We start from the raw sequence: 140161 nt of genomic DNA, 5'->3' as shown, positions 1-140161 counted from the left end.
TTAGATGAAAAGTCTTCATAACTAGTTGCACTAAGTAGCCGTAGTGTTGACACAAAGTCACAGAGGTGGTGTTTTCACTTGTGTTTGACTTGGAAAAAAAGGAAAGAGGGTTGTATTGTTTTGATTAAAGTCTTATCGTTTCAGGTCTTGAAGTTTTTCTCTGGATGTTTCAGTGTTCCTGTCCCACCCTGTCAGTTTTATTCACTTAAAAACCTCCTGTTACTCTAACTCAGGAGCATTAAACCTTATTCGAAGATGGTCATACCTGTAATCTGGCTTGTATTGCGCTACATATTTTGTGTGTATACATTTTTGGTGAAGCCAGAAAAAGAAAATTGTATTATAAATATCAGATTTAAGTGCAGGTGATGGAGGCTTTGCAGCCATCTTGCTACAGATATAAAGACATTGTAGCTGTCAGACATTCTCCACACCTTTGACTCAGAATTACAACAATCCTTCCCACTGGCTGCTTGTAATTAGGGTTTGTAATAATTTGACATGAACTTGGCATTCACTGGCACACTGTCAGAGATTAATGGGAGCAGCGTATTTCTGAATATGAACGCAATATTAATTTTATGTTTGATAAAGGGTAATTAATCGAACAGAAACAGGTGCCAGTGGAGCAGAAGGTAGTGAGGATGGTGAGAATTGGGCTTTCTTTATAGTATGTGACGTAGTGTTAATATTTATAGTGTTACTGGATAATATGTGTGGTTTCATACACAACTTATTAATGTCGTGTTGGTGCTCCACAGGGTACTGTATGGGAACAAGATCACTGAGATCTCCAAAGGACTGTTTGAGGGATTGTTTTCTCTGCAGCTGTTGTGAGTACACACACACACACACACACACACACACACACACACACACACACACACACAGTAGCAGTTGCACCAGCTAAGAGCTCACATCCGCCTCTCATTGATATTCTGCCGGAAAGCGCTTGCCTGAAATATCGCCATCCGAGTGGACACGTCATGATTGAGAGCCATCATCGCTGACCTGTAACATTTGAAGCACTCATTGAAGAATGATAACAGGATAAGCCTTCATCCCCCGTCTCTCCACCTCCCTCTCTCTGTCGCTTCTTTATTCCAGGTTACTGAATGCTAATAAGATAGCGTGTCTCCGCGTGGACGCATTTCAGGACCTCCACAACCTCAATCTGCTCTCGCTATATGACAACAAGCTCCAAACCATCGCCAAGGGGACCTTCTCGTCGCTGAGAGCCATACAAACACTGTACGTACACACACACATACACACAGAGCTCAGCGTACACACAATGAATAAGAAGTTGTGGAACTATGAGCAATCATCATAAATAAACAACTGTGTGGATATAAACACCAAAAGATCGATGTTATTTTCAGAATAGCGCTGTATAAAAAACTTCAGTCCAAAGAAAACCTCTTGAATATTGTAATAAAGACATCTTCTGTTTATGAATCCTGGATTTTGGGGGGCATTTGATGTTCCTTGTTCCCACTTGTTAAAATCAGAAGTAAACAGATTTTCTTGTCAGAGAATTTATCGTAACTACTTCTTTTAAAATGCACCATTTTTCACTGATGTTTCAAATCGCACGCAGCGCGATCGATCATAGGAGAGGTAGGCCTACATACTTTATACTAATTTAACCGCTTTCAAGGGCCTCGGTAGACTTTCATCTGACTGAAAAACATCGTTGTTCTGGCTCTTAGTTTGCTCCCCTGGGTTGATATTGCTCCATGTAGCACATCACGAGCTGATTTACAACATTGTTTAAGCATTCAGGGGTGGGCTTTTCCCTGAATAAGGGACATTTTCCCCTTTAAGGGCTGTCTTCATAACATAAATCAGTTTGATGTTGGGCTGATGAACGCTGTCAGTTTATGTCAGAAGATCAGCAGTTCTGACTGACTAATGGGTCATAACCTGCTCATACAAAGCTGTCTGAACATGGGTTTCTCTACACAAACAGCTCTCACATTGACTGGTTCAGCGTGATCGGTTATTTCAATTAAAAAGAGTAATGAGTGATGGCAGTACAGAACATGACGGACATGTTTGACAAGGCTGTTACTTCATATATATCGGCCAACATCAGAGCGAATTATCATATTCATAACCAGTGCTGGGTTGCGACACATTATTTGAGTCTTTCAATAAAAAGTAGTGTAACAGACTTGAGATGAACAACTGTGCGTCAGTGCCTTCGCCACTTCCAGGTTAGTGTCAAGCTGGCTTGCTTGCAGGCCTTCTTCAACAATTTAGCACTTAAAGCAAATTTCAGTGGTTTGTGATGCTGTGAAAGTGGATGTGACTGTCCTTTTTTTTTTACTGGTTTGTGTTTTTTTGGTTTTAGGACGTTTTGTAAATGAATCCAGACTTGTTTAACGTAACAGCAGCTCCAAAATATATGAGATGACACATGATTTTATTACACACCTGCCATCCAATCACATTTTGTGTGGCCACGTCCACGCTCAACAAACAGAACGTGCTCACAGCGATATACTGTACTGACAGCTGACTTGTGTGTTTTCGTGTGCTCCGTGTGTCCATGTCTGTGTGCGACGTGTGTGTGGGTGTATTAGTCACTTAGCCCAAAACCCGTTTATCTGTGACTGCCATCTGAAGTGGCTGGCAGACTACCTGCAGGACAATCCCATCGAGACGAGCGGCGCCCGCTGCACCAGCCCTCGGCGGCTCGCCAACAAACGAATCGGACAAATCAAGAGCAAGAAGTTCCGCTGCTCAGGTACAAACACATGCTGCGCTGTAGACGCACTATTTCGGATCATTCGCACATGCACAGACTGCAGCGGCACTTAATACCCAAACTGACACACTGTTCACTGTCCTGTGTTCTCATTCTGTGTCTTCCTGCTGGGATTTTCCCTCAGCCTCTCTTTACTAACCTCAGCTCCCTGTTTTCAGCATTTTCTGACATCTATCTCTCATTTGACCTCACACACACACACACACACACACACACACACACACAAACACACACACACACACAGAGCCAGTGAGTATCTTCTTGTAGCCTCGCCTTTTGTTGTTTTTCACTCTCACTCTCTCTGCCTCTGTCTCTCCATTAGCTAGAGAACAGTATTTCATCCCAGGTATTGTAAATGTATGCCTGTGTGCATGCGTGTGTTTGAGAGAGAGTGTGTGTGTGTGTGTGTGTCTGTGTGAAACACTGTTTGGTCCATCACTGCGGATGCTGCACGCACTCGACACTTGGAGTGACTTGCCTTGACTGACACCTTTTGAATGCCAAGAAATTTCCTTTTAATGATCTAACTTACATCATAGCGCATCACGTCCAACCAGGCACCAGATAACGACACTCTTGTCCTTGCGCTGGGTTTTCGATGGCAACCGTAATGTTGACGATGGAGGGAGAAAAACAATTGCATTAATAAGCTCAGGCGGCTGTCAGCTGGGCACTGCATGTGAGACTAAATCAAAGTATATTGGTACAGCGATCACAGAGACTATATGTAATGCTGGTCCTCCTCGCTTCTTAGCACATCTAATGATAGCTAATGTATGAGCGTGTGTCCGCGAGCATCTGTGTCTGTTTCGCCCACTGCGGAACATCAAAAGGTCACACAGCTACCATGCTCAGAGGGGCGCTGGGAAATATGTAAATCAGACTTGCATATGAGATCAGTAGCAGGGCTAAAGGCGGTCATTACCACAGCAGCACACAGAGGAGGCATGGTGTGTGTTGGATGAGAGCGAGTGTGTGTGTGTGTGTGTGTGTGAGAGAGAGAGAGAGAGAGAGTGTGTGTGTGCTCACTGCAGTCATTAACTCACCGGGGGACAGAGGTTTCAAAGCCCAGATACCACATACAGGGCAAAGCTGAATAATTTAAGAACATTTGCAGTTGAAAAGTTGAATAAACATCTTCTATTCTGTGGTACAACCTTGGTATTGCGCCTTAGATCAATACATCTAAAATTCTCTTCTTTAATTTGCATCATGTCCCCTATTTCACAGTGGATTATTTTGGATGCCGTCTCATATTTCTGTTTGAACCAAAACTTGTGATTCTGAATCCTGGCCGCTTTAATTCCAGCGTTATCCCTCCAACCATTTCTTGCTTTAGTTAGATTAGACCTGCTGAAAGTGATTGATGTCAAAGAATACACAAAACCAAACGGCTGCATTTGCCCATGTGAGCGAACTCGCAGGAACTGTATTGCTCACCGGCACCGGCGCTTTTATCTGGTTATGTGTTCTTTACGTCATCTCGCGGTGCCTCCTGAAAACCAGTCTGAATCAGTCGTGCTTCAAGTAAACGAGGCCAGAATGTGTGTTGGATGAAAGCACCCACCAAATGTCATGTTATGCCAGCACGATTCTCACTATTCACGAGTCATTACCCCTTTAAATGAATCACTGCCTGGGGGCTGAGCGCCAGAAAATTGCAGCATTTTTTCTCAGTTTTTCATCAGCTTTTTCCCTCCTGTTCAAATAAACCAGTGAAATCCCTTCTGCTTTCTCCTACTGCCTCTCTCACACACTCAGGAGTACACCATGTCGGCTGTAAGTAACACACACACACACACACAACAGATACACAAGGTTCTTGCGTCAACTCCGAATCCCTCACCTCTGGACCCCTGAACCGGCCTCTGACCTTTGACCTCTGCCACAGTGACCTTTGACCCCTTTCTGTGACTCCTCTTGTCTGTTTAGAAAAGAACAACAATAAGAAGATTCATAAGATTTTATTACACAGCGGTTCATGTGTTGGTTTTCTCTTCATGCTGTCCCTGTGCGTGTGTGTGTTTGTGTGTGTGTATGTGTGTGTGTGTGCCCATGCTTGTCCGTATACATGTGTGTGTATGTGTGTTCCTAGAAGTCAGAGCTTCTCTTGCCTTCAGTGCTGCTGTAAACTCTCCTCCCACTCGTCTCCACCTGCTGCTCTCCTGCTCTCGTCTGTAGGTTTAGATGTCTGTAGATGTTTCAGTCTCTCCTTCTCTCCCCCTGCTTTTTCTTTGCTGTACTTTCCAGCTTGTCTGATCTCCTCTTCCTCTTCTCCTCCCCCCTCTTTCTTCATTCGGAGTGATACAATTCTGTCTCCTCTTTCTCAGCCTTCATCTTTCCATCTTTCTCCCGTGGATTCCTCCTCTTCTTATCCTTGTCTTTACCTTACCTCCCTCAACTCCACATCCTCTCCTCTCCTTCTTATCCTCGCCACTTCGCCTTCCCTTCCTCCGCCTCATCCTCCTCCTCTCCACTTCTGCCCTCCGCCCCCCATCCTCCTCATCCTCTCCCTCTCCTCCCTCTCCTACTCCTCTTAACTAATTATTTAATCTCCTTCTCCCATCCACTCCCGCTCCCCTTCTCTCCTTTTCTGTCCTCTCATCTCCTTCTCTTCCTCTCCTCTTTGCCTTTTTCTGTCCCCTCTCCTCTTATTTCCTCTCTTCTGTCTCACCCATTTCTTCTCCTCTCCTTATCACTCCTCTCCAACTCATTCGTCTCCCTTCCCTCTAATCCTCTCCTCTCCCCTTCTAGTTTCCTTCTCCTCCTCGCCCCCATTTCCTCCTCCTCTCCTCTCCCCTCCTCTTCCTCTTCCTCTTCCTCTTCTCCCTCTGTCCTTCCCACCCCTGTGTTCCAGCGGAGGAGCAGTCAGTCAGCAGGTTGTTCCTTTGTGCTTGATCTAACCATGTGGCTGCCAGGTTCCTATAGTGGAACATGGTTCTGTCAAGCACCATGGAACGGCCCTGCAAAACCCTACAGCATGGCCAAGACACAAGAGACAGCAATCTCCTGTCACCCCCCCGCAACCTCTGTGCGTGCGTGTGTGTGTGTCTGCGTGTGAGCGCAGTGTGATAGATGACCGCCTGTGTGCGCCTAAGCATTTTTCTGCTGTGATCTAATTTTTGATGCTGTTTTGTTTGTGCTGCGGTTTCTAACACTAACAGCCGCTTCGCAGTCTGACAGGACTGAAAAACGACAAAACGTTTGTTCTGGTGTGGATGCGTGTGTGCCTGCGTGTGTGCCTGGATCTCCACAGTTTGTGTGTCTTGTGAACTTGGCTCCTCTCAGGCCGCGATGCACGCGAGGCATTTTGAAGTAATGCTCGTGGGGAACGCTGCGTACGATCATAATCAGCTATGGTTTTGGTTCATTTTGACAATTCCCGCTCCAAACGAAAGCAGCACAGCCCCTCTGCATTATCTCAGAATTCCTCCGTTGGATCACGACCTTCGCTTTGGCCATCAAAGTGTTTCTGCTGGAGCCCGGTACCAGTAAACGCTGGGGTTCGACTCTCGCGTGATGAGGGCCTTCGGTGACGTCCTGCTTGTGATTGTGACCAGGTACCGAGGATTACCGCAGTAAGCTCGGAGGGGACTGCTTCGCCGACTTGGCCTGCCCCGAGAAGTGCCGCTGCGAGGGCACCACGGTCGACTGCTCCAACCAGAAACTCACCAAAATACCAGATCACATCCCCCAGTACACCGCCGAACTGTGAGTCACGCTGTATTTGTCTACTATAACATTTATTCGTGTGTGGTGTGGACCACCTTGCTCAGGCCTTGCTCTCCTCCTCCTCCTCTAGAGCTGTCTTCTTCTGTTGTTCTCTCTCTTCGTCTCTGACCACCACGTCTCCTCTCTGTTCCTAGGCGTCTGAACAACAATGAATTCACTGTGCTGGAGGCGACGGGGATCTTCAAAAAGTTGCCTCAGCTGAGGAAGATGTGAGTCAGACGTGTTGTAAACGTGGCGGGAACAGAGCGTCACATGTGGTTGTCAGGAAGTCACGCTGAGGTCACTCAGAGAAAACTCTGATTGTACACAGAAATTAAAGTGAACCATGTGTATTTCTATCTGCATACCTCACCTCCTTCTTCTCCTCTTTCTACCTCTCTCCCTCCTTCCTCCCCCGCTTGCAGCAACCTGAGTAATAACCGTATCACTGACATAGAGGAGGGGACGTTTGAAGGAGCTTCAGGGGTCAATGAGCTGATTCTGACCTCCAACAGGCTGGAGAACGTACACCACCGCATGCTGAAGGGACTGGGTGGTCTCCGCACGCTGTGGGTACACACACACACACACACACACACACACTGGTACTTAAATGCATATGCGAGCACATTATCATGTCAAGTCTCACATACTGCGACAGTGTGCACACAAATTAAAATACGTGAGAATGCATAATTCACAGGTTTATATTGTCATAAATATTTCTGTTTTTATTGGATTTTTTTTTCCTCTTCTAAAAAAACGCAGCACATTTAATCGTTTGTGTGTGTGTGTGTGTGTTTGTGTGAGCAGCATGCTGAGGAGTAACCGGATCAGCTGCGTGAGCAACAGCAGCTTCGTGGGGTTGAGCTCAGTGCGCCTCCTGTCGCTCTACGACAACCAGATCACCTCCATGAACCCCGGAGCCTTCGACACGCTGCACTCGCTGTCCACGCTGTGAGTACACACACTCGGACACGCGCAAATGCAAATAGACAAAAACGTGCGGGGAAAAAAAAATAAAAAACTCCTCTCCTTGTTCTCCAGCAACCTTCTGGCCAATCCCTTCAACTGCAACTGTCACCTGGCTTGGCTCGGCGATTGGCTGAGAAGGAAGCGCATCGTCACGGGCAACCCTCGCTGCCAGAGCCCTTATTTCTTGAAGGAGATCCCCATCCAGGATGTAGCCGTCCAGGACTTTGCCTGTGAAGATGGTGAGGAGGGGCAGATTTGCACTTTGCACGTGACTCTCTGCAAAGTCTGCAGCCCTGACACATTTCCACCCGTCTCCATCAGGTAACGACGAGAACAGCTGCTCTCCAGTGCTGAGGTGTCCAGCCGAGTGTTCCTGCCTCGACACTGTGGTGCGCTGCAGCAACAAGGGCCTCACCACGCTGCCCAAAGGCCTTCCCAAAGAGACCACTGAACTGTGAGTTCCAGACCAGCACATCATATAGGAACTGACACGTTTAATGATTTCACATGGCTGCCCTGCTGAACCTTCAGAGACGTTTTTATCCTGTTAAAAACCATGAATGTAGTTGATCAAAACAACCTGTTTTCAGCTTTGTGACGATGACTTTTTCGGATAATCTAAATGGCTTTTAAAAGGTTTAAGCAGTTTAGGAAGTATGAGAGTTTCCTCAGCCCGCAAACAAAAAGAATTTGAAACAACATTTTCAAATCACCAGATTTGGATATGCATGTTTTTATTTCTTTTTTGTGGGTGATGATTTGCATCAATATCACTGTACCACATGGATCTAAAGGTAATCCACATTGGCAGCATTTTTTGAAGGATTTTGAAGTACTTTCCGTCTTAGGTGACATGTCAGTGCAGTGATAACTTCCATTTCGGCAAAAAATACACTCAGTAACTTGTATTAAATTCCTTTTTCTGTCTTGACTACATGACTGTGACTTGACTCTGAGTTTGAAGACACATGGATGTAAAAGCAACTTGATTGATTGAAGCAGGCAAACAACTGTGGTCATTTTAGTTTATTTTTTACTCCGAGTCCTCTTATATATCTCCTTCAATGTTAGTGTAAGGGTAATCTCCAGAGGCAGCGGGTCAAGTCACACAAATCTCCCGCTGTCGTTATGTTGTGAATGTCTTAACTACATCTGTAAGGATGATAAATGAGTTTTTCCAGTTTAACTTTGGGCGTATCGACAGGGCTAGATATATTTTGTCCATTGAATTTCTAATATTAGCCAGCCTGGTGAAAACAGGTAGTCCACCTGCTGTCCTGTCAGCGCCTCGTGATGGTTCTGAGGACAGTGAAGCTATAGTGGAGGTCAGAGTCAGTGCTGAATTCTCATGTCTGGTGTGAACTAAGATAAGACTGAAGTTCACACTGAGTTGCTGCCATTAAAGCATCAAAGCTGTCAGCCTCAGGAAGCTTAAAAGTTTGTACATTGCAAATTCTGATCAATAGTTTAACTTGCTGAAGCTGCACTTGGTTGAAAACATGTGAAGAACCGCAGCACACAGGCTCAGAGAGACACAGGTACACAGACTGAAGGCTCACAGAGGATTATTTTCCAGAAACTCATCTCCACACACACACAATCCCACACACAAAATCCCTGATGAGCACAAAATTATAGCCCTAAATTAAACATCAGGCAGCAGGCGTGGTGCTATTTCCTATCATTCCGCTGTTTCTCCTGTGGGGAACGTGCTTTTTCCAATATTAACAGACTTAATTAATACGCTGCATTAATAGCACATTGTCACACAGTGGAGGAGATAGGATGTCAGTCGTGCATGAGTGTGTGTGTGGAGAGGGGGGGTTATACTGTATTAGGATGCCTGTGGGGATATTAAAATCCACTGTTTATTATGGCTGTAGGAGTAATGACTGCTCACTCTGCTGGAGATGAGGAATTTCCCACATGCTTAAATAACTTCATTTTCTCCCTTCTGGTTTTCTCTCTCTTTCCCCAATCCTCCTTACGTCGTCCATATTTGTCTTTTGTTCCCAAACCTCCTCTCTCTGTCTCTCTCTCTCTCTCTGTCTGTCTGCCTCTCAGGTATCTGGATGGTAACCACTTCACTCAGGTTCCTGTGGAGCTCTCCAATTACAAACACTTAACACTCATGTAAGTCTCACCCACATGACCTCAGCAGACAGACACTACAGGCAAACACTCACACATCAATTCACAAATATCACAAAGGCAGAGTTTTGCACAGTCTAACACACTTTTAATCAGGATTGCGACTTGGCTCCCTGCTTTTAAAGACCAAAACTAACTGTTCCGGCAGAGCTCTGTGTTGTACCACTTTTCATGTGACCTCGTTTGGCCCTGATGTGGGCGTGGCGAGAGTACAGAGGAGTATGTACTCTATACAGTCTGCGCGTGTGTGTGCGTGCATTTGTTTATGCATGTGTTGACAGTGCTGCCTGTGTGTGTGTTTTATGTATCTGTTATTGTTTCCTTTTCAGCGATTTGAGTAACAACCAGATCAGCACGTTGTCCAACCACAGCCTCAGTAACATGTCCGAGCTGCTTACCCTGTGAGTCTGGCTTTACATCAGTCCCTTTGCAACGTGTGTGTGCACGTGCGTGTGTTGGTGAATGTGACAAAATGCAAGTGGAAATCAATTAAGGAGTAGCTTTTGTTGTACATGTTTTCTGATGAGTTGTTCTATAGTTGCACATGAATACTGTCCCGTGTGGGCCACCTATAAGTGAGCTATGTTTTTTTCAATATACTGTTAGCAGTATTTCCAGTGACAGACTCAGTAAATTTAGAGTAAAGTTGCCCCAGAAACAGCCAAAATGCACATAAAAATCTGATCAACGGGGCAAAAAAACCCGACCTTGTGTTTGTTTGTTCCTGTAAGAGCTGCACATGGTCACGTATGTGTGTGTGTGTGTGACGGACGTGTGTGTGCGTGTCTGTGTTTGCTCGACTGCTTTGCCCCGTGGAATGCAGTTATAAACAGGACTGTGCTCTGAAATGCCTTGCTGCATTTGAAGATGTCTTGAAAGAAATTTCTGCGTTTGTTTCCATGCCAACATGTTTATTCTGTGTGTAAAGAATCCTGAGCTACAACCGCCTGCGGTGCATACCAGTGAGGGCGTTCGATGGGCTCAAGTCTCTCCGTTTGCTGTGAGTATCCGTCCCGACGTGTGCAAGGCGGTGTAAAACTCGGAGATGTTGCACCCAGACTGCTCCTGCTAAAGAAGCGATGCAGACTTTTAACATCCAGACTCTTTTCTACATTTCTGCGCCCCTTTTTCTCTTTCTTCCTCCTTCTCTCGCCCTTTCTAAGGTCTCTCCATGGTAACGACATATCGCTGATACCAGAGGGAGCCTTCAAAGACCTGTCATCGCTCTCCCACCTGTGAGTAGCACAAACACACACACACACCCACACACACACACACACACACTCATCACCGTTCGTGTCTTTCTCTAGGATTGAAGCCTCCACCTTTTTACCTCATAGAATTGCAAAATAAGGAAAAGACATTATCATGACAAAAGAGCCTTTTTCCCATCGTCCGAAAGGAAAATGTCATTCAGGAAGGTTTGTCTGTGAACACACCAAAAGAAACTGAGCAACAACAAACATCTCTAGCCACTCTTACTCCTACTCTCCTCTGCTTACAGCCATATCCAACACTGGCCTGTCCCTTTTTTTATAGTATTGGCCATAGAGCCACATATTTACTATTGGAATTAAGGGGCACTAGATATGATTCTTGATAGCTTCCTCCTCTTCTGAGCAATGCTCCACAGCAAAACTGGATTTGAAGTTTTGCTAAATAATGGACTGTGGGGGGAAATCTCCTAAATTGATTTATTTGATTTTTATGTAAGACGGGAGACTGAGATAACTAAGACCTGAAGAAGTAATACTTTGCTCTCTAATGTGTTAGAGAGGTTATATTGGTTGCACACAAGTGTGTGGCTGGACGTGAAAGAGGGTGCTAATAGCTCGACCTAGCTGCTGGTGGGGATGCCAGTGAGGGAGCGCCGGCGTCCACTCCGGGGCGCTCGCTTCAATCAGCACCACGGATAGCGCTTGTGACAGGCTGCTGCTTTTTCCACTTATGCCCCAGTGCAGACCAGGTCTAATATTATACCTACCCACAGCAGAACCACAAGCCGGGGGAAGGCTCTAATTTCCTTTTTTACCACTCTATCAGCTCAGTCAGATCTGTTTTTAGAGGGAACCCAAACACATATAACTTGGTTAAATCACAATACCAAAACCTGGGCGTGGGTGTTGGCATGAAACTGTCAGCTGAGTAATAGTGACAAGGCAGAGCTGTACACATGAATACAATTGGTTAGTAGTCAGATAGTAGCCAAGAAGCTGATGAATGAGCCGTTGCAGAGGCTGAATAAAGCAGCCGATGCCAATAAGCTAATGCAGGCACAACCTCAGTGCTCTGCCTGAATTAATGTAATGCTCCATGAGTTACCTTTAGACTTTAGTAGAACATTAGCAAAAGCTTGGGAAGATAAAATGGTTTTGTTTAAATACAGGAAGTGACAAGAAGTAACGCAGTGTATAGGAAGGCTTCTTAAAATCTGAGAACTACTGCTACCAGCACTGCTGCCAGCGTGAGGTGGATGATCCCAATCATCTCACTTAATCTGACAGTGATGTACAACTCAGCCTCTAAGTATTTAGACAGTGGCATCTTTTGTTTGGTATATTCTAGCACATTGGATCTGAAATGAAACAAAGATTGTCTGACTTTTCCCTGTGTATCATAACTGAACATTAGCGCCACCCTCCTCTCTCTCTGGCTGGCAGGGCTCTGGGTGCCAACCCTCTGTACTGCGACTGCCACATGCAGTGGCTGTCAGACTGGGTGAAGAGCGGCTACAAGGAGCCTGGCATCGCCCGCTGCGCCGGGCCCGGTGACATGACCGACAAACTGCTGCTCACCACGCCTTCCAAGAAGTTCACCTGCACAGGTAAACATACCCTGTAGGACTGTAGCACAGGAATACATGCACATGCCAGCAGATATACAGCACATGTATATACAAACACACACTGAGTGTGTGCTTTATGTACTTGTATGTACTTTATTGGGTGTCCACAAAACACAAGCATGCACACACTTTCCATCAAATAGACACACACATGATGAGGACTCCTAGAGGAGACCACAAGTTGCCATTTATGAATCTTCGTTGTCCAATGAAAACCATGTATGTCCAGAATGTGACCTCTTTATGTAAAATAAGAAATAAGAAATAGGATAATCATCTGCAACTACAAGCTTGCAGTTTATCTGATAACCTAAAAAGCATCAAATGTGGAGATACGTGGTTTTCACAGGACAGCAGCAAAATGTGAATATTTAAATTCATGTAGGAACTCTAAAATCTGCAAATTTGCTTGTGAGCATGATTGTGCCGGTAACGCAACACACTGCAAAATGCTACTGATTGTTGATCTTAACCTTTCAACCTTATTATATCACATTAACTATGAACACATGACTGAAACCTATTTTTAACCTAATCTAACTGACGCACTGTAGAAGTCCCGGGGCCTTGTGGTTTTCTGGTGCCAGGTAAAGTAGCCAATCATATCCCAGTACTTCCTCCTCAGTCTCTCCTCCTCGAGACAGTCCCAGCCTGGTTTTCCTCGTCCCTTGGGCCCTGACGAGACCGAACCGCTCGTCTTCCCTTTCAGCCCTCGTGTTCTGACCAGCACTGTGTGTCCCGACTGTTAGAACTTGATGTTCTCTCATGAAATTTGGGAAAATATCCTCTGTACATGTCGAGGCCCTGCAAAGAAAATCTAATTACCTTGTTTAAAACAAAGTAACAAAGCTGCATCTCTTGTTCATTACATCCATACAATTTCTAATCATCTTTTACAAAAGCTTTCAAGAGCTTACCTTATATTATAGTATATGTAATGTGATTTTTCCCTTTTTTTGTTACTGCTATTAACAGTTTATCAAATTAGCATTTTTTCACACAAACTGACAAGATGTGTTTCAAAAGCACAAAAAAATGACTTCTGAAGATGCAAGGTTTATGCAGGACCCTGATAATGTACAGCTGTGTATGTCAACCTGTATGTGTTGTAGCTCCTCTTACTCCCCTACATGTAGAGCATTAGATAAGTTTCTTTGCATGTGTGTGTGTCTCTGTGTGTGTGTGTGTTGGTGTGTTTGCGTCACACAGGTCCAGTAGATATTAATATCCAGGCCAAGTGTGAGCCATGCCTGTCCAACCCCTGCAAGAACGATGGCACCTGCTCCAATGACCCGGTGCACTACTACCGCTGCACTTGCCCCTATGGATTTAAGGTACACACACACACACACACAAAAAAACCACACAGATAGCCTAGTCCTATTCCTTTTCAAATGTCAAGGGGATAAGAGAGTCCTGTCACTGAGAAAATAGATGAAAATACGTGGCAGACATGAGGAGCTGCTGTTCTTTGAAAGCGCTAAATGTGTATGTGTTTGCTTCCATGCAGGGGCAGAACTGTGAGGAGCCCATTCATGCCTGTATCAGCAACCCATGCCAGAACGGTGGCACTTGCCACCTGAAGGAAGGAGAAGGCAGCAACTTTTGGTAAGAGGCTATTAGAAAATATTTGTATATTTTACGACCTGGTTAGCTTTTCCCCTGGATGTTAAAAAGGATTTGCAGTTGTTTTACTCATGGATTTGAGTTTCCTCTGTGGCTTTTGACAGAGATTTCTCTCTCTGTCCCTGATGGTATCATTAAGGTGGGTGTCATCTCAGATTGGGCTTGAGGATTCAAACAGCAGAAAGCCTAAATTACAAACCGAGTGCTTGGAGTTAAAAGTCATTCTCGTTTAGCAGGCACTAAACATGCTGTTTTATAGGAATTGTTGCATCCATCCTTTTTGTAGCTTGACCCATGTAACGGAGTAAAGGTCCAGATATCTCAGGCCCTGTTGCATTGGTCCTGTCCTTTCTTATCATAAATCTGTCTCTTGTGAGTTCCCTAAGATAATGGAAATGTGTTACTAAATTGCCCGAGTGCCCCTTTAGTATTCTAATTGCCAGGAGGGGATCCCTTTAAATTACTCTGTGCCACTGTGTCTTTTATAATGCTACGGCTAGGGAGCCGTTAAGTCAGAAGTTTTCTAATTCTACACATAGTGGCTTTAAAGAAATGCCATGATTAAACCAGTTATTTAAACCCCCTCTGTGGAAGTAACAGCAAATGTGAAAGCACCCCAAATGCCTCTGTGTACATGCACAAGTACCGTCGGGTAAGGAGGGTTTAAAAAAAAAAGTGTCTCTGCAAGACTGCAGGAAATATCATTCATGCTCAGTTTTGTTCCAGGTCATAAAGTCCTGAAATCTTCCTTTATAGTCACCTAAAAATAAACATATAGAAACATCTCAGCGCACACCTGCAGAGCCTGTTTAAAACCACAGAGCTGTGGTGAACACCAGACATCAGTTAGCAGATATTAGATACCGACAAATCAGTGAACCAGCGGTTATTGAGAACACGTCAGTGGACGTAGCGTGTGATCCGCGGACCCTCAGGGGATAATTCCATCAGTGATGCTGCTGCACCGTTAATGACAGGTGGGAATGAGCGTGGAGGAGGTAAAGGGCTCAGGGGACCACTTGTGTCCTCAGTCTGTCTCTGAGCTGGACGGCCCTGCTGTGAGAATCCCTCTCTTCATTAGGCTGTTTAGTATTAACAGGAGGGGAGCTAACGCCTGTCTGCACGCTCCGAGCAGATTTTAACCTCCCACACAGACAATTAGACCTGCCCTCCTGCACAGCTCCTCCTGCTTCTCTCCTTCTGTCTCTTCCCTCGCCCTCTCTCTGTCTTTTCTGCTACTTTTTCATATCAGTCTTCTTCACCATGTCTGTGTTTCCATCTTTGCACACTTTATTTTCCTTCTCAGGCATAGAGGGGTAGAATATTCACTGTGAAGAGCTGTCGTTGACTATATAATGAGATATTAATCCACCCGAGTGTGTGCACTGCATAAGAGCTCTTTATTAGACCCATAATATACCACTCTGTGTCTGTGTGTGTGTATGTGTGTGTCTGTATATGCAGTAATAAACCTGAGTAGTAGTTACAGAGTTGAGGCACGCTCACATTAACAGAATAATGACTCTCTACTGGGAATATGTAGATAGCGCTGACACTGCTGTTATGAGCTGCATGCATGGATAGTGTGTGTGTGTGTGTGTGTGTGTGTGTGTGTGTGTGTGTGTGTGTGTGTGGATGTGTATTAGTCATGTTGTAGGACATAAACCTGTTCACGCATTGGGGATTCGCCTTCCTTATAGGGAAAAAACGCAAGTCCCCGTCAGGGTTAGCTTTAGGGTAAGTGTCCAGGAAATGAATGTAAGTCAATGTAATGTCCTCTGAAGTGATGGAAACATAACTGTGTGTGTGGGTGGGTGGGTTTGTGTGTGTGTGTGTGTGTGTTCTCTGTGTCCAACATGAGTTCATCCTTTGATATCTGCTTATGGGTGTGTGTATCTGTGTGTGTGTCTCTGTGTGATCTCAGGTGTGTGTGTCCGGAGGGCTTTGAAGGCGACGGATGTGAGATCAACATCGATGACTGCGAAGATAACGACTGTGAGAACAACTCCACGTGCGTCGATGGAATCAACAACTACACGTGCATGTGCTCACCAGAGTACACAGGTAACATTTCCACCGTTCTGTGTCTTTTCCTTGAACGATTTTGTCAACATTACCAAACACGGGAACACGGGACTCTCCAGGATCGTGTAACCAGCCTGTAAGTTAATGCTATGGCCACCAGTTGAAATTATTATCATACATGATTACTGAAATCATGTTTCGGTGGGGCAGCTGGCTCTAAAGACTAAACTACCCATGAGCCTTGCAGCCGTTAGCATGGAGAAGAAGCCAGTCACAAATTCAAATTCATCCAAAATTTACTGAAAAACAAAAAAAAACTGAATTGATCGAAGCTACAGATTGTGTTATTTACCTCAATATGTAGCTTTATCCCACCAATAGCAGCACACGCAAAATAATTTCCAGCTCTGTGATTGGTTGTCTGTTGCCAAAATGCACTTGGGGAGGCGTAGTTGCACAAGTACTCCTAGTGAGAGTCACATGACGTCGACAATGGGAAAAATAAATGGGACCTTTACTCCCAGCAATCACGACCTGCAGACAAATCATGTTTAGCTCTAACCAACACGGGTCTGTTGCTACTTGTTTGTCTGCTTTTGCACTGTGCTAACCATCTCTGACTGCTAACCTTTGTGGCGGTGTTCTCTCTCTGTCTTTCTGTGTCTCGCTGTCCTGTGTCTTTTTTTCCTGTCTCGCTCTGCTTTCTATCATCTGTCGGGTTTTTTTTCGTGGTCGCAGCCGCTACCAATGAGGTGGAGAGAGGTTAGTCTGTTCTTCTCTCTGTCCCTCCTGTCCCTCTCTCCTCCTTTCCATCCTTTCCGTCCTTCCCTCATTTCCTGCGCTTTCTCCGTGCTCCTCTGAAATGTGTCATTCAGCACCACAGACTTATCACACTGTACGCAGTCACGCTCCATGTTCGCAGTGCATGTCCTTGATGTTCAAACAGACCGCTCAGATATCTGGGGTTATTCTGCCTGCTGCTTCATGCATATATGTTTTTACATCACTTAAGTCAAAGTAAACTGTGTCATGATGTTCCAGGTAAACATTTTGACGTTAAAGGATGAGGCTGGTGATATTCTATGTTTTTGTTACTGTCAAATTCCCATGAAAAGACCAAGACCCAATCTCCCCTGCCTGTCTGTGTCACTCCACCCATTAGTTCCTCCAGACGACGTAAATCGTAAAAAAAGGGGGTCAAGAATATACACTCAGACTCGGCAATTTCCCTTCAACTGCGAGGCGCTGTAGTTTTCAGCAAACTTTACTCAAGACCCAAGTAAATTGTGTGTTTGGTGGGGACTATTTTCTTCCATGGATCTGGATTTTCTGGCAGCAGGAAATCAACGTGGAATCAATTCAAAATAAACCACAGTGCTTAGGTTTAGTGTATGAAAGGATTTTTTGGTTTGTTTGTTTTCTTTTTTTGTTGTTTTCTTCTTTTTTTGGGGGGACGAGGGTCCTGGCACAGAGGAGAGGAATAAGCCACATCAGGCTTTGGCTCTTGTTACTCAGATGAATCCATTGCTGTGGTTTGCTAACAGTAAGAAAAATATAGAGCATCATCAGCCTTAGATTATAAATAAATGGCATTTTGAGTTCCCACCACAACAAATGGAAGTTGAGATGCAGCAAAATATTTCCACAAGTAACTGACAAAACAGCAAATACAAATAAAACATCTGAGCCTAAGAGCAGTTTCATCCACCCACGCTGCTCCGCGCACCCCCACTGGCACTATTTTACAGGAAGTTTAACTTGTCGACTGATTGACAAACAAGCAGTCACAGTCTTTTAGATGCAACTCAGCAGTTCTTAATGGCAGCGGGGGCCTCGTTATTGAAGCCATTTACACATGCAATCAGCCTCTGTAAAACTAATAGACTGGGCAAAGAAGACATGCACTGTTTAATTATTTAGTATGTGAGGATTTGAAATTAGAGATGAATATGACTACTTCTAAAATAAAAGTGAGGCAGCACAGTTACCATGTAATTATTCCCAGAGTGGACGCTGTGCTGTCAGGAGTATTGGTTTATTCCCTGATGCCTCATCAGTGATTTGTTTGGAGTTCAGAGTTTCAGGAACGTCGGGATACACGCGGGAATGTCATCAAGAATATGACAGTCGCAGAGATGAGATCATTTATCAGACCACTGTGTTGGTCCTGGCCACAAGAGAGTCATCCATCATCAGAGCACACACCCATACAACACGCACACCGCGGTGCTGATACACACTGTACAGCAAATACACACAGAGATGCTCAATCATACTAAGATGCACAAGCAGACTGTGAGTTAGAGTTGGAAAATATCAAGGTGTTCTGTGCTATGTGCCTATTTTATTTATTATTTTTGTTAATGGTATGCAAAGTATTGAAAAGGTGTTAAATTTGTGTGTGTGTGTCTGTGTGTGTGTGTGTGTGTGTGTGTGTTTGTATATTCCTAGGGGAGCTATGTGAAGAGAAACTGGATTTTTGTGCTCCAGAGCTGAACCCATGTCAGCATGACTCAAAGTGCATTTTGACCCCTCAGGGATACAAGTGAGTGGACTACACACACACACACTCGCACACACACATGCAAGCATGCACACACACAGAGCAATGCACGTACATGAATGCAGAGTTGGTGAAGTTTGCAGTGATTTCTTGTTTCTCTCCTGCAGGATTTAAGTACTAACATTTCTCACACTGAAATAAATGAGTTGCTGGTTTTTTCATGCACCCTGTGTTTCTGCGCGTGTGTGTGTGTGTGTGGAGAGGAGGTGTTGGGAGTGTTATTTGGACTCCTTCACAAGATTTTCTGTCTAGATTTTATCTGAACTTTGCTTTAGTTTTACTCCCTTGCAGTGAGTATGGGGGTCAGTGTGTGCCTGAGTCTCTGTGTGCTCTGTTGCTAAATGAATAAAGTTGTTAACACTTAAAACGTGATGCCAGGAAGCCCATACTTTTCATCAGGCATGTTGAAACCGTCATTGTCGGGATCCTACTTGTACATCCTGCAGATTGTCTGGATTAAGAGGGAACCACTACTGTTTAAATGCCTTAAACTTCAGCAATGAAACCAAATACACCTACAGGCAGACGACATATATTTAACAGAGAACAGCAAGAAGCCTGCTGCTCAGTCTGAGGATTAAAGTTCAGCATTGACGAGCATTCCTGTCTCAATTTTGTATGTGTTCACATTTTAGGTGTGAGTGCACACCAGGCTACGTAGGTGAGCACTGTGAGCTGGATTTTGACGACTGTGAAGAAAACAAGTGTCAGAATGGAGGTCAGTGCATCGACGCCGTCAACGGATACACCTGCGTCTGCCCAGAGGGATACAGGTGAGACGCGCATCCCAGCAGGAGCTCGCACATACTGATCAGATACAAGTGCAAAGCTCTTCTCCAACACTGTCTGTTATAGTGTTGTTGCACTGCTGACTTTGTCTGCCGCTGTGTTTGCCAGAGAAAACATTGCTTACACCATTCAGTATGTTGTGTAGAAGGGGCTCCCCCTTATGTTCATCATCAGTTATTGCTATCTATCTATCTATCTATCTATCTATCTATCTATCTTGCATTGTCATTGTGTGGTTATGAACTTTGGGACAAGGAACTATTTTATATTCTCTCCTCCACATTGGTGCATTCAGGGTTTAATTTCCCACTTGCAATTCTTTTTGGCTGCCACCTCCCAATTCTCAGATGTTGAACTGTCCTTGAAAGCACCAACAAAGAACCCAGTTTGATATAATCTATATAATATCATTTTGAACAACAAAGTGTTCACACTCACAGAGACTCCAAGTTTCAAGCCAGTTTAAAGCCTCCAGATGTTCATTATATACTCTGACCAGGAGTACTTTGGTGCTCATAACAGTAGGCTACATAGCTGAACTGAAATTGATGTATCACCATTATACTATGTATATAAAGTATGAATGTAACGCCGTTTCAGGCATACTTGCTGTACTGAATGTGTGTGTCCATGTGTTGCAGCGGGCTATTCTGCGAGTTTTCTCCCCCGATGGTCCTTCCTCGCACCAGCCCCTGCGACAACCACGAGTGCCTCAACGGGGCACAGTGCGTTGTCATGGGAACAGACCCCCGCTGCCAGTGTCTCCACGGCTACGAGGGCGAGCGCTGCGAAACGCTCGTCAGTGTCAACTTTGTCAACCGCGAGTCTTACCTGCAGCTTCCCTCCAATCTCCTCTCCCCGGAGACCAACATCAGCCTACAGGTGTGAGCTCGTTGTTTCGCCGTCCGGCCCACTGCACCGAACAGACACTAAACAGCCACATTTTTCTTTCAGATGTTGACAGAGAACTAGTCTCGCTTTGTGCCTCCCCCACCAGGGGGCGATCAAGAGTTTTGGTTTCAGTTTTGGGTAGCTGTCACGTCGTCCATCTTTAGATACAGACAGTGTCACACAATGGGGCTTGTAGAGATAGAGATTGAAAACAACAGTAAAAGAGAGTAAATATTGGACTTGAGTGGGTCGTATCAACTTAAAAGGTGATGATATGTCAGTGTTGTGAAACAGCTTGTGTCTGCTGCCCCCAGGTGGCCAAAAAATGTTGTTGCATGATTATTGTCACTTTTTCTCTGTTGTATTGGTAGTCTTATTTGCTTGATGTCGTTTATACAAATTTTCTGCTGTGTTTTCAGATCGCTACAGATGAGGACAGTGGCGTGTTGCTGTATAAAGGAGACAATGATCACATTGCCATGGAGCTGTACAGGGGACGCCTCAGGGTCAGCTATGATACCGGATCGTACCCTCCTTCCGCTATATACAGGTACATGCACATACAAGCAGAAGTACCCACACTCAGTGATGCCACACTCGCATGATTGATGATACAAGTGTTTAGACTGAGTCTCCTTTCTCTCTCTCTCTCCCTCAGTGTGGAGACAGTGAATGATGGCAGCTTCCATGCTGTGGAGCTGGTGGCATCAGACCAGACTCTGTCTCTGTCCATCGATGGCGGGCCGCCCAAATCCATCAACTCCATCAGCAAACAGTCCACACTCAACATAGACTCTCCACTTTATCTGGGTGGTAAGGACCTGAGCACAGCATGTGTGTTTCTGTGTGAATGACTCAAACAAATACATGCAGGTCAGAGGTGATAACATTATAGATTTATGTACTCATTAGGAAAATCTTGCATTTTCCTTAAAGCTTTAAACAAAAAAATTACACTGTTTGCTCCCATTTGCTTTTTGAAGACAGTTATAAAGAAACAGGAGTATTTTTACCTTCTTTTATAAAAAAAAATGCCCTAATTCACATTGTTTTTTTTATGTGTGATTCATGTATCATAATAATGGGACGTGAGTCTTTTAGTGCTCTTCTCAAATTTGTCTTCCTGCTGGTTCCTTTACTGGTTCAGTGCTTTGATCATCACACAATATCCTGCAGATGGAAAAAAAAGATTGTTTTCTGTTGGAGCAAAGGCCCAGATAGACCAACTTAAAATCTCTGGCACAAAACACCAAACCACAAGTAGCACTGATGTGCATTTTGAGCCTGATTTGAAAAAAAAAGTACCTTGATTCATTTTGAGTACAGCCATTTGTCTCACAGAAAAGGTTCTGAGAAACCAATCCACCCTTTTATCGCTGGCTGACTTGATTACTGCTCTCTTTACCCAAGAAAAAGATAAACTGCAGATTGTTCAAAACACTGCAGCACATGTTCTGACTGAGAGCACAGAGACAGCACACGTTTTAAATCCTTTTGATTGTCAAAAGCTGCATTGTAAAGAAATTTTGATTTGATTTTGATTTTTAATTTGTGCTCTTCTGATATGCACTTAGATCTGTACCTCTGCAGTGATGATGCTTCTAATCCCTTTTTTCTTCCTCCAGGTATGCCAGAACGTGCCTCAGCCTCCGGGGGTCTCTCCTCTCTGCAGCATAGCGCAGGCGGCCGCAACGGCACCAGCTTCCACGGCTGCCTCCGTAACCTCTACATCAACGGGAAGCTCCAGGACCTGGGGGCCGGGCTGGGGCCGGGGGCTCCAGGCTCTGGGACCACGCAGAGCACCACCAGACAGTGGCTGGGCCACGGGGTGGAGCCAGGCTGCCAGCCCTGCCAGAGAGGCGCCTGCGTCCAGGGCGACTGCCACCCAACAGGGCATCGCGGCTTCACCTGCACCTGCCACCCGGGCTGGACGGGGACACTGTGTGACCAGCAAGTCAACAACCCCTGTGATGGCAACAAGTGAGTGTTTTTGTTCCACTGCGCCTATGTGTGGTGGCTACAGGATTGGTATGAGTTTAAAACCACAGTGAGTGCAAGGCACTCTCCACATCTTTAATCTTGCCTGTCTCTCCATCCCCCACCCTCAGGTGTATCCATGGCACCTGCCTTCCAATCAACTCCTACTCCTACTCGTGTCGCTGCCAGCCCGGCTTTGCTGGCGTGCTCTGTGATGAGCAGGACCAGGATGCGGCTAACCCCTGCAGTCTGTCTCGCTGTAAACATGGAAAATGTAGAGTGTCGGGCCTGGGCAAAGCATACTGCGAGTGTAACAGTGGTTACACAGGAGAGGCGTGCGACAGAGGTGAGAAAAGCATAGATGCATGTATGTTGGGTGTGTATTAAATGTGACCATAGTCTACAATAAACTCACCTCTCACATTCTTCTCAAAACAATATTTAATGCAGTTCAAGCTTTGAATCTAAAGCATGTCTCTTTCAACAGACCTTCTTCTGAGCTTCTGCTTTGCTGTCTGTTAATTGTTAACACTCATCAATAGTCTCTGAGCAGTGTGTGTGTCTAACAGTGTTTAGTGTGTCTGCATTAACGCTTCCAACCCGTTGCTTTTTCAACTCAGCATCCCCTGATCTTCCTCTTAATCCCTCGCGGGGGATTACTCAGGTGAGACTGCCTGGTCACATTTTACTGTCCGCCTCTTTGTTCTCTTTTTTTTTTTTCTTGGTTCTTGGTTCTCCAGTGCAGCCCATAATACGTCTAGCCACTTCCCCTGCTTCACCTTGTCTTCACCTCATGCAACATGCAGCCGAAGTAGTTTGCTTTTTATTTTTCATCTTTCACATTATGCACAGCAACATGACAGTTCAAGAAACAATTCATAATATCTTATTTTACAATTAAAAAACACATTTTTCTGATCCAAGATAGCAGCAGTGGAAGAATTATTTAGATCCTTAAGTAAAAGTAGCAATACAACAGTAAAATACTGTGATGCAAGAGACCAGCATTCAAAACAGTACAAAAGTATTAAAATAAAAAATACTTAAAGTACCCAAAATAAAAGTCCTCATTTTACAGAATGGCTAATTTCAGAATTACATATCTTATACTGTTGGATTATAATTATCGATTCATTAATGTGTGCATCACTTCAATACTGTAGCTGGAAATCGTTTTAATGACTTTATATACAGCTGGATAGCTTAATCTGTAATATTATAGCATCCTTTTTTAGTTGTAACAAAGAAGGAAAGCTTTAAAATCCAAAAATGTTGTGGAGTAGAAGTACAAAGTAGCATACCTCAGTAAAGTCCAAGTACATCAAAACTGTACTTAATGCAATGCTTAAGTAAATGTACTTGGTTAAACTCCACCACTGCAAGACAGAGAGTGCTGTCAGGCTCAGTTTGCGTTTGAGCATTAAGTCTTTAAAGGGTTTTAACTGCTCTTGGTTTTTCTTCGGAAGATATACAAGTTATTGTTTAACTAGAGCTGACAGGAAACAAGTCTGAAAAGTGGACTGCATGATTATATCCCAATATCGTTAACATGTAAAGAAGCACAAGTACTTCTGTCTCATTAACTCCAACATTTTACTGACCTAAAAGACAAATAGTTTAGTTTCAAGACCGAACATTTGACTTTCACAAGTTTAATCGTGCATCATGTTGTGGCCTGATTTCTGCGCTAGTTTCCCAAATCTCTTGAAGTTTTGTTTGATACTAGCAACTTTCTCAATGCTTCACAATATTTTTGTTTTATAGCAAGGGATTTCTGCATGTGTCATCCCTCATGGTGTTACTGTCCTCTTCTTGTCCTCACTGTTATGTTCACCATTAGGATCACTGTTGTCGTGGTGACGTTGTTGCTTTTAACAGTAAAAAGCGTGGCTCCCTTTTAACCTTTCTGCTCCCTCCTCATGCCCGCAGAGGTGGCCTGCCGAGGGGAACGGGTCCGAGATGTCTACCAGAGACAGCAAGGCTACGCGGCGTGCCAAACCCAGGAGAAGGTCTCCCGTCTAGAGTGTCGGGGCAGCTGCCCGGGGGGAGCAGAGGGACAGGGCACCTGCTGCACCCCCCTCCGCAGCAAACGCAGGAAATACACCTTCCAGTGCACTGACGGCTCCTCTTTCGTCCAGGAAGTGGAGAAAGTGGTCAAGTGTGGCTGTACAAAGTGTTCCTCATAAAAAAGAAAAAAACACAAAGAAAAAAGAGACAACACCCTCTGCAGATTTCCTCCCCTCAGATATGTTTTATGTTCCTGCCCGCCTTACTTGATCCCCGTCCCCCGTTATCCAAGGTCATCCTGAAAACACCCTTCACCCTCCACAACCCCCCACCCCACCAACCCTGTTTTTTTAAAAACCCTTAAAAAAAGGCAAAAAAAACAAGAGAAACAACTAAAAAAGAGTTTCTTTTCTTGTCAGTGCTGGACTGATGATTGATGCTTCCTCGGTGGGGATGTTGAATTGTATTGTAAAGTACAAAAACAGACTTATTTTTTATTATGAAGTGGAGAAAAAGACAAAAAAAAAAAACAAAAAACACAAGAGTTGACTTTTTCCTTACATCTACTTCTTTTTTGTTGGTCATGATGACTCCAATGGTGTGCCACACTGTCTCTTCCCTGGAGGACTGACCGCTCACTGACGGCTGACCGCCTCCTCTAGACTTCCTGCTTCCTGTCTGTGAGTTGTGTGTTTTAGGAGTAACCTTAACTGGTAGTACCACAGACTCACCACTGGGAGGTGCTGCATTGAGGCATGGGAGACGGAGGGCAGCGATAACCCCCTACAACACCAGAAACCACCACTGTAGTCTGAGGTCTCCCTTAACAGGCCTCCTGAACCCTCTTGAGACTGTGTGCACGATCCTACACACAGCTGTGCTCAAACTTGTGTTATTTTTTACAGCTACTGAACAACACAAACACACACACACATCCAAATGCTCTCACCTGTAGAAGTTATACATATTACCTGCCAGGTTAAGTACACTACTCTCTGTTTATCTACCCCCCAGTCATGAATGACAAGTATTTATTGTATCATAAATACCTGTACTTATTCAGTAGATCCCCTATGTATCAATCTGATTCTTTTAATATATATTAATTTATATTTGTCCTTATTTTTGTATTAAAAAGACATAATCTGTCAAGATAGCTGAACTAACAAAATGGTGTCCTTTATTTTGGTTGAAGAGAACGTGTTTTTTTGATCACTGAAACTATTGTGCTTGCCAGAGACCTTAGTTACATTTTAAACTGCAAATGTGACGTGAAGACATTGTATATTTTTGTCGCGTTTCCTGAGAGTTTGTACTGTGCCATTACCAGAAGGTCTTTATATTAGAGTATAAATGTATAGATAATTTCCCTACCTACGTATTTCACACACAAATCTTGTGAGTAGCATTGACCCTAGAGGATGCTTAGAACTGTTTTTACCTTTTTAACAAATTTATGCTTAAAGAATACTGTGACTTTTTCTAAATGAAACTACTTTGTTAGTCCCTTGGTCTCCGACGTTAACATGTTGCTGCTAAGTTTTTGTACCGTAGACTTGGATCCTGATCTGTATGTTATATAGAACTTCCTGCTCCTACTGTACAGGGGCACCTTGTGTAACAGATAAATATGTCCCCCCACCTCTACACATGTGCATTGTGCTTTATATTCCCCCTCTTCTCCATCCCCAGACTAATGTCAGTTCCCTGACTGATGTTTGTTTATTAAACACAATATTTACCTCACACTCCTCACCTTTGCTTTTTTTTTTGTCACGCTAAGAGGTCCAAGTCAGAAACGTTTCCCCTCAACATAAGATAACGATTATTAAAGTTTCAAAGCATAATAATGAGGACGGTGAGCATCCATTATTACTTAAAGACACGATGCATCAGATGGAGAATACAGCAGGGACTGTGTGTAAATGTTTTCATCCACACTATTACCTCTTTTCATCTCCTCCCGGTCTCTAGTTAGACATTTAACCTTCCTCTATAAAGGATAGAGCTGGCATTATATTTATGTTACTTACTCTTACTGGTCTTAACTTATTCCCACTAACAAAGTGTTGTCACCAAAACCTGAAATATCTCATTCCTCTGTGTTGCGGACCTCAAAATTTTACCAAAAACTATTAAAAACACACCAAAAAGGTGACATGGTTCTTCATGATGATGAATGTGGGCAATGTAGGTTATTTTGAGTTAATCCCACATGCCCTGCTGCTGTATACACTGACTGACTTACCAAATGTATATTAATCCACAGCTGCAAATAGTCCCTAAAAAAATCCATTATTTGGTCCTAACATTTCAGTAACATTTCCTAAAAACTACAGCTCTTTTTATTTCGTGAATTATTTTGCCCTTATTTATAAATGAAACTATACATCATACATTTTACATCTTCAGTGGGAACAAATTTGCTTGAGGCTGAGAGACATGTTAGGGACATGTTAGGGAAGAACTGTTGGTTTTGGTCTTTTCTTGGGCTTGTTTACAATGAAACAAATATAGAGAAAAATATGCCGGCTGTGTCATTTAATGTTTCTTTATATATATTTCTTAAACTATACTTGTGTACTTTTGCCCAAAATTCTAAAAATGTACTATTTTCATGAGAAATTAATTTGTGCTGTAGCAGGAAGGCCTTGAGTTGTATTTAGGGGAGCAACTTCAGCAACTTGGATGAAACTTGCTAATATTTGACATATAAGCAATCTATATTTATACCTCTTACATCAATCTAATCTTCATGGACAAAACTGACTACACAGCCAGTGAGGTCAAAGGTCAAAACTACACAGTGGACACACCTGTCTTTGTTTCTCTCAGGTAGGTGACCTGGATAACAATAGTCACACGGGTGCAATCTTCAGCTCAGGGCTTTGACAGAACATCTCATTGGACAAAGAGGATGCAAAAGCTAGTGGCTTTTAGCAACAAAGACACCCTCAAATCACCTCCCTTCCTACAAGGCATCACTCAAATAGGTGGAGGTTAAGACGCAGACCATGAACTGCATCTTCTCCATTTCATGTCCCTGCATCTCTCTCTCTCTCTCATTTCCTGTCATTCTTTCTACTCTATGTATAACAATGCCATAAAAGAAAAAGCATCCAAAAAGCCCAATGTTTGATGTTTTGGTTGAATACATAGAACAATAGCGCCATCTGTTGGATTGCATTTTAATTGCAAAGAACTGTTTAGTGTAGCAAATAACCCTGAACTGACATCTAAATGGCTTCAGCTGTGACACCTCTCTCTGCCTGTTGCTTGTATTAAAGTGGCTTAATCTCTAACATCTCTCTCCCTCCCAGGCCTCCACCAGTCGCTTTGGTTAACTTTTTGTCATTTGCCAGGTCGACAGACTGAGAGCAGAAGTGTGATGATTGATTCGAACACACATGTTCAGCGTTGTATCCAACAATCGGGGTGAGTTCACAGCTAAGTTACCTTAAAGAGCTGAAAGAGGTTCCCTGGTAGTGGAAGATTGCTCCCAGGTTCCAGTGCTGCATTGGGAAGTTGTTGGGAACCTGCCACTCTGACAGTCTGCGATGATATCATTGTCACCTGGAGTCTGTGAGAGTGCACAAACTATTGCTTTGACTCTAATTGTGGTTTAGCTCACAGTGAACTTCTGTTGCATCACTTGAACATTAGGTGGATTTGCTCATTTTGCTCCTTTTTCCTGTTGCTAATTGTGGTTTTCACATTTTAGTTGTTTAATGACCCCAAACAGGCAGTGATCTTACTTTTATTGATGGGCAAATTCGGGGACCTTGGCCTTCTGACCACCAGAAGGGGAATATTCCATCAGAATACCTCTTGGGATGTGGAACATCAATTCTCTGGTGGGGAAGGAACCACAGCTAGTGCAGGAGGTGGAGTGCTGCCTACTAGGTGGAGTTGGGCTCACCCCTTTACACTTATACATGGACAGAGCAGGGGGTTTTTTTACCTGCTACACTGACTCTGCCGTTGCAGCATGCAGTTGCATGGCAGCATCAGCACTGGGTGAGGAACCAAAATCCCGGAGGTGGGCTGCAAGTTGCTGAGTGCCCACCTCAGGCCACTAATGGAATGGTGGTGAGTGTGAGAGTGGATGGATGCATGGGTAGGCAGGCAGGTAGGCAGGTAAGACAAAAAATGCATAAATAAATGCCACATTTACAGACATTTTTTTCTGTATTTCTGCATTCCTTTATTTCTGTAAATACATCATTCTGCAGCAGGATTCGTCAGCTGGACAAACTGGACAGAAGTGATGAAAATATTTTGCAAGTCCTTGGAAGAATTTCCAGACAAGTCAAACAGTAATGACACAGGGTCTCAAGGAGACACTGAGCCACCATGTGGAGATGCACAAAGTCAAAAGCACCCCTCCATAAGACATTGGTCTTATTTTCTACTTTCAGGCAGCCATTACAATGAACATGAGTGTAGAGCTGCAATGATTAGTTGTTTGACTGAAAATGGATCAGTACCTATTTTACTTGTCAAATAATCATTGTAGTATTTTTTTTAATGCAAAAATGCCAGATATGTGAGGATTTATTTAAGACAGTGAGGTCTCTTTGGAAGATACATGAAGGATCATAGCATTTCTTCACACATTTATGAATGGTAAGTAAATGTGTACCCACTGTAGTGGTCATTCACAGGTTATTTAACTGGAGCTCTGTAATGGGCACAGAGAAATGACTGTTGGCGTCCCAGGAGTGTGTTCCCTCGAATCTTCTCTTGAACTGTGGGTTCACAGTTAGAGTAACAACCCAAAGCATACATGAAGACGAATGATTGTGGTGACCCTTTTGTTTTTGCATGAATGAAAGATGTCACAAAATCATTTTAGGCAATAACACAAAAATGCACGTTCTCCTCTCCTGCGGTAGCCTTACCAAAGCTGCCTGGGAAACCTGTGCAGTTCTGGGTGGTCTGGAATGTGCTTCCGAGACACTGGGATGTTGAAGTGGTGAAGAACAGATTCCCAAAGTCTTCCACCTGCTTCAACTCCCAGGACACTACAGGGAATACAGTATCTTTGAAAGAGACATCCTTTCGGCTGTATGGAGTGTTGATGCTGGTTTTGGAATGGTGTACATGATTGTGTAACATTTGCTGCCCTCGGCTACCCAAAAGCAAAAAACATGTCCTGAAGAGTAAACTAGTTCAGTTCAAAAAGCATTTGAGTGATATCAGAAGCAGCACTTAGTTCTGTCAGTGTGTGACACTGTGCAAGTCGAGGCTGCAAGGTTGTGATGTGTTGAGGCATAATTTTTTGAAGTGCTGTGTTCGTCTCTTCAGTTCAGTCAGTTTCAATCACTGAGCCTTCTGATTCACAGAATGTCTTTTAGCTTTTCAGCTGAATGCTTCGAAACAAGAAATCTGTGCAGGACATGTACAAGGCTCTACTACATAACCAAAGAATTAGAAATGTTTATTCCTTCTATTCACTTTCATCGTGATTCTGACAATGTAAGACTTTTATTTTGGTAAGTCTTACATGATCAGACTTTATGGGCCCCCCGCCAGGGAAATTCACTTGTTGCAACAGCAGAACAAAAAGGAGAGGCAGAGACAGAACAAGTAGAAGAAATAGACAATAAAAAAGATCCCAGACAGTCAGTGACTCCAGTGACGCAGGGTGACTTCACAGATTGCTGCTGCAGTATTTCAATACTTCACAAAAAGTTTCAGTTTAAATGCAGGATTTCACAAAACTCCTGTTCAACAGGTTGGTTACTTACAGACAACACTTAACTTTGTGATTCAAATATTCGTAGATGTCCAGAAAAGCGATGTCTGGCCACTGTGTCGGGTCACGGGTCACATTAAAATCATATTTAAAATTATCTCAAGAAAGAAAAAGAAAATTAGTCTTCTCTAATCGTGTCCTATAATCATACATCATAATTTATTTGATGACTATATTTTGTATTGTTAATCTGAATATGCAGAATAATCACTAATTTAAATGATCAAATTAATTTAGAAGAGTAACAAGTGCTATATCATTCTCTGTAAGTACAGTACATATATGTGATGGCCAAAGCCACACAGGACAGGTTTTGGTAAGACTGTGCACACACTCAACTTACTTTCAGGACACGTTTTAATTTGCATTCAACCTGGTTCATTTAATTTGCAGTCAACCACACCCCAAACAATTCATGTCCACACTACACAGTTTATTTGATTCATAATGTCTTTATTTTCATTTAGCTTTACACTGTTTAAATTGAGTGCACACATTTTCACATTGTACGTTTTTTTTTATTTTGTTTGTTTTTTGCTGTTATATTAATCATATTTTCTTTCTTTTGAGTTACCATGCTGCATGTGGGAGGTGTCATCTGGGAGAGGCAAAAGGTATGGCCAAGGGGCTGGACCCATTAAATCCTGTGGCAAGCTCACCAGACCAGACCATCTCCAGCCATGTCAAAGGGGGGGATTTAGGTTTAGTTAGGTTTTCCTTTACATTAGTTTTAGTTGATGTCCATTTTGTTACCCCTTTTTGTGTTTATTGGTTTGGCCAAACCGGTATATATATATTCCCTTATCTTTCAGTTTGTTAAGTTAACATCCTGTTTGTTGCCATTTTAAGTAGAGTTAACTTTTGTTGACATCTTTTATAGGCTGTGATTTTTGAATTCTTGGTTTATATTGTTCGCATCTTTGTTTGGGGAAATAAAAACCCTTTCTTTTTCATCAACTGCCTGTTTTCCTCATTTCCTTACTGCTTGGTCCCTGACAATACACCTTAGAATTGTACTTAAGCATACTTGAGTAAATGTGCTCTGACTTAGTGAAAGCAGTGTCTGATTTCTGCCACTAGATTTCACCACCTTCTTGAACCTATCAGGGTTATTTTCAGACCAGCAAGATACCAACCATGACTCCTCTTTCTCTCTGCGTCTCTCTGATCTATTTTCAGAGGTTAGAAGGACCCTGTGAGAGTGGGGTGGCGGGCGTCCTGACGCCTTGCACTAATAATTCAACTGCTTCATGCAGCAGCAGGAATGAGAAGCGGCAGCCAGCTGTGCACTCCCAGCTGCACCCACCACATGTGGCCGTCCGCTGGAAGTATTTACGTCTTATTAACAAAGTCTTTTCCCATGTGTTTTCCATCCATCTCTAAGTTTCATACTTTAAATCCTTCACAGCTATTTGTTTTAACACTTCAGATTTTTTTTCTTAACCTTCACTCATGTAGAACTGAGGCTAAATCAAATTAATTTGTATGTAAACACATATCTTTGTAATATTTTTGCATGTCCACTACAATGGACATTTTGAATGAGTCAGTATAAAATATCATATAGATTATGGTGGGTTTTCCCCACTACAGATGTACCAGCTGTGCACTTTATGAGTGAAATATTACAGAATAAACATGGTAACTTGGGTCAAAACAACTATTAATTGGTTAAATATAACACAGGTTACTTAGTGTCTAGGCCAAAGTCAAATTAAAACAGTGCATTTTCAGTGGCTGAGAGCAATATACTGTATATCAGCATCCATCACAATGGATGAAGGGGTTAATTGTTGCGTAGCTTTTCCGTCTTATTTTAGGTTTCACTAGTTTCACTTTTTATGCACCTGCATTTCCTCTGACCCTAAAAATCTCCATATCTCTCACTTAAATTCTCATATTTCTTCTGTCCTCTTATTCATACTTTACAGTTCACTCTCTCCCTCCCGCCTCTCCTTTTTCCTTTCTAAATGTTGTCCGGTTTGCTAATCTTGTCTGACCTAATTCCTTTTTCTGCCAGAAACACGTAGATTCATTGACTTGGAACACACACACTCATAAATAAAACACACACATACACAGTGTCGACACTTTCAGATTTGCCCTGAGCCTTCAGAAACATACAGGATGTAAAGAATTGGATCATTTATATAAGAGTTGTGTGTGTATGGACATGATTGTAAGCCAGGGCTAAATCTGACTGAATGTGTTCTCCATATATCGGTGATCAGATGAGACCAGGGACCTCTCCCCTCTGGAGGTCCAGGATTATTGCTGGAAAGAATGCAACAACTTGATCCCATGTCCCCAAAGAGACCACAGGGGATTATAAGGTCTTTTGGACAGAAATACTTTACAAACTGGATCAGAAGATGAAGACAATACATGGGAGGTCAACGCAAATCCCTCAGTCAGTATCTATAACATAAAAATGCACATTGTTCATTCAATAAGATATTTACAAGGATGTGGAAAACATTGTTTATATTTTTTCTTCTTCACTTGAGTATTTCCACTTTATGATACACTTAATTTAACAGCTTCAGTTACTTCCTTTTCCGATTACAGTTTTTCATGCCTTTCCAATCCAATGATAACCAAGAATCTTCAAATGTGGTGATTCTGAACTCTTAAGCCTAATAAATTATTTAAAAACCCAGTTGGATTTGCTGGAAAATTCATGGTCACAAAGATGAAAACAGCAAACTAGAGATATGTGGTTCTCACAGCTCAGACAACTTCAATCTAAGATGAGGGGTAACAAATAAATGTTGATTTCTTTTTTTACAGGTCACAAGTCAAAAACATTGGAGGACACTGTTCTACAAGGTTGCAGCATAAATCTGGAGGATTTGTAACATCATCAGGAAGACAGGAACAAAAACAGAATAACCTGCTACACAAAATCTTTAGTATTTTTCCTATAATCTCCAATTTCTCCTTCTTTTCTTGTTAGTATTTGATTGTTGTACTGTTTCAAATGACACAATCAGAGATCAGTTAAGATCAAAGTCTTTGGCAGCTCATTGACCCTTTGACTAGGGGTCATAAACAACCCATTGCTTCATTTTATAGGGTTGAGAACTGCTGCTAACATAAACATAATGTACACTTAAATGCAACATAATTCGCTCACTGGGACTTGCTCTGTGACTGGGAGAGCATCATTCATGTATAAAGACGCCTCAAAATAACCTCTGATTAGATTTACTTGATAAGGTATCGACTGACCAGGTGAACAGACTGCTGTCAACAGGAGCAAAGGTGGAGGCAATGTGACACTGTTGTAAATGGGGGGGTGGGTAAACAAAGCATTGGACTTTAACATGGGAGACTGCTATTTGTTTTAGTTTCCTTACAGAAAATCAACATTTGTTACTTATTGTTTTGATCATGACCACAATTTTCCCCATCCTTATCAACATGTTCTGTTCTGTACATAAGCCAACAAGTCCTCCATTTTAATCAACTATATACATCATTGGTTCATGTCCTGAAAAATATATTTTCTGATCTGTCACCTCTAACAACAGGAAGACATCCAGGTTATAAAAATGAAACTTTATCCTACACCACTTCCGTGAGGTGTTTTTTTTTTTTTTTTTTTTGTGGCTCTGCATCAGCATCACACTGCCTCACCCTTTGCTCCTAACAGGCAATATCATTCCTGCAGCCACTAGAGGGCGTTTGGCCGTTTGCTATAATAACTGATGCTCTTGTTTTTCTCTGAATAGGCTGTTACACTCTAAACATGGGGAGTTTTTTTTTTTGCTGTCATAGTCTGTTCTGGCAATGTTAAAATGGGATAAATGTATGAAGTGAAAATATCTGCATGCTGAGGCTTCAGAGCAGTAGTTATAGTACCTTTGCTAGATGAGTTAACAAATCGATTAACAGCTCCGTCTCAGTGTGTGTCTCTCTCTCTTTCCGTCTGGACTGCAGCCTTGAGGGCCCCTTTAACTTTGGTACATTCAAGGTGGGCAGGTGTGGCCCATTAAAAGCTTCCCCAGGCGAACACAACTACCTTGAGAGATTTGTTAATGCAGTGAGCTCCTTTTGGGTGACATGAGAATGAAATGGAGAAAGAATGAAACAAGGACAATCAGTCAATTTTAATAGATGTAATCACTTTGTCATTCCTCAGAGAAAGGACCCTACATACTTTGAACTCCAGTGAGGCCAATAATAACTTTCCTCACTCAGTAACCTACATGCAACCACTGTAAATGGGAGACACATTTTAAAACATTTATTTAACCTTTGTTTTATTAATCATCTTTGGTATGGTGACTGTTCATACATACATATGGAGACGCCTTTAGCTGATGTCCTATGTAGGTTACAAGCCCATTACACAGTGAGTACCATAAGGCTGCACACACTTCCCCTCTGGATACAATTATACAGTATACTGTATATCTCTGTGTTTCCTCACTCCTGCATAATCGGAATAAACACAGACACAAACATGTTATCACTGGTGCCTAATACAAATATAGTACGTATCTTAACTGCATACATTTTCAGTGAAATTGGAAATAAGGATTGTCTATAACTGCAGTTGTTGCACTGATCCATAATATGTGGTGTACTGTACATCAGTGTTTTTGAGAAATATGATTATTCTTGCCAAGAGTTTGATGTGGAGACCATGGTAAATAGGCAATCTAGCTGCAGCTAGCAGCTGGTTAGCTTAGCTTTCAACAACTTGCACAACACTGGTTATCGTACTGCGAAAATCTCATATGCATTGCGACCCTAGTTTCCAGTCTTTATCCATAACATCTTTATCCATAAAGACTGGAAACTAGGGTCGCAATGCATATGAGATTTTCGCAGTACGATAACCAGTGTTGTGCAAGTTGTTGAAAATTAGTCAGCTACTCGTTACTTCTCTCAAAAGTCATTTCATTACAAATAAAAGTAATTAGTTAGTGGAAAAAGTACATTTTGTGTTACTTTTGTGTCATCTAGCGCTGTCCCCATTGATAGTGATAGGAGTTATTCATACTCCCAACCACCAGAGGGCAGCAATGACAGTTAGCCTATACCTGTAAGTTACACTTGTATTGTCTTGGTTAGACAGTCAGATTTGGTAGAAGTCCCCAGGATCCCGGATGTACATGCTAACCAAGCTTTGCTACAGTAGTTTACTAATAATTATATTTGATGAACCACAATTTCTTCACTCTATACCGTAAAGTCAGGTGACATTAGATCATAAAACATGAAATCCGGGGAATAGGCTGTGCTTGTCTGCTATACTCTGCAGTTGTTATTTTCAGGTAAGACAAAGGTTACGAGAAACAAGCCCATTTAAATTTCAGTAATTGTAGTTGTGCTATTTAATTTTATAAAGTAATTTACATTTCCAGTTACCACCAAAAATAATGGAATTATAGTAATGTTTTACTTTGTAATGTGTTACTCCCAAAACTGACAACTGTCTCCGAAAATATCACAGTATATGGTGTTACAAAATTGTTAGTAGTAATAGTACTAGTAGTAGTAGAAGTTGTAGTATCAGTCACAATAACCCTTTAAAGAATGAAAACACATTTATTTCATAAAGTCGCAAAATATTATCACCTGACAGTCATGAAACGTGATATAAACTTGAAACTTTTTTAAATAACACTAATAAGGTAGAATCCAACACCAGATAAGCAAATGTACATGGTATGATAAAAGTCATACCACAGTATAAAGCAGTATACCGCTGCAACTCTTGTTGAAACAGGCTAACACCGAGCCTAACTCTGTCCTGAGCTGGGAGTAAGGGCAACTTCCTGGAGTCTCCACTGGTTGCCTGGCAACTGCTCCTGGTCAAGAAATAGCCTAGCACATAACCCCTATAAAAACAGCATATTGTTGTTTTTATACTTCTGTTTTTGTTGTCAATTGAAGAAATGAGAGCTTTAGAGATGCTAGCAGGTGGATGTTGTTACCTTTGTACAGAACTAGGATATTTCCCCACTCCCACTCTTTATGCGTAGCTAAGCTAACTGCTGCTAGCCGTTTTTCATAAGTACCTTACAGATATGTGTGGTATCAGTCTTCTCATCTAAAGCTAAAATTATGCATCTCCAAAGACACACCCAAACACCTCTCAAATCTCAACAATGCTTTGACCTGCTTGACACGCAAGGTGATAAATTCATTTAAATTAACTTCTTTTCAGGACGCAGGTTCAAAACGTGGATGAAGACCAAGGTAAATGTGCTACATACCATAGCTAGAAGCTACAGCTAGCTAGAACAATGCTAGCTGTATCCCCCTGTTTCCAGTCTTTGTGCTAGGCTATAAGATAGCCTGTACTGCTTAACCCTGGTATTGATTGTCTCCTCTAATTTAGTCAAACAAAAAGGTTTATCTCCCTACGGAACAATTCTTTATTTTTTCACAGTAATGTAATCACAACCACCAACAAAATATTTTCAGCTCTAGATGGAATCATAATTCTTGCTGGCTCCATTAAGGCTTTTGGCTCTGTGAGGTTGTAACATATTTAATACCAACAAGGAAGTCTCATTAAACAAAGATGAACAGATGTTAATCTGTGGAAAGTTCATCCCAGAGCAGAATGTGAGACCGCGGACCTCCAACTAATCCTGTCCCTGTTCCTGCATCAGCCTCACTGCATAGAAAGTAATCACATCTTGCGTTTTTGAGGGTTGTCACGGTAAAAGCTTCTGTGTTCTCACTGGTCAGGGCGTCTTTCACAGGAACAACCTTTACAAATTATTTATGTTTGTTTCTTTCAGGGGAAGCAGAGTGCACAGTGCATCCACCATGAGGCACAGCTGACGGGTGCTAATGTGAGTCAGTTACATAATCCCATTTCTAGAGATTCAGAGAAATCCTGACCTCTGATAACTCTCCGTCTGTGGCGGCTTGAATAGAAGCCTGGCGGCACCAAATGTCCATCCTCAAAATCTAAATGTCAGTGTTTTTCAACTAAAATGGATGAGATATTTTTACTTGTTTGCTGTTTAATTTCATTTGAGATTTCTCTTGAAATCAGGCATACTTTACTTCAGCAATGTGAATTTAAAGTGTTTTATTATGTACAAAATTAATTCTAATCTGAGACTGAAAACACTATAAACTAGCTTGTCATTTATGGCTGTTTCTTAGAAAATAACTCAGGATTTGTAGAGGGAAAATGAAATTGCTTCTTTCCTTTAAGTTTCTTGCTTGCTTGATTTCACTTGTACGACAGGAAAATAATTGTAGAACACAGTCTAACATCTCTCCGATGCTAATGTTGCCACTGGGCCTCAGTTTATTGACCCACCTGGACCTGTCTATGTCCTGATAAAGAAAAAGGAGAGGTAGTCCTCACACTTAATATTACAATGCAACATTTCAACCCACAAAGTCTTTGTTGCTTCACCTGCTTCTTTGCATACTTTTCCTGACCTCGCGACATGTGATTTCACAAATTGTACCACTTAAATCGGTATCTGGGTCAGTCTGGCTTTGTCGTTACTATCCTCAGTGTCCGTCACCTGCTCCGAGGTTGTGCCTCTGTGATAAAACGCGGTCACCGTTGTGTTCCCGCTGTCCTCGCTTCCGCCGGTTTTCGTGGTACATGAGACGCTCAGCTTCATGTTCAGCGGGATCTCCTGCTTCAGCTGTCCGGCCTCGTTGCTCGCCATCACGGTCTCCACCGCTGCGCTCACCGCGGCGCAGCAGCCGCGTCCTTGGCAGCGCAGCAGCCGCAGGAAGGCGTCTCTGAAGTCCGCGTTGAACGCATAGATGACCGGGTTGAGGGACGAGTTGCTCCAGCCGATCCACACGAAGACATCGAAAGTTTTTTCACTGACGCAGTGAGGGCCCCGCTGGGCCCCTGAGGCCTCTGGCCCAGGACAGAAGGGCAGAGCGCAGTTCAGGACAAAGAATGGCAACCAGCAGCAAACAAAAACGCCCATGATGATGCTCAGAGTTTTGAGGACTTTGGTCTCTTTTCTGATGGACACTTTGAGCTCCCGGTGTGACTGATTAGAGTGCCGAGTATCGGGATAAGGACGGGTATGAGACTGATAAGAGTTGGTACTTATTTCCGTGCGCAGGTGAGGAAATTGCTCAGGTGCGTCCGCTCGGCAACTCTGCGCGTGCTCCGCCGCCCGCTCCAAGGAGGATATCATCCGGATCTGCATCTGTGCTATCCGATAGATGCGGGTGTATGTGACAATCATGATAGCCACCGGAATGTAGAAGCTGATGAGGGAGGAGGAGATGGCGTATGTGCGGCTCAGGCTGGAATCACAGCTCCCGTCAACACTCTTACCGTGGAGCGCCACATCCTCCGCAGCCGGATCACCGATCTCCGCCTGGTGCCAGTTCATCTGCACGGGAACGAAGGAGATGACCACGGAGACTGTCCAGGTCACGCCAATCATAACAGAGGCCACCTTCTTGTTCATACTCCTCTCATAGCGGAAAGGGCTGGAGATGGCCCAGTATCGGTCCACACTAATCACGCACAGGTTGAGGATGGAGGCCGTGGAGCACATGATGTCGCAGGCCAGCCAGGTCTTACAGAACCCCCCAAACGGCCAGAAACCCGCCACTTCAGCAACAGCTTTCCACGGCATCACCAGCACGGCGACCAGGAGGTCCGACAGAGCCAGGGACACGATAAAGATGTTGGTTACTTTGGCGCGCAGGTGCCGGTACCGAAAAACCGCTGCGCAAACCGTAAAGTTGCCTAAAAGCGTCCAGATAATAAGCAGCGCCAGGACGCAGCCCGTTAAAGCTCGATGCGCCGGTAACTCCTCCCGGCTGCCAGCTCCTGCCAGTGCCAAGCCGGTTGTGTTATTCATTGCCTGGTCCTGCGCTTGTCCATTTGTCAAACTACGAGGACAGAAATGCCATCCACTCGTACCATTGACAGAAAAAAACAAAAGGGAAAAAGAGTGCGCGTCCTCCTCACTGATGTGTGCTGCTGCTCTGAGCGCAGAGCAGATTTACTGGGGACCACATCCACCACCAGCTGGTCCTCACTGCTGACAACACAGCACAAAGACGCGCAGGGCTGAGAGAAGTTTGCCACCTGAGAAAAGAAAAACATGTAAAGCCATTTTCAGTGATTTCATCCAGCATTACTGTTTAATATTCTCCCTCTTTTAACATTAGCCAGAGCTTTTGTTGTTCAGGAGTGGCTTAAATAAAGTGCTGTTAACAGGACATCAGACTACAATTATGAGTTTTATTTATACACCTTGCTTAACAAGGTGCTTTATATTTCAGCACTATGATTATATATGATCAGGCACATAAAAGTGCTGAAAATGAAACAGAATAAAACTACTATACAAATAAATAAGATAGAAAGGAATGAAGTAAACAAATAATAAAAGAAAACTTGGAGGTAGCACTGAAAAGAATAAGATAAAACGTGGGAGAACAAACTCATATATCCATATATGTATCTAAAAGTAACTGGATATAACTTTCACAGGGTGTAGCTAAGAAAAAAAGGAGCTAAATTGTAAGTAAATGATAAGCAAAGATGACATCTTCAATCACACCTCACTTCTCTCCTATCCGCCTTGAACAAGAGATATTAGACTTCTGTTTTGAATGGAGTTATTTCACTGGGACCTTATGGACTGGTCTTGTTAACATGACCTATGATAATCCTTGTTGCCTGACAAAGAGCTTGTCATACAGTGTTTTAAATGTTTAACTGTCTAGCTTTTGTATTTCTAAAAAAATGCTATTTTTGTCTGTAAAAATAAACTTGACTCGACTCAGTGTGTGTTTGCAGGAAAAAACAGACCCGATGTGACTTTAATTTAGCTTTTTATTTGAAACTTTTACCTCATTCGTGGAACACAAGAATCTGCATTTGAAAGCAAATGTGTGAGATTTCTTTAAAACTCCTGCACTTTGTGGCGTCTTTGGTTAGAAAGCCATGGTCTCTCCCTCATCATCGTCCTCCTCAGGGTTTTCCAGCAGACAGGTTTCAACCCAGGCTTTCATCACATTGTAAGGGTCCCAGTTGGCAGCAGGGCATCTGTCCTCAAAGTACCCACAGCCCCTCCGATATGACTGATATGGCCAGGGATGTGAACACTAACATGACTGGCTGTGGCTGTAGAGAAGCCAAAGAGGCTGGAAGAGCATTGACTCATGAGGCGACCCATGTTGTCGGTGCCATCATGTGGATCATAGACATGGAGGTGCTGAGAGTGACATCTGCTCTGCCTTCTGTATGCTTCGTATTATCTTCTTATTTTTAATTTTTTTTAATCTATTGTTGATTTTATTTTGTATCTTTACTATTGGCTATTTATTGCTCGGTTTTCTACTTTGCCTATTTATTCTGCTGCTGTAACAAGAGAATTTCCCAGTGTGCCATCAATAAAGTCTTATCTTGTCTTGTGGAACTGTAATTTCTCAGAAAACAGTGCACCAAGAGCATTGGATAGTGTGTGTGTAACTCAGTAGTCTAAACTTACTGAAGTACCCCTTAGCTCCTCATCTTCAACAGCAATTCAGAAGTCTTCACAGATGTGATGCAGAAAGTCGCGGGCCATCCACAGATGATCCCCCATTTAATTCCCCTCACAGGGACCCACCTGGAACTCCCACTAATCAGACATAAACACCAATCACAGAGAGCAAGGAGGACATCTTATAGGCATGTCTTGTACTCTGCAACTGGCTTTGTGTCCAACCAAATGAACAATGTTCTTACAAGTTTAATATGTAAATAATTGTGTGTGACCTTGAAGTAATAGCATTTATTTGTCATTGTAACACCATTGGACACCTTGCCATGTAGCTATAGACAGGAAGTATGCAACAAAGAACCCCTGCTGAGATCAAACCAGGGGCAACATGGTTATACTTATAGTTATCCAGTGGTGCACATGTGAACCTCTGGACTACCAGACTGTCAATGAAGTCATGTTTTAAAACTTAACTTAAAAATTGATGATATGTCAGTGTTGTGCTCACAGCATGTTTCTGCGCACAAGCTGAAAAATCAATTATTACAGGACTAAAGGTAGCATTTTACCCTTATGGGAAATGCTTTTACTCACAAGGACTGGAAATGTCGAAAACTGCTAGGCTGGATCGGTCGAATGCTGACAAAATCAGCACCTCAAGAGATGTCAGATGAATACATTGTGTCGTTTAATCTGTACAAAAACCAAAGTGCATGAATGGCACGTTGTGGTTTTATGGGAGGTTAAGTTTCGGCTTTATGGCCAGCCACGGTAACTTCCTGGAGTCTTACGATCACCATGAGGTTGCGAGGATTGTGTTACCTTTGGACAGACCCAGACTAGCTGTTTCCCCCTATTTTTTGTCCCTGTTTCCCCCCTTGTTTCCTCCCTAGTCTTAATGCAAAGCTAAGCTGACTGCTGGTGGCAGCTTCACAGCTTCAAATGAGCATGTTCCCCAAAATGTCAAACTGTTCCTTTCATTTTATAGACAGCATATTGTAACAGTAGTGCCCCTCTTCTACCTGCTACCTTTGGTCAGTATTCAGACAACATACTTCTGTGACAGTGCACTCAAAAATTTATACCCCCCCCCACACACACACACACACTCACGCACAAATAAACACACACTCAGAGACACACAGGACGTGCTGCTGTGAATAAAAGACTTTCTGACTGGGGACGGAACCAGATGGCACAACTGAAGTTGGAACATCGGTGAGGAACACTGAAATAGCACTCGAGCAATATTTGATCTTTATTAATGGCAACAGGGTGTTTGTTTGAATACAGAGTTAGATGAGGGACACAGACAGTCCGAAGCTGAGGGCGGGGAGTTGATAATCAGATTATCTCCATCATTTTTGAGAGTTTGTTCTATTTTTGTGCTTTTGCTGATTTAGGACACACTGGAATTAAATCCATTTGTTGAAATGAAATTGCTTTCACATGGGAATGAATGTCCTTTCTTTTCCTAAACGTGAGTTAATGTGTGAATCTAATAATAATAATTAAAAAGTCACAGCATGTTGTACCTTGATGTCAGTGAATAATAAGTAGCTGTGAGGTAGTTAAGGTCACAGCACACATAGAGTTTGCATGAAAAAGATGGGTCTGGAAATACACTGTGGAAGTCTTCAGGCTGTTACTGTATACAGCAGGGAGCTCCAACACTCTCTAAAGCTGCATTCAGCCCAACCAGTCCCATTTCCTGCACATATCCTGTCACAGTTGTCAAGGTGCTGTGTCTCTCTACAGACTTCTTCATTGTCTCATTGCACACCTCTGAACACTTCTGGTTGCACTGCTTTCTCAACGTAGATATCTCCTTGTCACACCTTTCCCTCTCGCTCCGCAGGTTCTCCTCCAGCTGTCTCTTGAGGTTTTGTTCCCTCATTCTTTGCTGCTGAGTTTTCGCCTGGATGATCTTTAGCTCCTGCTTGAGGGCCACATTTCTCATTTTCTCTGCTCTCTGATTCTCCATCTGTATATCCCTTTCTCTCTGGTTCTCCTCTCTCTCACTTCTGAGCAGGTCCTCCATTTGCTTTTTCACCTGCTCCTCTTTCCTGCGCTGCTCCTCCAAGTTCTGGGTGAGTTTTTCCAGCTCTTTCTGCAAAGCGTCTCTCTTCATCTCCTCCCTCTGCTTGATAGCCTGCTCTTTCTGTAATTGCTGAAGTTCCCTCTCTCTTGCTTTCCTTTCATTTTCCACTCTATCCTTTTGGATTTTCTCTTCCATTTCTCTTCTCATTTTCTCCTCCTGCTCAGCCTGCTTCTCCAGCATTTCAGTAACTTTGTCAAGCTTTCCTTGAAGGGCTTCCCTCTTTTCCTCCTCATCTCTACGTATCTCCATCACTTTCACCATCTCTTGTATCTTCCTCTCCTTCTCCCGCTTAGCATTCTCCTCCATCCCTCGTCTGTAGGCCTCCTCCCAATCTCTTGCCAGTTTCTCCTTCTTCACCTGCTCCAGCTCATGTTCTTTCTTCAGCTCCTCCATCTCCCTCATGTTTTTTCGCTGAAAGGCCTCTAGCTCTTTTTCATACGACTCTTTTATTTCTGCCGCCTGCTGCTTTTTCAACAGCTCCTCCCTTTCTTCCAGCAGCCTCCTCTCCTCCTGCAGCTCCTGAGCCAGATCCTCCTCTGCTTTCTGGAGCATCTTGCTGCCATAACAGCTTCCACCATTTCCCTTCATCATGGCGTCCACTAGGGCAAAAAGCTCGGACACTTGCTCCTTGTTTTTAGAGGTCTGATTGTTGAAGACACAGTACCTGCCCCCACAACTGGCCACCAGCTGGGCCAGGTCCTTGCACCCGTCAATCAGACAATGCTTTACGGATTGCCCTTCTTCCAGAAGGTCTCCATGGGTAAAAACCACCACAGAGAAACTCAAAGCATGGAAACCCATTGCCTGTTTCATTTGCAGCACTGCCTCCTTCTCCTCCTGAGTGAACCTCCCAATCTGAATAACAAGAAGGAACACATGCGGGCCTGGGTACAGGAGGCCAACACTCCTCCTCAACTCCCTCTGCACCTCCTGTGGAGTCTGATGAGTGTCTAGCAGCCCAGGAGTGTCCAGGAGCGTTAGGTGTCGGCCACGAAATTCTCCACAGGCCCTGCGACAACGTTGGGTAACGGAGGAGCTGCTAACCTTTGAGTCGAAGACCTTACGGCCCATGATGGAGTTGGCGGTGGAGCTTTTCCCGCTGCCAGCCTTCCCCAGCAAAACCAGTCTGATCTCAGTGGAGGATGATGACATCTTCCTGCCTGAAGAGACAGAAAAGGAGACAGGTTATATTCAAAGGAAAGAAAGAAAGAAAGAATGAATGAAAGAAACATGGATTCCAACTAACCTGCACAGCTGATGGAAGACAGCTGCTTGCTAATGGATGACATGTCTCTGGTCTCTTGCCTCCATAAAATATGAACAAAAGAGAACAACACATCGCTATATAGATCCCAACACTGTGGGAGTGTCCAGCCCTATGACATGTTAAACTCCTTTGAACTCTAGCCATCGCCACCACCGTGTTTCTGATATCAGAAAATGCTGCCCAATAGTCCGTCTCTGAGTGGCACATCTTATCTCTGAGTATACACACTCCAGCAAGAGGTCGTAGTCCAGCTGAGGCAAAGATCTGGGAAGCAGTCAGAGATACTATACGTGAGGAGTTTGTGAATAAGTTAGTTTGATCAAAGTCAAACAGACTAGTCACTTGATTGTTGGGTCTCTTTATCTGAAAAGGTAGCTGATTAGTTGTAATTTAGGAACAGTTGTCCTGTCAGTGTAGAGGTCTTTCACACAGAACAGGCAAACTGATGATAGAACAAGACTAAGAGTCTATACTAGCCATGCAAGCAGCTCTGTGAGGCAGTACGTAGGTACAGTGGTGCTTTGAGCCAAATGCTAAATTAATCACAAAGTACAGCGGAGGTTGATGGGAATGTCATTAGTTGTGCAGGTGTTCGGTCATAAAACAAAGTGTTGGACACATTGAAATTGGCCTCATTATGGCACTAGATGAAAAGTCAGACCACCACCAAAGTGATTTCAATTCATCCTTATGGGAACATGAATGTCTGTAACCAAAGTGGTGGACAGACAGACCAACATTACGTTCCCTGGAGCCACACCACTAACATGGCTAAACACATATCCAGTAACATACATGTTGTTGGGAGTACATCTCCAGGCGAGAGCACATTGTCAAATGACTGTCTTCTTTCATGTTTCTCTCAGCCTGTACTCTGTGTGTTTATGTACAAACTCCACAGACGCAGCAATCAGTGCGTCTGATGTCCCTTATCAGATGAGTTATTGACTGTTTGTATCACGACATGGTGCTGAGAAGAGCAATAATATGAAATAAGAATGGATTTTTAATAGATTCCATTTTTTATTATTACTGTTCTCTTTTTTGTGACTTTATTCATTCAATCTATTTAAACACAGCCTAAAGAAAGACATTCAGTGAGTCAGGGAGGCTATTGGAGTCTGTAAATGAGATCACCTATTTTTAGCGATAAGAATTAACTTCGTCTTGAGCCTGGAATATAGTATTTGACTATATATTATCTCACAATTCCAGCACCAGATGTTTTTTGATGATTTGTAATTGAAGATTTTTAAATTTATTCCGGTTATCATCACTCCATCTGCTCTTGGAGTGGTCTTAGTTAACCTTATTTATGCTGCATCACTTTCAAATCATAATAAAGTCCACTTGTGGTGTATATGTGTGATATAGCCCATTAATAGGATCTGCTAATACTTGACAGATGCCACATCTTTTATGTCATTTGGTATCATTAAGATATCTATAAGGCACTTTCCAAATATGTTCTTACATGCTCACTTTGTTATGCATGGAGTTCATTTATTCATTCATCCATTCAGTCATCCAGGAACTGAATCCTGGATGATTATAGTTTATCTGCCCTCTAGAGGCTCTTGGAGGAATGGAAACCAAAGCAGGGTTATTCACTCGCCTGTTCCTGCTGAACTGTGTGTGGAGCTTCGCGTGTGTGTGTCCTAACCCATAGCTTGTTGCTTGATTGCAATGATTACATACATTTAAATATCCCCAAAAAAGATTTATTTCCTGCTACTGAATGATTTACGTATTAATCTATATGACTATTAATGCTTATGGTATTAGTTCATCTTTCTGAACAGACTGATGGAAATTATTTCCAGTATATTCAAAAACCAATAATTTCACAGAAAAAGTATGAAGCGATGAAAAGAGATATTATATGCAAAAAAAACCAAAAAGAAAAAACACAGAAATGGACAGTTTTGTAAAATGTATCCATGACAATGATACAACAAATTAGATTTGGACAATAATGTAAACTGCTGGGACAGTATGGACCAATGAGCAAAGCATTAAATTAGGTACAGTATGTCCACCATTAATGCTCTGGAGGAGGTAGGCTTTAAGGTCTGAATATTGTGTCAAAAATTGAGGGATCTTTTTGAAAGGTAAACATTCACCGTTTCATCTAATATCTTAACACCTTGCATGCTTTTCCACTATGACCAGTGTAAGGAAGTTGATGGGATTTGCCCTCTTTTTGACCATATTTAGGCTGTTTCGTAAGTGTTTACATTTATTCTGCTGACGCTCTCATTGTAACTGACTCTGGAAACAGCATCATCTGGTTGCCTTAAACGTAATGTAAGTAATGTAATGCCTATGGCTGGATGTCTAGCTGTAAGCTCATCAATAATGGAGAGTCCATGCATGTTCAAGGCGAGGCCTGGATTGTCTTACTGCTCCACTGCTCCGTCACACATGCAAGCACACCTGACATTAACTAACCAAGAGGCTGTGATGAATTTACATGGATGATTTCTGTGCCATGACCTTGCACTCTTTATGTCACACATGCACACACACAAATACACGCACACACAATACTGACGTATCACATGCAGTTTCTTTGTAGACAAAGCAGTTTTGATGTATCTGGTGTTGCATCAAAGTAAAAATGAGGTGACTCTTGGGTAACTCTGGGGTCCAGCAATGACGAAGCACGAGTGTTGGGAGGCTGTCACGATGCCTTGGCGATGATGAGGATGCTCATTAGGAAGACCATGACGAAGAAGATCCACATGAAAAACCTATCCATCACCTTGGCAACCTTCTTCCACTCTGCTGCCTTGACACAAGTAGCTCTCTGCTCACGGAAGCAGTTGGCGATGAACTGGATGTTCTTCACCACCTGAGGAAGAGATAGATGGATGAACTAAAGTGAGCACGTAAGGAAACTTTAGAAGCAGAAGAGTAATCAGATAAGGAGGTGGCGAGACCACGTGCTGCGGTGATGCACCTGTTTATGTTGAGCGCAGGGGCAGCAGCAGGGGCAGGCTGGAACCTGTAGTTTCTCCGTGGGAAAGAGGAGCTGCTCCTTCAGCCCTCCATTCAGGTGCTGGAGGTTTCGTGGATGAAGTTGGGCCTGGTAATCCAGTTCATCCCTCCTGATGTGGTGGTAGTGCTGTGTGGACTCTCGCTTCCTCTCACCCCTCTCCAGTCTGGACGCGTGGTTGTTGTGGTTGTTGTAATGGTGACGGCTGCTGTTGGCGTTGCCATTCGCCTGGCTTTTGTGATCCTTGTTGTGATGATGCACGCCATGGCCGTTGCTGTACTTGTACGGGTCACTTTCATGATGGTAGATGTCGTGGAAACGGTCATCGAGGTAGCTAGCCTTATCACTCATGGGTTCTTCAGGGTACAGTGGGGTCCTCTCGCTCTGAGGCGTGGTGCAGTTCTCCCCCACCTCGTAGACGAAGAAGATTTTGGACATGTAGTCTATGATGAGCACCTTAGCCCAGTGAGGGACCGGCTTGGCCTCAGCACCACAGAAATGAATGTTCATGATGAAGATTGTGAGAGAGGTGGAGGCTGTGATCATAGTCATGGTGGCTATGTAGTACTTCCCTAGAGGAAGAATGAAAAGGACAGATTTATGAAACTGCTGACAGGAAACACATAGCAGCTCTAATTTGTAGACTGCAAGGATTAACATTCACCACAACTTCCTGACTTCATCAGCAATGATCCGGCGAGACACACCACGTAAATCTGTAGCCCCAGATATATCTTGATACATACAGTTTTGTGTCCAAGTTGCATTACAGTGTTTGGTCTCATGGTCACTTCCTGTTTTATGCTGAAGATTCACCTCATGTGTCCTCTTTTGCTTTACTTCCTGTGTTTTTCCCTCCTTCGTGATGATTGATTTGTTTCACCTGTGTCTCATTGTGTCTCAGGTGTCCTCCCCTGTGTATTTAAGTCCATGTTTTCCCTCAGTCTTAGTCAGGTAGTTGTCTTTGTTCTGTGTTAAGCCTGTCTACCAGTGTTTTCCAGTGTTTCACCAGTGTTTCCTGTGTTTTTGGAGATTTGTTTTATTCTTAACCTGGACCTTCGTTCGTTCCCTGAATTTTGGATTTCTGTTTCTTCTTGTGGATGTGTTTTTGGACTCAGGCTCTGTTGTGGACTTTTTCTTACTTCTTGTGGCTTTTTGACTTTTGTTAGATTCTTGCCTGCCAACCTGTTTTTTTGTTATCTTAAGTTAATACATTTGTTAAATTGCAGCAGCCCTCCCTTGTGTCTGCATTTGGGTTCAGTCCCTGTCCACCTAACACTCTAACCCTGACAGTTTGGTTTGTAAAAATTCTGAAAATAGTGAAAAATGCCAATTAATTTTCTGTCAATTGACTGACTAATTAACCACCATCATATTTTACAAGCTTTTCATATGTTTTGTATGAAAAAAATCTTAATTTTTGAAGAAACTTTGTGACATCTGTCGAATGATTTAATAAATATTTCCCCCTAAGATATAGTGGAGTAGAAGTAGGAAGTGGCATGAAATGAAAATACTCACATTAAATACAAGCAGTACTTTACTTGGTTACATTCCACCACTGCTTGGTAAGTCAAAATTGTGAAATACTACATCAGAATCTAGACTAGAATCTTTTCTATGGAAATGGGATTCTATAGTTTAAATAGCTCAATAAGGAGGCAGAACTGAATGCCAAGAATGAGTCCAACCTATATAGGGCATGCTTTCTGCAGGAGGCATGCTCTCAGCCACCAGCAGCTGGAACACAGTGAGCGCCAGCAGCACTGTGACCCCCAGGGAAACCTTCTCCCCCGAGTCGGCCGGCAGGTAGAAACCCAGCGGGGCCAGGAACGAGATGAGGAAGCAGGGCAGGAGCAGGTTGAAGATGTAGAACGAGGAGCGGCGCTTCAAGAGCAGGGTGTAGGTGATTTCGGTGTAAGGGTCGGAGCAGCAGCCGTACATCATGACGTTTCTAACTGCTGGCATGCCGTGACATTCCCACTCCACGTTCTCCACGAAGTCGGATAGGTCACCGCTGTCCATGCCCAAACTGATGTCCACCTGTGTGGAGGACACACATGAACTCAGTGACAGTGGTGGATGTCAACACATGCAAATCTGCTCATGTGGATGCACAAATAGAATGAAGAATCAACACTTTTTGTGTGTAATTTTGTCATACCTACGTATAGTTTTAAAAGTGATTCACTCTTTACTTAACTGGAGCCAATAACAGACTATACTACATTGTGGGCAATAGGCCGGTACTCCACCTAATGTATAAATAATGAGGCGCTTAAGTTTCACCAAAGGAGAAACAATGGAAGTCAACACATACATAAGAAAAACATGCAAATCACACACCAAAAAAACCCTTGTCTATCATTCTATTTGACTTTTTGCTCCTTAAAATGTTTACCCAAATTATAAAATATAAGAAATTACAGAAAATGTGGGTGGTTTCATTTGGGTCAGCCACCCCTTTACTGCTTCCCTGCCATGCTATTGCACTGCTTGAAACCCTGCAAGCTGCAAAACACAACTGTTATGTTGTCGCCTTTAAAAGGTCCAGTGGGATTTAGTTGCAGATTGAAATCACCTGAATACCCCTTGCTAATGAGTGTTTGACGTATACAGTAAAAATGGTATGCATAAATTATAGGGATGATTTGGTGTTTTTGTCAGTGAAAACTAGTCACTGGAACGCAATGAAGCTTGCTGAATTCAAAAAAATTAATGATGAGTGTGGGCAGAACATCACTTTTAAGAGTCAGTCATGATACAGTTGACTCACAAGACTCAAGTATTTACAGCATTCAAACTAAAGTCTTTAACCCAGAATATTTGAACACACCTGGTTGCCGTTGTAGGTCCAGGAGCCAAAGGTCAGGTTGCACTGCTGCCAGTCGAAGGGGAAGTAGGAGACGTCCACCACGCATGTGCTCTTTGTGATGGCTGGAGAGTCCCAGATGATCTCTCCATTATAACGCAGCTTTACATTAGTGCTGGATGCATCTGCAGACTCCTCATCTGCTCTACACCGACATACAGAGCAAAGGACACATTTGTAGACGCATGTGCTCAATCAGGTTCACACTGTTGTGTTATAGGAAGACCTTGGACTATTTAGTCTTAGTCTATTTCTAGTCTATTTAGTGTATGTGTTTGTGTTCCCTCTCTTTCTTCCGTGTTTCATGTCTGTCTTTTGTTACTGACTTGTTGTAGAGGACGATGTCCGGCTTCCAAACCAGGTCGCTGGGGATGTTGATCATCTCAAGGTCATCATAGTCCTCCTTGTCCCACTTCAGGTATGCATCGTGCCAGACCTGCCTAATCCACAGGTATGTGGTCAGCACCTGGTTCCTCTCATCCTACACGCACACACATACAAACACATTTAAAGAGAGGGGCAAAAGAAACAGACAAAATATGTGCTGGGGGTGTTTTTATAGGACTCCCTCGTTTAAATCATATTAAGGCCTAAATTTATGCATGATTACGGCTTTGAGGGACAGCTGGCCGCTAGGTTTCAGCAACCAGGTTTCTGCCTCAGCTCCACCCACGCTCCACCTCTTTGCCCATTTTGGGATTAGCCAGGTGTTTGGCAGAGTGAGGCACTGCAAAGATGGTGACGGCTGCAGCTACTGAGCTTCACAGTGACTCTTCAGAAGCCTATAGTTCATGTCACTGAGACTACATCTGTGTTTTACACAGCCTGTGACAAGCATCTTACATTCTTCTGTGGCTCTGGAGGAGCTTCATAAAGTCAGACTCGAGTGACATCATCCGGGTATCTCAACTCAGCAACGGAGACTACAGAGAGTTCCTACTTTATGAGAGTAACCCCACCGCTAACCCTGCGTTGTAAATACAGTAGCACAATAATTTAGCTATAACTGCATCTTAATTTATATTCCTTATCAATGTGGTTCTGTCAGTCGTGACATACAGTACGTTTGATTCGCGCCACAAGAACATTTGACTGACAGCTGCATCTCTACTGCTGAGAGCATCTTCCCCCTTAGTGTGATTTAGTACTTGACAGTACATCGTTTTTGCTTATTTATATTATTATTTCTGATTCTTATTTTTACTATTATCCTAATGATAATTCTTCATTGCATGCAGCCTCAAGAGCACGGCAGTCTGCATTTTGCTGCACATGTTGTACGAGTATGTGACAAAACCCTTTTAGTGCTTGAATATAAAACATCTGAACATGTGGCAGTTACAAGTGAGACATAATCTACAACAGCAGCAGATCTTGATGTCTTGTCTGATCTTGTCTTCCTAAACGCTTTGTGATCATTTGGCAGTTAGAGGCTTATTCTGTTAAAAGGTAAGCCCTGCCTTTCAATCACATGACAGCCTCATATAGCTTAAATGACGTGCTGAAACAAGAAGCTACAGGATATACTGCATGCACATGTGATATTTTCAACCACGGTGGAAAAATGTAAAGACCCATGTGAAGAGATTCTTTTGTGGTTGATTGGTGTAACATGTGACTGGGGTTTTGCATCAGGTTGTATCTCTCTACGCTGGGTCATGATTCGTATTTGAGCATTCTCTACTCACCATATCTTTGATCTGGGACAGGGTGATCTGCAGAGAGACATTGAGGGCTTTGTCTGTGTCCTCTACAGGTCTCAGAGCGTTGGAGTAGTCCTCCATCAGGTCATTCAGAAGCTTGCGGGCATAATGACCCTGAGCACTTTGGGACACTGAGGGGTCGAGTGGAGAGCAGAGGGTGGGTACGACGGCAAAGGTTAGGTGTGAACAAATGTCAGGGAATTGCAGAGAGGGTCAGAGTTAGCAGAAAGCAAGGTGGAGATGGTTTTACAAAGACAAAACAAACTGGTATATCCGCATCAGATATACTGTAAACATCAAACTGATCCATCATGGAGAACTGACCTTGCACCAAAAGGCTGATCCAAACAATCAGCAATGCCTTCCTCATTTTCAACCGGGGATCAATTATTCAGCAAAGCAGTCGTTGAGACAGCTTGGGTCCAAATCCAGCGCGTCACTCTATTCTGATCTCCATTCTGCCCCGCTGAGGCTGAGCGAGCCGAGACCACAGAAAATTCTCGAAATCTTACATCCTGTCAGAAGCTCTGAATGCTTCGCTAGTTGTTAGTCGCAGCTCGCCTCTGTTACTGTGTCTGAGTGTGTGTGTGTGTGTGTGATCGCTGCTCTGGAACAGGACCTGGGGCTATCACACACACACACACACACACACAGGTACACTGCAGTATCACATAGCACACAGACACTGGGAGAAATGTGATGCCTGCAGCACCATCCACTTGTGTACATGACCACAAGCAGCTGTACGACACACAACACACATACACACTGAACCCTACTGCATTACACAGCTAATGACATGTGTCAATCACACACATACAGTGACACTTTCTTACCTACGCTCAGGTAGTTGGGATGTGACACGTGTATGACACATGTCATACACGCTACATGGCAATGAACTCCACACAGATCAGGTTTCACTCTGTAAATAGGAAACTTTAACATAAGCACAGTAAAGCTGGACACTGGTTGTAGATCAGTGATGAGAGTAGATGTCATCCTCCCTTTGTCTGTAGGTTGTCGAAACAGTCAGTAACCAGGCCAACTAATTGACTTTAGTAATATTGGCCAGCAGTTGTGGCATCTTAAAGGTTTAGAGTATCTCATTATGTAGATTTTTTTTTCTGTTGTTGACAATTTAATGTTTTCATCATATAGCAAAGACCATAATTCAAATCAGTTATGTTGTTATTCTGTGTTATTCTTTTTATTTATTCAGTTATTTATATATATTTTTTTTTTGTTTTCACATGTCCCGATCACATACTGGATTCAATGGGTTTGTTTTTTCAGAGTGTGTGTGTGTGTGTGTGTGTGTGTGTGTGTGTGTGTGTGTATATCTACACAATCTATATCTATACACATATGTGTGTATATATATACACACACATATATATACCTATATACACACATATGTGTGTTAGAGAATAGGCCAGTAAGCCAAAAGCTTTCTGGTTAAATTATGAGTAAGGCTCTCTCTTCCCTCAACAAGGTTCCCCCAAAAAATATAGCCTTTATGCAGCAAGTCTTTTTTGTAAAATGTCCAAAATTCTTAACATTAGTTCAGGCTTTACAATATATTTATATAGAATGTGGATGTATTAATTTTTAAATAATCAAATATATGAGTATGGTCATGTATATCTTTCAGTATCTTTAATATGAGGCCAAATGTTGTATTTTCACTAAATTATGTGGCAGCTGTACTAAAAACTTCAAAAACACAAGATGATTCTCATCTGTCATCTCCTAATCTAATTTGAATCAGTTCTTGGATTAAGCCACTTTAAAAGAAGCAGACAGGGTCCTTGTATTTACAGTAAATCATAATTATTGGGCTAAACAACATCACAAAGAAATGTTACTGACATTGTTTAAGTCATTTACTGCAGACTGCACATGGTGATGCAATGTGGTAAAGTATCATAGTCTGAGTTTCTGTGGTGCTCAGCACACATAGGACAGGTGTTTCCTGTGTGTATGTGTGAATGTGTGTGTGTGTGAGTGTGAGAGAGAGAGAGAGTGTGTGAGTGTGTGAGTGTGTGTGCATGTATGGTGTGTCAAGGTCTGAAAAGGAAAAAAATGTTCAAAATAGTTTCACTGTACCAGAGTAAGAGTCAAAGATGAGCATTTGTAAACCATTTCTAATCATCATGTCTGTGCAGCGTGAAATGTGTGTTGTCGGTGTGTGTGCGTTTGTGAGTGAGTGAGACAGATGGACAGGCAGACAAACAGACGAAGAAACAGAGTCAGTTGGCTGACAGGGTAAATAAACAAAGTATAATATAATGTATGCACTGTGCAAAAAGACGAGGCATCATGAGCTTGTGAATCATAATATTGGCGTTTATCAGGGGTGTGTGTGTGTGTGTGTGTCGGTGGCCTGCAGTATATGGGGGACAGACTAAGGCAGAAAAGGAAAGAGACAGACAGAGAAAGACAGAGACGTAGGGACACAGAGAACAACAGAAAAGCAAAGAGCAGTGGTGCAGTGACAGCAAAGGAAGTATGTGTGTGTGTATAATGATTACTGCCCTCCCCCAATAACCAGCAATATCTGGTAAACGTGCTCGACTTCAGTGGTACAAGTCGTTTTACGCACTGTTTACAGTACTCGAGTCATCTTGAGCAGAGTGAGCGACACAGGTGTGTTTGCTTAAGTCTGCTCATATTCTGTAATTTTCTTATAGTGAGCAAATCCCATGTGCTGCTGCTGTTTCTATGAAACAAGTCAAAACGTCTGCTGTTGAAAAAAGGCCGTCACTATAAACACAGCCACTGTAGGCTGTTCCACAGCAGGGTAGGATGGTGGGAAAGTACTGAGAGATGGACGTGCTCGTTAGCCTAGTTAGTTTAGTTCTTTTCATTGGATTTGTTGATAAAAACAAACAAATAAAATATCACCAGCCTTATCCCTTCAAATCAATTTATTATATAATTTCAGAGTGTAAAGATAAAGTGCACCTGCTTTACAACACATAGTACAAGGCTGCGTACAACTGAGCTGTGGGTGAAGAAGTTAGATAAAAGATATTTTACTCAAGTAAAAGTAGAAATACTGCTGTGTAGAAATCACCTGTTACAAGTGAAAGTCCTGCATTCAAAATCTTACTTAAGAGTACCAAAGTCTTGCCATCAAAATGTATCTTTAAAGTATGAAAAGTAGAGGTACTTGTTGTGCTGAATGGCCCACTTATGAGAAACATATATGATAATTATTGGATTACAGTTGCTAATGCAGTACCTCACTTGAATGTGGAGCTCATTTTATTTACTTTAGAGAAGTAACTAAAATTATCAGACAAATGTAATGGAGTAAAAAGTGCAATATTTCCTTCTGAAATGTAGTGGAGTCGTAATAAAGAGATGGATCATACCATAAAATGGAAATGCTTAAGCAAAGTAAATACACTTCGCTACCTTCCATCACTTGCAGTTGAGACAACATTATTCTAGCATGACAGGAGAATTAGCTGATAAGAATTAGCTGATTTGTTCTAGCAGGAAAAGCATGAGTGTGGCTGATAACGTTAACGATGGCTCTGTCCCATTGTGCTGCACCACTAAACCGTGTCAGTGAGCCAGCATGTACAATCGCAGAACCCCGAAACAAGGGTTCTGATACTCTTCAGGGTTCAATAAAGCACAGCCATTATTAATGGTATTAGTTGCCACTGTGCTCCCCGGCTATGACATGTCAAAATGCCTGCTGTGAAACTGCCTATTTACCAGCTCCTTGGATAACACACAAGAGCCCTTGAGAAGTCAGAACAACCGCTACCCGCTGACTGAAGTGGCTCCGCAGTGTGAACTTCTGTATACCCTGTATGCAGTGTGTGTGCGTGTGTGTGTGTGAGAGAGAGAGAGCGAGAGAGGGAGACAGATGTAGAGAGAGAGAGAGAGAGGGATATGGCATTGTGGTAGCTGTGGGAGAGAGAGAGCACAATGAGAGCTGAGAGATCTGGCTGCAAGTCAAACATGCTAAACTCCCAAAGCGTAACATTTCTCTTTATCACTTTATCACTCAACCAGCAGGATTACACACCACATTCGCTGAAATTCGATCATGTGACTCTATCATCGGATTCCACGCAGAACTGAACAAGAGAGCTGCTGGGTGAATGAGTTTGTACGTCCTCGAGGTGTCTGGTGATTTGTCACCAGTGTCAAATGATACAGGCTTGTGTCTCGTCAACAAACAACTTGTAAAAGACAAAAATAATGTCAGGTTTATTACAGTGAGATTATAATTAGCACAATTATATCTTATTTATCTTATACTTAATGTTTCATCAGTATGCACTCAGAGGTTTGGGGACTTGTTGGGGAACAAGAGACTTTTGTAAAGGCCACATCATGTTCAGGTGGTCTGAGGCTCCTGTGTATATGGTATCTACGTGACTCTATTATAGGTGTGAATGTATGGGTTAAGTTGTGTATATAAGCGCACATGTTAGTGTGTGCGTAAGAGACTGAATGAGTGAATGTTTCTCATATGGCAACTGAGAAAATGACAGGGTAGCTTATAGTTGCTGTGTGAGTTTGCGCAACTTTTACTATATAATGTATGTGTGTGCGTGTGTGCGTGTGTGTGCGTGCGCTGGGATGTGGTTAGCTGTTTTTCAGCGAATCCCTGACAAGTCTGTACCTCTCATCCTCAGCAGCTTTGAACACCACATAAGGCAGAGAAAGAGCAGGAGATCGCGTTGGGTGGGGCGGCAGCTTTTCGGAGCTGTTCCTGGTTGTTGGCTGTTCCTGGCCGTCATTTTTCTGCGCTTTCAATATCATTCAGCTGTAATAGATCTTTAACACAGACTAGTTTTCTCATGCCTCCCTCTAACATGCATGTTCAAACCATGAACACGTACATAGACTCACATATGGCATTGGTATGGACATACAATATATACTGCAGGCACTGATACATAAGAGTGCATGTCATATACATGTACAGACCTTAAAGCCCTTTAAGGCAAGTCTGTGATGAATAAATAAAACTGACTTGACATAGACATAGATATAAAGGTTTAAGGTCATATCTGTGATCTAGTCTACAGCACCTTCCATCTCCATCTCTTATCTTTTGTGTGTGTGTGTTTGTCTCTTTTTAACTGAGAACTGTTATTTGTGTAATTCACATTTTGGCACTCAATTATATATTTACAAATACTGTATTGCAGACACACAGCCCACGTGTCTGAAAGTACAATTCACAATTGGAAATATATATTGTAAAAATGTGTAAATTATTGGAAAATGGCTTGATCCCATACCATATATGTTTTTGTCACTACATACGAGCGAGTTTGTGGCCATAATGACATGACAATACATACATGCATAAAGTAGAGCGGGAGTTGATTTACAAAGTGTATCTACAGCATATATATGACTCTTACAGAGTATATTTGACAAAGATTACATCAAGTAAGGCTTATATTAAAAATCCAACACAGACAAATAGATAGAAAAGGGTACGAAGGTGAAATCGTCCCAGTTTTAGATATTATATTCCGCCAGGCCGTCACTATGGTAAAGAGCTGTACAGATATAAATAACAATGGTGTCAATGCATTGAATCCTTAGTTTATTTTAAGGAAAGTGAATTTGTTGTTCCAGTAACAAATAACAATGGGGGTAATTTGTAAGATACATAGGTAGGTAGCACGACATGTTTTTCTCCTATTTTCTTAACGGATGTATACAGTTAAATAAAAAAACACAGTTCACAAAAAATATACAGAATAGCCAATCATGTATGAAATATTTAAACAAACATTTAAATAAAATGTGAAGTTTCAAAATGTCCCTTTAATTTATTCTAGAATGTCTTTTGTAAATATTTGGATATTCTACCAATATAAAGTAAACTTCTCAATTTTTATCTTCATTCATTTTTATTCATTCATTTCAATGCAACTGATGTCTGAGTAAACATTTCAAACAATAGAAATACAGGTACTATATTAAATAGACTTGACAGATTTATATATAAAATACAGGTAACATCCAGAGAAAATATAGCCTGTAGGTCTGTATGTCTACTCTTTGACCTATTAACAGTTTATTCCCTGGTCGCGTCTGATAAATCTACATAAAACCTCCACGCAGTAGTAAAAATTACTTTGTTGTGTCTTTTGTTCATTATAGTAACGGCACTTATTTATTTTACGCTGCAATTCAAAAGTTCATTTGCTGATCTCACCACGAACTGAGATATTAAGATGCTTTATGTCGATATTTAAGCTTTAAATGCTTAAATTGAAGAAGGCCTTTCGCAGCAAAAGTTCAGAATGGAGTATGTCTGAAACACATTTGCCCCATTTGAAATACCTCCATGTGATACGCTGTGGGCCACGGAAAAGAGAGAACAGAGCAGAAGAATCAAACGTGGACTCTTTTCTTAACGTCTCTCACTCTGGATCACACAAAAGTGGAAATTCCACCTGTGTATGTTTGCATTAGGTACTATTATGGTATATTATCAGTTTTAAATATGGTTTGAGTTCATGAGAGTCTTGGGGATGCAGGACCCCCGTTAGTGAAAAGAACCCTATGCATATAAGAGAAATACATCTTTAGATTCTTGTACCTCGAGCCCTCACTGAGTTTGAACAGCACACCAAGACGTCTTATTGAAAAAGTCAGCCCATGAAGGCTCAGGCGCCCACCAAGTCAAGGTCAAGGGTCAAAAGACCTTGCACTGGTTTATGCTGAACATCCGTCGCCTGGCCTGCTTCTTGGCCTGGTTTACGGCCATCCGCACTGCATACTCAAATACCTGTTGCACGCCGCGGTTGCTTAAGGAGGAGCACTCTAGATAGCCTTTAGCGTGGACTTCATGAGCCACTTGCCTCCCCTCGGCTGCTGAGATGCAGTTGCCCCGATACGCCCCCATCTCTCGCAGATCTGTCTGGGTGGCCACAATCAACACTGGCGCCTTGGGCAAGTTCTCCCGAACCTCAGCGATCCACTTATGCTGGACGCTGGCCAGCGAGTTCGGGTTGGCCACGGAGTAGCAGATGAGGACGACGTCGGCCTGGTGGTAGGATCTCGGTCGGATCTGTCTAAAGTTGTCGTTGCCCGCCGTGTCCCACAAACCCAGGTTGATCTGAACCCCGTCCATGTACACCTCCACCCCCGTGTTCTCAAACACTGTGGGCTTGTAGGTGTCTGGGAAGGTCTCTGAGGTGAAGCGGACCAGTAGGGCCGTCTTGCCCACGGCACTGTCGCCAACCAGGACACACTTCACCGACATCTCTGTCAGGCCATTCATGATTGCCTCTGACAGTCTCTCTCTCCTCTAGATGTTTGTGGTTCAGTTGAAAAGTCTCAGGGGTGGTTTTTCTGGAACTTGTTGATCTGGAGCGGCACAGGGTTCATGAGGTAGTCAAAGGTGGCGATCACTCTGTCTGTGCTGTACCTGTCCTGTGTTCAGGTGGCACTTTTCATAGCAGATGATTGGTAGCCCTGACTTGCGGTAACTCCATTCCAGGAGATTTCAGTTCACTCAGCTTGTTGAACTGACCTATAATGTCTCTCGTCGCTCGTATGAAGTCTGTCAGCTGTTCTCCAGCAGTGAGCTTCATACACACCTCACATAACGTCTCAGTTCTTTGGGCCCGCTCGGCTCGTCTCACTTCTGCTCGGCCTCTGCAGCGTGTTCAGGTTCTGGTCCTTCTCTCTGACGATCTTGAGGCCCGTCATTCTGTCCAAACACATCTTACTTCTTAGAGTTGAGGAGGGAAATCTACTGAGGAAGAGAGATGAAGAGGGGGTATGTTACAAACGTGACGTATCTGTAAGCAGCCTGTTGTCTTGCTTTGAAAAGACGGAGCAGTTAGACGCTGAAATGCTTTAGCAAAGTGCTCATGTAACCTTTTTTATAGGAGGGTTAGGGTCAGGGTTAGAGATATGTTCAGGGTTTTTTATAGGATTCTCAAGTTGACGGATTCTTCTCATACGTGTAGGCTACCGTGGAAGATGACAGCAGTATGTTTTGCATGGCAAATATCTGCTTTAACAATATAGAAGTCGTCGGCTGCCAGAGTACTGTACGTGGCAGATGATAGCAACTTTTTTTTTTTACAGGCATTGCATTTACAGTGAGACGTTTAAGTAAAAAGCATAAATGTGTAAGAACTGATTCAATACGGAAGTAAAGATCCGTGTGTTTGGGTGTGACCCAGAATGCAGAGCTCCTGAAGAGTCTAACAGGGGCTCATCCACAACATATCCATGTTGGCTGTGTTATTTCATATATTATGGCCTGTCTGTCTCAAATTACTCTCTTACTATCCCCCTCAAAACCATCGAGATTCTGCCAGAACATCTGACAACAGATGAACATGTGCCTGTCACTGTTTGATAGAGTTTTAGACATGAATCTTGATGTTTTCAATGTGATCAACTAAATCTGCTGGTGGTCTGTATGACTTCGCTGGTGCATTAAATTGACAGTTTGGTAGCTGTATTTCAGTACCAGAGTTAACCTCAAAACCACCTGCCATGACACATACACACACACAGTCATCATGATGGAAAGACCTCCATCTCCATAACGTAGATGGGACACTTTAATCAGAGTTTTTTCCAGAATTGACTCTCTATGTGGTCTCACCAGAAGTGGTTTTGAACCGTCAGTCTGCTAACAAAGCTAGAATTAATAGATAACAAAAGGAAAGAAGGATCAAACAATTAGAGCAACTGATTGAAACTGTTCAACTCTTATTTCATGTAGTGTACAAAAAATGTTCTTGTACTTATTCATGATTGCCTTTTGTCCCAGTGAGACAGTCAGAATACACCCTAAAGATCTCAGCTGCTCGTCCTAAAGTTTAAATATTGACACAAGGTTTTTGCCCACATTATGCAGTCTTATCACATTTCCACAGAAAATAGAGTAGAATAGAACAGAATAGTAACCACGAAGACTTCAGCAACAGATGTTGTATCAAGACGAAGTGAACGAGGACAAAGAAACAGATCATTACCTTTCCTGTCAGTTTTCTCAATCTTTAACGGGCGGATGCTGGCTGCCGCCTTTGAAGACTCCACAGCGCTGACAAAGACCGAAGCCTTTAAACTCCAGAAATGGTTTGTTATTTATTCTAACTATAAATGACTGGATAGGCCTAACATCACATTGCTAAAGTCTGCATTAATTACAGACAGAAACAGACACAGAGAGGCAATATTGTTGCATTAGCCCTGCCTAACAACGACAAGGCTGCTTATGTAGAGGAGGGAAGCGACAAAGTAGGAGAGAAAAGAAAAGTAAAACACATCCGCTTGTTAGAGTGTGGAGGTGTGACTGCGCGCCTCCCCCACAGCAGCTGTGCTTTAAAATATGGGTGCCTTTTTTCTGTTGTGGATTTGTACCATTTTGTTTGACGCAGCTGGCCCAAATAAAGGATTTAGAAAGATCTTGAGTTGGAGCAGGCTGCAATTGTGACCCAACATGAGCTTGGGTCAGTAATCAATAGAAAAACACCGTAACTCAAGATATGATGCTCTGAACCCGTTATTGTGCTCTCCACCGCTTTTACACTTTGAAGTCTGTTCACTGGTTTCAGGGAGCACTACTGAATTAACTTTTTTAAAAAGTTGTATAAAGCGATTTGTGGTTTTGGAGGGAGGCGGTGATGTCACTTTAGTCAGCGTGACTTGAGACTGAGAACTACAAGACTGAAAATGGAAAAGAAAAAGAAAATCTGGGGGCGTGGAGTTTGACAGAAGCGTTTGGAAGACCTCTCTAGCCCGCTCCTCAGCCTCTGCTTGAGGCTAGCAACTCGAGGTTATATTAGCTGCCAACACCCGAATCTCTTAGCCAATTGTTGCCGGTCAAGTTGCATTGTGGGTAATGTAGGCATCATGTCTTGACAAGGAAGAAGAATGTGTGGGATTCAAGAAGAGGATATCTTTAGTTTATGTTGCACTGTGTGTAACGACATGAGGCCAACAGTGTTTAGGAGCTAAATTGGGGTGGATGTTCCTCAGAAAGTCAAGTGGTTGTCTACTAATCAGAAGGTTGAGGATTCGATCTCTGGCCTCTGGGATCTACATGTTGAAGTGTCTTTTAGCAAGATACTAATCCTCGAATTGTCCCTGACGCTGTGCTGACTTGTGCTGTAAAGCACTTTGATTGGAAAAGAAAAGTGCTATATAAATGCAGTTCATTTCATCTTTTAAACAACCCTTCACATGCATGTGTTCTTCTTTATGTTTCTTCCGTGAGCAAGGTTTCAAATATATTTAACTATATATTCGTAATGTATAGTTAATGTCAAATTTTCTACAATGCTTTGACAGTACTGTCGCTGAATATTTTAACAAGTGACTTTGCATTTCATGTTTACATTTGAATATTGCATAAATGTCAGGCTGTGCCGTGATAACAACACACATTCTTGTGTTTTTGAAATGTGCTCTAATTCATTCACATTTCTGGTACGTGGAAAAGAGCCAATTAAGTCGTCTCTAAATGACTCTCACAGGGGTTCCCAAACCTCTGAAGTCCAATCACAAACTATGCCTGTGGGATGTCAGACTTTTGTCCCAGTCTGACATTGATTAAATTTGGCACATATAAAATGTGTTGGGGAAGTCATGAAACAATAGTTATCGTTTGTAGAACGTGATTTCTTGGTATTGACAAGTAAAAAGCATAATTGTAGATGGCATATATTATACTGTCCCTCATTATCTGCATCATGACCTCTTTAGAAAGCACAACATGTGATTTCACTCCCAAACTGGCAGGTTTTGATATATAGACCAACATCAACTAACTAAATCTGCTGATGACAGTTTTCTGATGGTTTGTTTGGACACTTTGATGAGTTTCAAATAAAAATATTTTCCATCTAGAATCCAAACACTTCAGTTATGTGTGTGAAAAAAATTGTAATGTACTGTATATTAAAAATTACACATAGGTCCTCAATAACTATCAACGCAACGTTCACACAAAAGAAAATCTGAAGTCTTATGCTGTAAACATATAGAATTTTATTCCACAATATTCTCTGTAAAACCATTTGAACAAATGAATACAAAAATACAATTTTCTCTTTATAATTAATGTTTTCACATTATGTACAATCAGGAAAATGTTTTTTTGTTGCACCTTGGTTAAAAATATCACACATAGAAAATGGAAGTGACTTTAAACCTACAAACTAGTGTAGCAACCTGAGGAATACAACTGCTACAAAACTTGGCACAATGAGTTAAAAAAAAAAAAGCTACCAGGAACAGGCTGAAACAATCGACTGGCCTGGAAAGAAAAGAAAACATTGTTGAATCTTTACCTGAGTTTGTATATCAACATATTAGCAGCTAAGCTTGGCTCGGCCTTAAGCAAAAGTAAATGAACACTTGCAGCTGCTAAGACGAAGGAGGCTGATTGCTGCAGAGCTCAGAGTGGGGGGTGTTCAAACTATTTAACGGCCCTTTGATCACCTGAAGAGTTTCAGGTTTAACTCACAGTGACTCTCTTCCTTTTGTCAAAACTTCTCAGAGGACAATCTCTGATTAGATGGCACGCATTCAATGTAGAATTAGTGTCAAATAAAATATTTAAATTGTGTAAAGGATGCCATCTTGCTTAAAATCATAGACAGCATCCTCCAAGCTAACAACACACAATCACGATGGCACTGAAATTTCAGAAAATCCTTATATTTTGTCTCAGACCAGTTTCCATATTAGTTGATGTTCAAATGAACACCTGATTTAACATGGAGCCTTTAAACACAGGGACTTTTCCATCTCTTTAAAAGGCACAAAGCAAAATACGCCACACTATAAAACACTTTTAAATATAAAATGTACACACATTCTAGCTTTACAAATGCATAAAATACCTTGTTCATGTTTCACACCAATGTAGTTACCTTTCATCAACACAAGAGTAAAACTAATTTAAACAATTTTAAGATTAAATTAAATGTCCAGCAGCTATATGACTGATGGAGAAAGGGGGGGTGAGTGGAAAGAAAGAGTACCAAAACTGACTGACAGATGGAAGATACAAGGAGGCAGATTGTGTCATACTGTATATACTGTAATATGTGTATATGTTATGGTGCAGGAGTGGAAAGAGAGAGTGAGAGTTTTCCTCCATAGCAGCTTGAATCCAATAAAACAGTTTCTTCTCACTTCAAAGAGACTAACACGAGACCTGGCTTTGGCTCACTGAACCTGAGAGATAAAGAGATAGGAGAAAAAGGTGGGTGAGGATGAACTTGTTGTGCATACGTTTTGCATTTGTTAGTGTGTGTGTGTGTGTGTGTGTGTGTGCGTGTGTGTGTATGGACCTGTAGTGTTTGTTGGTGAGGTAGTCTATAACGGCGGGGCGGATGCGGGCCACGCCCCCCTGGCTGTGGTTCCCTCTTCCTGTGATGACAGAGAGCTGAGGTCGACACAGACCCTGCTCACAGTCTACACAGAAAGAAGCCAAAGAAGAACAAAACACACACATGCACAAAACAGTTAACAGGAGAGCAAACAGAGGCCCAACACTGACTTGCAAGCCCACCTATTTCCCACAAAGCTCAGACACAGAACCGATCCATTACCTGCAATTATCTCTAAACCACACCTGGACAAAACAGGCTACACGCTTAGCGCTTTTCTGCTAATCCTCTGTTTGGGATCCGAGAGACCTCTCAAACTGTTATAAAAACATAGTAAACACTGTTTTATCAGCCTGGTCCTTCACGACTTTTAGCATTTTTTTTAATGAGAAAACATGATCTTATAAACGTGATTTTGAACTGATGACATGTCCTGGAAGATGGCTACAGAAAAACATGATTGCAACATGCAGCAGAATACAAAAATACCATGGATTTTCAATACACTATATGAGTGTTAAGTGTCGACAGTACTTTTATGCAGCTCTACACCTCCCCAATTCCAAACAAGTGCATACACGCATTTATACCCGTGTGTGTCGACAATCGCCACACAGGTGCATTTGAGGAGACACAGGCAGCGAGGTCGACATCTGTATTTGTTACTATGTTTACAGCATTGAGGAACTTAGACCACAAACAATAAATAAGGCCAATGTCAACAAAACACAAGCATGTGCTTTATTTGTTACTTGAGCTCAGCCAACAACCAATAGCCTTAACTGTGGTGTGTTGAGTAACACACAGGTGAAATTACAATTTTTTAACAATTTTTCAAAATCATGGCCATAATTATTAAATAACTAACCTGCAACGGGACAATATTTAATTTCTTTTTTGTCCTTTCTGCTGTTTATTTCACCTGCAGCCCACCTGGACCCAATTCATTTTACCTGTACCTTGTATAAACTGAAATATTTATTGTCCAGTTTTTAAATATTTCAATAGTATAATTTTTGAGGGTAACCAAATGTATGTTTGTAGCCTAGCATTAAGATGCCAAAATGTTCTCACTCATCCTCTTTCTGTACTCATACTGAGTGTATACAGTACAGAATATCATCTATTACCTGTGGTTTTGTCCTGTAAGACCTGGCCAAGACGCTGCAGGGCCTCATCTACATGCAGCCCATGGAGGTCCAGGATGTTATTGGGCAGCAGCGATGAGTTGACCCTCTCAAAAATCTGAACTGCTGCACGGTGATTGGCTTCACGCATCCGCTTGCCATGGAGGTGCCCCTAGGAAAAAGGTGATACAAATCAATTTACTGGGAATTCATTGATAAAAGCTGCACCTTTAACATAAACAAGCAAATGTGAAGAAAGCGGAATGATAAAGCTAGAAATATTGCCTCTAATACAGTATATTCTCCCCCACAACAGAAAAAAATAGAAAAATACTTAGAGAATACTTCACAGGAAAGTATTGCAGTAAAACATTCAGCTCCTCACCTGCTGTGCGTAAAATGAGGCCACTTCTTTGCGTCCTTGCTTGAAGGCCTCAGCAGCCTTGGAGAAGCTCTCGAGCTGTCGGCTTCTCTGGAGACTGGCCTCGGCCCTGAAGTCCTCATACTCTGGGTCCTCCGTATCCTGATAGTTGGGTACGATCAACTCTAGGGGCTTCTGCCTCTGACAAATGAAAAAGGGACAGAGTGATAGACACTAATCAGCTAATAAAGAGTGGACAAAGTAATGACTAACATATGTTGTGATCTGGTCACTGTTGTCAGTTTATGAATGAATAAATGGATATGAATGGTGGCACAAGCTATCCTGTTACTTTGAGTAAACAAAAAATACTAAAATCTATATTCACTACAGTTTCCATCCAAGCTAAACTATGAGAAACAATGTTTTTTTATTAAATATATTTGCTATTTTAGGAGTGTACTGTTCTCTATGGCAACACAGTTGTTGAGTTGTGACGTATTATAAATGAAGGTGCCTGTGCGGTGATATTATCTTATCTAAGTATCTTGATAGTATGATGCATTTGACAAATAAATGCTGAAAGGGAATTGTGCAGAACACAGATAAGGATACAGAAGTCAAGAGACAGACATTATACATGAGTCTGCAGAGTACATGTTATATCTGTGAAATAGAGGTATACATTTGTTCTGTTGCACTCTTTGTTTTTTCTCTGCCCGTGTTTGTGAATACCTTCTCCCTCTCCTTGCTGGCTGCTCTGCGGTGGTCGGACTGTGGTGCCTCTGGGGCGACCACTGTCTTGACTGGCTGCTCGTCCAGTAAAGAGCGGAGAAACAGCTCTGTCTGGGTCAGGCTGTAACTGCAAACACAAGTAGGAGTGTATCAGGAGCGTAGACTGTATAAAGCATGGACGCAGACTCCGTGACATCACCCATGGATTTCTGAAGAGCCATTGTGAAGCTCAGCGACAGTGGCTCCAGCTGTCGCCATCTTGGCAGTGCCTGACTGCGCCAAGCTCCAGCCTATCCAGAAACAGGCAAAGAGGTGGAGCGTGGGTGGAGCTGAGGTGGGCGAAATGAAGCCTGGTTTCTGAAGCCTAGCGGTTGCCTGTCACTCAAAGCAGCCATTCCCAGAATCATGCATAACTTTAAGCCTTAATGTAATTTAAACGGGTGAGGTTTTATTTCATGAACGTGGAAATTAGCTGTAAAGGTCAAAACTGTTTGCTACACCAGGCTGTAAACATGTTTATTTCTGCTGTACATTTTATTATGGGGGTCTCTAGAAATTGACTCGCTTTTGGAGCCCGTCTCAAGTGACCATTTGAGGAACTGCGGTTTCCCATGTTGGCTTCATTTTTCAGCCCTGGAGGTTGCTGCTTGGTCAGAGTATAACAGAGAGAGACACACATTTTTCTTGTTCAAGAAAATGATTTCACAGCTTCACAGAGTTTATTGAAACTCAGAATGGAAGCAGATTTGAATTGTCATCATAACATGATGATGATGAAGTGAACAAACCAAACGACTACAGTCTCAAAGCTGTTTTCTCACTTGTGGTCTCTGAAGATGTCCTGGAGGAAATGCCTGTCGATGGTGGGGAAGAGGGAGTACAGTTGGTTCTCTTTCAACAGGGCGGCTCCGTCACGCCGGTCCAGGTCTGCACGACTTTGTCTGGTCTGAAAGAGGGAGAGTTGGGAAGGTGTTAAAACAAACCAAGATCATATTATTCAAGATATTTGCGTGACAGAAAATACTCAAGTCCGCAGGTGCAGTGGGTGTTTGTGTTACCTTTTCCACATTCTCCTGCAAAGCTTGCTCCTCTTTTATAATATCTCTAAGGGAGATGTGTGGGCGGGACACATTCCAGTGATCCATGAATGGCATCTGATTCCAGGCCTCTGGTTGGCTGTCCAGTGACGCGTAGCCATCTGCACTGATCAGGAAAGGTGCTGGCTGTGTCCGGTCTTGTGGCCCAGCTTTGGCCACCTGTGACTCACCCCAGTGTACTGAACCTACACATTCAAAGGTCGACACTCAATGGTTGTGAAACAAAATGATAGCATGTTGGGAAAATGTTGTTCACAGTAGTAATCTAATAAGTCCCAAACCACGTCCCGCCTACAGCGCTATCTGATTGGCTACACGTCACGAGTAATATATGTGTGTGTGTGAACTTACTTTCCTGAAGCAAATGAAAGGACAGAGTTGCTTGTCTCTGCTTTTCCTGTAAAACAGCATTCACAGTCAAATTAATGAATGGAGAGCAACCAAGACTTGCTTCTAATAAGGAATAAGGCTGATTTATAACTGCATGGATAGAACTGATGCTGATGAAATATCACTGCCTAATAATAAACCTGCAATAACTGATTCTTTTTGGCCACTTGTGCGCAGCAGCAACACGTGAACACAACATGGACACGTTATCACCTTTTAAGTTGATATGATGAACTTGTCATCAAACAACTGCTCATTTGCACATCCAGCAGTTATAAAGCAACATTATCATTCATTTGGAGTCATGGTTCTGGCCACCTGATGACTATAATTCCAATATTTTTATAATATTTTTGGTCTTTACCAACTCCTGAGAGAAATAGCTGACACTTCTAATTGTGTCCCTCTGCAGTTTGGTACTGAGCAGGTAGTGTACAGTGAGTTTTTAGAGCTTTTTCACTGCAAACAATCTAAAGGTGACGCAGTGAGAGTGACCACAACAGTAAAGTTATAGACAGGACAGCTGAACAATGAGCTGAAACACACTATAAAGTCGAAGTAAGCTGCACATTTATGTGATAATTCTGTTCATCACTACAAGTGACCCTGTTCACATTATCATTTAATAAACTGCTATTATATAATAGAGATGATAGCTTTAAAGCGCTCACCTGAATGGTTTCCTTCCACTTCTGATGGAGCAGTTTAGCCAGGTTCAGGTCCATCTGCACTGCACAGTCATCAGCGGTGCATGTACCTGAATATTGTGGACCGGAAAGGCCAGATACCCTTATGTCAATACTGAGAACCAGGGAGGTACAATATTTTTATTGCATCAGTATGTTTAAATAAAGTGCTAATCAGATCATCTAACAGTGTACAAAACCTAATTTCAGATGACAGAATCTCAAGGACCACGTTCCAACATTCTTCGTAATTTTATGAAACAGACAAGCTGACAATCACATCCATGTTATGCAGCAAGTAGCCTTGTCTGGAGCTGCCTTGTTAATCTGAAGCATACTGAAGCCTTAAGCCTGCATTGTCATTTGAGCATTGCATTTAGCTGTTAAAAATGTTACCTGGGTCTACTCCAACAGGACCAAACAGCTCTGTCAGCTGTAGTGCCACCTCAGTGGGTAGTTTCAGCTCCACACTCTGAATGTCCAGGTGTTGACTCCTTCTCTCCTCCATGTGCCTCCTTTTAGTTCTCTCCTCCTCCTTCTGTCTTTCCTGTCTGTCCATCTCGTCTAGCTCAGCCTGTAGCAGCCGGTGGACTTCATCCATGCTAACAATGTCCTCTTCAATATCAATTCCTGACTCTTTAATTGTTATTCCATCATCAAAGCTTCCACCCCAAGCTCCGCCTTCTAGGTCAGCTTCTGATGCCACCTTGTGTTCAGTGTCGCCACATCTCTCTCCTTCGTCCACTACTTGAGGAGATGTTTCTAAGTGTGATGCTTTATCAGGATGATCTTTGTTTCCAATTGAAACAGCCACACCTCCGGAATTTAGTAAATCTGCATTATTGAGGCTCTCATCTGACTTGTTAACGGTCCCAAAGGTTGACTGCTGAAGCCCCTCCTGAAATCCAGTTGGCCAGTCTTCAGGGTGATGCTCATCTAGCACATCCAGACACAGACTGGTTTCTACAGCTTTGCCTAAAGCTTCACAGAGAGTAGACACTTTCTGGTCCTCCTCCTCTTTCTCACCATCCTCATCTCTGAAGAACCTCTCTCCAGAGTCTAGCAGCAGGTTGGTGGTCCATTCCAGGTCCTGGTGGCATTTGTCATATAGATCCTCTAATGTATCAAAACTAACTAGTTTAAAATGGCGGCTGAGAATGCGCAGGCTCTCAAGCTGGTCTTGAGCTGCCCCGAGCTCTTTCTCCTCCACCTGTGTGCCTTTCTCGTGCACCACCCGGTAGGGTACCTCTCTGTGGCTGGAGGGGTGGACTGCAACCCCTGCAGAAATGGCGGAGGAGGCCTCCGGCACGAAGCGAGAAGAGTCGCCAGACAGGACTGCGATGTAACTTGGGTTACTGCCCTCACTGACGGCTGCTTCATCAGGTCTGTCTCGACGATTCTGACGCCAAAGGAGGGCAAAGTCTTGAGGTTCTGTCTGGGTGGGGCAGCCTTCCAGAGGAAGTGGGGAAGGAGGCAGCAGGTGTACCTCAGATTTAGACTGAGGGAACAGGTCAAAATTTGGTTCAAGGCTAAGGCTGGTGTTACAGTTAGGACTGAGGTTAGGTTCAGCATCTGCGTTAATGCTATTCTGACCACTGTTTATACTCTGGGCAGTGGTACTGGGACATGATTCGAGAGTATTTAGTGAAGAAGCAGGACAGTTTTGGGTAAAGGTGAGGGCTAGTTTGCACTGTTTCCCTGATCTACGACCCTGACGGTACTTTTTCTCCTGACTGCCTCCGCTGAAAGCACCACTTTCTGCCTCCATAGAGCCCTCACACACAGGACTCCGACACACCTCGCTAATATGACTGCCATCAGTCTCAACTCTAGTCTCTCCGCCACTGTCATTCGTGTCCACATCAGCAGGACCGATACCAAGCTCTGGACCAACCTCATCTTCAATGTTATGGCTTCCCACTCCATCAAGGCATACATTTGCCTCCACAGTTTTGGAGATAACTAGTGAATCAGCAGTAAGAGCTGAGAGGGGAATTGTTGGGTTGGCTGATTTCAAATCCACAGATTCTGTTTCTCTGCCAATCTCTAACACATTATCATTCTCTCCTGAGGTACAACTCACTTCATTTTCAGGTTTACGTTCCTCCAAGTTATCAATTCTCGATTCTCTAACCTTACAAGAGTCAGCTGCCTTCCAGTCTAACACACAGTCCGGTAATTCACCTCTGCTGCTGTTCACCCTGTTCATGTTGTTTTCTCTCTCCTCACTGTTAGATCTACTGCCGTGGGACTCCTCAAACCTGCCACCTGCTTCCTCTTCTTTCTCGAATTCCCCTCCAGAGCTTGGGGAAAGGGAGGCTGAATGGGAAGAGCCGGTCTGAACGACACCTACACCCGTCTGAATTAGGTCAAGAAGCTTCTGAAACTCTACATTGGGTCCGAACTGCATTTTTGTTTTATTTTCGTTAGCTTCTTGAGACATACCTTCATCTTCCTTCCCATTTCCTTCTATATTTTTTCTTCTCCTCACCTGTCGCTGCTCGAGGGACCCCTCAGAGGGCCAATCCCCTACAAAATTCAACATCTTAGGTTTTCCCTTATCTCCTCCATCCCTCATGTCTTCTGCTTCCTCTTCCTTCCCCTTTTCTTTCTCCTGCACCTCGATGTCTGATTGGTTAGTATCTTTCACCAGATCTGCAGGCTCCAACCTGTCAAAACCAGACCTCCTGCTTGTCCTTTCCCTCCTCACTCGTTGTCCAATAGTCTCAGAGAAAGCCACAGGAAGTTCATCTGCATGGAGTTCCTCGTTCATCACTGATTCCACAATACAGTCAGGGATGGTCTGATCCCCTACTGATTGATTCAGCTCTAACTGGGCGTCCAGCTCAGAATCTAATTCCCCCAAATCCATGTCATTGTCCCCAACGGACATTTTGGGGTTTTCCGTGAGTCTTCCAGTCGGCGGGAAATTGAGGGACTCTGTAGATTTGTGGGCACCGTCCTCCAGAATTCCCACCTCACTTGAACAACCAATAGATGACACGTCAGGGAGGGAGGAAAACAGCTGAGGCCGGGATTTCTTGCATTCCTCAGTCAATCCAGGCTGCCCTACAAGGTCAGGACAAGGTGCTTCAGAAGACATCAGCCTAGAGACAACGAGAGAGACATGAATGGTACAAAACATATATGATGGGATTTAGCCCAATGATTCGGATGATTCATGTTCATTAGATCTGCATGATTGTATATATTCATGTCTTGCAACTACAACAGGGTATTTCTTTTATACTAGATATTAAACCTTCTAAAAATGTAACCTTCAGAAACAGCAGAATTTCCCTTTCTCACTTACGGCAACAGAAAGAAAAATAAAACATATTGTTTGAACATATGTCAAACTGAATACTATATTCTTCCTACAATTCATTCAGAACTTTCTATTTGCATTTGTACTAAATTACAGGTGGAGTCACCAGTATAAACTCAATATATGGTATTGCAGTGAAATAACTAATGATGATGAAGATTGTTCTAAATGACTTTCATCAGTTCTTAGTAAACTGTCAGTAAATTCCACAGCATTTCAGCAGTAAAATGTGTTATTATACATACATTATATATATAAGTTCCTATGAATTAACCTTGTCCACATATCAGCATATGTTGTGTAGTTTGCAACTAAGTCAGTGGTAGTTTTGCGTATTCCACACTGGCAGCGTCTTAAAATGTGCATCTGCTGTTTGAATTAAGCACTTCAAGAATATTCACATGGAACACAATTAGATGCTTCTCTCAGTGAGCACTATGTGAGTCACAACTGCATCTTCTTTGTGACAGAGGCAAGTTAAAGCACTCACTGTGAGCTTTTGTTTTCCAGAAGGAGGCGCTGTTTAAACTCCGGCATCTGTGAACCCATGATGGACTGGACTGTGACGAAGCGCTCATATCCATCAAGCATGCGGCGGATAGCTTCTACATGCACATTATGTGTGGTACGCCTGCATATGCATACAGACACACACAAAAAAAACAGATACAAGACACAAAACTGGAATGAAGAAAATTCTCACCAGCAGCATTTTGCTCTTTACATGCAAAAAAATAATTGAGTTGACATTCTACATTAAAAACAGATGCTACTGTATTTCCTCTTCCTCTCTCACCTCTCCAGTTCTCTGGGCTTGTTCTTCCACCAAGTGTCCGGCTCTCGGAACAGTACCTTGTATCCATGTTTCAGTGCCTGGGACAGATAGTGGACCAACAGTATTAATGTTATTTAGAGGGGTTTCCTGAACCTGTTCTCCAGGGGGATTAGCACAGATACCATGCTTTATGTATTGCAGGCAATCTGACTGACCTGAACCACGTAGGGTCTCATCTCCCAGCCCTGCATGTTGGTGTTGTCAATGATGATGGGGTTAGCGCCCCTTTCAAAAGCCTCCTTGGCTATTGAATAAAGTTGGCAGAAGAGAGACAGAACAAGAGAAACAAACAATATGTCCTTTTAATGCAACTGGGGTAAAACAAAACACACAACAAGGGAACAATGGCAATCCATTACGTAGATAAAAAAAATCATTTCAGGTCAAAAAGGAATTTTGACTTCCTACTGTTGCATCACTTCTTATCAAAAATTGTGTGTGTGTTGTTTACCCCGTTTATGGTTCCACTCATGGGCCTCCCCCAGAGCGGTGGGGTCAAACTGATATTCTCCATGGCGGGTGAAGTAATCATCAGTGGACAGTTTAACTCCACCTGGGTTGTGTTTCAACAAGGCTCTGCAGACACACACATACACAGTTAAGTTTCCATCACTTCAGAGGACATCACATTGACCCAAATCATAATTATGACCACTAGTTGCCTCATCCCAAACTGAACCAAAACGTAACGCAGGCATGCACATACACACCTTCCCTGCAGTAGAAGTCCATGAGTCTTGGGCAACAGTGGTTTTCTAAATGGATCTCTGCTATCTTGACTGATACTACTAAAACTGTTGTGGTTAATCATCTCACCATTGACACAGCTGATCTGTTTTACATTTAGATAATGTGATCTTGTCAGGTAGTTATCCAATTAGCAAATCATCACTGCCCTGATTTAAATAGGGGCTACAGTCGTACACACAGAGGTTGCAAGGAGGGCTGTACCGCATGTCTTTTGTTTAATACAAAGCTTCTATTGAGGTGTTCAAATGAAGCTTCAAATGTCTGTAATCATATTTTATTTAAAAAAAGAATGAAAACAAAATCGATTTGATTTGAATAAAGTGATTAACTGGATTAAATTAGTCTTTTTTATTGCATCAACTTTCTTTGAGTGAAACTTGTCAGTTTTGTCAACATAAATACATGACGGCAGCAGGCTAATCCAATAAACGCATAAAACAATGATGGAAGAACAGTCGCACCCTTAGGCTTACTGCTGCTCGACCAGCCCGTTCATTGAGGTGCATTCCTGCCTTTGTGTGTAGCCATCAGGAGAGAAACTGTTTTTTGACCACAGTGAATGTGTTGTTTTTGGAAAGGCTAAACAGCCATAATATTTCATTACATAAAAACATACATTTTTGAAATTATTAATCTACTAATATCACTTTTTTTTCCAAAAAGATGCTTTTCATTCAGCTTCTCTCAGACTGTTTCAGAGCTATGTCAACAACAACCAAATTATCAGCTTAACTTTTCAGCCTTGAACTTGCCACAGCCTCAAGTCTCCACTCTAAGGACCTGAGGCCCCTCAGAGTGGTAAGAGGTGCCTGACCATGTAGTGCCTGTTAGAAGTAAAACTTTAAAATAACTCCTAAAGGTTGAAGCCAGCAGAACAAGAGTGAACGATCTTGTTATAGAGTGTGTCTGAATTCTTGGCTTGGTAAAACTAAAAGATTTGCAAGCCAAATGAGAACTGCCTGACTAATGGTCCTGTCATATTCTGGCATTGTTGCTATGTTGACAGCTGTGATGCAACTACAAAACTGCACTTCTGAATAGCATTCGATACTAGAGAGAACAGTGTACTGCAAGTTAAAGTATTCAAACATTCTTACCTTGCCAAGGTTGACTTGCCAGAGCCTGGAGCACCACGTAGCAGCACAAGGACTTTGCCTTCCAGACGGAGCCTGCTGTACTGCGCAGGGGGCTGTGGGGCAGGCAGGGCCCAGGACTTTGGAATAGTTGCAGAAGGCTTGAGAGGTGCTTGACTGACAGGGCCCTGACTCAGCCAGGGAGATGCATGCCTGGGTTGGCTGGGCCAGTTGGAAGGCATTTGAGCCACAGGGGTAATGAATGCTGGCCCCTGATTTCCATGGATACAGGGAGAAAACTCCGGTGCGTTCACGTTCCAGGGTGATGGCATGTAGCCAAGCGGCTCCTGATTCAGCATATTCACCTTAGATCGTGCTCCTCCAACTATTGCTTTAGGTGGCATGACCCCAGCCGTGTCTGAAAGAGTGTGTGATGGATCTTGCTTTTTATACACCTGGAAAGCCGAGGGACGTCCTGAAGCTGCCAGGTCTAAAGGAGGTTTTGGCATGTCTGCAGGTGTCTCTGCCGTTAGATGTGTGAAATCCACTATGGACTGCAGCTCCTCAGTGGTGTCCTCTTCCCAAGTGCTGAGCTGGTTGAGTGAAGGTGAAGCTCCACAAATATGCTCCACCGGGCCACCAGAGGGCCCTCTAGATCGAGGTGGCAGGCTGGACTGAAGCAGCTCAGGTAGGACCTGCTGTGGGAATGGTGGTGGAGGGAAAGAGGAGAAATACTGGCTGTTGTGGTGCTCTTCCTTAGTGTCTTGTTGTGTGATTAGTGTCTCTAGCTCCTGATCGACTAGCAGGTCCAACTCTTCTGTCAGGAGCTTGGCGGAGGAAGGAGAGGAGGGCAGCTGTGGTGGTCTGGGGGAGTCTGTGTCTGGTCTAGGTTCAGAAAAGTGGTGTGGGCTGAGCAGGGCTGCAGCAGTGCGCTCAAAGCCAGAGACAGGAGAAGGTACAGGGGCTGCACCTTCAGCAGCCACAGACAGCTCCAACAGAGAGTCCATTGCATTTTCAACTAGGACACAAACAAAGAAAACATAGACATCAAGAAAAAGAGAAGAGTGAGTCAGTCAAGTGTACTACATTTAATCTATACAACTCAGCATTCAATGTTTCAATACTGGATTGTCAGGAATTTGCATTGATAAACTCATACAGAACACTGTAAATATATTAAAGTGGCAAAAGCATTTCACTCTTACATCAGTCAGCAGTGTGGGCAATAAACAAGTGTTTGGTCTTGTTTGTCATTTGTTTTCATTCTGCTTTACTGAGTTGGGATTCACTTGATGACACTAACTGGTGCTATGTAAGCAAACTGAAAGTCACTGACTCACAACGCACCGAAAGTTTTGCCACCCATGTGTTCTGGAATGATAAATAGCCAATGCAGTTCATCTAAACAGGTACAACAGGTGGGAGAGGATGAGTGGGTTGGTGAACCGAGAAATGCAATCCGTTTTAAATTACTGCTGATACTGTCAATAGCATACACGAGACCTCAACTGTAAAGTCATTTCATGTTGTAAAAATGCGACAACACTGTCAGAAATACACTTCTAACAAGCTACCCAGCTAACTGGTTAGCAAAGTTACACCAAATAGCATTCCCAGCAGTCCCACAGCAGGTTGGACGGCTGGTCTTTCGTGTAAACGTTAGCTACCTTTAAAATCACACTCGGACAGCACGATGTATATGACTTCTGGGTCCAGGTGGGAGAACATCTCCTGCATGCTTTTCACGATTTTCTCTTGGACGGAGCTGGGCAGCGAGGTGCTGGATGGAAAGTTGTTCGCCATTGCAACGTCAAATCCCTGAGGTAGTCGGTAACCCGTGTTGTGGCCGAGACTCCCCCCTTCTGGCGGCCCGCTGGGTACTCTGGCCGGGCTCTGGCCGTTTTTCTTTCTCCGAGGCATTCCGTGGACGACGTGTAGCCCGCCGGTTGCTCTCATTAACGGCCACACGGGGCTAACTGAGTAGCTGCGGGGCTACAAAAGGGTGGTCATGCTACTGTCGGGTAGAGTAACCAAAGTGTAAGAATTCAAGGTTATGATACCTAACAGCACTCCAAGTGGTGGAGATACACCAGAAACTATAAACCGAAACCATGTCCGCCAGAGAAGTGAACGCCGGAAATGAAGGCCATGACTTCAAAATAAGAGGTTGCTTCGACACGAGATATTTTTAGGTCACGATGGCGAAGGCACTGAGTTTCAGTAATGGCCTTTCTGGACAGTGCTGTGGATTAAATAGCGGTTTTAGTACCAGTAGCAATGTAATATGAAAAATATTTTGTTACGAATAAAAGTTCTTCATTCAAAACCTTACTAAAGTAGAAGTAAGTACGCATTATAAGAAAAATGCAAAAAATAAAAGTATTCGTGTGCAGCCATGTCATAGTAAAATTGTAGTTTTAGTATACTTATTATTCGTAATACATTAACATGTATGCGCCATTTGAAGTATTTAAACTGATGGATCATTTGAATTATAATGTTTCAACTAGCTGTCAGATAAATGTAATGGAGTAAATATAATATATTCCTCTGAAGTGAATGGGATTAGATGTATAAAGTAGTATAAAGTGGAAAAAAGTTAAGTAAAGTAAAGCATATTGTACTCAAGCAAATATACTTGGTTATAGGTCATTGTTGTATGCTTAAATAATTACAGTAAGGTTTCGCAAGAAAATTCCATCTGGATTTTTATTCTAACTACTTTAACATAGTTTGCAGTAATAATGTGACGTAACGTAATTACAAATATGGAATTGTGGGATAAAACACTGTGACACCCTACCTCAACCATATTGTGTTTTTTTGTTTGTTTGTTTTTTTTGTTTTTTTTTTTTGAGTCTGATTCGTGAATTTGGCAAATTGGTGCTCTCCGCGGGTCACATATTATCACAAATGTACATAACCAAATGAACATTAGATCATGTCAGGGCTACTGAAACGATAAAAAAGAAGTTAGTAGCAAGAGCAGATGGTCTGCAGCTTTCTTGAAAGGGGTAAGGTTGAATCACATTTAAATTGTTATTTACTAGTTGACCACCAGGCGTCACTACTCTCTCAAGTCATTGTTTAGATAGAGAGAAGGTGCTGAATTTATAACTGCTAAGTAGTTATAGCAGCAGCAGCAGCAGTTGTTGTAGTGGTGGTAATAACAATGATAAGATGAAATAGCAATATCAGTAATCATGCTGGTTGCAGAAATAAGTGTTGAAAGGCCACTACCTTAGCATTCTAAAATATTGCAAAAACTATTACAGTTATGATGATAATGATTAATATTAGTCTCCACGTATGTGCCGCAAAAACAAAAAATGTTGTTATGCATAGGTGCATTTATAGACAAACATAGTGATTGCATTTAATAAACAAGAAGAAAGACAACTACAGCCGATATTATATCGATAAAAACCACAGTGAAGTGAAGGACAGAGTGATTTGAGTGTGTGTGCGAGCTGGTTGTTTCGGACTCCCGCCATGTATTAGGTGCTGCTGTTCCCCTGCGAAACCGAGGGGGGCGCTCTGCACCCAGCCTTCACACAGACAGCACTGACTGAACGGACAGAGAGCTTTGTGCCGAAAACTAAACCAAACCTGTGTCAGACTAATGAATTAAAACGGCCCACTTGAGAGGTAAATACTAACGAGGAAACGCTTGGCAAACATCCTGCAGTTTTAGTCGTAGTTGTATATTTGAAAATAGATCCATTTTGCATTTGTTAGGGTGTTCTAAATCCTCCGTGGGGGCAAGTTGGTGGTGAGAGAGGAGGGCTCAGGGCGACGGTAGCAGCCCTTCTTCGCCTGTAAACTAGCGGCAGTACGGAGCGATGCGTTGAAGTTGAAAAAAGACAGTAACAAGTAAATTAGCTTCGTTTTTAAACTTCACAAAGTAGTTGCATTTGTTGTAAACCACAGGAACTGACCACGAGCATGGCTATTTTAGGCAGAGATGATAGAATACTTCACTTCCTCTGTGATTGTCTGTAGCTGGAGATGTGATGGGTACCTGAATAGTTTGCGGCCTAGGCTAGCAAAAGTAGGCTAACCAGTTAGCTAGCGCGACTAGCGTGTATTAGCCGCTCGCTGCTAACATTACTTCCTTCCCGCAAAATGCTAGCTAGCCGCTAGCCAATGATGTTTGCACTGCAACTAGCTAGCTAGCTAATTTGATAACCTGTATGACAGTAGACATACACCGGCTGCTCTCGTGTTGTTTTTAAAGTGGTTTTCTATCAACTTAGCGGTTCAAATACCTGTAATGTTACCGAAATAATAGTTGAACTTGTTTCTGTAGCTATACGATGTTTGATGAGAAATTTACGGAAAATATGGAGCTGATGTTTAGCTGGGGTGTTTTAGCATGCAAGCTAATAATATGCACAATGCTGGTAGAATGTTGGCTTTCTGTCCGAAAAGTTTTCTGGATTAGAATATCGTTAAATATACGCGTGCGGCGTTATCAATTTAGGAGGTGAAATTGATGATTGGCAAATGAGAATGATGCTTAAAACGAGGTTTTGGCAAGTATGGTAGCATGGTTGTGTTGAACTTTTGTTTTCTGACCCATAGAGGCCAGTAGAAGACCGTGTGGACCATACATCAACAAGCATGGAGTTCCCGCAACAGCAGAAACCGGCGGGGGACGGAAAGATCATCTACCCTCCCGGAGTGAAGGAGATTACTGACAAAATCAGCAACGATGAGGTGGTCAAACGGTTGAAGGTATGTAGATTGAGTTTCTTGCTGTAAAGGTGTTTTCTGTAAGCTTAAACCCCAGTTAATAGCGTCCAGCCCCTGGCACAAAGCCAAACTCTCCCAACTTTGTGAACCACTGTGTATTAAGTCATAAGAGGCACTTCCTCTCTTATGGAGGGATGTTTTCCCCCATCATCTGTCTTTTTAATGGGAGCTCTCTGTCTAAACAACACACATAAGCAGAGCGTCACTACAAGATAATTATCTTAAGTGTGACTCTATACAGGAGATGCCATTTTTCAGAAGTATTGAAATCTCAGCACATCAGCATTTTATCAAATCTCCTTGAAGTCAGAAAAATGCCTAATGTGAACACAAAAAAAACAACAAAAAAACAGACATTGCACATTCAGGCTATTTTTTACTCCAAGGGAACAAAACAGTGACTCATGTTTGCATTTAGTCCTTCCTTTTAAAAGAAACCTGTCATACTAAAATATATATATAATATATGTATATGTGGGCAGCGGAAACAAGTTATGAACAATATTGACATATCAGCCCCGTTTAAGACCTTTTTATCAAGCAGTTAGTTATTTACACATTCAGCAGTTATGGAGTAACATTATCATTCAGAGTGTGAGCTATGTTTTTGGCTACCTGGTCAATGTAAGTCCAATATTCACTCTCTTTCATCTCTGATTTTGGTCTCTGTCAACTACAGTGGCTTTTTAGAGCTTTTTCACTTAAACAGCTGCTCACTGCTGCTAAAAAAGTGCTGTGAAAGTGAAGTTGCTGGCCGGACAGCTTAACAAGTTGAAACTCTACATACAGCTCAGTAAAGCTGAGGGAGAGCTGCAAATTCAGGTGATAATTTTCCGTAGGTTCGGCACGAAGAGTGACCCCTTTCACATTGTCACAATGATTTCACATTTATTATGAAAATATTGATCATAGCTGTTTAAAACAGGAGTGTTAAACCTTTCCACACTGCTCCCTGATATCCACCCCTCCCCTTCCCCCACACTTCAAACCCACAGTAGTTTCAAAGTTGCCATCTGTGTTTACAGGGATCCTGTGACTCTTCTTAATCACATTAGATTAAGATTGTTACTGCACTAATACTGAAATGGTTTCTTGACATCCTAGAACTATTTATAGAGTAACATTGTGACCATAAAGTACATAACCCTTGGCAAGCTGGACAAATATGCTGAATGGTATGTTGTTGACCATGCAAGACAGATGTTTATGGATCCATTTAACATCTCCTGTATACTCCTGAGAGTTGGGAGGGCTGACACGAATTGCATGTACTGTAATCTAGCCACTCGTTTGGTGGAAGAGATTTAAGATTTGTGTTGTGCTTCCAGCAGGGCAATTAGCCCGTAGAGAGCTTATTTTGTTCAGTCAATTTCTCTATTTGTCAGTCATTTTCATCTATGTTCAGCCACTATCATAAGTCATCCTATAATTTGGTTTTATGCCTATGGTAGATCGGAATGTCAGGAAACCCTGCAATGTCACATGTGTACTGAGGTTTTCTGAGGGAGTCCTTATAGCTAGGCGTGCACATAACTGGTATGCATGCATGACAAAAATCAGAAATGTATAACAAAGGGTAGAGTGGTATGTACCATGCAACGGTACAAATGTGTCTACTGGTAGAGCTTTGGCAATAACGTTTCCACCATAGGATCTATCCCTTAAGCTGTATTTACACAGTGTCATTCACAGTGTATGCACTGCTACCCTGCTACACAGCGAGTGAGTGGGCGTGTTGATGACATTGCACTGAGTATAGCTGCTTCGTACTGTTTTCTGCTTGCCTGTATATTGCTTTCCACCCTTTCGGTGACATTATAGACGCGTCCAAATACGCATAGTATTGATGTCAATGCAAAATCAGTCATCATTTCAGATGAGTCATCATCCTCCTCTTGCATACGCTACCCAGACACCACCCCTCGCCTAAACCAAGTATTTCCAGCCAATGAAAACACACCTGACATTGACAAATGTGCTACATGTGTGAAAGGGCAACTCTGAACAATGTTCAGACCTGATTCTGTTGACATTGTCCAGAGTTCATATAAGCTTTAGTGTCATAACAGCTTTTAGTGTCCCTGCTGTATATCCAGGGCAGGCAGCACAATGTAGCACTCCAGCTGCCTCGCAAGGTCACATGATTTGGACAGCAGGACTGCTTACCACGTTCTCACGTGACATGAAAGCAACAGTTGGTGGCGACAATGCACCTCTATTGCATCTCTGTTCTCATTTGGAACCTTAAAGTTTACATCTTCGAGGAAACTTAGTTTTACTGTTTTGTGTCATTTTTTGACTCAATTGTTGTCTCAGCAACAGAAGCGGTTGTTTTTGTTTATATGGAGTTTTCAGCATTATTATTTTAAACCATTTCTTAACGGAATTTACATAGCAGTTATACCATGATATATACGGTTACTATTATAGAAAATTTTGGCTATATTGCCCTCCTCTAGCGTAGTATCCACTGGTTTCAAAACACATCAACGTGTACCAAGCAGCAAATGAATTGGGTCTGTTTTACAGAAAGGATAATGTCGCAAATTTCTTCGAGTGGACAAGAAAAATAGTTTGCACTGTGACGCTGTTATAATCCAGCAGGTGGCAGTAGGGATGTAACGATACGTAGAATCTCGCGATATCACAATAGAAATGTGTCTTGATGCTGTTGTGGGACTGTGACATTATGTGACGTTACATGGTGATTTACTATCTTATTTTGTTATTTTGCAAGCCAAGCACTGCTAAAAATAAACCCAACGAGAAAATGACAGATGAACATGCCAATAACAAAAAAAAACAATTGAAGATGCTCCATCGACTTTGAGAGCTGATGTGTGGCGGCATTTCGGTTTTCCCATTTCTAGAACTGAAATGGTGAAAAGGAAACTGACAAATGCAAATCAACTTGCAAATACTGCTGGACAGCTATCAACTACGCTACGGGAAATGCATCAGATGTAAGAAGCCATTTGGCACATCGCCACCCAAAAAACTCTAATCACAATAACATACTGAGAGAAAAAGCCTTAGCCAGGCCAAAGGAGCCTGAAAGAAGCAGTTGGATCCCTGCGTGCCTATAACAGTCCAAGAGTTGAAGAAATAACAAGCTGCATGGTGAATATATAGCCAAAGACTTAAGGCTCTTTTCTGTGGTGGAAGACGATGGATTTCTGAGGTTAGTAAATACGCTAGAGCCAAAGTATACAATCCCATCAAGGCCACACTTTAGTGGCACAGTGATAGCAGCTCTGTACCAATAGACAAAAGCTAAAGTGACACAGAGCCTCAAAGAAACAGAGTACATCTCAATAACCACAGTTGGGTGGACTTCAGGAGCTACTCAGAGCTGTATTACAGTCAGAGCTCATGTTTCGACCAGTGAATGGGAAATGAAAAGTTTGGCCTGACAGACACAGCCTTTTTTCCAATCACACACTGGACTCAACATAGCTGACGTTTTGATGTCTGCTGTTTTAGAGTGGGAGCTCAACATGAAGAACAACAACAGTCATCATGGTATTGCTGTCATTGCACACAATGCACAAAATATTGATGAAGCAGTGAGAGAGGCCAGACTCCCCCCGCACATAAAGTGTTTTGCATACAAAACACAAGCAGGTTTAAAGATGACCATGCCGGCCGTCTGCTTGGTCGAGTTACAGACTGTTAAACAGAACAGCTCTTTTAATTATTTTATTACGGCTGAATTGTTTTTATTTTAAAATCGTCCATGGCTCAATCATTCATTTCACGTGCTTAAGTCATGGATGGCTACTTTTATTTTATTTTATAAAAGAAGGAAATCAGAAGCACTTTAAGTTAAAAATTTTATATGAATAAAAAATGCTGAAAAGCAATTATTTTTATTGATGAAGGAATTTTTTAAAGTCATTTTCTTTTTTTTTTACACACTAAATATCAATAATGTCCAGGGACTATTGAACTGTGAGTTTTTGGTATTAGTGTTGCATTATTTGGCAGTAATGCAACACTTAAGGGTGCCAACCGCCATAAAACTCATCAGAAGAAGAATGCAGCAACTGTCACTGGTCATCAGTACACATTTACACTGCTTTGAAGAGTCTTTACATTAAGCATCTCAACCTGGCTTGCATTGTGTCAGCCTTGCCTTTGTATTGCCTGCGCTGGCTTTTTAGTAGGAGTTTTAATATGGAACTGTTGGCTTGTGTGGGGTTGTTGTTGTTGTTGTTTTAAACAAACTTTGGTTTGATTTTCTTCTTGGCTTTCATCAGACTCACCACTCCATTTACTCCCCTTTTATCCTCTTTCACATAGTTATGTTTCATGTGCTGCATAATGCTGAATGTGTAGGAGTAGCTATTCAAGCTGAGCATGTGTTAGCTGGGCAGTGAAGGCTGAATACATTTAAAACAGATATTTCATCTTGTGATGAATCAGTCACTGAATTCAAATCAGTGGTTTTTGGGATAACATTTTGTAGAGTGCACATTTCATTACAGAAAGTAGAAATTCACTGTTGTTTTGAATTGAACATGGTGGAATTGCTTTCCATTTCAGGAAAAAGTTTTCATTTTATATTATGCACCTTCATGGCCGTTGTGCAGACTTTTCCAGAAACATCAGTCAAAGTCAAAAACTGCCAACTTTCTGATTGTTAATGGTTGATTAGATAGTAGGTAGTAGAGACGAGTAAGTGGGCCCATCTACTCTTCATGGTAGTTAAATAAGAGAAAAAATCTATTGGTTTAAGAATCACAGTCATTATCCTCTATTTTTCTGAACATCGTGTATTCACAGATGTCAAATATGCATTTTTGTACTTCATCACTAGCATTAAGTTGGTGACATGAAAAGAAGGACCCCTCCCATGAGGGTGCAGTGCAACACCCAGACAGCATACATACTAGAGATATCTTGTAGTACATCTCCAAAAACATGCAAAGCCTAACTTCATGACTTCATAAATAGTTTTGCAAGACAAATGTGAAATATTTTGTGAATACTCTGTACCCTGTCACCCAGCGACCTCAGTGAAGCGGAGCACTGAACTCCATATTAGCAAACAAGTTGGCTAACCAACACACACTGCAGCACTTTGCAAAACTTCAACCAGCTCTAGTTGGATGAAGAAAACTTGCTCCACAGTCTGTTTCATTTCAAAAGCCACAGACAGTGACCCTTTTCAAGACCATTTAGCATAATTGCCAGTTTTATGTTGCCATTTTACTTCTGACTTCAAGTGGTTTGTAACAATAATTTATGTTTGGTCAAAAGGAAAAAAGTTTGGGAAAAGGTAATAGCTAACTGGGCCAAACCAGTGGCAACATATTTTCACCAGCACACACTGGCCATGTACTCTTTACACGATCAAAGAAAAGCACTGTGTACAGAAACAGGACAAACTATGAGGAATCAGGACACACCTGCTGACTGACTGCATATTGTAGAAATGACTGTTTGAAAGCACATTGATTGAAAAAAGTTCCTTTAGCTAAAGGGATAGTACCTTATCTCATGCTGAGAGTCAGATGAGACAACCAGAGGAGATGCCAAGAAGTGATTACACCCAGCCAAGAAAAAGCACCCCTTGAAATTCCCTTTAAAACCTTGATTGGTAATTTTCTCCCTCTGGTTTTTGGAGAAACATGATTGGATTTATGTTACTTAGTGAACTTAAGAGGTGCTGATAGATGTATTTTGTAACCTTTGGGAACGCAGCCTCCAAAACAGATGGAGGCCAGTTTAAGGAGATATAATACAGTACCCAGTTGATTTGCAGCGGCTCCGACCAGGATTCTTGACTTTGTGACACCGAAGTCATGAGAGGCGCATAGTGAGAGAGGAGTGCGTTTGTAGTGAGCTAGTTGCTCTAGTAAAATTGGTGACACTAGTTTTGGGTGCTGACCTTGAAACTGTGGTGATGGTATAGATTTTCTGTGCTGTTGGGTTGAATCTAAGCATTGTCTCCTGTTATGACTACAACTTTGTGTTCTGCCAGAGTCATCTGTATTGGCCAAGCATGTGAACACATACAAGGAATTTTACTTTGGTTTTTGGTTTCTCTGAATGAACTTACACACTAATAGACATACAGCAGTAGTCCACCACAAGCTCATTGGTTTTGCTGATATTGAGCTTCAGGTGTTTGTAGTTGCACCATGTGATGAAGCTGTATCATTCTTCTGTACTGCTCTGTAAAAATGGTGTAGACAACATGTTTCTCACTAGCAATTATTAACTGGAATCATAGTGTAGCAATAACTTCCATTTAATCAAAAACTACTCTTATAGCTAGAGTTGGTAACATTGACGAAACCAGCAAGAGTAAGATAGATTTTGAAAATATTTAATCAAAAAAATCCACATCCCCTCCCTTCAGACTTCCTTCCAAAGCCATTTCCCCAAAACACATGAACGGAGAAGGAGTAGTGATGAGAAGACCAGTTCTTTTAAAATATACATAAATAAGCAACTCTGTTAACTGCAACAGTCATATAAACAGAGGCGAAGTAGCCATCACAAGATTACCTTTCACTGTTTCTGTCCAAATGGGCTACCTGTCCTGGCAGTTACTGCTCACTAATGCGGGAGTGTGCTTTGTGCTCCTGGGTTAGCTACTGAACTCTACTCTGTTGCTGTACAGCGGATCACATGTTCACTTGGCTCAGGGAGCGTGCACTGAAGTGCAGTGCATCATTGTCATCACTAACCGTGTCCAACGATCTCATGTCTCATTCAAGAAAACACCTAACATTATTATAAGGAATGTAAGCAACAGGTATGGTTATTAGTAGTACTCACAGCTGTCAAGCTAGCATGTTAGTATTGGGAAATTTTGGCTGCACTTTCTCTTCCTCTCTTGTGCGACTAGCTCACTGTAGCTTTAGCAATATATCTACCTAGCCTTGTGGAAGACTGCTGATGCACAGTGAGTGCACAGGCAGAGTGCATATGGGTAGGCAGGTACATAGGTAGACAGGCAGGCAGGCCATCCAGTCATTTAATTTGGGCTGAACCTGATCCTAGCTTTAATATCTTTTGTTAAATTCCTTCACTACATACATACAGTACATGTATTATTTGAGTCTTGACAGACATGAATGTAAACTGCAACTTGACTTGTTGGCAAGGCATACAACCGAGAGGGAGAAATTCTAGTTATTCAGGCAATGCTAATTTCTGTTTGAACACAGCCAAACGGTTTAATACCTTGGCTAACCCGTTTGAATGGCATGAAAGAAGAGGCGTAAAAAATAGCAGTTTGATACTGATAATGGTCGGATACTGACCAAAATATCTGGATCAGTAAAAGTGAGGCCGGTTTATAGACCAGCAAATTTAAACTACTAGGTCCAGCACTAGGCATGCATTGTGGGAAATGTGGCCAATCGCTAATAATGCAGCTCAAGGTACGCCCCCATCTGTTGGAGATGCTGACCGTGTCTCCATGTCCCTGGCTGGTAGCCAAGAATGCTGTTGCTGTATTGGCCAAGTGTACTGGAGGTCCGCTGTTTATCTTGGGGGATTGTAACCTTTTTTTTTAAACTTAATTAACGTCACTGTAATATTCAAACAGGAATTAAGATGTCACAAACCACTTTCCTTCAGTGCCCCATAGTGGTCAGAGGATACCATCACACAACTCCAAGGCTCCCTGGCCTGTTAGCATTTTGTTCTTATTTGATGCAGGTGCTTTGTTTCATACTGGAATTTTTATTTCCGATCCATTTGTTGCTGCAAGGTTCGCCCTTGTATTGTAATTCCTGTTTATTCTGAAGACTTTTTTACCAAGTAGCTGGTGCATGATTATTATTTTAATAATAAATAGCAATTCAGTAAATTTATACTCTGTATTTATTTGTTACATTTTCTTTTAAAAAATTATGAAAACAATGTTTAGGTCCAGCCTGATGTTGCCATCCATATGAAAGAATGACCCCAGTCCCTTCCATGCAGTGAGGCATACAGCATATTAATTAAACACTGATATCAGATCGGTCCTCTCTAGATAGACAGATTTACGAATTCACATGCCAGGATTCAAGTGGACCTGAAACATTTTTTTTGTATTTACTCCTCCCCGGGGAGGGAATTGGTTGTCAGTTTACCGTTTACTAGATGTTATCAGAGCTGCTTGAAGGAATCACAGGATTATACTGTTGCTTGATTTCAATTAAACATTTAGCAGAAGTAGCACAACTGTAGTGGAGTTTCAGACTTTGCATCAGCAGCCATTTGAAAACAAAAATGTCCTTTATGTTTTCAGATCAAGTTAAATTTCTGTCCAAAGTAAACTGTAATAAATCAAGGGTGCAGAGATGCACACGTACTCCACAGCTCAACAGGCCCACACACTCGTCTCTGTTTTGAGAGCCTTCACCGGCTGGGTTGTGACTGTTTCAGCTAAGAACGGTGGAGGGTTGGGGTGCGTATGTATGTGTGTAGGAGTGAGTGTGGTGCTCTGCAGTCTGCTGGAGCTGTTGGCCCATCCCCCACCCCCGCTGGCTGCCTGGCTGTTCAGTGAGCGCCACTGCTCTGCTTCACCTCTCTCTTAAACACACACTCACTCATCAGTCTCGTAGAGGAAGTGGTAAAGTGTGGTGTCCTAGTGCTTATCCATAAAATCTCAGATGTTTGATGAGACTGGTTGGCATACAACCTCTTGAGACAGTAGAGTTCATGTTTAACGTAGAAAAAAAATCTTTAATAAAGTCTATATAGATAATAGATTTAACGTTGGACCTTAAATTTGATATGATTTTATTCAAATAAAAGGCTCAACCCCTATAAGCACTGGTAAATTGTCATTTTCAACAGAAAGAAATTAATTTAGGACATTCTTAAAGACCTTTTTATTTTGATCATTTAACTCTCTAAAAGTCATAGCACACTTTCCACCTCTAGCAAGGGGATGTGTTTTTTTAGACTTTATTGATCTCGCAATTGAGAAATTCACTAATTCTAATTCACTTTATCTTGCATCATCCCCATAGATATGTTCAGTGTTATAATATACCACATTGTTGTTATTGAAGTCAGTAAGTCACACAGTGGAGTAACAACAACAACAACAAGGTAGCTTTGGTTAGGGTTAGGATTACAGACCTGTTTGGTTAATTCCTCTTTCTATTTCAGTGTATCCCACTTTATCTTTCCAAATCTTTCTTTAAATCTATTGATAAAGCTTTCATTTCAGTTAAGTATATAGAACAATAAGATTCCTAGAGTACATATAGAACTTGGGGCCTAAATTACAGGGTAGCTTTGCTCCTCTGAATATTTATTCAGATTATTTATAGGCTTCTTACTCCAGATACAGACTGGTGCCACTTTGAAGCTAGTGGTAGGGCTGGGTGCTATGGCAAAAAGTGAATTTTTTCATAGCATTCAGTAGTTGAACTTTAGAATAAAGTTCATTAAAATCAAAAATACAATTGTGCAAACATGGCTTGGTTTAGATAGAGTTTATGATAAAATTATATATTGAACAATGTCTAAATGTAAACATTTAACTTTGCAGACATGTTTTGATGAAAAGATTTGTTGCCTTTCCTGTCTTGGTTGGCACAGGCAGCATATTTTGCACACTGTCTTGGTGCTTCATCATCACAGAGATATCAAAGCCTGAGGAAACTGTTGGAAACCAACCGTTTTTCCCTGTTCGAAACCAACGGTTTCCTCAGCTTTGGATGATAGCACAAGTTCACTTTCAACACTTTAACATAGAGTATGGCTGTGCAAAACAAACTAGGTGTGGATTAAGAGGGGGCAGCGAGGTACTGTGGGCAGAGTGGCCCAAGACGTCACAGTTCTGCTTATTCAGCGAGTGTTTGATAAGCTGTCTCCCTTTTTATTTTGGCACTTATGGATATTGAGGATTGTCATTGTTGACTCCAGTAAAATATATCCTAAAGTCTTCTTCATTCCCCTCGCTGTGGGCTTTGCTCTGAAGTTACACTGTTGTATGGGGAGCTCAGCTCATGCAAACAAGCAGCAACACAGAGAGCAAAGGCAAAAATCCCTTTTGTGCCCCTCAGTTACACTTGCTATTTTCCACTTTTCTAGAGGACATCTGTATTCACATCCACTTACTTTACCGGTAGTTCAAACAATGCTATGTGGTAGGAAATGGACCTGTTCTTTGATGTGCAAACCAAAAACTACAGACAGACTGACTGTTTTCAGCTGCCATCATAGTCTCAGCACTAGATGTTACTGAATGGTACACATTGGACCTTTAATTCAAAGAGACTAATTTCAAGAATCAATACTTGTATAGCTTCACTAATCAATATCTTAATATTGATTTCCAAACCAATGCAGCAGCGGCCATATTTGGTCTTCATTCTTTCATAAGGAAAAGACATAAAAACACAATTGCTTTTATGACGCTGCTCGTGTGCAGAAGATTTTTATTACCGTTATGTGGTTGAGTGATCTGATGCAATTCATACAGTTAGAGAAGATAAAGTACTCACTTTGGGGGTCCAGGGACAGATTCCCCCATCTGGGATGTGGTTTTGACATATTTAGGTAAACTTAAAACTATGCCTGATAGCCCCAAGCATTTTTTTTCCAATTTAGGATATTTAATTATCTAGACCACAGTATATCAAGTTTAAGCAATAGAATGGCTTAGTGTTCAAGATGGTGCACCGTTCTTTCCAGTGAAAGTTGCTCCCCAGGTGCATATGCTGGAAAAGATCTGCTGATATGGCTCTTTGAGAGTTTTTAATTTTGTACTGGACCTTGTAGTCTATTATGAGTCATTTCAAAGTGTTTTTGAAGCTCAGAAAAGTTTATTCATCCATAATTTTGGCCTGCCCTAGGTGTTTCCCATCTCACCCTCCTCCCTTGTTACTCTGTTTCACAGATGGTGGTGAAAACCTACATGGACATGGATCAAGACTCTGAAGAGGAGAAGCAGCAGTATCTCGCCCTGGCACTACACCTTGCCTCAGAGTTCTTCCTCAGGAACCCCAATAAAGACGTACGGCTACTGGTGGCTTGCTGTCTGGCAGACATCTTCAGGATCTATGCTCCAGAGGCCCCCTACACGTCCCACGACAAACTCAAGGTTACTAACTGACGCTGGACAACTGCATGAAATCCTCTATCAGGGGACTAAGCACTGTCCTCAGAGAATAGTATTCGGAAGCAGGCCAAGCTTCTCAGTTTTTCTGATTCCACCAGTTGAACTGTCTGCAGATTTTATTAGCTTTAGTTAACATTTTTCCAAGTGCCCACTAGTGTTAACCAATATTTGGGAGGAGTTGATAGTTCTACATTTTATACACATTGAACTATTTTCATTTTTACAACCTCTACAAACGGTCTCTCTCGCCCCCTCCTCTCTGCTCTGTGTAAACACAGCCTGCTGTTCAGTCAACGTTCACTGACTTGTTGTCACATGACTGTTGGTCACAGCTGAGTTATTCGAGGCTTCCCCATTGCAGAGGAGTGCAGAATGTAATGTTTTAACAGGATCTGGTTAGTCAAAACATTTTCAGTTTTTAATCTTTCCTGCAAAATTTTTGAATGAGACATACTGAAGTAATTTTGGTGAAATATCACCATTTTAAGCTTAAATTTGGTCATTTTTCGTGACAGAAGCATTTGTCACACATGATATGCGATATGTATATTTTTTCAGTTTCAGGCTATGATAAATGGTGTAATTGTTTGCTTTTATTTTTTGTATTTCTTATTCTTAAACATACCTTTCAAACCCACTGGCAGGTTGTTGAGTTCAAAGGGTTTGTTCATATAAGCCACTGTATTCTATTTCCAAGGTAATAGTGTGTAATGCTCAAGTGTTTTCCTGTCTCGTGTCCAGGACATCTTCCTGTTCATCACCAGACAGCTAAAGGGGCTGGAAGACACCAAGAGCCCTCAGTTCAACAGATACTTCTACCTGCTGGAGGTAAGGCACCTATTTGGTAGAAACCACAAGGAGCTAAACGTATGTTTTGTTAATTGTGGCTAAAGTCCAGTAGTGGTAATAGTAGTGTAGAAGTACAAGCTGATGATTTCTTTGTCTTTCTCTAGAACCTGGCTTGGGTGAAGTCATACAACATTTGCTTTGAACTGGAGGACTGCAACGAGATCTTCATACAGCTTTTCAAAACGCTCTTCTCTGTCATCAAGTAAGGCCCTTGTTTAACTGCTGCTGTGACCTGCGAATTAATGTCATTGCACCCTTTCCCACTGAAGACAAAAGACAGACATTAGTGGGGGGTTTGTCCAGTGCAAAAGAGGCGCTTTATACTTTTTTTAAAGGATTTTTTGCTTACTTACCACTAGCACCCAGGTGTAGAGCTAGTTACAATGAAAACCCTTCTTTTATTTTTTATTAATAATTTATAGGGTTTCTTTCATTTTTGTTATTCCTTTTTTTCCATCAGACAGCACTTGAGATTAACCTGTCCTTGTCTCTCTTTCTGTGTTTCCTCCTCCACAGTAACAGCCATAACCAGAAGGTGCAGATGCACATGATGGACCTGATGAGTTCCATCATCCTTGAGGGAGATGGAGTCACACAGGAGCTGCTGGATACCATCCTCATCAACCTCATTCCTGCACACAAGGTAGGATGCACACAAACTCACTCATATGTATTATGTAATTGTAATATGATTTATTTGTGTTCATTTTGTAGCATTCAGAAAGATTTCCAGATATCATTAAGTGACTGTGTTGCCATATTTGTGTTTTTTGTTTGTCATTTCATTAATTTAGTCCTCCTCCAAAATAAAACGGTATTAATTTTCAATATTAGATGAAAGATGAAAAACAGAAAAATCTAACTTTACACAAAACTCTGAATTAAAATTAGATTACAAAATTTCAGCACAAACATTGTGGTTTAACTATTTATTATTTCTTTAATTACTTTGTGAAATTCAACAGCACTTTCAAGGTGTCAGTGTATTTTCCTCTTTTAGTTCTAGTAATGGAAAACTTTTCTGAGCCGTCGTCATTACACGAGGACTGTTATTACTCTGAATAGCTTTTTTTGGTAGCAAAAACAGGTTTTGTTTTGTTATTTTCTCCATTGAAAATGACATAAGAAATAGACCTGCACTCAGCTGCCACATTGGAGATGGGAATTACCAGCACCAGTTCACCCAGAGTTTTGAAGTTGGAGAATATTTTTCCCAGGAAAGTGATCAGAAGTTCAGAAGATTCTCTGAATGTGGGATTTCTCTATCTTGCAAGCACTTGATTCACAAGGATGAAATCCCACAGCATACGCTCCTTCTGTACCTCCCGGTGAACTTTTGAACATGCTGTTCACTATCAGTTGAACCAACCAATCAGTGTTTCACTTTCTTTGGAACAGAATCTGAACAAGCAAGCATATGATCTTGCCAAGACTCTGCTGAAGAGGACCGTCCAGACCATAGAGACGTGCATTGCAAACGTGAGTAGCAGCCTCACTTGTTCATTTGAGTTTGCCCCGCCGGTTTTTGTTTTTCGTACTCTCATCGTCAGCCTCTGTCCACATAAATGACTGTCTGTGTCAACACTACATCATGTTTACTGAAGTATTGATCTCCTTCCTCAGTTCTTCAATCAGGTTTTGGTGATGGGCAAGTCATCAGTCAGCGACCTATCGGAGCATGTCTTTGATCTCATCCAGGAACTGTTTGCCATCGACCCAATGCTGCTCACTTCTGTCATGCCACAGCTGGAATTCAAGCTTAAGGTTCACACATATGCACACAGTCACCGCCCAAAATGATAACAAGACGTCTCACTTCAGATCACAGATTAGTTCCTCTTGATGCCACGTTCAAAACGTTGGCATATTATAGATGGTGTTAGATTTATGGGAGTGATGTAACTTTTGCATTTTGTCATTGTTGAATCATTTGTATGATGGGTTTGATGATTAAAGGACAAACTGCCAGATGTTAAAGCTTCAGCACACTGTTTTGAGTTGGTTTTACCTCTCAGTAGTGCAAGATAGTGCCCATCTTCATGTGCATTGTCTTGGTGAAACAACGTTTACACAGACAACCAAGGACACTGATGTAATTTAATGCTAAGTCAGTTGTAACTTGTTTATTTTTAAGAGCAACATTTGCTGTTTGGCCAATTGTTAATGAAACTCAGGCTTGTGCCTTCATGGACAAGTTGCCAGTCAGTCACAGGACTGAAGCATAGAGACAGACAACTGTTCACACTTACATTATCACCTAAAGCATGCAGGGTAGGTTGATTGGTAACTAATCAACCTGCATGTTTTTGGTCCACTCTAAAACTGCACTGTACAGACGGCCACATTGAAGGAACAAATATAATTATATATCGGTTTGAATGTTTTGAATTTTTGATTCTGTTGAAGAGAGATCAGAGAAAGGGAATTAATAATATTCCAACTTACTTAAACATATAATTGTCCTTATAGCACTGACAGTAACACTTTGTGCATCCCAGCTCTGTGTGCAGATGTCCTACAGTTTGTGCAGGTATTGAACCAGAGCACAAGATGGGCTAGTTGACATTTTGTCTCACTGAAATAAAATTTATGAAATAACATTTGTTTGAAGAATAGCCTAAAAAAGCCCAAATTTAAATTTAACTTGTGTTTATTTGTGTGTGCAGAGCAATGATGGCGAGGAGCGTCTAGCTGTTGTACGGTTGCTAGCCAAGTTGTTCGGGGCCAAAGACTCAGAGCTGGCCTCACAGAACAGACCACTGTGGCAGTGCTTCTTAGGACGGTGAGTTACATGAACACTTTGCAGACACACCCACAAAGTGATCCTTTAAGCTGATCCAGTCCAATCAGGAGAGACTCATTAAAAGAAAGTGATATAATACACTTTTTATAGAACCTACAACAGAAACTTCTAAAGAGATGTGAAATGTATTTGTGAAAAGACCTCATTGTTATCATGGTTGTAAAGGTAATAAGATGATTTGCTGACTTAAGAGACCTCTTTTTGAATTAGATTAAGAGGTGGGTGGTAGTTACTGTAAGTATACAAATTTTCATTTGAAAGCGAAAAATGAACTCATGAATCAAATCTGTACTCTCTATCACGTGGTTGCGGTTGGGCTCTATGCGGCACTGACTTGAAAATTGAATGGGAAAGCAGCCCAGTGAAGGAAAGTTTTGAATTCTGTTAATTCTTCTATAATTAGTTAATGGAGGATCAGTTGTGGAGAGTGTGCAAATGAGCAGTAGTCTTCACAGGTTTAAGGTGTAGTTTAATTTAGACACTGTGATTTTGCTCACCTGCCTGCTTATCTGATTTTTCAAAGCATAATTGCATATTTCAGTTGATTTCATTATGTGTAACTGATGTTTCTCTCCAGGTTTAATGACATCCATGTTCCAGTCAGGCTAGAGTGTGTAAAGTTTGCCAGCCACTGCCTCATGAACCACCCAGACCTGGCCCGAGATCTGACAGGTGCGCTGCTACTTGTGTTTTAGTTTTTCTGCTTCACACTGTGTCGTCTTCCCTCTGATTCAGTCCTCTATTTCACATTATCCTCTGAACAGAAATGTAGGTTACACATCTTTTTCCTTATTATCCAATCAGAGTATCTGAAGGTGCGTTCCCATGACCCAGAGGAAGCCATCCGCCATGATGTCATCGTCACCATCATCAACGCTGGGAAGAAAGACCTAAACTTGGTCAATGACCAGCTATTGGGCTTTGTACGGGAAAGGACCTTAGACAAGAGGGTGAGACAAATATGCACTCACACATTGTGTATGAGTGGTGCAGGCATGATTATGCCCAACAGTAAAGGTGTTTCCCTCAACACCAGGTTGCTGTCTTCATATTTCAAGAAATGTAAATTGACTTCAATCATCTTCACCTAAATCTGTCCTCCCTGATCTGTTTTTCTTCCCTCTTCTTTCTCCCTGTATAGTGGCGTGTACGTAAGGAAGCCATGATGGGCCTGGCTCAGCTTTATAAGAAGTACTGTCTGCACCATGAGGCCGGCAAAGAGTCTGCCCAGAAGATCAGCTGGATCAAAGACAAACTTCTGCACATCTACTATCAGAACAGCATTGACGACAAGTGAGCAAATAAAGACATTTAAAGACAGTTTAACAATGAAAAGAACGCTGCGTAATATTTTATACATACACATAATTCACATCAACTCTCCCCTCCTTTCTGCAGGTTATTAGTAGAGAAGATCTTCGCTCAGTACATGGTCCCTCACAGTCTTGATACAGAGGAGAAGATGAAGTGTCTGTACTACCTGTATGCCTGCCTGGACACAAATGCTGTCAAGTCAGTAAACCTTCAACATTGACTCCTCTGAGCAAAAACACACATTGTGGATTGTGGATTGTAGACATTCAGGATTCTCATCTGAATGTTTGCTTATAAACGCACCTCCTTAGAGGTTACAGGGTTACAGTGGTATACCGTAGTCTTAAAATTGACGGTTATCATACCATATACATTTGCTTATCAATGGTATTCTGCTGTATTAGCATTATTAAAATTAATCCTACCATTGTGTGATTAGAAAAATATAGGATGTTTTATTTGGTGAAAATACAACTACGTTTTTCAACCAAAAAAAACTTGTTTTCATTCGTTTCAGGGTCATTGTTACTGATAATAATAATGATCATAATTATTACTATTGTTATTTATTATTATTGTGTAATAACATATAATCACATACTATGAAAATCCATTGCAACCATACCACACCTGCATAGATCATGAAAATCAACATTAATAGGTGAACAAATACATCTCACAAAGACAGTATATTGATCTTCCCGTGTTTTCAGGGCCCTGAATGAGATGTGGAAGTGTCAGAACATGCTCAGAGGCCTCGTCAAAGAGTTGCTGGACCTCCACAAGCTTCCAGTGGTGAGTTAGCACACACGCACGCACACACACTGCCATCTCCTCACTGTCTTCTGATGCAAATGTCCCAACATATGTATGACAGTTTTCTCTCCCTTTCCTCTGTTAGTCCGAGGCCAATAACACAGCCATGTTTGGGAAGCTGATGAGTATTGCCAGTAAGTTAGAATCCACACAAACATGTTTTATTTTCCAACCCACACACTCACTCATTTCTTCGGTAAAAGCTCATTCCACTTGATGTGGCTGATTTAACTCTGCTTTACGTTTACAGAGAATCTGCCAGACGCAGGGAAGGCCCAGGACTTCATGAAGAAGTTCAACCAGGTTCTCGGTGAGGACGAGAAGCTCAGAGTCCAGCTAGAGATGCTCATCAGCCCGACCTGCTCCTGCAAACAGGCTGAGATCTGTGTGGTGAGAGGATACTGAGCACTCATCCATTTAGGATACACACTCAGATAGGAGATTGTGACCATAATCCACATTTGGTTAGATACTGAACTGGTGGCACTTCGGCGTCCACCTTGGAACTCTGGTGCTTGTATAGATCTTCTGTTCTGCTGGGTTGAAGATGTGTGAAGCATCCACATCCATATTTGACATTCTAGTCCACCACAAGCTCATTGGTTGTGCTGATATTGAGCTTTGGGTGATTGTTGTCTCACTGTAGTCTCTAAGCAAAGAGAGCATGTTTCTTCACACATGTCAATATAGTGATAACTTCTGTTCCACCAAAACATTTTCAAAACCTTTTAATGAAATCCCTTCAAAGTCTTCACAACATGCTGTATGTGCAACTTGACTTGTTGGTCGAGGCACAAAACTGCAGCTAGATTTTCAGCTAAGAAGTCACCTAGCTTTAGTAATACAAACCTTGTAAATGTGTATGCAGATATATAAGCAGAAATCCATAAATGTTGATACTAATGGTGAACTGTTTGTACTGTGTTCAGAGGGAGATCACTCGGAAGTTGACATTCCCCAAGCAGCCCACCAACCCATTCCTGGAGATGGTTAAATTCCTGCTGGAGCGCATCGCTCCCGTCCACATCGACTCTGAGGCCATCAGGTCAGAAAAAATCCTGATGTGTTCAACAGCCCAAGTATTGTGGTTAGGTTCAGTTTCACTGTAGACCTCAAATATTAGCACACATTCAAAACTCAATTCTGACAAGTACATTTTGATTCAAATTGAATGGGATAATATTAGATTGTAAACCATGTTCTATTAGATTTAAACGTCTTTTTGTACAATCAACAAAGAGGCAGTCACAAGACAGACCAGCAGTCTGTGTTTCACTAACTCAGTGACAGAAACACAGAGAGTACATGAAGCTCCCTGTGTCATTGTGTAATACCATAAACAGGCTTTTCTCATTCACTGAGACACCTAGTGGTGATGAGGTGTACCTGCAGGCCTTAGACAAGGAACAAGTTTAACCCTTTCTGCTTTATGGAAAAACACCATGAGAAAGGAAACACATGCTGAATGACTTATACTGCTTAAGTAACACAGTGTACCAAATTGTTGTTTTTTTTTTTTAGTATGTGAAATTATTTTGCCCTAGCATTTCTGAAAGTGCTTCAGTTTGTCATCTAACACACATATGTTTGGATTATTTTAAACCCAGAGGGATGGTTAAAATTTATAATGTTTTCTTTTAGTGCACTGGTGAAGCTGCTCAACAAGTCCATTGAAGGTACAGCTGATGATGATGAGGAGGGCGTTACCCCCGATACAGCCATCCGCGCTGGCCTGGAGCTACTCAAGGTACATAGCATGGAGCAATCTATGCAAATGTCCAAAAAGTTAACATATGGCATACTAGATTCTGCATTTTGGCATTAGTAATGTGATCAATAAACCAAATGAATGTTAGAAAGTAAATAATTTCTGCTGCTTCTCTCCTTGTAGGTCCTCTCATTCACCCACCCAACAGCGTTCCACTCTGCAGAAACCTACGAGTCCCTGCTTCAGTGTTTGAAGATGGAGGATGAAAAGGTGGCCGAAGCAGCCATACAGATATTCAGAAACACGGGGCAGAAGATCGAGACGGAGCTACAACAGATAAGATCGTAAGAGTGAAATTATATTATCCTTATAAGTGCAAATGATGAATTCAAACAGTATTACTGTTATTGGAGAGTAGTCTGATTCTTATTTGTTGCCAAAGAACATTGTGCTTTCAAAGATGAGAACAATACTGCACAATGAAGACTTGTCTTAAGGACTGGGATCCACACCTTTCGCATTAGCCGTACGCCCCACATCTGGATTAAATGAAAAGAATAATCTGCTTTGTGTGAGTCTTCCTAATGTCTGTTCTTCATGTGTCCATCAGGACTCTGATTCCCATCCTGCATCAGAAAGCCAAACGAGGAACACCTCACCAGGCCAAGCAGGCTGTGCACTGTATCCATGCAATCTTTAACAACAAGGAAGTGCAGCTGGCACAGATTTTTGAGGTGTGACATCATTCCCTAATTTACTGACTTTCCAGGATGTCCCTTGTATCTTAGAATAATGTGTTTTTATCTATTTTAACTTGCTTTATACATAATTGTCTTGTCTCCTGTTTTTCCACCCTATTAATCATCTGTATCTGCATCATCTGCAGCCTCTGTCACGTAGTCTGAACGCAGACGTCCCAGAGCAGCTCATCACTCCCCTTGTGTCCTTGGGTCACATCTCCATGCTGGCCCCAGATCAGTTTGCTTCACCAATGAAGTCCATTGTGGCTAACTTCATTGTCAAGGACCTGCTCATGAATGACAGGGTGCGTGGAGATCAAACTTATACATATATTTGCACACTTTGTGTTTTTACAACAATACCATGTGCGCCTGTGTATATTCATTACAACTTTTAACAAAAAAACAGTCTTGGATAAACTGAGAATTGTTAAAATGTAGTTGTGTGTGTGTGTGTGAGAGAGAGAGCATATATGCAAAAAAAAGAATGAGATTTTGACTGATGTGCCTTTGGGTCTCCAGTCGGTGGGGAACAAGAATGGGAAGCTGTGGACCACTGATGAGGAAGTTTCACCGGAGGTCCTAGCTAAAGTAAGAGGCAAACACATCTGTGGCATTTATTGCACTTCTACTCCAATGCGATTCTTAATTTTTACTTGATGCATGCACCTCCATGATCGTGTGTTGGTGACAAAGATTCGGAACTTGTTTGATTTTATTTTTTATTTTTGGAGATATTAACTGAAACCTACTTTGTAGAGAGAGGGAGGGACCTCACTTTGCCTAATTGTTCATGCTCTTCCTGCTCTCACAGGTGCAGGCCATCAAGCTGCTAGTGCGTTGGTTACTAGGAATGAAGAACAACCAATCCAAGTCTGCAAACTCCACCCTGCGGCTGCTGTCAGCCATGCTGGTCAGCGAGGGCGATCTCACAGAGCAGAAGAAGATCAGGTAATTCAGGAGTTCAAGATCACTGTACTGGGTCATAATAGAGTTGTTTGAGAACTAAGATATGGTGGGGGCATGCATGAGAGAAATGGCTAACTTAAGAAGTAACAGTTAACTGCTCTTTAGAAAAAAATATGCTGTTTTATCAATCATTTAAATTGAATCATTTATTACAAATTCAGATTCACAGAGTTACATTTTTTCTTCCTTCCTGTCTTTCTGCCCCGTTTGCTGTTTTTTTCTCCTCGCAGTAAGTCAGACATGTCTCGTCTGAGGCTGGCCGCAGGTGGAGCCATCATGAAGTTGGCCCAGGAGCCCTGTTACCATGACATCATCACACCTGAACAGTTTCAGCTCTGCGGCCTCGTTATCAATGTCAGTCTCACTTTTTCATCACTTTTTATGGGCCTTTTTAACAGAGGACAGTTTGACATGTCACAGTAGGAGAAAAGCAGGTGTACAGAATACAATTAATGATGGCTGAATTCCTTTAGTTGCTTCAAGGTCTTGGTATTGTGCATGCTGGCTCACTGACAGAATGGAGCTATTGTAAATGTTATTAGGAACACCTGCTTTTCCGACTATGATGACTGAAATGTCTGCTGTGAAAAAGTCCTGTTGTGATATGTGCAATTTACTGTGCGTGTACCAAGCGAGAGCAACTCTTATCATGTCAGAAGACTGATTCACAAAGTGTTCTGTGAATAAAAGAAAAAATTCCTTCCTGTGTACAGGATGAGTGCTACCAGGTTCGTCAAATCTTTGCTCAGAAGTTGCACTTGGCTCTTGTCAAACTGCTGCTGCCCCTGGAGTACCTGGCCGTCTTCGCCCTGTGTGCCAAGGACCCGGTGAAGGAGCGGCGCGCCCACGCCCGACAGTGCCTCCTCAAAAACATCTCCGTCCGCAGAGAGTACATCAAACAAAACCCACTCGCTCAGGGTCAGTGTTCAATCGGTGGATGTTTTCATGATGACACATGGCTGCTGTTCTCATTTTACAAAACGGAGCTGTGAGGATTTTAAAGTGAGCTTTGTCGAACAGCAGTTCAAGCTATGAAAGATCAGGAAAGCAAAGTTTCCATCCAAATTTGATGGAATTTCCAGAAAATCTGCAAAAAACGGGACATATAGAATTAAAGTTTATTGCATGCATCTGCTTATTGCTCTGCACAGATCTGGTGTTTTCATCTGTTGCTAGTTTTTGTCTCTTCAGTAGAGCCAAAGCCTCAGTTCATGTCTGATCGGGAATTATTTGCTAAGTCTCTTTCTACTGCACTTTATATGTGAACATTTTTGGCTATATTTATGTTTCCACTTTTCTCGATTTCACTGTTCACAAGTTGACACGTGGATGCACAGATGGATTAAACACAGTAGACACTGTAAACATTAAAATCAGTTGTTCTCTCTCTTCCTTAGAAAAACTTGTCTCCCTCCTTCCTGAGTACGTCGTTCCCTACATGATCCACCTGCTGGCCCACGACCCAGACTTCACAAAACCACATGAATATGAACAGCTCAAAGACATCAAAGAGTGAGTGTTGACAGCTGAGGATGCTTTTAAAAATGCCTTATTTTTCTTATTTTCTAGAAACATGTTTTATTCTCTTGACTGACAAATACAAGGCTGATGGCTAAAGTTGTGACATGCAGCGTATTTATTGTACTCCTGCTTGTGTGCACAGGTGCCTGTGGTTCATGCTGGAAGTGCTGATGACCAAGAATGAGAACAACAGCCATGCCTTTCTTAGGAAGATGGTAGAAAACATCAAACAGACAAAGGATGCGCAGTGTCCCGACGATGCAAAGGCCAATGAGGTATGTACACGCGCACACACACGCACACACATATATACACATATATACACACAAGTACATACTTAATCAATGCTGAAAACAAACAGCGGTACAAAGTAGTAGAAAAGCAGTGAGACTCACAAGAAGACACAGGCAGCCGCACACAAACACATACAAAATGCAATAGGAACAATCACACACATTTCTAAAATGTTCAAAAGGAAATTTTTTGTTCAATGACCTTTAAGAGTGCATGTGTGAGATTTCAAAAATAGCTGATGTAATGGAGACCTTGGCATGTTACCTTTGTAGTATTAGTCAAAACAAAGCATTTTTCATTCATCCTGAACACATCGAGCTTTAGGAGTAAGAGTTAAGCTAACAGCTTAAATATTATGATTCATTACAAATTCAAGGGTACAGTTGGGGAACAGATTTGCAAGTTATAGATTGATTTTGGTTTTTCATTTTGATGACTACAACTCGGACATACAGCATGTTCATTGTGCCTGAAAAAACCTGAACTGAAACTGAAATCCCAATAGAGATGATGATGATTATCCGACATTATCTAACAGTGTATCTCATGTTGTTTGGTTGCAGAAGCTGTATATTGTCTGTGATGTCGCTCTGTTCGTTATCGCCAACAAGAGCACTGCATGTCACCTGGACTCTCCGAAAGACCCTGTCCTACCCTCCAAGTTCTTCCTCATACAGGACAAGGCAATACACACACACACACACACAAATTTTAGTACATTTACTCAAGTACTGTACTTCAGTGCAATTTTACTACTTGTCCTTTACTTCAGTATTTCCATTTTCTGCTACTTTATACTTCTGCTCCACTACAATTCAGATCCAAATATTGTGCCTTTTACTCCACTACATGTATTTTTTTAGCTTTAGTTATGAATTACTTTGCAGATTTAGTGTAATAATACAAAATGTTATGAACAAATAAATTATGATGTAATATTATTGATTAAGATAAAACTGGATTGATACCTCAGGGGAAATTCATAAGCTTTCCAGCAAAGTAGTTAAGCCACCGTTACCAAGTTCAATATTAAAGTGATTAACACATTAATGCATCAATAATTAGAAATCAATAATAATACATTATTCTGAAATGAGCACTTTTCAGAATAATGGTAAATTAAATATATTTTGATGCTAGTATTTTTGTACTTAAGTAAAAATTTAAATTGGAGCAGGACTTTTACTTGAAACAAAGTATTTACACTCTGTGGTATTGCTACTTTTATTTGAAGATCCGAGCACTTCCTCCACCTCTGCTCAGTGGTAGCTGGAATATGGGCATGCAGTTGTGAGATTGAAGCCAAAATCCTGACCTTCATGGTCAATATTTGTGGTGTAGCAGTTCATGCTAATCAAGGTTTTCTGTTGTGATTTCTTCCAGCAGGACTTCAAAAATGATAAAGAGTATCTGACGACAGAGATGAGACAGATGCTGCTTACTGGGAAGGTAAATGCAAAACACTTAATGCTCTCATGAACACAGTAAATAGGAGCGCCACTCAGTGGTCCACATTATAGGTTAATAATGCTTAAAATCACAATGAGGGTAGTTTGATTTGAAACAGTGGTGGAGGGCGGGGCAGAGAGAATTGAGTGATATATTGAAGCCTAACTACTGATTATTTTTACACACAACAAACTGTCAAATGTAATAACTCCACCCTACAACTCCACCACCTTTCTTTACGCAGCCTAAACCAGCTCCGGTGTTGGGAGCTGTGAACAAACCTCTGACAGTACCAGGGAGGAGGATCTTCACCAAGACCACCACAGCCTCAGACACAGCCAGTAACACCAGCACCAACTCCTCCCCACTGAGCTCCTCAACCATCAACAAGAACAGGTACAGGCACACTCACTCGCACTAACACACTCACAAAAATAATGCTCTCTTCAACTGAGTGATTTTTAAACGCGTCTTGTAAAAACAGCAACGCTGCCACCGAGTCATCAGAGAGCCGAGCGCAGGAAAACAACGAGAACCCGGTCATCAAGAATGACGAGGTCAAGAAGGTAAGCTCAGACAGGAGAACCAGACGTCAACTTGGAACCACACAACGCTGAGCAGAGTTACCTTGACTGAACTCTCCTCCACTGTCTCTCTCAGGAGGAGCCGAGTCAGAATGCGACACCCGACGCCGAGACCGAAGCGTCGCCCGTCAAGCGACGTGGCCGTCCACCCAAGACAGCTGCTGCTGCTCCTGCGGGGGCTGAAAAAGAGGGGGCAGCGGCACCAACGGGGGGTGGAGCTGGCAGAGGCAGGAAGAGAGCAGCCGACCCCAGCTCCAACCCGTCGGCAGAGTCAGTCAACAGCAAGATGTCAAAACAGCAGAACGATGAAGGGACAAAGAGACAGATTGACTTGCAGAGGTGAGAGAGGAGGCCAAGAAAGAGGAAAGGTGCAGCAGATAGTCGCTTTAGTGGTGTAGTTTAACATAGCTTTGGCAAATAACCAATGGAAAAGGTAATTGACAAGAAAAAATTAAGTGTGTCTCTTCAGCCATCAGCACATGTACCCTCATCCTGAGATTGCACTGAAATCCTTCAGATGTCACCTTTTTTCCTGTTCAGATGCCCATTTGTGCGCAGAGAGAGTGAAAAAGTGAGAAAGTGGGAGTCTGGAGAGGAGGCAGGGAGGGTTGTAAGGAGAGTTGCCCTCCTGGGCAGTGAGGGCAACACTGAGATAGAGCTGGAGTCAAGCCCAGAGTACGCTATCTGGGGCCTGAGGGACAGAGAGACATACCCACAGGGAGATACCAAGTCTACAAGGAAGGGAATTCCCTCTGACAGGCAGGGAAAGCCCAACAGTGGAGACAAAGCAGGCGGGCTGGCAGTAAGTTGGTTTAGTCCAGGATATCTCTAAACACAGCGTGTCCTGCTACAGGGCCATATCAGACTGTCTAGGTCTTACATCTCACTACTATGATGAGTTTGTCTGTTAAGAAACATTTTTCATTCTACCATGACCCCTAAAGCTCACTAATTATCCCTTAATTAACCCTGATGATGTCATGATGAGTTGCAAGGGCTGAGCACTAATAACTAAACTAACTAAAAGTGGGAATATTTCATGTCAGTGACTTAACGGCAGTGCAACACCACTAAGTGGTTTGCATCAGTCGTTGCACACAACGCACGTTTTTATTGACTCTAATTCACTTTCAGTATATTAAATTTACTGTATTATTTTTAGTGTTGTTGTAGTTATGGACCTGTTTATGGCTCTTTATGCTTCTCATTCATATTAGTTTTTACACACGTCTGCAATAGGTGTCAACTTTTGAGAAAAATTCATCACTGAAAGGCATAACCTTAAGATGACAGTTTGCATCTCTTTTCATTCAGACTTCATGAAAAATCTAGCCAGATTACGTTACGGTTAGGTTGTCATTCTGTGTTGGGATGGTCTTTTAAGTCATTGTGAACAGTGTTTGCTCAATCGTCTCTTTGCTCATTTCACCTGAGCCCAAACTTCTTTGTCTTTCAGGTAAAGAGGAAACCGGTGAAGGTGAAATCAAGACGTTAGAGAAATGGGCCAGCCTCTTCCTCATACCTTCCCAACCCTACGCACACCGCTCCTCTGACTCTAAAGCTTTCCTGGACACATTATGGACCTTTCTTAAAACACACACATGTACACACACACGCAGACACACACCACTGACATCCTAGAAGGTTTTAAACACCTTATAGTTATAATTTGAAGCTCATTGTATGTAGGTCTTACTCAAAAAAACATTTTTTTTTCCTTTGTGTTTGTTGCTCTTTGCTTCTTTTGTGGAGCCATTTTTAAGAAAAAAAAACAGGATGGACATTTTACAAACGTTTTAATCTGGTTATGATTGTTGCTTATTAAATTCCCTGGGAAAAATCCTACTGTATGTGTCCTGACCTCTTCCTCCTTCTGTGTGTCATATTGTTATTTCAAGCTCACCAATTTTACTTTACACAGTTGTAGTTTGTAAATACCCGTTTGCAAAGCTGCAGTTAAATTTTTTAAATGTCCAAGACCGTTAAGATAGTTTACCAAATTGCTAAAGTATGGGGACATCATAAGATGAGATTTGTGCAGATGTACTGGCACCTAAATTTTATAACCTTTGGTATGTTTAGGTTTCTAACTTTGGTATGTTTAGATGCTTTAGCTTGGTTATAGCATCACAAGGCCAGAAAGAAACCTTGGTGGCGTCTGAACTGCCAACTGTAATGCTTTTGACGGCCTTTTGATTCAGTTCCTGTGTGTTTATGGACAAACTTAAGCTGGCACACAGTTCTGGACTGAGCTCTGTTGCTGCCTCATCCTCTAGACTGGTCAGGGGCTCTGAAAATTGAGCTGAGTTTCAACTACTTTTTTGTTTTTTTACTGCTGAGGTATGAAACAGTACTTCACTTCGGAATGCATAAATGATATATTACTATACAAATATGTGTTCAGGTTTTTGTTCACCTTTTACAATTATATATTTTTTGTACTTTTGTCAGTTATTTTGTTGGGTACAGCCTGCTCTTAAGCATTGAGTGAATGGAGACCTTGCAGGTTGTGTCGAGTTATTTTTTCGATGTAGTTAAAGTATGCCTATTCTCATGATCATATTTAATTTTTTTCCAGAAAATAAATGCTTTTAGATGTTACCGTGCAGTGCATTTGTCTTGATCACCGTGTTTGTGCAGTTTTCAAAAACCAAGAGACACATCAAACATGAGTTTCCACTTTTTTTTTAATCAAAGAAACATGACACTGTCACAATAAATAACCATGCTTTTTATACTGCTGATGCTTGCTTCCAAGGAAACAAAAGAGGAAAATAAGTCTCAATCCAAATGGAGAAACTGAGATGCAACAACCCCTTTTTTTTTAATGCTTCGTCATCGTGCAATATTGTACATAGTGAGAACACTGGGGAGGAGTGGGGGCCTCTTTTCCTTTTTTTGTCCTTTCTTTTTCTTACAAAATATAGATCCAGCCATCAATGGTGCACACTAGTGATGAGATGGCTCTTTATAAAGAACCTGGCTATTTACAAGTATAGGAGATGGTGTGTGCATCATCCTACCCCCGACTATGAACTCTTATTTTTTTTGGCTCTGACTGGACACTGTTCACCGTCAGTGGAGAGGGTGCACGATAACTCCATGTACTGTTGTAATATGCCACTGTGCTGGTAGGGACTGAGCTGGAGGGCAAGCAAAAGGAAGATGGTTTCTTTAAAAAAAACACACACACAAAGGCCATGTGTGAGGATTCATCAACACCCCACTTCTCTTTATGCTAAGCATTTCTTTACAGTCCATGGACCTCAAAAAATGTGTGAAAACACTGTGTAAGCCTACTATCTGCTTCATAAGATAACAGAGGAGTTCCAGCCTCTTTTACTACTCATAAGAACATCATTCAAAGACAACCTCAATGAGTATTTTATTTGGCTGTGTGGTAAAGCAGAATATAGGACGTCACTTACATACCTCTATGGCCAAAGTTACGATTACGTACTGCTGGATTGGATCAGTGATTAGCTATATCGCTCCCCCCTCTTAATGATCAACATCAGGACTGAGAGGGTGAGCGGATCCTTAACCTGCAGCTGAAAACAGTGCCTGTGGTTGAGACCGACTGCTCTGAAATGAGTTCAAAACAAAACCACAGCATTGCAAACTCAAATCCTACACGACATTGAGAATCACACGTTTCTTCCTTGAGGCGTGTCTCCTGTCAGCGCCAGACGAATCTGTTCAGAGCGGAGGAGAACATTTTCCAGCAATACTCGTCAAATCAACAGAAAAGGCTTTGGTTCCCTACAGATATGAAGCCAAAGTGGGCGTGCTTGAGTAGCTTGCCGAGCAGAGGTTCTCCGTGTCTCTTTCCGCAGCTTAGAAAGAGTCTCGCGAGTTCCACAAGTCTGAAGGGATGTTAAATCGAACAGACACCCCATCACCACATCATTTGGCCAAATAAAATAAAGGCAGCACAAAACATGCAAGGACATCAAAAGACACAGGGTTGGACTGTGGGGCAGCAGAAAAGGTGGCATGTAATGACCTTCAGGGGCCTGAGCTGGCTGTCACCTCCTCTGCCATTAGGGCCAAAGTGGCAAAAGGAAAAAAAAACAAAAAAAAAAACAACAGGACATTCAGAGGGATTTCTCGTGGATCACAATAGCATAAAAAGGTATCTCTCCATATAATTGTAAACTAGGCATAGTTTATATTTAAAATAATTTGTTTTACAATGCCATGTAAGAAAAAAAGTATATCCCCATTGTATTTTCAAATTTACACGCATCTATTTACAGATAACTGTTTTTCCTTCTGTGCACGTGTGCAGATGTTTGAGGACTTCTGAGTGATCTTTTCGAATTGTACAGAGAAAAAAATGTGTACATCCAAACCTCTGCAGATGATTGAAGCATCTATGATAAACTGTTCAGGAAAAATCCATCACACTGCTCCTGCAGAACACTATCCGGTCAAGTTGATTTAGTCCAGCTAGACCTTTATAGCATTAATGCTCCACATAAGAGAATAATCTGACACAAGGATCAACTGGTTGCTGCAAGGAGTAGATGCTGATGTACTGTGAGAGCAGTCTGCAGGATTTCCTTTACATTTTACCCTGGAAAATCCAGACAATGGCAGTTATTCCATTCTTTGCAATATTAAGGAACACAAATTTGTGAAAAAAAAAAAAGTTTTAGAGCCAATATGACTAAAGGGCATGGAAGACAAGATGCATGACTGAATGTTTTTGGTGGCTTAATACAAGGATGAACATTTTGAGATAGTGGCAGAAGAGACTCAGCATAATGAACAGACGCAGACAGGCAACAGGGTGGTGTGCATATTGGCGATTGTGGTGCTACTGGTGTTGACCTTGTAGCGAACAAACTTGTTCTAAAAGAAGGCTCAGACTGCTGTGGTGAATGGTGTGCTGTCTGCGTAACAAAAGGCAATGGTGGAATGGTGCCGGGGTGGAGCTGATGCTTTGATGAAGGGAGTTTGGGATCCTCACACTTTGCTGGGTTTCAGTTGCTGAGGAGCAGCTCTGTCGCCGTTTCCACATCCCAGGATTTTGAAGACAAGGCCGCTATTACTGCATTCTGTACGCGAGGGGGAAATGGAAGTAACGGTTATTGTAGTCCGTGCATCATTTGTGATATCACATGAATAAAACCTGTAAGTTGCCTGAGTCCAGGCTGACGTCTTCATCTCACTAACAGTCCAAAACTTGAAGATATTCAGTTTACTGTCACAAAAGACTGACAAAAAACTGAAAATATTTACACTTGAGAGGCTGGAATCAGAAAATATATGTCACTATCGCTGAAAATTTACTCAAATGATTAATTCTCTGTTGATCGAGTAATCCACTCATCGACCAGCCGTTTCACCTTTACTATTGAGCAAACGCCCCCACCGCCGCCATGCATGTTCAATATACTGTACAAACATAGAAAACAGAAAGTGGTTCTGACCTTATCGAAGCCCATGGCACAGAGTTTCTCTATTTTGCGTGTGTAGTCGGGACTGGAGACAGGAGCGTCTGCATAGACGTGAGACCACAGCCTTGCAGTCTGTTTGAACATGTCTGGGTTCTGCTTATACTGAGGATGCAGAGAGAAAGCTCTGTAAGTATGGTTAAAAAAAAAAAAACAGCAAACAGCGATGGTGGACAGAGACACAGACTGTGTCTTTAGATGCCTACGATGGTCTACAGATGATTATGAATAAATATGACATCATCTTTCTCACCTGGTTTGCTACTACTGCATCCTGTGGATCATCTGGTTCTGCTGCAGCGAGGAGAGCCTGTAGAGACAACAGCACCGTCCGCAGGGTCATAGCAGCTGCCCTGGGTGAGGCAGATTAAGAGTTGGAGCAGATAAGTGGAGTGATGGTGTTTGAGACACACTGGAACAGTGAGTACAGTGGGTCACAGGGTTCAGATTCGTCTCACTCACCACTGGTCTTTTAAAATGTCCAGACATATTGCTCCTGTCACAGAACTGATATTAGGGTGCCAGATCTTAGTGATGAAACGCACCTAAAAAAGACAGGTGTGAGAGGTTATCTGGATAAAAAAAATGGTATTGCAGAGAAAAGACAGCAGAGTGTGGGTTACAGTGGGTACGTTTACATGCACTGCTATGCTGGTTTTGAGTCGTATCCTTGTTTTGTCATGACGTGATTGCCCAGATTAAAAAAATATGCACCAGATACAATTTAGGCTGAACTTGTGAGGCACTGTTTCTAAAATCTTTGCATCTGTACAATCTGATATATATATAATTAGTAGAGGCCCTGTGCTTTTATCATTTGGAAATGTGACCAATAATTTATGACCAACAATATTAGATTTAGATTGATATCTCCTATCTAAAATTGTTTCTCAAGCACGCTCTCTCATCTCCACTGCTGTCATTGGTCGAGGCCCAGGCATGTCAAGGCAAGTCACAGTAAAGATTGACATGCAGGAGGAAGCAGAACACATTCCACCAAATTCCTACAAATCGTATGGCAAGACTTGGGAAGACACTTCGAACATGGACAACTTGAAACTATGACAGTGAGACTGGTGTTTCCAGCAGCATGTGACAGTTTATCTTTTTACATCTCAAAGTAGTTATGAAAGACCTGTTTGTAATGAAGGACTCTTTTAAGGCAAGACTGAGGCCCGGGTTTGTTTTATCTTTTGTTTTTTGCACTACAAAGGACTTATGAAAAGTCCTGTTTGTTAAAGGGTCGAGTGTGTTTTTAGAGGTCAGAAAGAAACAGAAAGTTTAAAGAGCATAAATGAGATGCTTACTCAGCTGTAGTACTAGAGAAAAACGGAAAAAATGTAACTTTTTTTGGTGACTTAATGGTTTGCTCAGAAGAGAACCAAAGAAGTAATCTTTGTACCATATTGAATTGCAAAGCATCATATTATTTTGCATTGTATGGAAGCGCATCGTACTGCGTTGAATTTCATTGTGTTGAATCACTTTCTTTCAAATCGCGCTGCATTGCAATAGTGGTGACTCGCATTGCATTGGTAGTTGCTTCATATGTATCTTTAATGTATTAGATTGTTAGCAAAGCATCAAGGTGTGTATCGCATCGGCCTCAGTGATGGAGATGCACATCCTCATTGAGTAGGGTTAGGCAGTATGATGAGAACATCGCAATAGGATACAAATGTGTGTACCGTCAAAGATTTTGTCATAGTGTTCATGGCATCATAGCTGTCGCTTCAACAATTGCATAATGCCAATATTGGATCTGGAACAACCAGCTATTCCTCTCTGGTTACTTTATCCACAGATTTTTAAGAAGCTTTATTGTATCAACACATCTATCAATATTGCAACCAAAAGTTACTGGCCATCACCTCTACATTTGAGATATAATGTTCACATGAGACATCAAGTTTCAGCTTCCTGTACATATGAGCCCGGCAGTATCCAGGTTCTGATCGTCAGTGTGCTGGCGTTTCTTTGACTCCTCGTCTCAGAACCTCTGTGGAGTTTTTAAGCACTATCAGGCTCTCTTTCATTTTAGCATGCAGATTGTAACATCATTGCATCATATATCGCAATAATTCTCTTTTACTGACTAAATACCACGTAAGTAGAGTTGAGTGCACATCTGTGCACATGAAAAGACAGTGATCAGAAACCTGAGAAAGGTGTTGAGAAGCCTGCTTTCTATTAAAGTAGGTCAGATAGCATATTCAGCTTCTGCATAGCCACATGAAGAAAACCAGAACATGATGTCAACTCCAAAGCCATGATGCTAACCACAATTATATTGTGCATGAAAATGCAATCAAGAACTCACTCAGCCAGTACCAGCTGGGAGATAGTGAAACACATACCTTTGGCGGGTTAAAAGGATAGGTTTCTGGGATTTTTATTTCAAGCTGATATCTGCCACCTTGGAAAGCAAGAAAAAAACAAAACTCAGTAAAATGTTTTGGCAGGACAAATCATTAGCAAGTCTTGGAGGAAACATCTTGTTATAATGCAGGTGAGTGACAGTACCTTCATAGGGTGTATCTGGAGGACCTGCTATCTCCCCCCTCAGTTCTGTAAAGTTCTCATCCACCAAATCTACTTTTATCTGGTTTTTACTTGTCTGTGGGTTGGGACAAATGAGAGGAACACAATGAATTACCCTATTTTATAGACAGCTCTCAGTCTCTGTCAAGCATGAAACCACACTCATTTACAGGCAAACGTATACGCAAAGAAATGGTGGGTGTCAAAGGAAAGGCACTGCAACTATCGCTTTCTCTTTTTTGAAACAAGAAGTTGGTTTGTTATAGAGTTCTCCAGGACGCAGGGACATCTAAATACGTTAGCCACATAGGTAGCTTGCTAGTAGAGGCAAGCTAGCAAAAGTTAACTACAAACCCACAATTGCAAGACTTCACAGGTAGTAGGATGACAAAACACACACTTTAAATGACTGCAACCCTTCTTTATTGAAGCCAACAGCTGATCCAGGTCTTATTCATTTGTTCAGTTAGTGGACGTTGTAGCACAACAACACTGGCTAATGCTAACTGTGGATGAGATGTCAAAATAACGTTAGCGAGCTAAAAGCTGAAAACCCGAACTGTCGGTAACTACTTTACGTTAGTAAACAGCTACGGTACGTTACATGGGGCGTGTGCTACAGCTCGTATAAGGTAGGCTTATTTTAGTTGGGTAATTACCCAAAGGTATGCGGTATTGTTTGTTAAAAACAGAGGGCCTGTCAGCTGACAAAGCTGAGTCCCCGGTGTTTCCTGATCACACCCACCTGACATAACAGGAGAGGTTGGACCAGACATTGATCTCAAGCTAAAGCTAGCTAAAGTTCTCCTGTTTAGGCCTGACCTGCAGCAACACAGGAGTGGGACCTGACGATAGCGGAGGTAATTTTGGGGTCTCTGTCATAGCGGCTACAGACACTTAACATCAGAACTGAGTTATAACAGACAAAAAAAGAGCTGAATCGAAGTAAAAAAAAAATAGCTAATAACATTACCGCACCTCTTCGCTTTTGAGAACTTCTTTGAACTCCCGCTTGATCCTTTGGACCGCGATGTTAGCCATGGCTGCGTGTGCTCAAGTGCTGCTGCCTCGAAGCAAGACCCGGGGCCTCTCTCCCTCTGGTGTCCGTCTGTGTGAGGACTGCCCGCGCGGTGCCTTTTACAGTCACGAAGCCGTCGTTTCACTTTCACCGTCCACCGCTGCTTTTCACCACAGAGGCAGCTCGCCGTCACCGTCGACTGCCTGCCAGCCAGCGTCGCTCGGTCCAGAACATACACACACACGCACACACACAGCGCAGTTAAATGGAGCACGCACTGGAAGTTTCATTAATGAGCTCTGGTACTGAGGTTTGCTCTATGCTCTTTTGAAACTTGCCTTCAGGACATTTCCCATCATGTGCTGAACACATCTGATCTCTCGCACTGGTGACTAGCACCTTCAGTCACCAACAGGATTTTACATCTGACTGTGATGTGTTGTTGGGATATTAGGTAATGTTTAATGTAATTATTATCATTATTATTAAGGAACAAAATACAAACGTACGTGAATAAAGCTGCCAGGTCCAACGGTTTCTTTAGCTGTCACTCCTTACATACCTACTGATACTTCAACTATTTACAGTGCACATACTTCATGTGTGGGACGTCTGTTTAACTTGAACATTTCAAGAATGACATTTTAACTTCTGTCATGGTTGAGACATCATCTGGCTTTAAGTTGCTTCTTCAGAGGTGAAATAAATTAACCAATTTCTGTAGTGGATTGTAACTAAGTACTGTACTGGAATATATTTTGAGGTACTTGTGTTTTACTTGAGTATTTTATTTGCTTTTGCAGCATTTAATACTACTTTATTGCTCTAATTCACAGACATTTCAGTCGTATGGTATTACTACTTTTACTTAAGATTTTAATTAGATGTTATTCCATGTGATAAAAAAAATCTGACTGACTTGCAGTTAGCTAGGTTTGTTGTCAGATATTTGTAGTGTGAAAGTACAATATTTATCTGCAATGGTTTGTAGTAGATGAAGATAGTTGAAAAAATTGAAATACCATGGAAGTACATTTTCAGATTTTGTACTTTTTTAAGTACAGTATTTGAGTAAATGTGCTTCCACCACTGTGTATTTGGTTATACAACTGTACAGATGTTAGAATTTGTCCATCTGCCTCTGTGTAATGATAGGCAGCTGGACTGTTTGTTTACAATCCAGACGCTATAATCGTTTCTTATAGTGATTGGCTTAAAGGGCCCGCCCATCAAACATTTGCACCAATGAGAGACGTTTAATGCGACCCGTGCGCCTTTACCCCACACACCTTCCCCCTGAGTTCCCGGATGTCAGTCGTGAAGAATAGCTGGTTGGCTCACGTGCATCAAACAAAACACAGACGGTGGGTTGACATGTTCGCAGACTAACGGTTCCAGTGGACAACAGCAGTGCAGCCCAGGCCATTTACTAACATCTAACCTTTCCTCAACATTCACAAAGCTCGAAGTAAGTCGTGTTTCGATGCCTTTTGCTGTCACATCTGTGTCCAATCATGCGTTCATCATGAACAGTCGAAAAAAGACAACGACGTGAGTTTTCTCTCCGTTGGCTGACTAGATTAGCAAGAAGCTAGTCTGCGTCAACGTAGATTAATTAGTTCGAGAGCAATTTTATGTGAATGCAAAACTCCACGGTTGGTTAATTGGAAGTGTTGATAGCTGCCCTTCAATGGCTTTCAGCAGGGCCGAAATGAGATGGCCACTTCGTTTTGTTCGTCACTTCAAAAATATGCAGGCAGCCACCCTTGGAAAATATAACGTGTACATGTACAAGTGAGTTTGTACATGTCAGTGTTGATTTGAAATATAATGGCAGTCAATTTTTTCCTGCAGTTTATATTTTACTATTTTGCGGTCAAGCAGAGTAGTCGTTACTTTAATGTGCAAATTCTCACATATATATACTGAAGACATCGGTAGCCTCACAAGTCGGTTAAAATATGGTTGACTTTTACTTTATTGTAGTATAGACCGGAGCTATACAAGTAAATGGACCAGTTTGTGTTGTAACAGTGACAGTCAACATAACATGCCAAACGGCAACATAAGGTCCCAAGACATTCCAAAAAACATCTTTTTTATTAGTAACAGTTTGTTTTTCGACCGGAAAATGTACTACTCTGTGCATATCTTGGTCACTATTCTTTAAAGAAAAATAAGTTTATGGATTTCGTATGAGAGATGTGTTGAAGGTTTGTGTGTTAAGTTATATGTTAATGTCAAAGAAGGACGCCCGTGCAGACATCTGTGAATTTGATCGTACCATGCCAAGTCATTTGTTAATACGTTTTTGCTGAAATATTCTGCAATACTATCTTTACTCTCAGAGCAATAATTGCTTGCTTTCACTCTATGTTGAGCTTGCATTAGCTTCCTGTGATGATGTCAACCAATCAGCTAATTTTCTGTGTTTATGCATCAATTCTTTGGCTGTCTCTTATCTTCTAATGGGACTCATATCTAGTGCTATATTGAAGACAGGTTCACCATAAAGTCAGACCAGCTCAGATTTAACACGTTAAAAATACATGTACAGCACCAGAATTAACTCATAGTAAATATTCCATGTCGTTCAGAAATGCCTAATTTGAGTTAAAGATCAAGATTATTTCCATTAAGACAAAGCTGAACGCTTATCAGTTAGTTTTCATTTAGATGATTTATTTTGCATGTCCTGCCAAAATGCAAACATAAATAGAGAATTGTTACAGCCCTCATTCATAACAAACTTGTTAAGTTAGATGACTGTCCTTAACTGGGTAGTCTCCTCCCTTTCATCCGTGTGTGCCTGTGAAACAACAATGCAGCACACCACTGGCAAGAGGCAGCATTAGGTTTCTCTCTTTTGTCCATGTATGTCCTAGTTGCATACAGTCCTTTTGTCTTTTTCCAAGGCGAACACTGTGTGGTGAGGAATGGCAGAGGGAGGCTTTGACCCGTGTGAGTGCATTTGCACCCATGAGTATGCGATGAGGCGCCTCATCAACCTGGTAAGTCATGGAACCAAAGGGCTTTCACTGTCACTTGAAATCCTAAGTGGCAGACTTGATTATAAAACAGTTGAGGTGCAGGTAAAGGTCAAAGTATTACAAGTATATAGCAGCACAAAGTAAAATTATCTCCCGAGGTTGAACACAGGAAGTAAAGAGATTAATGTTAGAAACAACTAGCAAGTAAGCGAAAGTATGAAGAGAAGTAAATGAACAGCTGACTACGAACACTGAGCCAACATATCCTGGTTCCTGCTCAGTGTTAGTCTTGAGATCCTATCAGTGCAGCCATGCAAAGACGTCTCCCTCTGTTGCACTGCGCACTTGGTACTTGTTAAATATTCTTTGGCTCTTCTTAATGGAACTTGTTTTGTGAAAGATGTGGTGAAAATTATTGAGAGAAGGTACATGAAAGCAGGAACACAACTTGTATATACAACTTGTGTAACTTGCATGGTGAGCTGCAGTTGGCTCATAGCTCGAAGCCACCCTGGGGCTGATTTGCTTGTAGTAGGAAAGGGTGTTGTCAAGAATTTGCACAGCATTGCTGTTGAGAGCTACACAGTATCTTTTAGGAGGCAGCGAGAGCTCTGGTGGTTGCTTTGCATCATCCACATGTGAATATGTGCTGTTGGTACTAGTAAGATGTTGATGGTACATATATTTGTATGGTTAATGTAACTGGGAACTCTTGAGGTGTATGTTATAAAGTTATTTCAGCAGTGTGTTTGTAGATGACTTGTATTTTCTTCTCTCCAGATGAGGGCAGTGGTAACCAGAGTAAATTGGTCATCTTCCAACAGAGGAATGAGTAATGTTATTTATGACTACTCTTCTCTCACTCGTCTTTTATTACATCTACTTTGTTCCTTCTTTAATTCCTCTTTCAGCTCAGGCAATCTCAGTCCTACTGCACAGACACAGACTGCCCTCAGGAATGTATGTATGACTACTTCAGACCTTGTATTTCTTTTATAGTGTCATATCATGTGTATGCATTGGTGCACTCCAAGCATGTTCTCAAATCAGAAATGTCAGTGTTGATTATATGTGTGAAAAACAAAGATATGTTTGTTTTCAGTGCCAGGTCCCAGCGGGCCGGTCGGCGGAGGAGGTGACCTGACGCTGCCCATGGTTCTGATTGGATGGATGGTGCTGGCTCTGCTCCTGTTCCTGCTGCGCCCATCCAGTCTCAGGGGTCCCCGTCCCACAGGCAAACCTCCTGGACCCCACAATGTCAGTATTGATCACACACCCACCTACATAGCAATAACATATGAAGTATTGGTACAGTACTGCTCTGGCTTTGTATACTGGGACAATTTACCACAAAGTTAGTTTACTTAAAACCAGTTTTGCATGGTTCTGAATAAGATACAATTTTCCTTTGTGGTTATTTACAAAGATAAAAATTGTGGAAAAAAATGTTATTTGCTGCACGCTTATTAAGACTTGTTTGATTTCTTGTACATGTAGAGCTATTTACTGCCTTGTTTTCAAAGATTTAAGTTTTGAGAAATGTGCAGAAAAAATTAATTCATATGCCAAAATGTATTGTCACAGTTAAAAAGAGAAACAAAAGCATTGCACACAGCATTCACTTCACTCGCGTTGTGGTAGTGCAATACTCAGCCCATAAACATATATGATCATGGATCTTTTATTACCACTCATAAGAGGTTTCAGCCCCATGAAGTGCTAAGCGAAAAACATTGCTCTTATCATGTATCGTATATCAATAAGTGCTGAATGTGCTGTCACTACCACAAATATTTGTCTATTTTAGTTAATGTTATTGATGATGTGTCATCACATTTTATTCTTTTATAGCCCCTTATTGACTGTAGACATTTTCACTTGTCATAGGAGGAAATGGCCACAGCTGTTACTAATAACATTAACAATGGCTTCTGGTCTATTCAAGTGTGACAGTGAGCCAGCATGCACAATACTAGAACCCTCAAACTGGAGCAGCTAAATGGAATTCAGCCATCATTCATTTTAGTATTTAGGCATGGGCTTTTACTGTAACACATTCAAATTGTCCTCTATTAAAATCAAACAAATGTGCAAACTTTGTGCTGTTTAAATGCCAGTTGTCATGACCAGAGGCATGCTGCTACATTCATGCAGGCAGCAGACATTTTTTGGTTTGTTTGACTTTCTTTTAGTCAGTGAACTTTGATTTTGTAGCCATTATGTATTTTTGATTTGAATTTAGACCAGTATGTTTCAATAATTGTTTTTTCTATGCTAGTCACGTTGCTGCAAAGCAGAAATAATTTCTGCAGTGTCTCTGTTTGAAAGTATTTAAGTCAATATTTGTGAAGATGAGCAATTCTTTAAAGTACTAATGTTTATTCTGTAATGTGATCTGGAGCTGTACATTAACAGTCACTCAGACCCTAGATGTATACAACCAGATAAACATTTACTGATGTAATAAGTTTACTAACTGTTGTCACAGAATTGTCTTCAGGGTGATCTCCCGTAGCATCATCATTCATCATTCATCATTCTGTTGCAAAGGTTTCATATCTTCTTGTCTCGGTTTGCAGAGCGATAGAAGAGAGCCTCCAGCACCACCTATTGACTAGCAGTGGAGCCAGACGACCAACACTCACCCACCTGCTCTGACTGGAGCTGCACAGTTAGCTTGTAACTCTGACCAGGTCGGCGCCATCTTCCTGTCAACCTCTATTCAAATATCTTTTTCTATTTCTTTTCTATTTTCTGTGCTAATGCAGTTATGTTTTGGGATGGAGCTGTCAATGATTCCTATTACCAGAGCCCAACTGATGCTAGATTGATGAGGCCAATACAGATATGATACTGTATCTTAAAGTTACAAAGGTCTGATAATGTAGTTGTTGTTGTTGTTGTTGTTTTTTTTTTTACATAAACATACAGCATTAACAGTTTTGGCAAATACTTTTCAGCTTTGGTTATTTTTGACAAAGAAATGTGAGTAAGGCAGGATAATTTACAGTCATAAAACTTTTAATCAGGAAAATGAAAGGTTTCAGAACTATCAGCAAACACAATTATATATTAAGAAAATGTTAACAAAATGTTTTGTTTACCAGCAGACTTAAACACTGATGCAATCTATCTGTGATGAGCCAATTTTGACGGACCGACAATATCAGCATGTTGATGTATCAGCCATGCTCTACATCTTTAATCAGAAGGTCTGTTATTGTTGTGAGTCAGTCTCTAATCCCAGCTCTGGTGTCAACTTATCTGTGGAAACTCAGACGGGAACTCAAAATGAAGGAATGCGTCACATGGGTTGGGGGAGAAGGGAGGGGACGCGGCGAGTTCCCTCTTGGGCAGTTAAATTTCTCTCTTGAGTGCTTGCTGAGTCATGAAGGGTGACGGCGGGTTCTAGTGTGGCTCTCTGAAACATTCCGCTCTTTCCACTTTACAACTCTAAACAGTGCCAGTAATGATGTCATATCGCATAATGTTCTGGTAGCATATTTAAACCAGTAGACTGACTACATGTAGTGAAGTTATATGTTTAAATACAATTCTGAATTTGAATTTGGTGTACAGTAACATGGCATATTGGTTTTAATGCAGTGAATTTATCTTCTGTGTTGACATTCAGGTCTCAATTACATTACATACTCGCCCCAGCCAGCAAATAGTCTAGTCTTCTTATGTTAACGATATGTGTGTCCCTTTATGTAACGGTGGGTTTGGTTACTGTGGTATAAGTGATTAAGATGGCAGTGACAGATCTTAAAGACTCCATTTAGAAGTTTAAGATTTAACAATTAAATGCTCACATTTCAACTTTGGGAAATGAACTGAATTGCAGGTATTCAGATTCAGGTGTGGTCATTGTAAAACAACATACTCAGCATAGGCAAAATACGTATTCATCATAATGAGATTATTCCGTGTACTGTAATTGTTTTGTGGTTAAAAGACAAAAATGATAATTGTATATTGACCTATTAGTAGCCAAGAGTAATATTTTATGAGCACTTTTGTTGTGGAATGTCGATTCCTCTTTTTGGTGGTGTGTTGTACTGATTCAGCTGTCTCAGTGATAGCCTTGTAAAGATGAGAGCCTCCTCTTACTGAGGATCACAGCAGTCTGTGATAAATAAGAGCAATCCAACATCTCTACTTCACAACTTCTGTATGAGAATATGTCAAACTAATGTAAAGGAAAGGAGCATTTTCAGAACAGTGCCAATGTGAATTTATAGCTCTAGACTCGATTCACATTTGGAGAACAGGTTCTTGTGAATGAATAGCAATATTTGAGGTCATTTTAGAAATCTGTAATGGGAAGAGGATGAGGGCGTGAGCTCCATGTTTTTTCATTACCATAGTTTACACTCAAGGGTTCTTTTCTTACAAGATTTGTTGATTATTGGTCCAGAGCTGTGTTGAAGAAGTGATTCATTTTACATCTAAAGAATTCTGTAGAAGGTTTGTCAAGTAGACTAAAGGCTGAAATACAGTTGGTGAATAGAAAAATGGAGATCCCTAATGCAGACCTGTACAGTGCTTCTATTTCTGAGCCATGTATGTAAATGTGAGTGGATAATTATCACACAGTACAACATCAACACAAACACCAGCCTAAATGTTAAAGTGGATACAATTTTAACAAAAACTGAAAATTATAATAGGTGGCATTTTTTTATATCTCTATTGTTGGTTATCAGGTTGCAGTAAATGATAGTGGGTTTCCTGTTTTTCTAGTCACTGACCATATCTTTGTCATGCTCCTATCATGGAAACGCTACTATTGAAGTGTCTTTCGGCCTTGATTTATGTTCCAGGTAACCTGTGATATCAGAATAATACACAAATTAGTTGTGAAATTGAAAGGTCTTTCTTGAATGCATGGTGTAAGAAGTTGGATATGATCTGTAACAAGTGTGGGTTGAGTTCATCCCAATGGTCTTTTGTAGCTGGCTCATTCCCATACCAACAAATATCCTCTCAGATTTTTGTTTACTGCATCTTTCTAGACTTGCTTGGGAGATGGCAGGGAGGAGATATAAGGAAGGAAAAAGATAAGCAAACAGCAAGTAGGCGTGTAAATTCATTGGAGGCTGTACCAGGTTCTTGACATGAACAAATGGACTATCTGTACCATGGGAGACCTTGATTTACACTGTTACTGTCTAAGAGAAAAAAGGGCTTCAACTATGCACTTTTCCTATAACAAAACAAAAAATAAAAAGAATTCAGTCTTACTGCTTGGCTGTGTTTTATTGTGAGCTTGTGCATTCCTTCATTCACTGAGGCTGATAAACACATCTGTAGTGTTATAAATGAAAAATTGTCTTTACTGAATTTAATTGCATTGACATGTAACTGGGTATTTTTAAATTTGGGTATTTCCACTACTATTTAAGTAGATGACTTGAGATTTTCTGTATAATGCACTGGTGTATTAATGTGCAGCTGTGATGGTGTTTTTACTGCTCTGCTCTATCTGAGCTCTGACAGTCTGTCCTCCATAATAATAAAACATCCGGTGACCGGCCTGATGTTGTTTACTTGCTGGGAAATTGTTCAAGCGCCTCAAATCGCCCTAGGGTTAATCCTCTGAGCATGCGCAGTGGTGAAACGGAACTGTCCACGTTTCCCAGGGTTACCGTCAACAAGTTCGTTACCCTCGCCAGAGTTGTGTCAGTGTACCCTTAGTTATAGCATAATTAGAACCATTTAGCTGTGTGGTATGTATTCAGATAGACAATACTCATGTAGCAGTCAAACTTGGCATACTGGCAATGTAGGTATAATGGTAGCATAGGTTGCTTAGTAGCTAAGCTAACGTTAGCTACCTGTTGCACTGAACTTTAGCAACGCTAGCTAGCATGCATATGTCAATGAACGCAACCAGAGGAAAGTGTTTGTAGTTTTTTCAGAATGACAAACCAGGACTTCAGGACACTGGCTTACACGAAAAGCCCGAAAACATCGAGAAGGACAACATTTCAGGTAAAAGATTTATTTTATGCGGTCTGGGCATCTTAAATAAGAAATGCGTTGATTAGTTCAACCGACAGCCATGTGAAGACGGCTAAGAAGTGTCATGTCAATATGAAATTATGTCGCTGTAGGATGAACTTCAGGCTGCTGTCTCTGCCAGGGCAAGCAAAGCAAAAACAGACCGATACTCGTACTCTGATGACTTCAATGAAGACGAAGATGGTAAGATGGCAGAGCATCAAATGTCTAGCTAGATAAGACTGGCTTATCCATGAGAACCATAAGATGTTGAACTATGTGGTGCCTTTGCTGACATTGTAGTGGTGGACTGTATCATCCTGTGTTTAAGTATAGTTGATGATGAAGCTTTTGAATTGCCTTTTCCTAAGCAGCTTTTTATCCTTCCTTTCACACCACTCTTTGTAAGGTCCTTTTCACTATGAAGCATGTAAATGTTATTCCTAGTAAACATGTTTTACACAAATTAGAGAAAGTGTGAAGAGATTTTTCAAAAACATTTAAACGGTTGTTTTACAGCAGTGATTCCCAGCCAGGGGTACTTACACACAGTTGTCAGTTGTTTTGAAGAAATGGCAGTTTTATAAGAGTCTGTGAAAACTAGTTAACAAGAGAGCAGATTAATTAAAATATAGAGTATAGCTAAACATCCAGAATCTGCAACTTCTAGAGTCTATCCAACATAAACTGAAATGATTGACAAAATGTACCATGCCTAAATATCACCAATTCCAGGACCACTATATCTATATGTATTCACAGGAATACATTTGTATAATGACAGGTGGTAATGGAGCTCTTCTGATTGGACTGTGGGCGCACTGCAGACGGGAAATGTTGGGAACCCCACTGCTTCCCTCCCAATGTTAAGAGGAAGGATTTCTAAAATTGATTTGCAGAAGAAAATGACAGATGGCAACAAGAATTAGCAGCAGTTGGTCAGTAGAACAAACCGTATGGCTAACATACTTAGATGCATTTCAAATGGGAAAGTTGGAGCTCTTTCCGTTTTCAGCCACGTCTCTTAGTCTTCCTCAGTGGATCGACTGTGCTCAGGTGGCCAGCAACCATCCACTTAGAAAGGGATGCAGCTGAAATGTTCAGAAAAAGCTAGTATGTGGACTTTAAGTTTAGATTGTTTTGTTGAATAGATACAGTTTAATGGTTAGTTCTGTCTTGTCATTCACTTGTCATGTTCTATATTTCACAGATTTTTTAAATGAACTCCTCAAATCAAGAAAAAAGAAGGCCGGCGCATTGAAAGCTGGCAAGAGTAAAGCCAAAATCAACGACTTTGAGATTTCAGACGATGAAGGCAAACATGGCAGGACGAAGAGAGTCTCATTTCTGAAAACCCAAAGAATCACTTCTCCCTTGAAAGACACTGCGGGATCAGAGTCATCTGAAAACGAGCTGCCTGGCTCTTCAGTCGGTCAACACAACGACTATAATAACTCACTTTCCTCACAGCACTCCACAAATGTCAGTGAAGATAACAGTCAATTTAAAAACAGTGATGTGGGGTCTCCCGATCCTCAGATCACAAGAGCGAGCACGAGTAAGTCTCTGTCATACCAAACATCAGAGGATACTCTACTGGACATGCCTTTGCCTTTACCGTCTGACAATAGTGTGATGGAGACTCCAGGTCCTGAGGATAAGAGTATCTCTGATCTGGAAGAAAGCTCCCAGACTCCACAGTTATCAACAACTGACCTCCAACACGTGTCCTCAACAGGTCTGTTCACAGTGTTTAATGTACAAATCCCAAAGGGCTCATTACATGTTACTTACTAACTCTTATTATTCAGATAGTGCTACAGAGAGGGAGCCACCCAGGCCTAAACCGCGGCAAAGGACTCTAGGATTGAGCCTTCATGCTACAGAGAAGATAGCTGAAGATGCTGAATCTCAGGATGTAAGCAGGCCCCAGACTTCCTCCACATCCATTCCCATCTCCACTGGCACATCCAGCAACATAGCTGTAAGGAGCTGCAGTCCATACACGTCTCATTGCTTGGTTATTCAGTATTTTAAGCTGCAGAGTAAAAAGAAACATCCTCTAATTGGAGCATATGTTCATCATGTTGTTTCACCATGTAGTGGACAGAAGGTGACCACACAGTTTCGTGTAGCCTCAGCAGATCCTCCTCAAACAAGAGTGAGCAGTCGCAGATCTTCACCAAGTCTACGATTGATTCTGGATCAAGAGGTATTAACTGACATGTACAGCACCACAACTACAATGTTTTATTGTTTTGTATTTTTAACTCATTAATCCTTCTTATTTATTTTCTTTTTTTAGTTGGCTTTATTTCCGATGACAGCAGAGAGCAGGAGAGAAAGTACTCCACATCATTCGAAGAGTTTAATGTAAGTCATACATTATCAGGTGTGACTGTAGTTAGGCTCATATTAGATGTATGCTCTGCCTCTTCTCATCTTTTGATTACTTTTCATCTCAGTAAATGTGTTTATTGTTTTCTTTCAGCAAGACGCAGATCATCTCTCTCATGCCCACGAAAGCTCATTTGATACCAGGTAGGTAAACAAGCCGCAGTAGCTTCCTGCACAGAGCTGGATAGTAACTTAACTGACTAACTGACTATTATTTTATTTAAATTAGAACACCAAGTTCTCACTCAAAGACCACTCAGAGATCTCAGAGTGTGTGCTCCAGGAAAGTGGAATCAAAGTATTTGGGATCTCTCAAAGTTCTGGATCGTAAAGTCTCTCTACAAGAGTCTCAGCCACAAGCAGCGGATTCACTCCGAGCGGCCATTTACCAGGTCAGTGTGATAATGAGCCCATGTTGTGTTTTCTAGTGTCATGTAGGATGTGAAGCACTCAGTGGACCAAAGCACCTGCAACAGTTAAGAATCCTGACTGTTTTCCTGTGTTTTGTGTGTTCTGGTGAAGGATATATATAATCAGTTCAGTTCTCTCATAAGCACTATTAAGCAGAGCTCCATCTTATACCCTCAAAGACTCATAAGTAGAATGTGGTTTCTGCAACCCTGTGAAACGGCCTACGTATAACTTCTATGTTAGCACATTATTGTCAGATTTTATTATATTATTGTCAGGCACAGAGGAGTGGATCTTAAAGAGCATATTTAGGCTTGAAATTATTACTTTTCCTGATGTAATAAAATGCCAAATTTAAAGGGAGTGTTTAGCAGAAGTACTCAAATCCTTTGCTCAAGTAAAAGTATGAATACCACACTGTGAAAATAATCTGTTACATGTAAAAGTCCTGCATTAAAAACCTAACTTAAGTGAAAGTATGTAAGTATTATCAGCAAAAAGGACACTTAATCCTTCGGTTTATCAGAAAAATTTCAAATTCAAAATCACCATATTTGGACATACATGATTTTCACTGGACAGGAAGGCTCTGAAAATTTCTGTAAGTATGTATGTTCTGTGTCTCGTCTGGTAAAAAGTTTAATATGTGCCTCTGAAATGTAGTGGAGTAAAGTTGCGTAAAATCAAAATATATAATGTAAAGTAAAAGTACCTTAAATTTGTTCTTGATATAGTACAGGAGTAAATGTACTTTCCACCACTGGTGTTTAGCAGCCAGTTATTGGGAGACAGCCATCACGGTTAGTTTTTTCTGCGACTCATTATTTATATTGGTAGATGGCTTCAGAGTATCTACAGTACATTGGTCTGAAATCCCTGCCCACTAACGTGTACTCCTGACAGGAATGGCTTCAAAAGAAAAAAGAAAAGTCAAGAGAGAACATGCAACTGAAGAAGAAAGAGGAAATCCTAAAAGAAAAAAAGAAAAGGGTGAATAATCTTTTTTGTCAATACAGTACAAGGCATCATACTGTTATTGAATAGTACAAAAAAATGCTTATTTTAACATATATGCACATTGCTCCTCATCTTTCAAAAACCAAACAGGAAGAAGAAGCTAAAAAGGAAGATGCTGTTGCATCATATGAGGTTTGGAAAGAAAAGAAAGCAGAAAATCTCAAAGCCAAAGCCAAAGAAAAGCAAGATGTGATCAGAAAAAAGCAAAGAGCGATTGAAGAGAAAGAAGAAAAAAGGCAAACTGCAAAACAGGTATATTAATGCTTTATTGTCCATTATTCTGAAAGATATAAACACTTCTTTGGGAGGATGTGATGTTAATCAGTAATGTTATAAACAATACAGGTGTTTGAAAAATGGAAGCGTGAGCATGATCATCTGCTCAAAGAAAGGTACAGAGAGCGAAGAGAAGCTGAGAATAAATTCAAGTTAAAAAAGCAAGAAAAGGAGGAAGAGAGGAAGACTGAGAGCAAATCTGCCTTTTCTAACTGGTGAGTGCAAATCATCCACTTTTTTATTATACATTATATATTATTGTTATTTATTTATTTAAAGGGTGTTGCAGCATGACCCCCCTGTCTGTCGTTTAAGTCTTTTGCATTTGTAGATAGAAGGATGTCTCTTTAGTGGCTGGATTGCACACATTTTTGTTTACATTTCTTCATAAAATTGTCTTAGCACTCTTCATTTTATTTTGTAAATATCACAAAACAGAAGTAGTCAACACAAATCAACACCCAACAGTGCTGTACAAATGATTAACCACTAGATGGCAGCCAAAGCTGGATGGTTGGCCATGTTTCATCACCTGCCTCTCTACCAGGAAAACATCAATGAGTGAAGTAACTCTCATCTAAATCTATTGTTACTCTTTTTTTCTTAAAACGTTGAAGGTGCCAAAAGAAGAAAGAGGTCCTCCATGAAAAAGTCACGATGGAGCATAAAGAAGTCAAGAATAAAGCAGAAGAAGAACAATACATTAAAGAAGAGAGAGACAAAATGGCTTTAGAGATGTATGAAAACTGGCTGGTAAGTAGAATTACTTTTGGTACCAGTGAGTACTGTCACCAGAGGTCTTGTTTTTGAGACAAATGACTCACTTAGCTCTCACGGCCAGCCTGAAGTGTGAACTCTTGGTGCTGATTTGTTCCATATTACTAACTGTTTTCTGAGAGTGACAGAAGTGTTTATAGCAAAGGCATCTGAAGGAAAATATATCTCCCATTATTGATTTTCCTTTTTCCAACAGGCACGGAAAGATCTGGAGCAGAAGAGACAGAGAGAAGAGAGGCGAATACAAGCGATACTCCAAGACAGTCCACCGCCACCGTGGAGCCCTCCAAATAAAACTATACCCTTTAGAAAATAACACTTGAAATCTAACATACCACTGCTAAAATATGTGTGGGCTGTATGTTACATTTGAAGTGATGACTTTTGTACTGTATGCTGTACCAAAAATGTGTTTTAAACATAGTTGATGACAGCTGTTAAATCTTCTCTAGCCAGCAGCTCTAGTGCAAGCAAGTATTTTAAGTATTTTGGTGAAATGCTGCAATTTGCTTAGAAAATGTTGTGTTCCTGTGACATGGTGACATGTCAGTATCAATTACTTGCAATCATAAACCCCTTTTTATAAATGTGCCGTCTCTCATTACCATGTAATCCATCAGAATGTACAGCAGCAATAAGAAAAAATATTGATATCAAAGACTAATGTAATTAAACTAGTCGTGTTTATTTTTGAACTGCTGTTGGCTTCCATCTAAAGTTAATTTTTGTCTTCAGATTACAAGAGGCTCTAAAACATCACACAGTTTAAGAAACTGTGAGCACCCAGCACCTATTTTTATGTTGAACACTTAATATTTTTTTGTTTAATTGATTGATTTGTTTGCTATTATTTAAAATACTCAAACCTTTTTTCTATTTTCAATGATTTTCATTCATATTTTTTTCCATTATCCAGAACATTTACATTTATTAGAATAGTTGTCCTTAAGAATGTGATGCACCAGCATAATAAACTCATTTCTTCCTGCCAGCATGAGAGCAACACTTAAAACAAGTTTCAACAGAGAGAGGCATTTTGGATTTACGACTTAAACACAATGAAACCCAATTGTCTTAATGATTGAGTGCTGTTAAGACATGTGTTTATGGCATCCTGTTTGGTCTGCTCCTACTCTGTTATCCAATAAAAGACTTTCCCACAAAGCTGGGAAAATGTTCTTGTCCTACTATCTATGCCAATGCTGTTTGACTCTACTGAAGACAGTGCATGTTGAAATATAAGACACAATATAAGACACACATACCCAAAAAAAGAATATGAGCGCCACTTTCCGCCAACTTGTCATTGGTGTTTCCATAATGAAAATAATCATTGCTTTCCTATACAAAATGATTAAAAATGGCAGCAAAGTGGGCAATGCAGTCCTTACTACAGTGGAGTTGAAGAAGCCTCCAACTGAAAACACTCTGCTGTCTGATTTGTAGGTCATGCAGGGGACGTGAAGTGTTGAGTGGTTTGTGCAACATCCTCCTCTCAACAACCAACTCTAGGTGCTCCAGACCAGCACAAAGCCAGCCCTCTTTATCAGTTTATTCAGTTTCTTAGTGTCAGTGGCTCTGGTGCTGCTGCCCCAACAGATGGCTGCAAAGAAAATTGCACTTAAAACAACAGACTGGTCAAACATCTGCAACATTGTGCTGCACATATTAAAGTACCTAAGCTTCCTCAAGAAATAGAGTCTACCTTGTCCCTTCCAGGACAGCTGCAATGTTACAGGTATTTGAAGCTTTCCACTACCTTCACCTCTTCTCCCAGAGTGGAAATGCTGTTGAAATTACCCCTGGTCCTACACCATGCCACAAAGCAGTCCACCAGTTCTGTGCTCAGTCTCCTTCCACCACTGACACACCCTACAACTGCAGTCATCAGACAATTTCTGCAGATGACAGGGCTGTGAATGGTTCAGACAAACATCCCCTCAGTCTCACAAACTGAGGTCTGTCGTCAGTCATCCAGGAGGTTGTGGAGGTGTTCTCTCGCAGCAGCATTGGCATAATAGCATGATATATAATAGTCATATGTGACATTTGTCTACATTTAGTACATTTTCTTGATTATATAATCTGATGTAATTAATGTTAATAATATTTTCAATGAGGGACTTTTCTTGTAACAAAATATTTCTGCAGTGTAATAAAGGTGCTGAATACTTCCCCCAGCGGAGTTAAAATGACAACCTGTTTTATTTTGTCTGTCCCTTTTCTATTCATGAGGGCAGCAGATGAATAATTTGATGCTTTACTCTGAAAAACCATTGCACCGGAAGTACCTCTTCCGCTGCTTGGTGTCATGAAGGAGGTGGTGGTACCTTGGCCAAACTGTCTCAGTTTAGGTAAAGGTAGCGCAGGAAAAGTTGAAAGGGGCACACAGATGGTGTGAGTTTGGTCGTCGAGCGCTGGTTTAAGTATTAATTTAAGGTATTCGTAGTTTATCACAGCAGAGTAGTGGCTTCGGAACCGACGGCTGTTTGGACAAGAACGTTAACGTTACACATTTAAGGAGCTAACGTGACCACAATCTGCGCATTCCTGAAGTTCTGTGACTGTCGAGTTGGCAGAGGTAATGTAACGTTAGCTAGCGGTTGCTAGCTAGCTGCTTCAACGTTCATTCATTTGTTCCGTGTGTTTCGATAACTCGGTGGTAAGAAAGAAGAAGTAGCGTAATTACGGTCCTGTTAATGTGTAACCTTACCTTACAAACAGTGACATTTGCCTTGTAACACAGCTTACGTGAACTGGCTGAAAGGTATCTGGGATAAAGGGGCATTTTTCATCTCTGCCAGACGTGGCTGAGTTGCAATGAAAGGCTCTTTATTTCATACCAGGCTATAACGGTACGACTGGTACTCTAGCACTGATGAATTGGTGAGCCATTACACGTGAAGACACGAGCAGGGCGATTAAGATGATTCAGAATAATGTAAGACAGAAATCAAAGTTAACTTTTCTCATAGGGCTTCGCTTGTCGTAGTAAAACACCCCATGGAGGCGACATTTTTAAAGTTATGACACTCTGTAGTGCCGTGAAAAATCTGGCCAGATGAATGGAAATGCAGTGTTAAGTGTACCGTGGGGCTGCAAAATCTATTAAGTTAACTGTGACAGCAAATTGTCATAATTGAGAAGCTGGAGCAATTAATTGGTGAACTAGTGAGTTATTAGTAAATTGATTTGAGTGGGAATATGAAAAATGAAAACCTAATTGGTAGATCAAAAGAAACCAAACTAAAAGTAGCCTTTTAGAGCAAATCGGTCCATGGAATTTGCTGTTAAAGTTGAGACACTTACATAATACAGAGCTGAAACAATTATTTTTCAGTAAGTTGTCTTAATCACAAACTATTTTGATAATCAATCAATCTGAGTATTTTTTAAGAAAAAACAAAATGCTCTGATGTCATCTCCCTAAATATGAATATTTTGAGGTTTATGCACCCTTTCACTCAATTTCACTTAATCAATTCATTGAGAAAATAACCAACAGATTGAAGTAATCCTTCATTGTAGCCCTCATAAAATAAAAAGGATTGATGAGTGGGAAAAGGTTCACGTATAGACTTAATCTGCACAGGACAGAATAACAGAATAGAACTCCACCAATAAATCAGTCCCGCTGAGATATCAGTTGATACTACCTTACTGCAGGTAAATCAGTATCTTTGTGTATGTCAGCTGATAAGGAGCAAGATTTGTCCCTAGAAAACTAGGCTTGAGGTCATCTAGGATCAGCGTCAGTGTTGCATAATTTGTCCACCAGAGAGCACTGACAATTTAAACCTTACACTGTAAAATCAGTATGTATCTGGTTCCAGTTCTTTATTCAGGTTGCCGACTCTCTCACACTTCATGTTTTTTCCTGTACTTCATCCTCTCTCTACATTTGCAGATGTTTCAGATAAAGAGGATCTGTTGCATTGGTGCTGGGTACGTAGGAGGCCCCACATGTAGTGTGATTGCCCACATGTGTCCAGAGATCACAGTGACAGTCGTGGATGTCAACGAGTCCCGCATCAAAGCCTGGAACTCAGACACCCTGCCCATATATGAGGTATTATACTTTATGTGTGTAATTATTTGAGTAAACCAAGCTGAAGGAATTATATCAGGATAAATCAAGGGATTTCTTGTAATAAGATATTGAAATCATTAATAGAGTTGTGTATAATTATTATAAGTAATACTAATATTAAGGTATTAGACATTAGACACTTGTCAAATTTGCAGTGTTGAAACAGTATATGTAGCTAAGCAACCGTCCACCCAGTCATTGTTTTTGCACAATATGACTCCATCGTGGGCTGAATTAGACATAAATTGGTTCCAGACTCCTCTGTGTTGCAACTTCTCTACGTCAACCATAACCACTGAGTATTACATCATAGTGACTAGTGTGTAAGGGCAGTTGATGAGAAATCATAATACATTTGTAACTGTTGTGCCATGTTTGTCATACATCACTGACACACCCTTCCCGGTCTCATTTTCCCACTTCCTCCCACCCCAGCCGGGTCTGAAAGAGGTGGTTGAATCATGCAGGGGGAGAAATTTGTTTTTCTCAACAGACATAGACTCAGCCATCAGGGATGCAGACCTCGTCTTTATCTCGGTGAGTCCATCAGTTACTCCTGCACACATATCGACTCACACTTTCTGCTGTTTTACCAGCTAAAAAAATACACACAAATGAATTCATTACAATGGTTGTACTTCCTCCACAGGTTAACACCCCAACCAAGACCTATGGGATGGGGAAGGGTCGTGCGGCCGACCTCAAGTTTATTGAGGCGTGTGCTCGGCGGATTGTGGAGGTGTCTGATGGCTACAAGATTGTCACAGAGAAAAGCACGGTCCCAGTTCGCGCTGCTGAGAGCATTAGACGGATATTTGATGCCAACACCAAGCCCAGCCTCAACCTACAAGTGTGTGTTGTTCCATGAGAATGAGACTGAGATATGTGCTGTTCTGCGAGTTTCTAAAGTCATACCGCTGCTTTAGGTGCTGTCCAACCCAGAGTTCCTTGCAGAGGGAACAGCAGTGCGGGACCTAAAGGAGCCAGACCGCGTCCTGATTGGTGGAGACGAAACAGCCGAAGGTCAAAGGGCAATCAGAGCGCTGTGTGCTGTCTATGAACACTGGGTCCCCAAAGCAAGAATAATCACTACCAACACGTGGTCGTCCGAGTTGTCTAAACTGGTGAGTGTGGGGCTGCGACCAGCTATTGTTTTCATTGTTTCATTTTCAGGTAATTCGCTGGTTATTGTCTCAGTTGATGGATTAATCATTTTGTTGACAACATGTAAGAAAAATGAAAACCATGTTTATAGTTTTCTCAGATCCCAAGATGACACATTTAAATTGCTTGTTTTATCCAACCAACTGTCCATGATAGAGAGATTCAAATTAATCGGCCAGGCTGATCTATCAGCTGACACTAGCTTATTGCCAATATTTCAGTATTTGTGCTCTGACAAGATTATAACTCGGTCAAATGTTCCACTGTGTATCTTGGTCACAATTCTTTAAACAAATCTAAGGCACCTGTGTCAAGATTGTTGTTAATCTTATGCATTTATGTGTTATGCTACGCTATGCTATGATTTTTTTAATGATAAAACAATGATTCAAAACATTTTCTGTCAAAGTATCAAAGTCACATTTTAGAAGTTTGAACCAGCAAATGTTTATGTTTGACTGAAGAACAACTACCTTTACTAATTTGTATATGTCATAAGTACAGTCTAAAAAAAAATATGATTTGTGTTTGTGTAGGCAGCCAATGCATTCCTGGCCCAGCGAATCAGCAGCATCAACAGTATCAGTGCTCTGTGTGAGGCCACCGGGGCCGACGTAGAGGAGGTTGCGAAGGCAATCGGTATGGACCAGAGAATAGGCAGCAAGTTTCTCAAAGCCAGCGTAGGTAAGAAACCTGTCCCAAAGGTGTTTAGAAGGAGCCTCTTTGTAAAATTTAAATCAGTTAAACACAGATGAAGTGTTGCCCTCTGTGTCCACCCTGGGCAGGTTTTGGTGGAAGCTGTTTCCAGAAGGACGTGCTGAATCTGGTGTACCTGTGCGAGGCGCTGAACCTGCCTGAGGTAGCCTCCTACTGGCAGCAGGTGAGACATAGCACCTCATTTTCTTTTTTTTATTTCCCCTGAAGGTCTCTGCTCGCTGTATTCACCTCATTCTCAATCTCTGTCATTTTGTCAGGTGATAGACATGAATGAGTACCAAAGGCGGCGGTTTGCCTGCAGGATAATTGATTGCCTCTTCAACACTGTTACTGGTAAAAAGATTGCTCTGCTGGGCTTCTCCTTCAAAAAAGACACAGGTGACACAAGGTTGGTCTCATTTTATGTCTTTTCTACATTCCCTTTGTAGATGTTTGGCACCACCCAACTCTTTGGTTTTCTCTCATATTTCTTTCTGACAGCTTTATGTTAATCCTTAACCTGGCATTGTTTGTATGAGAAGCCTTGAGAGCCTCTTTAACCACCATGTATAATCTCTGTACATAGAAAACATGCATCGTCACTGTTAATCACACTTCACTCCATATGAACACCTGCCAGCGTTCTGAGGTGAACTATGGCCCTGATCAGAGTTAACTGTAGAGTGTGTGTCTGTGTCGCAACTCCAGGGAGTCGTCCAGTATCTACATTTCTAAATATCTGATGGACGAGGGAGCCAAGCTATTCATCTATGACCCCAAAGTTCTTAAAGAACAAATCATTCATGACCTCTCCCAGCCCAGCATCTCGGAGGACAACCCAGAAAGAGGTGTGTGTGTGTGTGTGTGTGTGTGTGTGTGTCTTTAACCAGGGCCAAATGCAGCTGTGAAAAGCTTGCAGAGTATTATATTTTGGGGCGATATTTGATTTTATTACATAAGATACAACAGCAGATACATGGATTGAGAGGGGGGTTAAAGGTCGATCTGTAATAGTACTGCTGCTGTCCATCTTACTCTGACATCTTACTCTGTTGAAGAATTTGTACTGTGTTTGTTTTAAAATTAATGAAAAAGAATTTCAAAAAAAGTCTTTTGCAGATTTTCCGAATGAATCTTAGCTGAAAGTTTCTTTTGAATGCTGGGCTGTAGATGAGAACTGGTGATTCTTCACTGACCCTTGTTTTGTTTTTCTTTCTCAGTGTCAGAGCTGGTGACTGTGACCTCTGACCCTTACGAGGCCTGCCAGAGTGCACATGCATTGGTCATCTGCACAGAGTGGGACATGTTTAAGGTCACACTCACACTTTTTTCTGCCATCTCTTATAAATTACTTAATTTCAGGCAAAAAAAAAAAAACCCTTGAAGTCATCATATCCTTCTAATTCCATTGTAGGAACTGGACTATGAGAAGATTTACAAGAAGATGCTGAAGCCGGCTTTTATATTTGATGGTCGCAGGGTGCTGGATCACCTCCACCCTCACCTCCAGAACATCGGCTTCCAGGTGAGCAGACAGGAAACACTGCACACACCTCACATAAAATCAAAATGAGCATTTGGAAGAGGCAGATATGTTTCAGGGCAACGGCTGTTCAGCTACTGTTATTCTGATGCTTCTTCTGTCCGCAGATCGAGACCATCGGTAAGAAAGTGACCGCAACACGAATCCCTTACACTCCGGCAGCTGTTTGTCCTCGCATCACTGCCAGTGAACCTCCCACCAAGAAAGCCAAAGTCTAGAACTCCCTTCACCCCCCACACATGGAACACATTCCTCTCTCGGCCTTTTTGTTGCTGGTGAAACACTTCATCGGGTCCAACCCCCTCTGTGTGTGTCACAGTTACAGTGACTAATCGCTTACCTGCAGTAGGTTGTATGAGAGGAAAAAGTTGAGCCTTCAGTCCAAAATCGTGTGAATGTGATCAATGAATGTGTTTGACTCTTTGTAAGCTCAGTTTTAAATTTATACATTGCAACGTCAAGTAGCATTTATCAACCAAACATTTCAAATGCAGGTAAACATGTGCCGTCTGCAGTCGATTTCAAAAGAACACTATTGGCGTGAGTCTACTTTCTTACAGTATTTACTATATGATCAAGTATTGTTGCTAAATTGCAAAATTTTATACTATTTTTAAAATATTTTTATAAATCATCTTACTGTATGTTAATCAGTATTTGTCCTCTGTACCAGTGACGGCTTACTAAAAATGACAATACAATAAAATGTGATGTGTCCTTAAAATTGGGCCTGTTCGTTATTCATAATCAATGTACAAAAGAAAAGTGACATAAGAATGGAAACTGGCAAACGTGGACAGATGAGTTTTAATTCTTTAAATATAAATGTACACTTTCAAGAAGTGTTTTGTCTAAACAGTGTGTAAAAGTAACGCACATATAATGTTAGAAAAAGCAGTTTGAGCCAAAATTGGCACAGCGATATCAGAAGTGCCTGTTCTGATACTTCTGTAATGAACAAAAAGCCAACCTGGGCTCAAATCGTACTGTTCCTCATGTTATGTGTTACAAGTCTTCGGCAACCATAGGTTTGTTTTGCGTCATAATTTCACTTTGAAGCCACTGCAAGAACCCCCCCAAAAAAAGACTGTTGCTCCATGAAATCATCAGTCCTGAAGCAGCAGACATCAAAGCGCCCATAAACAGAGGCTGTGGTTAAAGGTCAGTAGCACTTAATCTGAAGTCCAGGGCCCCCGAGGGGAGGGAGTTCACAGTGGATGTGATTTAGCCTCCAAGCCCCCCCCCAATCTACATATATACCCGCATAATCTGCAGGTCTCTACCCGCTTTCCCTAAAATGTAGACACCTGGGTTGTCATAGGTGAACAGCAGGGGACAAGTGCAAAGGAATGGTCCCTGTGCTCACACGAGTCTAATGCAATGTCACATCTCTACCCTTACAACTCATGTGCATTAAATGTGCTTCCTGTGCTACGGCAGGAGTAAAGGTGTGGCTGTAAATGTGTACGGTTATAGGTAGAAGCTGCTGGTTCGGTGGTTTTCATTCTGCTATGGTGGGTTCGGCTTTTCTCTTCTTTAATAGATTCTTCAGGAAGAACTCACCTGCAAAGACAAAAGGTATAGATGAGAAAAATATAGATTCTCTCTGCCCTATAAGAACTTAATGAAGACATGCAGAACAGTAACTATTAGCTTTATTTAAGCATCTTCACTGTCATTCTTAATCTGATGGAGACATGTTGTAGGTCAAATGTTAGCTACTCAAACTGTGCAGGATGAAATGTGATTCTCACCAGCTTTGTAGGAGGATCGCACCAGTGGCCCGCTGGCCGTGTAAACGAAGCCCATATCATTCCCGGCTTTCTCCCAGTAGGCAAACCTCTCTGGAGTGACGTACTCCTCCACCTACACCCAAACACACGTGTGCAATCATTTACCAAATGCACATTTTTCTTTTGCAGCACTGTTGTCTTCATGAATGGGGAAATGCTCCATAAAGTGTGATGTTCTTACCTTTAGATGGCGTTTGGTGGGTTGCATGTACTGACCCAGTGTTAGACAGTCCACTCCTGCCTCTCGCAGCTCTGAAACATCGTCAGGACGGCGCAGTCAGGGAATTCTACTTTACATCCAAATTTTTTGGAAGTATGTCTAAAGTGTGACTGAGGCGTTTACTCACCGGTCAAGGTGTCGAGTATCTGTTGGTCAGTTTCCCCCAGTCCGAGCATGATGGATGTCTTGGTGAGAACAGTGGGATTGACCTTTTTGGCGTGCTTCAGGACGCTCAGAGACTGGTCAAAGTTTGCTCTGGGGTCACGCACGTGCCTGGGAACAGATGAAAGAGGTGGACGATAAATAACCAGAAAGGTAAATATAGATTACCATGAACCAGTAGCAGGGACAATGAGGTAAACCTGTACAGTGTTCCCTGTGCCTCCACTTGTGCAGTTCTTGTAGTATTTACTCTAACAGTTGAGAGATTGCTCTCATATACCACCTGCTGGTAAGTGTGTGTATCACTCTCCTCCTGCCTATGACTGACTTCCCTCTTGTGGTAGAGCTGTAAGCAGCAAGTCGATTTTATATTAGTACAGTAATTATTTTTTAAAATATAAACTAGATTTCATACCAATCGGTGTGATGATAGATGATTGAAATGTGCAAAATCAGACTGAGGAGCTGATGGATTTGAGGCATTCAGGCTTTTCTTAATGTTGAAACAGAGACTAGATGCTTAGCTTCCAACTTTGTGCATTTATCCTCTTATCAAACTCCAGAATCAACAATCTGGTCAAACACACAGGCGATATGTTAAGTACCTTTGCAGCTCTCGAACTGTCTCCACATTGTGGGCATACACGTCTAATCCTGACAGGGCGATCTTCTCCACTGCTGCCAGGTCACCACGAAAATCAGGGGTCAGACATTCAACCAGGATCCGAGGGTCCCTAGATGAAGACGACAGAAGTGGTGAATTGTTCATTTTGTACTGATATTAAGATGCAAACATCCGATAAACCCAAAAGGAATGGGAGATTATACTTTTCCTTCAGGGTCGAGACTGTCTTAGCAAAGTGCTCTGCCCCTCCATCAGCAATATCTGCAAAAGACGGAAAAAAAGCATTAGGACGGCCATCCCGGACACAACTGTTAATTTGAATATGTGGCCTTTTAAGTGTTTGGTAAACCTCTTTAAACACTATGCACTGAGTTAGGAGGCCATTACCATCTCTATCAACTGAGGTAAGAACCACGTAGTCCAGCCCCCAGGCAGCGATGGCCTTGGCTGTATTGTGCGGCTCATCCGGGTCCAGAGGTGGGGGCTGACGGGCCGTCTTTACAGAGCAGAACCTGCACCCACGGGTGCATGTGTCCCCCATCAGCTACATACAGAGAGACAGAAAAAAACCTTAGCTATATGTATGTCATAGGACTAGAACAAATAACCCATATGGACATGTATTATAAGACGTTCTCTGGTTCACAGCCACCATGGGGGGTAATACATGGATTTACGGTCGACCGATAAGGGTTTTTCAATGGCTGATGATGATATTTAAAGAACAGCCGATGGATGATATTTAATGCCAATATCATTGTGCTTTTTGGCATCTGTTAAAATATCACAATTTAATAATAACAACAAGTTTGTTTGCTTAAGTAGATCTGCATTTTGCCTGCAGTGCATTTGTCTTGAATGAAAAAAAGGAACTAAATAAAAGCCCACAGGTCATCACAAAATTAAACAAAAACTTATGAATGAAAAATGAATAAAGTTTTAGGGCACTTTACAACAGCATTTCTCAGCAGACAGCAGTATCTCCTTGTTTCCTTGTAAACTTAGATAAATAAATTTAACAGAAATAACCTACATTAGTGCTCACAGCATCATCTCTTTATTTTTGGTATTTGTTTAGCACTAATATATTATTAACTTGAATGTAAGAAAACATCACAAATGAAATCATTAAACAAATATGATTGATTTCTGCTTTTGTGGCTTTTTTCTGGTTTTCCTCTAACTGTCTGTGATTTCAGCTGCACCACAGAGCCACAGCATCTTGAGAGACTTACCATGATGGTAGCTGTGGCTGTGGCGTACTCTCCTCCTCCCCAGCATTCTCCAATGTTGGGACACCTGGCCTCCTCACACACCTGAGAAAACACAGACACAGAGTCTTGAAGAACTGGTCCAGGATCATTGGACTGGACATGATCTAATGTTTATGGCCTGATAAGTATTACTAAAAAAAAAAACTAAACAGCATTGTATTGATTTGTTGTGACCCTTGCTTCAAAGGGAACAGGTGGCCCTAAACATGTCACCCTCCAACTGTTTGAAGCATCTGTATTTGTTACGTTTCTCCGCTCACCTGTGCAGGTAATTCCTGTATTCTGTCACCTGCCCGTACAACTTACTGTGTGCAGATTGAGGTCTCTCAGTGTGTTCTTCAGCCTGTTGTAGTTTTTTCCAATCGGGATCTCGGTCTTCAGCCACGGGGGAAGCCGCAGCCTGTCACAGAAACAGCAGCAGAGCCTTTCACTAAAGGTGCAACAGTGTGGTCCGACCAACGACGACACAACCACTTCCTGGTAGATGCAGCTAGCTGTACTTGGTAAACTAAAACTGATTCAGATTCAAGTGAATCAATTAAGTCCATGCAACAGTAGGAATTTGTTGTAAATGCAAGGCGTCCTGCAGTGTTTTAAAGCAGACGTGGACCAGCTGGCCTGAAATAACATAAACATTTATTACACTTTATTAAGTGAAACTTTAGCCAACAGGGAAAATAAGCAGAAGTGCTATTTCACACAGCAAACGTCAGACAAGATGTATGAGGATCTGGGGAGCATGTCACCTCTAACAGTCTGGTAGATTAGTTTTTTTTTCTGATCTGGCCTTTGAACCCTGCTGATAACACTACACACTCTCAGACATAATAGGAGCAACCTTTACTAACTCAAAGTCCTCACTTTCTCACAGCTGCAATATGCCTGCTGTCTTACCTTTCTCCCTTCGCTCTCTTCAGGTTGCCTTTGTACTCTTCCCAGTTGCTTTTCTCCGACAGGTCCCCTGATATGAAGTCTTGTAGATCAGGCCCGTCATCACTCAGAAGCTCCTTCTTTCTGTCAGCTCGGTCTGTGGAGGATTTCGCCACAGTTGTCAAACTGCTGGTGTAACTCTGTAGAGGAGAGACTGAGGGTTACTTCAAGTGTCACTGCTTCTCAGAGTCTCTTCGTTCAATCACAGTCATGATGTTTACGAGTTTGTGCACCACATCGTCTATTTGGGAAATTATGAACAGCCTGACTGTCATTACAGCTGGCACACAAAACATAAACGTTAGCTACGTAATTACTTCAAGGCCCGTGACCAGGCTTACACCCGACGCTAACCGTTAACTAATTATCCATATGGTCAGTGTTTGCTCGTAGAATATTCCAGCAGTCAGAGGAAATACTTACATGTGGAATGCATCTTGGACTCAGCCAGAGATGGCTTGTGGAGAAACGGCCAGCAACACAACAACTTTGCTTGAGCAGCGCCATGACTTTAGCTAGTTGGCGACTGTCATTGGCGACAAATCTCGACGCGCGGCTGCTTGGGTCTGGTGCTGCATTCACGCAATTCAGCAGAGTGGGGAGAATGGGCAAACTCCTTTTTTTCTGATTGGGGCGTTCACGGACTAATCCGTCTCCGGTTAAATAGCTAATCCGTGAATTATGGACTGGGTCTGCTTTTTCAATCTTAATTCAACGAATATGATAATGAGGTTAAAAACCTGTTTTGCAAAGAAGTCTCAGCCAAGGCGGCAGCATAAAAAATTGCAGCCAATGTACAACAATGTAAAATTAGGCAACAGATTAAACATAACTAAAAGACAGATAACAACACTAAAAATACTAAGATAACAATAGGAACAAATTGAAAACATTTACCATATAAAAACAATTATTTATCAAACGAAACCAGATACTAGCTGATAGTGCAAACTCCTATTTCCATATCAGTCATAATATTTGATTTAATGTCTATGTAACTGCCGGTGACAGTCTCTTTGGAGTTATTTTGTTTTTGTTTTTGTTTGTTTATTTTGTAGCTACATTTTTTCAAGGGTCTTCTATAGTTTGAAAGCGAGGGATAAATCGTCTTCTATAAAATTTAGAAGGCTGGTGTGAACGTGTTTCTACACTCGGTTGATGTTGTGGTTTATACAAAAAAAAGAAACGTGATAGATCTACATTAGTGGAAATGTTGCTAATGGCTAATCAGGAAACATGGTTTGTATGTGGGTATTCGTTACCATTTTTAAAATGTTGAAATGTTTCAATAATTTCTACATTTCTTTCATAAGTAACGTTTTAACAGACGTATACGTAAATTCATGATCGCCACAAAGTTCCTCGATTGTCTTGTAATGTCTGATGACGGCACGTACGTGCTCTACAATTGCGTCGTGACGTCCTTCCTTCCTCCTTTCCTCTGCTACCGGCGAGGTGAGGATAGCCGAAAAAATACCCCTTGATTTTCATCTACCTCCATCTGTGTGAATTAAACATGTTTTTAGTTTAATTTTGAACAGTCAGATGCGGAGTGTAGTCTGTGTCACAGCATAAGCTGTATTTTGCCTTTATTTAATGTTTGAAGGGAAATATGTTAGTTGTTTTGCCATTGATTCCGATGTCT

At 41.7% G+C, this 140161-nt stretch overlaps 11 protein-coding genes and 1 pseudogene across 20 annotated transcripts in view; 5 read left to right on the top strand and 7 right to left on the bottom strand.

Annotated features, from left to right (window-relative positions):
* Positions 1–24929, top strand: part of slit2 (slit homolog 2 (Drosophila)) — an 86457-nt gene extending 61528 nt beyond the window's left edge. The window contains exons 12-37 of one of the 3 annotated variants that reach the window (XM_041965208.1): positions 762–833; positions 1108–1251; positions 2589–2752; positions 6334–6484; positions 6640–6714; positions 6910–7053; positions 7298–7441; positions 7532–7698; positions 7781–7913; positions 9524–9592; positions 9940–10011; positions 10539–10610; positions 10774–10845; positions 12271–12434; positions 13665–13789; positions 13966–14063; positions 16006–16145; positions 18558–18651; positions 19305–19442; positions 20100–20340; positions 20769–20899; positions 21008–21162; positions 21975–22329; positions 22458–22672; positions 22947–22990; positions 24256–24488. In XM_041965208.1, the coding sequence (XP_041821142.1) occupies positions 762–833; positions 1108–1251; positions 2589–2752; positions 6334–6484; positions 6640–6714; positions 6910–7053; positions 7298–7441; positions 7532–7698; positions 7781–7913; positions 9524–9592; positions 9940–10011; positions 10539–10610; positions 10774–10845; positions 12271–12434; positions 13665–13789; positions 13966–14063; positions 16006–16145; positions 18558–18651; positions 19305–19442; positions 20100–20340; positions 20769–20899; positions 21008–21162; positions 21975–22329; positions 22458–22672; positions 22947–22990; positions 24256–24348 (3472 nt within the window). In that variant the 3' untranslated portion in view covers positions 24349–24488. Of the gene's footprint in view, positions 1–761; positions 834–1107; positions 1252–2588; positions 2753–6333; positions 6485–6639; positions 6715–6909; positions 7054–7297; positions 7442–7531; positions 7699–7780; positions 7914–9523; positions 9593–9939; positions 10012–10538; positions 10611–10773; positions 10846–12270; positions 12435–13664; positions 13790–13965; positions 14064–16005; positions 16146–18557; positions 18652–19304; positions 19443–20099; positions 20341–20768; positions 20900–21007; positions 21163–21974; positions 22330–22457; positions 22673–22946; positions 22991–24255 lie in introns of all 3 variants that reach the window. The other 2 variants (XM_041965191.1, XM_041965199.1) reach the window with 2 other exon arrangements.
* A 12616-nt stretch (positions 24930–37545) lies between these two features.
* Positions 37546–38919, bottom strand: LOC121604274 (D(1) dopamine receptor-like). The gene has a single exon (XM_041933751.1). It carries the CDS (start codon positions 38917–38919, stop codon positions 37546–37548), a length of 1374 nt encoding a protein of 457 aa, XP_041789685.1.
* A 1084-nt stretch (positions 38920–40003) lies between these two features.
* On the bottom strand, positions 40004–40944 carry LOC121604269 (annotated as a pseudogene).
* Positions 40945–45766: 4822 nt separating this feature from the next.
* chrna9a (cholinergic receptor, nicotinic, alpha 9a) lies at positions 45767–52023 on the bottom strand. The gene is made up of 7 exons (XM_041933682.1): positions 51820–52023; positions 51481–51626; positions 50119–50273; positions 49757–49937; positions 48612–48963; positions 46885–47492; positions 45767–46776 (listed from the first exon to the last, which is right to left on the bottom strand). The coding sequence occupies exons 1-7, from the start codon at positions 51863–51865 to the stop codon at positions 46606–46608; spliced, it is 1659 nt and encodes a 552-aa protein (XP_041789616.1). The 5' UTR covers positions 51866–52023; the 3' UTR covers positions 45767–46605.
* A 5029-nt stretch (positions 52024–57052) lies between these two features.
* On the bottom strand, positions 57053–60768 carry rhoh (ras homolog family member H). 2 transcript variants are annotated; one of them, XM_041933566.1, is made up of 2 exons: positions 60492–60768; positions 57053–59251 (listed from the first exon to the last, which is right to left on the bottom strand). In XM_041933566.1, exon 2 carries the CDS (start codon positions 58772–58774, stop codon positions 58187–58189), a length of 588 nt encoding a protein of 195 aa, XP_041789500.1. In that variant the 5' UTR covers positions 58775–59251; positions 60492–60768; the 3' UTR covers positions 57053–58186. The 2 variants fall into 2 exon arrangements, with proteins under 2 accessions (XP_041789500.1, XP_041789501.1); XM_041933567.1 differs by having other exon boundaries at positions 57053–59248.
* A 1727-nt stretch (positions 60769–62495) lies between these two features.
* On the bottom strand, positions 62496–76288 carry n4bp2 (NEDD4 binding protein 2). Its single transcript, XM_041934026.1, has 16 exons — positions 75907–76288; positions 74264–75257; positions 72868–72992; positions 72572–72660; positions 72378–72454; positions 72072–72212; positions 68650–71360; positions 68239–68324; positions 67529–67574; positions 67139–67362; positions 66902–67026; positions 66081–66207; positions 65370–65546; positions 64988–65156; positions 63819–63942; positions 62496–63702 (listed from the first exon to the last, which is right to left on the bottom strand). The coding sequence occupies exons 1-16, from the start codon at positions 76193–76195 to the stop codon at positions 63657–63659; spliced, it is 5550 nt and encodes a 1849-aa protein (XP_041789960.1). The 5' UTR covers positions 76196–76288; the 3' UTR covers positions 62496–63656.
* A 1499-nt stretch (positions 76289–77787) lies between these two features.
* pds5a (PDS5 cohesin associated factor A) lies at positions 77788–104969 on the top strand. 4 transcript variants are annotated; one of them, XM_041933716.1, is made up of 33 exons: positions 77788–77887; positions 78824–78976; positions 89856–90059; positions 90819–90905; positions 91031–91128; positions 91443–91569; positions 92325–92405; positions 92550–92690; positions 93593–93708; positions 94307–94401; positions 94534–94679; positions 94871–95022; positions 95128–95241; positions 95757–95838; positions 95945–95993; positions 96110–96249; positions 96789–96904; positions 97501–97606; positions 97751–97911; positions 98178–98301; positions 98454–98612; positions 98830–98898; positions 99122–99258; positions 99507–99630; positions 99990–100194; positions 100674–100788; positions 100940–101072; positions 101655–101774; positions 102478–102540; positions 102785–102936; positions 103025–103106; positions 103201–103463; positions 104581–104969. In XM_041933716.1, exons 2-33 carry the CDS (start codon positions 78863–78865, stop codon positions 104582–104584), a joined length of 3879 nt encoding a protein of 1292 aa, XP_041789650.1. In that variant the 5' UTR covers positions 77788–77887; positions 78824–78862; the 3' UTR covers positions 104585–104969. The 4 variants fall into 4 exon arrangements, with proteins under 4 accessions (XP_041789650.1, XP_041789648.1, XP_041789651.1 ...); XM_041933714.1 differs by having other exon boundaries at positions 102475–102540; XM_041933717.1 differs by lacking the exon at positions 104581–104969 and adding an exon at positions 103665–103963 and having other exon boundaries at positions 102475–102540.
* An 830-nt stretch (positions 104970–105799) lies between these two features.
* ube2kb (ubiquitin-conjugating enzyme E2Kb (UBC1 homolog, yeast)) lies at positions 105800–112540 on the bottom strand. The gene is made up of 7 exons (XM_041933719.1): positions 112106–112540; positions 111110–111203; positions 110944–111002; positions 109049–109131; positions 108840–108939; positions 108563–108691; positions 105800–108187 (listed from the first exon to the last, which is right to left on the bottom strand). The coding sequence occupies exons 1-7, from the start codon at positions 112166–112168 to the stop codon at positions 108113–108115; spliced, it is 603 nt and encodes a 200-aa protein (XP_041789653.1). The 5' UTR covers positions 112169–112540; the 3' UTR covers positions 105800–108112.
* On the top strand, positions 111456–118015 carry smim14 (small integral membrane protein 14). 4 transcript variants are annotated; one of them, XM_041933724.1, is made up of 5 exons: positions 111456–111503; positions 115061–115156; positions 116047–116095; positions 116238–116392; positions 117715–118015. In XM_041933724.1, exons 2-5 carry the CDS (start codon positions 115082–115084, stop codon positions 117751–117753), a joined length of 318 nt encoding a protein of 105 aa, XP_041789658.1. In that variant the 5' UTR covers positions 111456–111503; positions 115061–115081; the 3' UTR covers positions 117754–118015. The 4 variants fall into 4 exon arrangements, with proteins under 4 accessions (XP_041789658.1, XP_041789657.1, XP_041789654.1 ...); XM_041933723.1 differs by lacking the exon at positions 111456–111503 and adding an exon at positions 111930–111987; XM_041933720.1 differs by lacking the exon at positions 111456–111503 and adding an exon at positions 113458–113613 and having other exon boundaries at positions 117715–118008.
* A 2548-nt stretch (positions 118016–120563) lies between these two features.
* map9 (microtubule-associated protein 9) lies at positions 120564–127174 on the top strand. Its single transcript, XM_041933718.1, has 13 exons — positions 120564–121132; positions 121255–121345; positions 122352–122879; positions 122953–123125; positions 123245–123353; positions 123447–123514; positions 123633–123682; positions 123768–123930; positions 124853–124939; positions 125057–125218; positions 125312–125457; positions 125860–125995; positions 126216–127174. Exons 1-13 carry the CDS (start codon positions 121061–121063, stop codon positions 126333–126335), a joined length of 1905 nt encoding a protein of 634 aa, XP_041789652.1. The 5' UTR covers positions 120564–121060; the 3' UTR covers positions 126336–127174.
* A 1161-nt stretch (positions 127175–128335) lies between these two features.
* On the top strand, positions 128336–134226 carry ugdh (UDP-glucose 6-dehydrogenase). Its single transcript, XM_041933758.1, has 12 exons — positions 128336–128600; positions 129927–130088; positions 130545–130646; positions 130759–130959; positions 131036–131233; positions 131810–131957; positions 132059–132153; positions 132248–132378; positions 132678–132817; positions 133190–133281; positions 133384–133494; positions 133620–134226. The coding sequence occupies exons 2-12, from the start codon at positions 129927–129929 to the stop codon at positions 133728–133730; spliced, it is 1491 nt and encodes a 496-aa protein (XP_041789692.1). The 5' UTR covers positions 128336–128600; the 3' UTR covers positions 133731–134226.
* A 75-nt stretch (positions 134227–134301) lies between these two features.
* Positions 134302–139070, bottom strand: lias (lipoic acid synthetase). Its single transcript, XM_041933543.1, has 11 exons — positions 138940–139070; positions 138481–138656; positions 137893–137986; positions 137548–137628; positions 136700–136856; positions 136516–136573; positions 136293–136421; positions 135653–135798; positions 135487–135557; positions 135267–135378; positions 134302–135075 (listed from the first exon to the last, which is right to left on the bottom strand). The coding sequence occupies exons 1-11, from the start codon at positions 139021–139023 to the stop codon at positions 135014–135016; spliced, it is 1170 nt and encodes a 389-aa protein (XP_041789477.1). The 5' UTR covers positions 139024–139070; the 3' UTR covers positions 134302–135013.
* Positions 139071–140161: the final 1091 nt, after the last annotated feature.

The sequence above is a fragment of the Chelmon rostratus genome, chromosome 3 (genome assembly GCF_017976325.1).
Source record: "Chelmon rostratus isolate fCheRos1 chromosome 3, fCheRos1.pri, whole genome shotgun sequence".
In the NCBI taxonomy this organism is placed as follows: domain Eukaryota; kingdom Metazoa; phylum Chordata; class Actinopteri; order Chaetodontiformes; family Chaetodontidae; genus Chelmon; species Chelmon rostratus.
Note: the sequence above shows the minus strand (reverse complement) of the source record. Positions and strands in the feature narration are given on the sequence as shown.

Excerpts from the sequence above, each read along its gene's own strand:
- rhoh (XM_041933566.1), bottom strand. The coding sequence starts at position 58,774 with ATGAATGGCCTGACAGAGATGTCGGTGAAGTGTGTCCTGGTTGGCGAC.
- n4bp2 (XM_041934026.1), bottom strand. The coding sequence starts at position 76,195 with ATGAGAGCAACCGGCGGGCTACACGTCGTCCACGGAATGCCTCGGAGA. Across the intron at positions 72,455-72,571 it reads TGAGACCCTACGTGGTTCAG|GCACTGAAACATGGATACAA; the intron begins GTCAGTCAGATT and ends TATCTGTCCCAG. Across the intron at positions 67,027-67,138 it reads TGCAGGAGAATGTGGAAAAG|ACCAGACAAAGTCGTGCAGA; the intron begins GTAACACAAACA and ends TCCCTCTTTCAG.
- LOC121604274 (XM_041933751.1), bottom strand. The coding sequence starts at position 38,919 with ATGAATAACACAACCGGCTTGGCACTGGCAGGAGCTGGCAGCCGGGAG.
- lias (XM_041933543.1), bottom strand. The coding sequence starts at position 139,023 with ATGGCGCTGCTCAAGCAAAGTTGTTGTGTTGCTGGCCGTTTCTCCACA. Across the intron at positions 138,657-138,939 it reads GTCCAAGATGCATTCCACAT|AGTTACACCAGCAGTTTGAC; the intron begins GTAAGTATTTCC and ends TCTCCTCTACAG. Across the intron at positions 136,422-136,515 it reads GTCTCGACCCTGAAGGAAAA|GGACCCTCGGATCCTGGTTG; the intron begins GTATAATCTCCC and ends GTCTTCATCTAG.
- smim14 (XM_041933724.1), top strand. The coding sequence starts at position 115,082 with ATGGCAGAGGGAGGCTTTGACCCGTGTGAGTGCATTTGCACCCATGAG. Across the intron at positions 115,157-116,046 it reads TGAGGCGCCTCATCAACCTG|CTCAGGCAATCTCAGTCCTA; the intron begins GTAAGTCATGGA and ends TTCCTCTTTCAG. Across the intron at positions 116,393-117,714 it reads AACCTCCTGGACCCCACAAT|AGCGATAGAAGAGAGCCTCC; the intron begins GTCAGTATTGAT and ends CTCGGTTTGCAG.
- ube2kb (XM_041933719.1), bottom strand. The coding sequence starts at position 112,168 with ATGGCTAACATCGCGGTCCAAAGGATCAAGCGGGAGTTCAAAGAAGTT. Across the intron at positions 111,204-112,105 it reads AAGTTCTCAAAAGCGAAGAG|ACAAGTAAAAACCAGATAAA; the intron begins GTGCGGTAATGT and ends CCCAACCCACAG. Across the intron at positions 109,132-110,943 it reads ATCCTTTTAACCCGCCAAAG|GTGCGTTTCATCACTAAGAT; the intron begins GTATGTGTTTCA and ends TGTCTTTTTTAG.
- pds5a (XM_041933717.1), top strand. The coding sequence starts at position 78,863 with ATGGAGTTCCCGCAACAGCAGAAACCGGCGGGGGACGGAAAGATCATC. Across the intron at positions 101,775-102,474 it reads TCTTCCTCATACAGGACAAG|CAGGACTTCAAAAATGATAA; the intron begins GCAATACACACA and ends GATTTCTTCCAG. Across the intron at positions 103,107-103,200 it reads AGAATGACGAGGTCAAGAAG|GAGGAGCCGAGTCAGAATGC; the intron begins GTAAGCTCAGAC and ends TGTCTCTCTCAG.
- map9 (XM_041933718.1), top strand. The coding sequence starts at position 121,061 with ATGACAAACCAGGACTTCAGGACACTGGCTTACACGAAAAGCCCGAAA. Across the intron at positions 123,126-123,244 it reads GCACATCCAGCAACATAGCT|TGGACAGAAGGTGACCACAC; the intron begins GTAAGGAGCTGC and ends TTCACCATGTAG. Across the intron at positions 125,996-126,215 it reads AGATGTATGAAAACTGGCTG|GCACGGAAAGATCTGGAGCA; the intron begins GTAAGTAGAATT and ends TTTTTCCAACAG.
- ugdh (XM_041933758.1), top strand. The coding sequence starts at position 129,927 with ATGTTTCAGATAAAGAGGATCTGTTGCATTGGTGCTGGGTACGTAGGA. Across the intron at positions 130,647-130,758 it reads CAGACCTCGTCTTTATCTCG|GTTAACACCCCAACCAAGAC; the intron begins GTGAGTCCATCA and ends CTTCCTCCACAG. Across the intron at positions 132,818-133,189 it reads GGAGGACAACCCAGAAAGAG|TGTCAGAGCTGGTGACTGTG; the intron begins GTGTGTGTGTGT and ends TTTCTTTCTCAG.
- chrna9a (XM_041933682.1), bottom strand. The coding sequence starts at position 51,865 with ATGAGGAAGGCATTGCTGATTGTTTGGATCAGCCTTTTGGTGCAAG. Across the intron at positions 51,627-51,819 it reads GATCAGCCTTTTGGTGCAAG|TGTCCCAAAGTGCTCAGGGT; the intron begins GTCAGTTCTCCA and ends TCGACCCCTCAG. Across the intron at positions 48,964-49,756 it reads GGACCTACAACGGCAACCAG|GTGGACATCAGTTTGGGCAT; the intron begins GTGTGTTCAAAT and ends TCCTCCACACAG.